The sequence below is a fragment of the Bos taurus genome, chromosome 6 (assembly GCF_002263795.3).
Source record: "Bos taurus isolate L1 Dominette 01449 registration number 42190680 breed Hereford chromosome 6, ARS-UCD2.0, whole genome shotgun sequence".
Classification (NCBI taxonomy): domain Eukaryota; kingdom Metazoa; phylum Chordata; class Mammalia; order Artiodactyla; family Bovidae; genus Bos; species Bos taurus.
In genome coordinates, this window is record NC_037333.1 from 20,187,176 (window position 1) to 20,331,354 (window position 144,179).

General features: G+C 39.6%; 1 long non-coding RNA gene across 3 annotated transcripts; it reads right to left on the minus strand.

Annotated features, from left to right (window-relative positions):
• Positions 1 to 10,513: 10,513 nt before the first annotated feature.
• Positions 10,514 to 68,357, minus strand: LOC101905590 (uncharacterized). 3 transcript variants are annotated; one of them, XR_009494826.1, is made up of 4 exons: positions 68,157 to 68,357; positions 64,213 to 64,396; positions 19,365 to 19,501; positions 10,514 to 11,322 (listed from the first exon to the last, which is right to left on the minus strand). It is a non-coding gene; the product is annotated as an uncharacterized lncRNA (long non-coding RNA). The 3 variants fall into 3 exon arrangements; XR_009494827.1 differs by lacking the exon at positions 19,365 to 19,501 and having other exon boundaries at positions 68,157 to 68,355; XR_009494825.1 differs by lacking the exons at positions 10,514 to 11,322; positions 19,365 to 19,501 and adding an exon at positions 55,480 to 56,303 and having other exon boundaries at positions 68,157 to 68,354.
• Between the last annotated feature and the right edge of the window lie 75,822 nt (positions 68,358 to 144,179).

Consider the following 144,179-nt stretch of genomic DNA (forward strand, 5'->3'; position numbering starts at 1 on the left):
CAGCCAAATACATACATACATACATATTTTTTTAAAGGTCTTTCTTGAAGAAATTTTGTTTATAACTGCAAGCTTCAGTTCCATGCCTATGTCTAACTTTCACAAAATAAAAACCTAAAAACTAAATAAAATAAAGTGAGAGTTTTAAGTTTGATCAACATGATCCAGTAACAACTGCTGCTGTGAGTACAACTGCTATGGTTATTCTTCTTGTTGCCACATTTATTTATTGAATGCCCAGTCTTTTCACTCACCATACTAGGTATTTACACACAAAACACTAATCTTTAAAATAACCCCATGAAGTAAACATTATTATTTCTATTTTACAGGTGAGTAAGCTGAAGCTAGGGGCTTCCCTGGTGGCTCGGTGGTAAAGAATCTGCCTGCCAGTGCAGGTGACATGGGTTTGATCCCTGGGTCAGGAAGATCCTGTATGGCAACCTGCTCCTGTATTCTTGCCTGGGAAATCCCATGGACAGAGGGGACTGGTGGGCTACAGTCCAAGGGGTCACGAAAGAGTTGGGCATGACTTAGTGACTAAACAACAGCAACAACAAGCTGAGGCTAAGGGAGGTTAAAAAACCTTCCTTAAGGACAAAGATAGGGCTAGTTAGTGACACATCAGGTTTGATTCAGATTTCAAGTTCCTGCTATCTTTTATTATACCATGCTGCCTCTCTGAACTCATTTATTGTTTTTTTAAATTACTTTTTATTGGAGGATAGTTGTTTTACAATATTGTGTTAGTTTCGGCTGTATGGCAAAGTGGGAGGCTTTATGTTAAAATGAAAGCGTGACTTTATTGTTTACTGAGTGGCTGGTTAAATTTAATTTTTACATTGCCACCAAAGAGCTACCCTCTCTAATACTCAGCTTATTCCCACCCAGAAAGCTTATCCCCCAGTTGACCAGCCTTAGGATCTGGGAGAGGAACTAACATATGGCTTGTTAGAGCAGTGATCTACACGTAGAATCACCAGGGAAAACTTGACAATGCTGCCATCTGAGTTTCCTACTCGGAGGTCCTGATTTAATTGGTATGGGCATGGGGAATTTAAAAATTTCCCCAAGGATTTCTAATCCTAGAAACGTGGCTCCTAATGTGGAGCCAATACTGAGAACTAGGGAGTAACTAGGCTCGCCCTGGGAGCCTGAGTCACCACACTGAAGACCCTTGGAATTCATAGGAAGGATGGCATTAATCAGCCACTACTGTGACTTCCCTCTTATATAGTTTCTTTACAATTGCTATTTCTTTCTTTTTCTCTCTTTGAAAACCCAAGGCTGTCCAATGAGAAAGCATGTGGATCTCAGAGCTGTTCTGGGAAATTAGAGTTTTGGAGGCTGGCTAAACTGGATAAGAATCCATTCTTTGGGTTGGCTAGGCTGGCTGGGAGATGAATAGATTAGAGATGTGGAGATGAATTAGAGAGTAAGGAAATATGGTGCAGTGGAAAAAATTAACTTGGAATTGAAACACTTGGATTCATTTCTGGCTTCGCCACTTACTGCGTGTGACTGATTCATTTCCCATTTTAGTTGAAAAAGAAAATCTGACTTTTTGATTTCTGAAGTATTTTCTGGCTTAACAAGTATCAGTAGAGGAAAAGAGCGGGATGTAATTAAAGTTTAGGAAGCAATGCCTGGGTAGGTTCCAGCACTTTCGACTTATGTTGGTTTACGGAAAGCTGGAGGAAATCCTGCTTCTCCCAACACCTTCCTAGTTTCAGAAGGCATCACGAAACGTCATGAGGAAGGGGCTGTGATTCCAGGTAGTGGCTGGGGGGCTTCCGCATTACTTAGTTTCTGACTGTCCTGGCTCACGTGGTTTTGCACTGTGTCTACTTGGCATTTCTCTGTTTTCTTTCCCACTTCCTGACACCTACACTTGCCTGATCAATCATTGCTGGTACTCAGCTAGGTCTAGTTTAGTCCAACGGGGTGTTTTGCCCTGGATCCAGGGAATGGCGAGCTCTGCTCCTTTGTCTGAAGTGTAGCGGATACATCAGGGTGGAGAGGGCAGTGGTGGGTCTCTGTGAGATTTATTGACCGTAGTAGCCATGTCCTCTATCCTCATCTCTCATGCATGTAAGGTGGGCATGAGTCAGCAGAGGGATAAATCTCCCTTCATGAATTTCCTCCACTTGATAGAGGGGGCTTGTTCTGGAGTGGGGAACTAACCCAGGATCTTTGAAACCCTGGGATCTCAGTGCAGAACGAGGGCAGCAGAAGCATTTCAGAGGTTTAGACTACCTTTGAAGTCAACAGGATATGTTCCAGGTGAGAGAGCACTGGAGAGGTATAATTTTCCCTCTGGGTCCCCAGTCCCCGATGTTCCATATTATGGAGGGTGCCTAAGGGGAGATGGTGGCAGGGGTTTTCTTCACCTGTGGTATGGGGAATGGTCACTGTCTGCCTAGTGGTTCTGAAACCTTAGACATTGGAGTCATCTGGAGTCTTCCAAAGCTATTTAGTTGCCTGACACCAACAGGACTGATGAAAGATTAAATGAATACATAATGAAGAGAGGATGGAGGGAAGAACATCTTGAAATGGGCACAGAGAGGAGTTTCAAGTGTCCACAGTCACTTCGTGCCAATGAAGGCTGCCTAGAGCCTGGAAGAAGGAAGAGGGGAAGGCAAAAGAAGCCAGGTTAGAGCTTGGAGCAGTGTGATCCCTGCACTGGCACACCAGCATCACCTGGGGGCTTCTTAGAAATGCAAATTCTGGGGCCCCAGCCACACCTCCTTTATCTGAAACTCTGGGGGGTGGGCTCTGCTGGCAGGCTTAACAAGCCCCCAGATGATGCTGATTTCTGCTAATGTCTGAGAACCACTGTCTTAGAAGAACCTCATATCTTTCCCATCCTGCTCCAGGCCTGAGTTCAGATACGTGAGGAGAAGATTCCTGAAACGGGAGCTCAAGGAACAGGATGAGGTGCTGTGAGACCTGGGCAATGCATGGAAGGAGGTGGGGGGCCAGGCCTTGTTTCAGGGACGAGGGGAGGATGGCATGCCTCTCTGACTTGTCCTGTACTCTGGTATGGGGAAGGGGAGGTTCTTTCTCCACTCATGTAGGGTCTGACTTATTTTTCCCGGCTGGTGGCTCCTGGAGTCCTGTGTGTGCCTTTCCTGGTTCATGGACCTCTGCGGTAGAGCAACCACAATGGTTGCTGCTAGTTTGCAACCTGGCCTCCCTACACGGAGGGCCTGGAGGGAGGGAAGAAAGAGGCAGCCAATTCCATTTTCTAGGCAGCAGTCCTAATAAGCAAGAAAACCTTTTTACCAGGTTTGTCTCAGAGACTGTGAGACAAGTAGATTTCTGCACTTGTGCACCATAATCTTAAGAGTTTACAGTGTCCTCAGCTGAGTTCAGCCCTGCACACCACCCACAAGGGCTCAATAACATACTACCTCTCAAGGTTGCATCCTTGAAATGGCTCTGACTATGGGAACTCTGTGGGAAGAATATACATTTCAAGGAGCTGCTTCTGCTGCTGCTAAGCCACTTCAGTCATGTCTGACTCTGTGCGACCTCATAGACAGCAGCCCACCAGGCTCCCCCGTCCCTGGGATTCTCCAGGCAAGAACACTGGAGTGGGTTGCCATTTCCTTCTCCAATGCATGAAAGTGAAAAGTGAAAGTGAAGTCGCTCAGTTGTGTCCGACTCGTCGTGACCCCATGGACTGCAGCCTTTCAGGCTCCTCCGTCCACGGGATTCTCCAGGCAAGAGTACTGGAGTGGGGTGCCATTGCCTCTCCTTTCAAGGACCAGGAGTTTCCAATTGTCCAGGTCTAGCTTAAGGGTCATGGCACCCCACCCAGAGACTGACATTCTCAACAACCTGAAGCAGCGGTCAGATGGGAAGCAGACCACCGCAAGAAAAAAGACTCAGCCAACTAATGGTAAGGATGGAGGGGGCGTTTCCGTGGAGACCAGGTGTAAAGGCTTGGAAGAAGTGCGCTGGCATGCTTTGAGTTTTGAGCTGTTGGTTTCTTCCTTGTAGTATTGTTCCGTCTTGTAGAAAGAAGGGAGAGCTGATCCACACAAGGGTGAGAAACCTCCAGAAGCAGGAGGCAACAGTGCCCAGGAAAAATGGGCAAGTCAAGTAGTTGCTGACCATGCTAGACAGGGGTGTGGCTGAAAGCCTGGGCTGCCCTTGGGACAGTCTCACTGTGAGTTTTCATGTGGTGGAAAGAGAGGGCTAAACCTTGGGCCAGGCGCCTGATGGACACAGATGTTTCTCATGTGTTTAATGAGGTGGGGGAGGGGAGTGGTGTTTTTCTCCAGGAACTTAGCCTGTTTAACAGGAGCCAGCTGTGAAACAGTCCATTTCCTAGAAGGCTTCTGCTTGGGGGTCCTCCAAAACTGCAGGATTGACGGATCGAGTTCATTGAGTGCCCCATTTCCCCTCATCTTTCCCTCTCTGTACTACCTTCCGCACTCTTGAAAGCTCAGGTGACCACAGCTGTGGATTGTGTTGACTTGTGGAAACCCTGGAGGTGGAATTATTTATGGGATTATTTTTGTTTCCTTGTTGGAGAAAGCCCTGCTATTTTAATTGTTCTGGTTTCAGTGAAGAATGAAACTTTTACTGACATAGTTATGGGCATTAGGCCTGAGTGTATTGGTTTTCAGGGGGTGATGAGTCATGGAACAAAATCTGTTGGGAGCAAAGAGAATTGAATAAAAGTATGAAGAAGTCCTCTTCCCTCAAAAAAGGAAAAAACAAAAAGGGTGTAATATCTTACATTAGGTAAAAACTTAGAAATAATAAAATTTTTAATCTCCATGACTTTTATCTGTACTCCTCCTCTTTTCCTTTGTTAACACCTTATCCTTTTTTAAATGTATTTTTAATTGGAGAATAATTGCTTTACAATGTTGTATTGGTTTCTGCGGTACAGCAAGATGAATGAACTGTAAGTATACATGTATTCCCTTCTTCTTGATCCCCCATCCCACCCCTCTAGATTGTCACTGAGCCCCAAGCTCAGCTCCCTGTTGACACCTTATCTTGATTGAAGTTTAGATAAGAGAACTAATATTCCACAGTAGAAATGGGACCATTGTGGGAAGTGGGGCAGGAAGGGTGGGATAAAATGCAGGACCTAGACAGTTGAGTTAGGAACATGGATTTAAGAGTCTCTAATATCATCTACCAGTTTTCACACTGGGAAGTAAGTACCAGAGAAGGGGTTTTCAGTAGATAAGAATGGGCCAGCTGAGAAAGCTCAACATCAGAATTTCTTTAAGAAGTGGTAATTTAGTTTTGGTGTAGCTTGAGGAAGGAGTGGGAGCAGGGAGTTGAGGAAATGCTGAACTCATAGAAAGGTGCTTGCTATATTGTCTAGATAACTGTTCCTATCTCTTGACCATTTTTAAGAGCAAGGATAACACATTTTGGTGTGTATTAGTCACCCTGTCAATACAGGAAAGAGACTCAGGAGGGAGGAAAGGGCTATTTTACCCATAAGAGTTGAGTCCTTACCACAATCTTCATACTCTCCTTCCTACCCCGTCAAGCCCCTTTTGATTTTTGTTGGTATATTGAGTTTTGTCTGGATATAATACATTAAAAATACCTGTATCTTTCCAGATATAACATACAAATGTTTTATAAAACTTTACAATAACTGTAATTAGGCACACATGCAGGTTGACACCACACTTTTGGTTGACAGTCATTCACTTCCCCTCTTTCTGACTCACAGACGATCTATGACAGAGCCTGAAAGGGATGAATAACTTTCCTAGCTTCCCCTGCAGCTAGAGATAGCCATGTGTCCTAGTTTTGGCCAATTAGCTATAAGGAGATACCATTGGGAAACTCCTGGGAAATTTTGATTAAAAAGAAATGTGTATACAGAAAACTCTCTTTCCACCTCTCTCATCCCCTCATCGGAGAAGGCAATGGCACCCCACTCCAGTACTCTTGCCTGGAAAATCCCATGGATGGAGGAGCCTGGTAGGCTGTAGTCCATGGGGTGGCTAAGAGTCGGACATGACTGAGCGACTTCCCTTTCACTTTTCACTTTTATGCATTGGAGAAGGAAATGGCAACCCACTCCAGTGTTCTTGCCTGGAGAATCCCAGGGATGGAGGAGCCTGGTGGGCTGCCGTCTATGGGGTCCCACAGAATCGGACACGACTGAAGCAACTTAGCAGCAGCAGCAGCATCCCCTCATGGTTGTGTGAGGAATGATGTCTGTCTTGGTAGTAGCTCTGATTTCAAGAGGATGAAAGCTAACCTGCTTAAGATAAGAAGTGGATGAGTGGAAGATACCTTGGTCTTTAAGGAAATTGCTGGACCAGTCTACTATAAAAGACTGATTGCATACTCCTGTACTTACTGTACGAGGCTACCAAAACTACACTGGTTTTTTTAAGAGCTAATTCTGGATGGTGTTCTGTAACTTGCCACCTGACAGTCTTTTATGTCATGGCTTACCTATTTTTGAAATCTATATCTTGCTGTGTTGGTTGGTTGACTGAAATAGTCGAGTACCTGTTTGGTGGTCCCCCCTCCCCCTGATCCCAGAAAGATTGCAAGAATGGTATGCAAAAATTTGATGAAATATATCTGAGAATGTTTTTGCCTTCAAATGTGAATTCATTTTATCACAGAATTCTTGGCTTACAATTGGTAGGGAAATTTCAGGGAAATAATTGCCCCATTATTTCCTGTCATTAAAGAGCTAAGCCCTGGCCTGATTTTTCCTTTTCTTCTCCTCCCACCTTCCCCCACCTTCAATATTTTACCATGATGTAACAAAAGATTTGGCTATTTTTCTTAATTTATCATGAGCCCTTTTATCTGCTTGAATCTTTTTCTCAGGTTAGGAAAATTTTCTTCTCATACCTTTTTGCATTCTGTATTGTGTTTTAAACCAATCACAAAGATATCAAACTAGATGAATACCCATTATTCATATATTAGATATCTGTTTTTCATATTTTGCTTACTTATTGTTACTTTTTAGTCTAATTCCGATTCTCTGCCATCTCTTTTCTGTAGTTGAATCTAATCTTTGCTCCTTCTGGTACTGCTTAAAATGCCTCTATTTTATTTGCTTTCTTCTTTCCTCCTCAATGTGTTTTTCCATCTGTGGTCTTATATATTCTGTCCCTTTCTCTTGTTTGATTAATGTTCTTTAATTTCTCTGTGGGTGATGTAAGTGGGATCTGACATTATTATATTTTGCTTTTTAAGTAGTATTTACGTGGTTATTTCCTTTTAGAACTTAAGGTGTCCATCTGAATGAATGAGGTTAAATTATCAGTCATTTATCAGTCTGAGGGGGTTGGGAAGGAAGGGAGAGACATCCACAGAAGAACCTGATCTCTCCTGTTTGGTTGTTTGAATCTACTGTCCTAAGGCCATGTTTCTTTTACTACAGGCATATAATACTACTAGGGCCAGCCCTGCTTTGTCAGTAGAAAAACAGGATGCTCTTATTCTGCATTCTGAAGGCCAGGATTCCTCTCCCAATGAGGTGGCATAGTGCTGGTATGTGCTGGTGATAGAACACCAGGCTGAGTGATGCCAACCTCGTGTCTAGCCCTGTCTCCTCTGATTTAAAGGTAATGATGTTTTCCCTAGGATTTCCTTACTACTTTCCTGTGTCTCATTACTACTCCTGGGGAAGGGGAATCATGGCTGTATTCCTGATGAGTCCTTCAAGCTAATCCCATCTTCACTGTAGCCAGTAAAAAATCTGTAGTGCTTTTGCCACGACTTGTTGAAGAGCTTGAAAAACAGTACATTTTCCAGACACTCTTAGCTAGGACTCTAAACAGGATTTAGGTTTAATGATTTGGATACATTTATATGGGATTTGGAAGAGAGAAGTGAGGTATAGGCTATTCTGCTAGCTTCTGACAGCAAATGCCATTTTAGGATATCTGTTTTTGTTGTGACTTCCTGATTATCAGGTGACAGCTTCTGAGTTTTGCAGGCAGGTGCCCGATTATACAGCTGTCATTTTTTTTCATAGCTTGATCCTGGATTGTGTTTCTCAGTCATTTTGGAAAAGTTAACTTGATATTTTATTCTTTGTTAAGTTTTCTAATGATTCTGAAAGTGAAAGTGAAGTCGCTCAGTCGTGTCCAAGTCTTTGAGACCCCATGGACTGTAGCCTATCAGGCTCCTCCGTCCATGGGATTTTTCAGGCAAGAGTGCTGGAGTAGATTGCCATGTCCTTCTCCAGGGGATCTTCCCGACCCAGAAGGGAATGGAACCCGGGTCTCCCGCATTGCAGGCAGACGCTTTACCGTCTGAGCCACCAGGGAAGCCATAGCCATCTAAAATCATGCAAAGCTTTATGCTTAAGTTCACTAGAATAGAATAAAATAGATTCACTATCTACCCCTGGAATTTGATCAGTGTGACCTCTAATGCAGATTCTCCCCTATTCTTGTTTTTCCTTTGTGATTTGGCTGAGTTTTTAGGAAGGATTGGATATCTACTATCATACCACCATTTTTCCAAAAGTCTATTTCTGATGTATTTCAGATATTTATGTAATCAAAGCTGTCTCTGCTCTTCCTTTCATTTTTTTCTTTGGGAATTTGCTTAGGAAGTAAGATAATATTTTTATGGAGTTTTTCATATACACCCTACATCTTCAAAGCCTTGTTGGTTGTTGGGTGTATAAATCCCAGTCCTTTGACTATAAACCAGATAACATCTTTCTCATGACTCATTTCCTGCTGAGTGTATTTTGAGAAAGGAAGTTTCATTATAACCGTTCTGAGTTTTTGATGCCATGTGTTTCTTTTCTTCGAGTTTCACTTTGGTCATTGTTCATTTTATTGGTGTTCACTCTCCTGCCCTCACAGAGCTTACTGTAATGGGAGAATGAGATAAAGAGGCTGATAAAGCAGATGGGCTTTTTCTGTGTTATTTGCATGTACATCTGTCACATCTTCACTGACACCGAGAAGGGCTGGGGATGGAGGTTTCCTGTAGGATGAGTGTTTAAACTGACTTAGACGAAACTAGGTTTAGCCTAGTATAAAATGTGGGTGATGAGTACTCTAGATAGAGCATTGTTTGACAAGCGCAAAGACTCAGATGTGTGAGGGAGAAAAAAAAAACAACAAAAAACAAATCAAACAAACAAAAAAGCCATGGGTTCTGAAGTGCAGCCAACTCTTAGTGAGTGTGGTGGGCCAGGGAAAAGACACAATGCCTCCCCCCGACCAAAAAAAAAAAAAAAAGTTGAGGACCGAACGGTGAAACTTAATGTTAGAAGCTCCAAGGACTACATATACTGTTTTCTAGTGTGTGGTATTCAGGGATTTACATTTTTCAGGGCATTGAATGGTTCACATGTCCATTAACTGTTCTTTTTCTGTTAATTCTTTCAGATTTTTGATAGGTACCACTATGGAGTAGGATGGATATTACTTTGGTCTGGATTTTGAAGCAGGTATTTTAAAATAGGATTTTGACATAAAATCAATCTTGATGGGATGATTGTGAAAGCCTAATTCTAAGTATCTTGCTGTCAAGACATGCTTATATTATAATATGCATTTCATATTTTACATATATGTCATGATATATAACCAGTTTGCTACCTGGTATGATTTTACAGTGAGCAGTTGAATTTTGAGAGTTTTTACAATGATGATAATTTAGAGTGTATTGACCCTTTCTTTCCTGTAGCTGGTCAAGGCATCCTCCTGGTGTGGAAACGGATGCTCAGTAAAGCATAATGTAAAGCTATCCTTCAAGTGGACAGTTGTGTGGATTAAATAAGACATGTAGGAAGGACTTGTACCTGGTCATCACAATAAATATGAATTCCTTTTTCCTTCTTCTCAAGGTGCTAGCTATCAGACAACATGATGTCATTACATCTGATTGCCACTGTGAACATTAAAGAGAACAAATATTTCCTAACACACTAGTGGAACCTCTTTGCCGCTTTACTTTCTCATCTTCTGTGGTTTTGTGATTCTACTAAGATTGAGAAAAGTGAGCTTGATGGTTGGAAAGGTCTTATGGAAGACGTGATACTTAAAGAAAGGACAGATACAGGGAAGTAAAGGAGTAATTGGGTCAAATAGAGAAACATGAACAAAAGCTGAGAGACGCATCATGACAGCGTTCCTGTGAGATGAGGGAGCTTGTCCTTTGTGGGTAAAAGACATGACACGCAACTCAACTAAATTAATCAGACCCAGCCTTTTCTGAAAGATCATTGGGGTTACACAAGCTCCCAAGTTATGTAGTATAAAGTGAATGGTAGACAGTTTTGGGTGGCAAAACTTAGTGATTCAGAAAACAATAATGTGTTTCACATTTGTTCATTAGGCTGAAATTTTGGGCTATTTTTATACCCCAATTCTATAACAGTTCCCCTTTTCACTATACTACAGTGTTGAAATGTACTTATTTTTAACCTCTAGGTTAACCTTTAGTATCAATTAATCAGAAATTCCTTTTGTTTCACACGTGGAGGGAATGTTTCAAGAGTGTAAAAAGAAAATTTAAAAAATATGTATGTTTGATATAAGAGAATATAATGTTCATTGTTTTGATTCCTCTTGAAAGTAGAAATATTCTAAAAACAGTTTTATTTGCATCTTAGAATTTTAAGCACAAAACCTTGATCTAGAATTCATATTAAGTGTTTCTTCCTAAACCACTTAAATTTAAATATCATCAGCCACATGACAACAAAGGTATAATTTCCTGAAAAATTGTATTTTTAGTGAGAATATTTTCATGCAAAGCATCTTATTTTTCTCTGAAAGTCATACTTTTTCCCAGAAACCAGCAGTTTCATTTCTGTATTTTAATTAGTATTTTTATTTTCCACAATCTGTTGATAGTGGGGGAAACTTGAACTTGAGACTTTGTTTAGCTGTATAAATCTTGAAATTAGTGTGTCTTTCTCAATGAGGACATCATTTGAATAGGGAATCAGTGTTCATTCAGTATAGAAATACTGAAGAAGCGTTTCACTGTGACTCCAAAAAAATTCAAAATGAAAATTATAAGCAAGTTGCAATGGAAGGTAGCTGTCTGAAAGTTCAGACACTCCAGAAAAATTCCATAAAACCAGAGAGATAATTTTCTACAGGTCTAGTAGTGACTCTTAGTATAGCCTTAAACTGAAAAGAAAGAATTCCTCTTTAAAAAAAAATTCTAATTGCAAAGTAAAAAAAAAAAGCTATAAAAAGTCAAATGAAAAAAATTAAACAATTTTTAAAGCTTTCCAGATGATTCTAACATGCTGCCAAGACTGACAAATCCTGCTGTCTTCTTGATAGATGACCTTTTCTTCAGCTTGCTTAGCCAGGATTCCTGAAAAGAAAGCATTTCTTATTTTTGTGTTAAGCCGATATTAAACATGACAAAATAATCTGTGTATTAAAAATTCTTCTAGGAAACAGGAATTCTTTGCTACAGTACCCTTTATTGTTTTATTCCAAGCAATGTTTTTGTGTGAATTATTCTACCTCTTTTGTAAATTATGCTTTTATTGTTCCTACTTCCTAATCCCTTCTTGACTCTGTAACTTTATTGTTTTGACAACTATTATTTTTCTCATTTCAATTTGCCGCTACTCCTCCTTACTTTTACTTCTCTTTTCTATTTTTTTTTTTGGCCTCTGGTTCAATTTTGATCATTCTCATTCTCTCCATTAGGCAACTCTGCAGCACCCCAATCTCACAGGCTGCATTCTGCCCACTCATTTAAACAGTTTGAGCTGATGTTTGAGATCATGAAGTCTTGGCTCCTTCGAGAAGAAACTTCCAGATTTCTTTATCCTGCCAAATCCTTGTCTACAAGTAAAATGCAGTGTGAATTTTGCCTCCTGATGAGATGATAAAAATACCAGTTACCCTCTTCCAAGCAAATGAAAACTAGCCTTTATAACAAAGGACACATTTCTAGAAAATATAATCCTGTTTCATAAATTTTGCAAGAGTGAGTCATCTGAAATGACTTTAGAAATCCTCTGTGAAGACAAAAAAATAATTTGAAAAAGTATTTATTTGGTATTGCAATAATCACATAAACTTTCTGAAATTTTCATGTAGGTTAAACACAAGGCTTAATGTTTGACAACTGTATTATATTTTCTTTAGTGAATTTTGTGTAGTGTTTGGTTTCATGTGCTTTTCTCTTGTCATATTTAGGCCACTCTGGTGAGTTAAAAGGAAATTTAAAGCTATGGGATGCCTTGTAAAAAGAAACAACCAATTAATGAGAGTAAGAGTGAGCTATGGCTTGGTCTTAGTACCTGTGAGAAAGACTTGAGACTGTTCATAGAACATCAGCAAAAAAATATGGATTGGGCTTTATATTAGGATGTAAGTTCCAATAGTGAACAAACATTGAGAAAGAATATGAAAAATGAAGCAGGCAATATTTCATTCTTCTTCAGTTTTGGCTGAATTTCATTTGAAATATGTTTACTTCTGTAGAGCACGGAGTTTGGAAAAATATGTAGATGCCCCTGGATTCAGGGGAGAATAACTAGGAGGAAGAAGAGGTTGCCATGAAAAGCAGATCAATAAATAGGGCTATTTGACTGCAAAACAGATTACCAGGGGACCTAATCACTGTTTTAAAATATTAGGTTGGCCAAAAAGATCATTTGAGTTTTGGGAACAGCTTACGATTTTTGGCCAACCCAATATTTGAAGGGCTTTTAGGTGGAATATGCACACAACTTGATATGTAGACACTAACAGGGGAGAAGCTGGGGACACACAGGATATATTTTAAAAGGCATGAAGAAGAAAATTCATGATGTAAAAACCTTGCATGATGTAAAACCCCCTACCTCCCAAAATTTCTGGTATACTGAGTTTTACAATATTTTTATTCATTATCTTCGTTTTCTTAAAAAAATTTTTTTTTGGTGTATGTATGTGAATTTGCTCTATTGACTACACCAAAGACTTTGACTGTGTGGATCACAACAAACTGGAAAATTATTAAAGAGATGGGAATATCAGACCACCTGACCTGCCTCCTGAGAAATCTGTATGCAGATCAAGAAGCAACAGTTAGAACTGGACATGGAACAACAGACTGGTTCCAAATCGGGAAAGGAGTCCGTCAAGGCTGTATATTGTCACCCTGCTTATTTAACTTACATGCAGAGTACATCATGTGAAATGCCAGGTTGGATGAAGCACAAGCTGGAATCAAGATTGCTGGGAGATATATCAATAACCTCAGATACGCAGATGACCCCACCCTAAGGCAGAAAGTGAAGAACTAAAGAGCCTCTTGATGAAAGTGAAAGAGAGAGTGTAACATTGGCTTAAAACTCAACATTCAGAAAACTAAGATCATGGCATCTGGTGCCATCACTTCATGGCAAATAGATGGGGAAACAATGGAAAGAGTGAGACTTTATTTTCTTGGGCTTTAAAATCACTGCAGATGGTGACTGCAGCCATGAAATTAAAAGACTCTTGCTCCTTGGAAGAAAAGCTATGACCAACCTAGATAGCATATTAAAAAGCAGAGATATTACTTTACCAATGAATGTCTGTCTAATCAAAGCTATGGTTTTTCCAGTAGTCATGTATGGATATGTGAGAGTTGGACTATAAAGAAAGCTGAGCACCAAAGAATTGATGCTTTTGAACTGTGGTGTTGGAGAAGACTCTTGAGAGCCCCTTGGACTGTAAGGAGATCCAACCTGTCCATCCTAAAGGAAATCAGTCCTGAATATTCATTGGAAGGACTGATGCTGAAGCTGAAACTTCAATACTTTGGCCACCTCATGCGAAGAACTGACTCATTAGAAAAGACCCTGATGCTGGGAGGGATTAGGGGCAGGAGGAGAAGGGGACGACAGAAGATGAGATGGTTGGATGGCATCACCCATGTGATGGACATGGGTTTGAGTAGGGTCTTGGAGTTGGTGATGGACAGGGAGGCCTGGCGTGCTGTAGCCCATGGGGTTGCAAGGAGTCAGATATGATTGAGTGAGTGAAGTGAACTGATGTGAATTGTCTCCCAGTTAATTTAGAATTTAACAATGGGCTATTTGTTCTTTAGAACAAGTTATATAACCTTACGATACTTAAGTTTTCTTGGAGTCAGATTTTTTTCCCCTTATTACACAGTAAGCCCTGTGTCAATGAAAGACATAAACATTATTGTCCAGCAAAAACATCAAGTGCTAAATGATTAACATGATTTACTGAATTTTAGTCATTCTTGTTTTTTATAATATTTGGTATAAGTTGTCCTGTAAGGTGGGTGAATGATTGAGTCAGTTTTCCAATATCATAGCCTTGTCTGTACACATGATGATTTCATCTATCCATCCAAATTCATACCTGAAAAAATATCTCAGATGAAATTTTGGTGTCATTCCTCAGGGCAGCTAGGGGAACAAAGGCACAGCTGTTCCCCTCTATGGCACAGCTGAATTTAGGATGAGCCTATTTTCTTGGAAGTATATTCCTTTCCTATCCAATGTGAAGTAACAAGGGAAAAAAAAACAAGAAATCTGAAAGATTGTTTAAACTTGTAGTTTCTTTTCCATTTGACTTTAAAAGCTTTGCAAATAATAAATACTAAGATTAAGGTGTGGACAACATCCAAACTGGTGTGAAGAAAACAAAGAAGTGGAAAAAAAAGAAGGAATCTCTTACTAGGCACTGAAATTTTAGAAGCATTCACAAGTGGGAAAAAGAGAGTTTATAGATACCGTATTTTTTTCATATTAAAAATGGTTGTTTAGATAAGATGCCCTGAAAGAACTTCCAAGCTCAAGTAACTGAAGTGCTGAATGAAATGGAAAAAAAGTTTATAAAAATGGAGATTTTAGAAAACAAATACCAGATATCTTACACAAAATCACTATTAATATATATGTGTACTTTATTCATTTATCGTTGTTTCTATGTCATAAATGCTAGAAAATTAGGTTGGCTCTTAAAGTGCAGGATTAAGGGATCTGGCTTAAAGTTTTTTATATGCGTAGAGTTGTCCATACTTCAGTCTGAATTTGGTAATGATATGAATGTTATGGTCCCCGAGGGGCACATCTGATTGGTCTGGGGTGGGGCACAGACTCTGGTAATCTTTAAAGTTCCCCAATCTTTCTGATGTTCTGCCAAGGTTGAAAAACCTGTTCTAGAGTTTTGTTGTTGTTAATAAATGACCTCTTTCTCAGCTTATTCAACCCGATTTCCTGAATAGAACTGTACTTGGCTCTTCTTACTTTCTATTTTGGGGTGCATGTCCATTCTATGAATTTGTCTCTCAAATCTATGCTGATGACTCCCAGGTCACGAGAGTCCATCCTCTCACCCAGCTTTTGAACTGTATTACTGAGTGCTGATTGGACATTTTCATGTGACTATCTACTTTCAGAATCCCGTCATCTGCCAGTGGCATCAGTGGTCGCACGTGTGAGAACTTGCCATCATCTTTGACCTTGTCTCCTCATTCAGTTTGATTCTCCTCTGTCTGTAGGTTCCTGTCCATTTTTCCTGCTACAGCAGAGCTCTTCATCCTTTCCCCTATCTTGAGTCTATCAGTTTAGACCAGGCTCTCACTATCTGGCATGGCTGTTTTTTGTATCAGATGTCTGGCCTTCTCAAATCTAGGCCTTCCCACCTCCACTGTATCCTATTTATGCCTAGAAAATGCATTTATTTTAAGCATTACTTTAATTTCATTCCCAACCTTTCATTGCATTTTCTTTTTTTGGCCATATCAAGTTCTGCATAATTTGGCCCAAGCCTTTCTACCTCACAGTATTTAATATCCATTTGTTCTTTGTTTCTGATAAGTCTGTCATGCCTGATCCACAGCATGCTTTAATTTGATTCAGTGTTTCCAGAAGTCAATGCTGCCCAAGGATGAAACTTGAGATAAGTTTCGGTAGTATATGAATAAACTTCAAAATGTTTAGTTACATATTTAAATTTAATATAAACTAGAAAAATAGACATGTATTTCAGATTCATTCTTTGACAGGTTTTTCTTGCTTAGACTGAGACTAAGGTAAATACCAAAGTTTTTTTAAGGTATCAGTTTAAGTATTAAATAGGTACTATGGAAAAACTGAAGGTGATATATGAACAGCTGACATCCATAAAAAGAGTGATTTATATTATTTTTACTACCTGGAATAATGTGGAGCAGATTTCCCCCCATCCTTTCAGTTCTAATTTAACTTCAAAATTCTCTACTAGGTCAACCATACCAAATCTGCTGGGGAGATGGGGGAAGGTAAAGGAAGAAAAGCCACTGGTTTTGACCAAGAACACCAGTCATGTGTAAATGTAAGATTTTGTTGAATGGTGAGAGTGAGTTCTGTTAGGTCAGTTTCAGTTATGGGCTACTCTTTTTTTTAAAAATTAGTATTTATTTGTCAGTATCAGGCCTTAGGGTCTTCCCAAGTGGTGCTAGTGGTAGAGAACCTGCCTGCCAACACAGGAGACCTAAGAGATGCAGGCTCAGTCCCTGGGTGGGGAAGATCCCCTGGAGGAGGTCATGGTAACCCACTCCAGTATTCTTGCCTGGAGGATCCCATGGACAGAGGAGCTTGGCAGGCTATGGTCCATGGAGTCGCAAAGGGTTGGACATGACTGAGTGACTGAGATCACCAGGCCTTAGGTGCGGCCCGTGGGCTCTTCAGTCTTCTAGTCGTGGCACGCAGCATGTGGGGTCTAGTTCCCTGACCAAAGATCAAACCTGGGTCCCCTGCATTGGGAGTGCTGTGTTTTAGCTACTCAGCCACCAGGGAAGTCCCTGGGCTACTCTTTTGAATGTTAAAGGGGAAAAACTAGAATCAAAACCAAAGGGATGACATGAGTGAATATGTTTGTTCTTGAGATTGTTCTCAACTGCCATCTAGGCAGACAGATTCCTCCAAAAGTTGGTCAATCTATGGATGAACACCAGATCTATAGTCTCGTGGCCCCTGCTGTCTTCTGACGCTGCCACTACATCTTCCTCTGCTGCGGACGCCCTACCCTGGTCTGTTCTCCCCACATGGGGACTGGGGACCAGGAGCTGGTCTAGGGTGAGAAGGGAGTGAGACAGAGCTGTGAGAGGAGGCTGTGGTGAGAACGTGCTGTGTGCTCTTTGTAACGTGTCTGGGCTCTTCCTTTGCACTTGAAAAACCAGTCCTAGCATACTTAGAGGAAGAAGCCTGAAGTGGCAATTAATGTTTAGCCTGCTCCCGCTCCATAAATAGAGGCTTTTCCCATGATTAAATCACAGGATGTTTGTTTATTGCCCCCCACCTTCTTTCTCCCTCAGGGATCGCCTATACTCCCACATCCCCCGTGAATGTGCCTGACTGGGGATTAGTCCAGTCATCCCATGCCTTTGAGACATCTTTCCCTTTTCCCCTTGGAATTAAATCTGTCAACTGTGAAACCATTTTTTTTTTTTTTTTCTCACAATAATTTTTAGTGGTTTCACTCTTTATCAAACGAGACGGAGAAATTCAAGTGAAATCAAGGTGTGTGTGTGTTAGTAAAAACTGAACTAGGGCTTGGGTGCCAGGTTTTATTTTCAGCTCTGCCTTTGCAAGCTGGGTGATGGGGTACAACTCAGTTCACCCAACAGCACCACAAAGGGTGGAACCAGAACACCTCTCGTTTCCTTCCAGCTCATGAAGGTGAAGAAGGCCTTTTTTGAAGTTTTATTCGAGTTTCCCAGCATTCTCCTCCACTTCCTCTGGACCTGCTGCCAGATACCCCGGGAGCAAGTATGGAGCTGATTCAAGGTTCATTTGAGAGGCAGATGGTTAGGTTTACTCCAACGGCTTACAGCATTCGGGATAGTGAGAGGACAAAAATGACTAGTTATCAGTTCCTGGTTTGAATAGGAAGTGGTGAGTATCTGGAGGAGTTCAGACTAGAAGAGGGTAAAAAGATGTTTTGAAAAGTGAAGGCAGGGTGCTTGTTTTTACCAAAGCAAGGACATTAAACTTAGCTAATAGGCATTCACAGAGTGGCTTGGAAAAAATATGCATACAATCAGCTGGACATTTGAAGCTGAGATCTGGCTGTGTATTCTTCTGCCTCAGGCAAACTTCACATTTTAACACCTAAAACTTCTGCTCCTCCTCTTACTGGCAGTGTTGACTCATAGCATTGTATTTCTGATGGTTGCCTCTCCAGACAGTGCTAATATACTGTATACAGAGTTTTCCAGGAAGATGAAAAGCACTCTGATTATGTATTATTGGAGTGAGTGAGTGTGTGTGTGTGTGTGTGTGAGATGGGAAAAGTTTTTAGGTCTCCATTTTCTTAGGGAAAACTTGGTCAGTTGTTCTACTTATACATCTATCTGATAGGTAAGAATTATGAGATTTTAATGTGTCACTCAATTTTTCCCTATATTGTCAATCTTGACATAAGATCATTCATGATAAATCCTTATTTTCAGGAACCTAAAGATTTCAGGAGTTTTAAAGTGGTCATTACTAACAGACCTCTTTACCACAAGCTATTCTTGTGTTGAATTCAGACTACACATCATTTTTCCAGGAATGTACTCAAAAAGGTTCATTTCGAGAATAAGTAACACTGTCTGACTTTCTAACTGGAAAAAAAAAAAAAGGATTTATCCTCTTATATCACATCCTCCATTTCCAAGGAAAATTTTTAATGAGAAACATTCTGGAAGAAAAATGATCATATCCCAAGTCCAGGATTATAATTCTTCTTTTCCAGGTGTTCAATATTTCCTCAATATAAAAACAAGTCAACATCACAAGACCTTTTATTTTATCTCTGTTTATAAGAACAGCTGCAGTAACCGTGGATGCCATTTATTGGGCAGCCACTGAGTCCCAGGAATTTGGCATATTAACCCATGTGGTCCTTGCTTAGCTGATGATGAAACTAAGCCTTTGAGAAGTATCCTGCCCTAAAGGCATATAGCTAAGAAATGCTGGCCTCGCTCCTTATAATTCTTGTACACCTTTCCTTATACTAACATGGATTAAAAAAAGTACTCTTTGTTCCATAGATAAATAATTTTATAGTTGTGTAGAGAACAAAATAAATATGACTTCAAGTTCTCATTAGAAATGGCTTTTTGGAATTAATTTAGAACATGATTAGAATAAGCCACACAATGCATCCATGATTTTAAAGATAGAGGAAAGGTTTGGAGTAGTAATTTACGATCTAGTATGATCACTTCTTTGATATCAGAAGGGCCTTTTGAAATCTTATCAAAACATCCGATATGGGGATTCCCTCTGCCACCACTCTTAGGGGAAACAACTCGAGCTCATTCAGTGATGGGACATGCAGAACTTTTCAGGCAGAACTTTCCATTTCTGACCTCTTTGAGTGATTGGTAACAGTTTATATACTCTCCGTAGTTATGTTACTCACCTCTTCTATACATCTTGTTTCGTTTATGAAAGCTCCTCTTTTATACATCTTGTTTCATTTATGAAAACTTGTTCTTATTTTGAGTCCAAGTCTGTTCTCTCATTTACTTCAACTCACAGGAGCGATGGAAACTATTTCTGTATAGAACGTAAATGAGGTGGGGAACAGTGTTGTGGTGAAAAACTTCTAATTTAATATTTATGATGCAGTATCTTTTTGCTGAGGTGGTTTTGGTGTACAAATTCCTGGTAGATTTGACAGCAGTATGGGCTTTCCTTGTCTCTGAACCCCCTTTAAAGCTACAAGACCAAGAGCTTTGCTGATGCATCTCTCTATTTTCCCCTTCTCTCCCCACCATGCATAAAAAAACAGCAACACGGAAGGCAAGAATAGTTCTGACAAACAGTAATTACTCGCCACCTTAATGGCAATAGATCTGTGGCTAGAGAATGACAAAGTAAGTCCTTGGTAGCTAAGAGTATTGCTCTGGTTTTAGAAAGGGAAGGTTTTGACTTTTGATTTACTTGTTATGTGGGTAAAACAAAAGAACTTTATATTATATGCCCTTAGTTAAACTTTTTGTGCCCTTTAAAAACATGTTTTGGAGGCTTGGAAAGATGCCATACATTTAGCTGGGTACATCTGTGTGTAGATGTATGCTTGTTTTATCTACTTTCCTCATTGACTGTAAAGTGGAAGCGGGCAGTTGGATATAGCTCAGACAGTTCATATGCAAGACTCACATAGATAAAATCACGCACCGTCACTGGGGACCGTTCTCATTCCTGCGTGATTGGAGTCTGTGGATTATGGTGCGTGTTCCTCAGTTTATATAGAATCAACCACACTGTTGGTGTTGCTTTCCAGTCAGGCTTACATCTCCATAATTATTGCTTGACAGGTAGATTTTACTTTCTGACACATGGCTCAGTATGCTCCATGACCAGAATTTTAAATGCAAGCTCATCATAAATTTTATCTGATCTTTTACTTTGTCAGAGAAAATTAGAATAGTCTGCTGCTGTTGCCTTCGCTGCTAAGTTGCTTCAGTCGTGTCCGACTCTGTGTGACCCCATAGACGGCAGCCCACCAGGCTCCCCCGTCCCTGGGATTCTCCAGGCAAGAACACTGGAGTGGGTTGCCATTTCCTTCTCCAATGCATGAAAGTGAAAAGTGAAAGGGAAGTCACTCAGTCGTGTCCTACTCTTCCGGACCCCATGGACTGCAGCCCACCAGGCTCCTCTGCCCATGGGATTTTCCAGGTGAGAGTATTGGAGTGGGGTGCCATTGCCTTCTCCTTAGAATAGTCTGGCAGGACTTTATTCACCAGTGCTGATTTCTTCTAAGGAGCTCCTCAAAGAGTTTGCAAGTTGATACTTTCCAAATTATTTTTCTTATTTAGAAATACCAGCAGATTATACATTAAAGGAAAAGGGAAGTGTGGTGGGGAGGATAGGTAGAAGTTAATGTCAAGGGCAATGAGAAGTATTGACCATGATCAAGCTGAATTGTTTTGAGTGGGAGACATCTTATCTTCAATTAACTGAATATCTATTGAGGACAAGGCTCATAATCATTCTTGTAGAGTTCCAAAGGGAAGAAAGATGATGAGGCGTATTTTTGCTCCGATATAGTGATAAGAAGAAAATATGCATCTAGGAAGCCGAATTTTGCCTTCCTCCCACCCGCACCCATAAAACACCCATCCGTCTGGGTTTCCTGAAGAAGAGTTTAACAGTTAGAACTGCTATAAAATGAATGGGTGAAACCATCTCAAATAACTTGCTGCCTAACAATGTTCAAGTAGACACAAACCCACTTGTCAATGATGTTACAGGCTTTCTTAGTGGTGGGTACTCTGGATACCACAAAGAACAAGACCAGCACAGAGCTGGTGTTGAGGACAACATTTGGAAAAGCTAGAAAACAGAAAAGGTAGAAAAGGAAAGAGTTGTTAAGAAAGCTACTCAGAAAAGGAGGAGGTCAGAGGGGAGGAGATGGGATGCTTCAGAACTGTGGTGGGCAAGGGACAGCTGCATCCGGGTTGTGTTAGGAGCACAGTGATGAAGAGTGTGCCATCCCAGCTCCCAAGGAGCTTCTGGTATAGCTGGGCTACCCCACTGTAGGAGGGGGAAACGGAGGGTTGACTGGTTCCACCTGAGATTCATCCTTTAGGCACTGGCTTGTGTTTCTCTGTGGTGCGCTCACTGCATGTAGATTTTGAGTTCTTTCGGTCTGTCCTTCTAAGGACAGGGCCCCCAAGCTTGGGAAGCACATACCGTGGCACATCTTGGGTCAGTACTTCATTAATGCCCGTGTTTTCTTTGAAAATAACAAACCGCTGTCCATTAATTTTCTTTAAAAATTTTTCTTAGTGAAGTATAGTTATTTTACAACATTGTGTTAATTTCTGTTGTACAGCAAAGTGATTCAGTTATACCTACACATATATAAAACAACTGTTGGAATTTCAATATTCATGTAATTGTTCAGCAGAGACAATGAAGGCATATATAATAAATATGACACTTATTCAGCTCATATATTTGCATTAGAGATGAGCCTATTCTCAAAAATGATGACCCAAATGTAAATTGACTTCTCTTAAACATTTTTTACCTTTTAACTTATATACTAACTTAATTAAATATATCCAATTTTCATTTCCAGTGCTCTGAAATGTGTGACAAATGTCCATGGGATACAAAAGCAGTAAATTTGTCTTTACTGTTGTTGTTATTTATGGTGAAGACATGCTTCATTAAACAACCCCTGTCTCGTTACTGAACAACTTAATATGGTTTTGCACGACTAATGGTTTTCATCAGCATTCATCATTGAATCATTTCCTACCCAAGAAACAGGGTTGGTATTCTAAATATTATCTATGCTAGGCTGGGGAAATCTCATTACCAAAAAGGTAGTAAGTTTTAGGAGAGAACTAATTTAAATCAATCAATAGACTGGTCCTGGTAAGAGAATTATGTGATACTTATAATAATGTACTGCTTATACTGTTATTTAGGGGGTTAAATATCTACTATTTTCTCTGCTTTCTGGTCAAGCAGGAAGAAATAACACTTAAGTTTTGGTTTTCAGTGGTTAGAAGGGGCATTTCCAAGGAGGAAAGAGAACTGATTGTAGATGCAGGAGCAGTGAAGTCTGGCTGGGTTGTGCCATCTAGCTGGCCCTCAATGGCCTCATCGGTGGAAATGAAAAAAGAGCTGCTTGTTTTCTCTAATTTTGCTCCAAATTCTGATGTTTTATAGTTAACATATTATCAATTTGCTATCACCAAACATTGTTCCTGTATTAACAAAGGAGTGAAGACACATGTATGTTCAGTTCACTGAAAAAGCACTAGAAGGAAGTCTGCTGCTGCTGCTACTGCTAAGTCACTTCAGTCGTGTCCGACTCTGTGCGACCCCATAGACGGCAGCCCACCAGGCTCCTCCATCCCTGGGATTCTCCAGGCAAGAATACTGGAGTGGGTTGCCATTTCCTTCTCCAATGCATGAAAGTGAAAAGTGAAAGTGAAGTCACTCAGTCGTGTCCGACTCTTAGAGACCCCATGGACTGCAGCCCACCAGGCTCCTCCGTCTATGGGATTTTCCAGGCAAGAGTACTGGAGTGGGGTGCCATTGCCTTCTCCAGAAGGAAGTCTAGTATCACGGAAAGGGAACCAACCCCACTGGGAATGGGAAGACTTGGACTCAGCTTTAGCTCTGTCAACATCTAGCTTTGTGACCTTGGATAAGGTACTTACTCAGTATTCCTTACAATTGTTTTCAGTTCTGAGATTCTGTGAGTTCAATAATGAAGTAAAAGAATGGAGATATATAATTGTACCTGATGTCGTCAGGAAATGAACTTTGGACTCAGGGAAACCTCAGGAAACTTGATTAAAAAAAAAACACAAGATGTTAAACATTTTTTAGCTTTTACCTATAAAAGCTTTGTATCAAGATTACCTTTGACTGAACCTTTTGAAGTTTGAAGAGATGGAGGATCGTTACTTCTACCCTACAAGTTTTCTGAGTTTGGAACTAATTGAGAAATGGGCACAGCCAGATAGATCAGAATCAAATGGCTGTTAGGGCTGAATTCCAGTATGGAGCTTAGATGTTCCCTTTGCTGTTTAGTTGCTCAGTCGTGTCCAACTCTTTTGTGACCCATGGACTGTGGCTTGCCAGGCTCCTCTGTCCATGGGATTTCCAAGGCAAGAATACTGCGGTGGTTTGCTATTCCTTTCTCCAGGGGATCTTCCTGACCTGGGGATTGAACCCACATCTCCTGCATTGGCAGAAATATTCTTTACCACCTGGAAAGCCTGATGTTCCCTTAGTAGTGGAGAATTAGATTATTTGTTTTCCTCTAAGTTTAACCTTTGGAATAATCCACCAGAACTATGTAGAGAAAACATATTCAGAATTACTGCCTTGCCTCTGCTGAACTCCAGTATCTGATGCAGAAGGAGATTGTGCTCTGAGGAGGAATATTGGGCCCTGATCCATGCGTCTTGACCACATGGAGTTGAGGATCTGGAGGAGAAGGCCAGAGGTAATGCAAGGTGGGGGGAGCCAGTACAAATAACTGGGGCTGGTGATCTGGAAGAAGTATGGGTCTGAATACAAAGCCCTCTGAGGAATTTGTTACTATAGTTTACCCTTCTCTGGAGGCCCTTCAAATACTGTTCACCAGGGCCTGAACCAGCTCTCTTGCCATAATGAAAGCCCTCTGTCTTTGTAGACTTGAGTGAGGGTAGAAGGGCTGAGCCACATTCGTATCATTCTGATCTCCTCGGTCATCTGTTGTGTGTGTTTGCAAAACAGGGAGGGGAGTGTGTAGAGGCTGGAGAGAGTGTTATCCTAGAAGTCCTTTTCCCGAAACATGAGACTAGGGCACTGGCAATTTTTCCTAAGAGGCTTTCTTATCTTTCTACTTGTGGTGGCAAATATTTATTAGGAATATACCTTTTCATATTAACTCTATACATGTGGCAAAACAGGTAAACAATTGTATATTTATCAGCTTGAAACCTTCCCCCATTACTCTTGGTCTTAACTTAGGGCAAACACGTGAATCTTGTCTAAGAATTCCATGAAAGTGTTCATGTCTTTTTCCCCAGGGTCCTTGGGGAAAATGAATTAATATAAAATTTGTTCATGGAGGTCAAGGGGTTGGTTAATCAGAAGTCTTCAGATCATACTGAGGTCTGTTTTGCTGGGGGAGCTTACTTAATACATTTGTTCATCACTTTTGGCCTGACTTCTTTACCAAAGCTTGTGACTATAACATCTGCTTTTATAATATATCAGATCATGCTAGATTAGCTTACTTGGGGGTAACAGAAATCCTGGGAGCTTTGGAAATACTGATGCCTTGATGTAGAGATGACATGAATACAGTGTGGCCTAGGAAAAAGGGCAGCTCTCATCCTCCCAAATGACACTTTACCTGTAGTTGTGAAAAATCTCATGGACAGTGTCCCCAATCCTGTCACCCTTCCTCTGTATGTAGACATCAGAAACAATGAAACTAGTTTTGTGTCAGAGCTGGGAAAGAGTACTCAGTAAAAGAATATCTAGAAATCTAAAGATGAAATAAAACAAAACTGAGTGAAATTTAAAATAAAACTAGAATTTGTGATAGAACAGACTGCCAATTCAAGCACGACATCTATGGCAGTTGCTTTTTGAGAGTACTGTAAAAATACACAAGTGGCCTCATATCACATCAACTGAATGCAAAGAAAAACTACGAAGCCAGGCGCAATTCCAGGGACAGCAGAGTGGAGAGAGGGGAGCAAAGAAGATGACAAAGCCTTGGTTTAGTGCCATCTGGAGCCCGCCTGCCTGGCTGAGAATTCTGGATCATCGTGTTATCTCAGGAAGTTGTTTAAACACTCTGTGCCTCAGTTTCATCCTCTCTAACATAAGGTTTTTGTTGTTCAGCCGCTCAGTCATGTCTGACTCTTTGTGACCCCATGGACTGCAGCACATCAGGCCCCATTGTCCTTCACCACCTCCCAGAGCTTGCTCAAGCTCATGTCCATTGAATTGGTGATACCATCCAACTATCTCATCCTCCGTCAGCCCCTTCTCTTCCTGCCTTCTATCTTTCCCAGCATCAGGTAGCCAAAATATTAGAGCTTCAGCATCAGTCCTTCCAATGAATAATCAGGGTTGATTTCCTTTAGGATTGACTGGTTTGATCTCCTTGCATCCCAAGGGACTCACAAGAGTCTTCTTCAACATCAGTTCTTTGGCACTCAGCCTTCTTTATAGTCCAACTCTCACATCTGTACATGACTACTGGAAAAAGCATACCTTTGACTATATGGACCTTTGTCAGTAAACTAAGGTCTCTGATTTTTAATATGCTGTCTAGGTTGGTCATAGTTTTTCTTCCAAGGAGCAAGTGTCCTTTAATTTTATGGCTGCAGTCACCATCTGCAGTGATTTTGGGAACCTAAAAAATAAAGTCACTCTTTGCATTGTTTCCCCATCTATTTGCCATGAAGTAATGGGACCAGATGCCATGATCTTACTTTTCTGAATGCTGAGTTTTAAGCCAATGTTTCACTCTCTCTTTCACTTTTATCAAGAGGCTCTTTAGTTCTTCTTCATTTTCTGCCATAAGTGTGGTGTCATCTGCATATCTGAGGTTATTGATATTTCTCCAGGCAATCTTGATTCCAACTTGTGCTTCATCCAGCCTGGCATTTCACATGATGTACTCTGCATGTAAGTTAAATAAGCAGGGTGACAATATATAGCCTTGACATACTCCTTTCCTGATTTGAAGCCAGTCTGTTCCATGCTCAATTCTAACTGTTGCTTCTTGACCTGCATACAGATTTCTCAAGAGGCAGCTCAGGTGGTCTGGTATTCCCATCTCTTTCAAAACTTTCCACAGTTTGTTGTGATCCACACAGTCAAAGGCTTTAGCATAATCAATGGAGCAGAAGTAGATGTTTTTCTGGAATTCTCTTGCTTTTTCAATGATCCAGTTGATGTTGGAAATTTGATCTCTGGTTCCTCTGCCTTTTCTGAATCCAGCTTGTACATCTGGAAGTTCTTGGTTCATGTACTGTTGAAGCCTCACTTGGAGAATTTTGAGCATTACTTTGCTAGTGTGTGAGATGAGTGCAGTTGTGTGGTTGTTTGAACCTTCTTCAGCATTGTCTTTCTTTGGGATTGGAATGAAAACTGACCTTTTCCAGTCCTGTGACCACTGCTGAGTTTTCCAAATTTGCTGGCATATTGAGTGCAGCACTTTCACAGCATCATCTTTTAGGACTTGAAACAGCTCAGCTGGAATTCCATCACCTCCACTAGCTTTGTTCACAGTGTTACTTCCTAAGGCCCACTTGATTTCAAATTCTAGGATGTCTGGCTCTAGGTGAGTGAACACATCATCGTGGTTATCTGGGTCATGAAGATCTTTTTTGTATAGTTCTTCTGTGTATTCTTGCCACCTCTTCTTAATATCTTCTGCTTTTGTTAGATCCATATCGTTTCTGTCCTTTATCGAGCTCATCTTTGCATGAAATGTTTCCTTGGTATCTCTGATTTTCTTGAAGAGATCTCTAGTCTTTCCCATTCTATTGTTTTCCTCTATTTCTTTGCATTGTTCACTCAAAAAGGCTTTCTTATCTCTCTTTGCTATTCTTTGGAACTCTATTCAGATGGGTATATCTTTCTTTTTCTCCTTTGCCTTTCTCTTCTCTTCTTTTCTCAGTTATTTGTAAAGTCTCCTCAGACAACCATTTTACCTTTCTTTTTCTTGGAGATGGTTTTGATCACCACCTCCTGTACAATGTAATGAACCCCATCCATAGTTTTTCTGGCCCTGTATCAGATCTAATCCCTTGAATTTATGTGTCACTTCCACTGTATAATCATGAGGGATTTGATTTAGATCAAACCTGAATGACCTTGTTGCTTTCCCTACATTCTTCAATTTAAGTCTGAATTTGGAAATAAGGAGTTCATGATCTGAGCCACAGTCAGCTCCCATCTTTTTTGCTGACTGTTCAGAGCTTATCCGTTTGCAGCTGCAAAGAATAGAATCAGTCTGATTTCAGTATTGACCATCTGATGATGTCCATGTGTAGAGTCATCTCTTGTATTGTTGGAAGAGGGTGTTTCCTGTGACCAGTGCATTCTCTTGGCAAAGCTCCATTAGCCTGTGCCCTGCTTCATTTTGTACACCAAGGCCAAACTTACCTGTTACTCCATGTATCTTTTGGCTTTTTACTTTTGCATTCCAGTCTCTGATGAAAAACATGAGGTTAGAAATGGCATCTAGTGTCCCAAGAATGTCCGTGTTGGATATGCACTGGTAAAGCTGGTGCAACCAAAGGAGGGAGGCTTTGAGGATGTCGATAATGCCCACGGTTGCAGAGAGGGGCTACTGAACACCTCCCAGGGCCATGGGGGGCGTGCTGAGCCATGATGTTATTGGGATTTCCTTGGGAAAGGTAAGGCAGGCAGGGTAAACATTTTAGGATGGACAGATTTGAATAATTCTTGTGGGTTTCATGCTAAAGGAGTGATTTCTTGTTGCCTGGTTCTGAGGTGATTTAGTGCAGGGGAAATACTGGCTTGGTGTGCAAGAATTAGGTATAAAGAGGTGTCTGGGGACTCAGAATTGCCTGGCTAGTATATGAGAGATGTGAGTCTAGTCGAGCCTTTTATTATCTTTAATTGGTTAGCCATGCAGGGGCCATTTCTCCCCAGGTCTGGGAGAGGCATCTCTCCCTGGGTCTGCGAGGCCCCCAAAAGCCAGAGCACATGTAGCCCAACCTGGCCTCAGGTCCCCAGTCTAACTGCCTGGGAGGCTGAGGAATGGAAGGGAGCAAGACTCTGTGCCTTAAGGAGACATGGCCCGACCAATCTGGACTTGTGGAGTATGTAGGAGAGCATGCAAAGCATTTGAAGAGGTATAAAAATAGTCTGTGATAAGTGGCATATTGGGATTGTACAGAATAACAGAGATGAAACAGCTTATATATGTACATAACTTTCAAGCAGCTAATTAATATTTTTAAATGTAGGTCCAATCATATAGAACATCAAATGAATTAAGAATTATTTGCCTCATTTAACTGCTTTAGAACTGGACATGGAACAACAGACTGGTTCCAAATAGGAAAAGGAGTACGTCAAGGCTGTATATTGTCACCCTGCTTATTTAACTTCTATGCAGAGTACATCATGAGAAACGCTGGGCTGAAAGAAGCACAAGCTGGAATCAAGATTTCTGGGAGATATATCGATAACCTCAGATATGCAGATGACACCACTCTTATGCCAGAAAGTGAAGAGGAACTAAAAAACCTCTTCATGAAAGTGAAAGAGGAGAGAGAAAAAGTTGGTTTAAAGCTCAACATTCAGAAAACTAAGATCATGGCGTCTGGTCCCATCACTTCATGGGAAATAGATGGGGAAAGAGTGGAAACAGTGTCAGACTTAATTTTTTTGGGCTCCAAAATCACTGCGGATGGTGATTGCAGCCATGAAATTAAAGGATGCTTACTCCTTGGAAGGAAAGTTATGACCAACCTAGATAGCATATTCAAAAGCAGAGACATTACTTTGCCAACAAAGGTCCATCTAGTCAAGGCTATGGTTTTTCCTGTGGTCATGTATGGATGTGAGAGTTGAACTGTGAAGAAAGCTGAGCACCGAAGAATTGATGCTTTTGAACTGTGGCGTTGGAGAAGACTCTTGAGAGTCCCTTTGACTGAAAGGAGATCCAACCGTTCCATTCTAAAGGAGATCAGTTCTGGGATTTCTTTGGAAGGAATGATGCTAAAGCTGAAACTCCAGTACTTTGGCCACCTGTTGTGAAGAGTTGACTCATTGGAAAAGACTCTGATGCTGGGAGGGATTGGGGGCAGGAGGAGAAGGGGACGACAGAGGATGAGATGGCTGGATGGCATCACCGACTCAGTGGATGGAGTTTGGGTGAACTCCAGGAGTTGGTGATGGACAGGGAGGCCTGGCGTGCTGCAATTCATGGGGTCGCAAAGAGTCGGACACAACTGAGCCACTGAACTGAACTGAACTGAACTTCTTTGATTGGCATTTTGTTCATATCCAGGAAGAATAAAAACAGGAAATAAGCAAATAAGAGGTGTTTCCTTTTACCTGAAGAGAGACACCAGCAGTTATCATGGTTGACCCGTGTTTGGGACAGCCGCAGTGTTTGCAGTGAGGAAACTGAAGGTGATATGAACTTGAGGATGCCATGGGTGTGACACCATGAAGGACATGCCATCTCTGCCACCATGTATGAACCTTAGTTACATGGTGGGGTGTTAGACTTGGATCTACAGGATCTGGCTGTGCATCTGTCTCTGGTGCCTCCTAGCTATGTGACTTTTTGTATTTCTTATCGTAAACGGGAACAAGGATGATTTAACAAGACAGTGGTGGGGTTTCAGTGAGATACTGTTTTTGATTATTTTCAGAGAGAGCTCATTCTCACCATCTGTGGCTTCTGTGTCTAGTCACAATAGCTGTTCCACAGACATCCCCTGATTTCTGGTGGACTTTACTAGGTAGGTAGATGATTAACTCATGCCACTATTGGGTACTCAGTTCTTAGGTTCTTCATTGTGGTTGTGATGATGAAAGTTCAGGCTTTGCCTTCTATTTGACTTTACTCCTCTAAGCCTTAGCTTTCTCATTATTAAAATGAGGATAATAATAGTATCAACCTCATGGGTTGTCACGATAATTAAATGAAATTACACATGTAGAATACTTAGCTTAGTACCTGACACATAATAATCACCTAATAAGTGGTTGTTATTGCTAATCTCATTTAATGTACACATGCAGGGGTTTGATCTACACTTTTGGATTCAGATACAAACTAGTCTATATCTCATTAGCAGAATCAATGAGAAAAAAATAGAAGTTAACCAATGTTATTAGATAATTGGTTAAAAGAGCTATCAGATCAGATCAGATCAGTCGCTCAGTCGTGTCCGACTCTTTGCGACCCCATGAACCGCAGCACGCCAGGCCTCCCTGTCCATCACCAACTCCCGGAGTTCACTGAGACTCACGTCCATCGAGTCAGTGATGCTATCCAGCCATCTCGTCCTCTGTCGTCCCCTTCTCCTCCTGCCCCCAATCCCTCCCAGCATCAGAGTCTTTTCCAGTGAGTCAACTCTTCACATGAGGTGGCCAAAGTACTGGAGTTTCAGCTTTAGCATCATTCCTTCCAAAGAAATCTCAGGGCTGATCTCCTTCAGAATGGACTGGTTGGATCTCCTTGCAGTCCAAGGGACTCTCAGGAGTCTTCTCCAACACCACAGTTCAAAAGCATCAATTCTTCAGTGCTCAGCCTTCTTCACAGTCCAACTCTCACATCCATACATGACCACAGGAAAAACCATAGCCTTGACCTTTGTTGGCAAAGTAATGTCTCTGCTTTTGAATATGCTATCTAGGTTGGTCATAACTTTCCTTCCAAGGAGTAAGCGTCTTTTAATTTCATGGCTGCAATCACCATCTGCAGTGATTTTGGAGCCCTGAAAAATAAAGTCTGACACTGTTTCCACTCTTTCCCCATCTATTTCCCATGAAGTGATGGGACCAGATGCCATGATCTTTGTTTTCTAAATGTTGAGGTTCAAACCAACTTTTTCACTCTCCACTTTCACTTTCATCAAGAGGCTTTTGAGTTCCTCTTCACTTTCTGCTGTAAGGGTGGTGTCATCTGCATATCTGAGGTTATTGAAAGGACAAATGAATCTTTTGTATTTTCAGCCAAGCCCTACTATAACTCAGGGTGTTTGAGAAAATATAGCATTCTACTAAAAACCTAGGATACTCTTAAGACATATGAAAAATAAAATTTAGTTTTTATTTTTTTAAAAAAGCCCTTTGTTTTAGCACTATCACTTGAGTGATACCTGCAGTGAATGCTATCGAAATCCCACTTAGTTCATCTTCAAAGAAAGCTTCTGGGGGAGGCAATTTTTATGTTCCTGTGTGCCACAGAAGTTGTGAGATAATGCCTGATAATTAGCATAAGCTTGAAGCCAAATAGCTGGAAAAACATGTTCTAGGACATTGCAGATCAAATCATATTTCTATAAAAAGAAACTGCTGGATGTTCAGCTGACAGATCATCAACCATAAAAGGATAGTTTAATGGATTTCCATCATTATTTAAACACAAAATCACAGAGCCAAGTTTATGTGCATTGTTAATCATATGTTGTGAACCTGGTAAAAGAAAATGCAACAGAAGTGTCAGATGACACATTTTTCCTTTTTTGATTTTTAAATTGCAATATTAGATTTTTTTAAGAATCACTGGAAAGAAAATGGTTTCTTGGAGCAGTTGCTGTAAGGGATGTGCATTCTCTTGTTGGAGAAACAAAATGGTGGAACCAGAGGAAGAGCTCTGAAAATTTTGTGCTTTTTAAAGCTACTAGATTCCTTGGTTTTGCTAATATTTAAATTCTAGAAGAAAGCATATCCCAACCCAGAGGATTTTTATGTATATGTGTGTGTGTTTTAAATCAGCAGACACTTTTTAAATTTTAAATTATACTGATCACTCAATTATTTTCTAAACTATTTTAAACTAACTGACCTTTGAAAATATTTATCTTGCAGACTTATTAAAGTTTTAAGAAAATAAGGATATTCATTATGATAGGTGGTTACAAAATAAAGTCAGTAGCTTTCTGATATTGTACCTTCTTATAAGGAAAACATAAAGGGAAAATATCCCATTTATATTTACAAATAAATGCATATGATATTTAGGATAGTCTTAAGAAATACGCAGGAACTGAATGAATAAAATTATAACATTCTATGTAATAGCATAATGATAAGTTTTGAAAACACAACAAAAGACTTGAATAGAGGGACATACTTTGGAAAGGTAGGCTTAATTTTTGTAAAGAGGTCAATTTGGTTTAAGTTTATTCTGTATACAGTATAGTATCAATTAAAATCCCTATTTATTGTGGAGACGTTGGTGAGGAACTTGGCAAAATGATTCTAAACTCACTTTGAAGAACAAACATGCATGTAGAGATGGAAGAATTCTGAAAAACAAAAATACTGAGAGGGAATATTGCCTGAATAGATGTTAAATTATATCATAAAATAGGTGAAATTAAAACAATGTGAGTGTTTATCCTCAGCCTCAAATATGTATAGGGGTTTAGCATTTGAGAAGGTTAGACTCTTGAATCAGTAAGGAAAATATATATTCATGAATAAAATATTTGTCCAGTATGCAACCAGTTGGGGAAGAGTGTCAGTTTACAGTGCTCTTTACATTCTTGATACTTGTTTAAAAAAAAAAAAAAAGACAAAAGTAACAGACAAAAAATATGGGCAAATTTTAAAGAGAATATTGGGGTGGATAAGGATGATTTTCTTCAGTATGATGTGAAAGCCAGAAATGATAAAAAAGCAGATTGATAAATTTAACTATGTGCTCAGTCACTTCAGTCATGTCTGATTCTATGTGACCTCATGGGCTGTAGCCTGCCAGCCTCCTCTGTCCATGGGATCCTCCAGGCAAGAATACTGGAGTGGGTTGCCGTACCCTTCTCCATGGAATCTTCCCAAACCAGGGATCAAACCTGAATCTCTTACATTACCTGCATTGGCGGAGGGGTTCTTTACCACTAGTGCCAGCTGGGAAGCTCTATTTAACTATAAACATCGATACAGTATACTAACGCATATATATGGAATTTAGAAAGATGGTAACAATAACCCGGTGTACGAGACAGCAAAAGAGACACTGATGTATAGAACAGTCTTATGGACTCTGTGGGAGAGGGAGAGGGTGGGAAGATTTGGGAGAATGACATTGAAACATGTAAAATATCATGTAAGAAAAAAAAATAAATAAAAAATAAAAAGTTAAATTTTATAAATGGAATGAATATTGCCCATGAGATTGAAAGAACAATGGCCAGGAGGAGAAAGTATTTTTCACATGCATGATGGCCAGAGGTCTATTGTCCTTAACCTACAAAGTGACGTGCAACGAAAGTCACTCAGTCGTGTCCGACTCTTTGTGACCCCATGGACTATACAGTCCATGGAATTCTCTAGGCCAGAATACTGGAGTGGGTAGCCTTTCCCAACCCAGGGATCAAACCCAGTTCTCCTGCATTGCAGGCAGATTCTTTACCAGCTGAGCCACAAGAGAAGTCCTAACTTACAAAAATATCTTGCAAATTAATAAGAATATAACCCCCAACAGAACAAATGGGAAAAATTAAAAAGATACAGCCTACCCAAGAAATGTTTTGGTTGTGCAATAAAATCAGTGGGAGATGAAGATCAGAAGAGGAGGAGAACTGACATTAAACTTAAAAGGTAGAAGTAAAAAAAAAACAACAATTCTCACTAGTTAGTGGAATAGTAAAATGTTTTTGTTATGGTGTAACTATTTCAAATTTTATTACATTCTTATATAAATACTTGTATTATATACTGAATGTGATTCTAGTCTTCACCAAAGGTGAAGGTCTTTTAAAATTAAACTTAAGGAAAAAAAAAAAGTTAAGCAAAAATGAATAGCGATTGGGTCACAGCTGAAAAGTCCAGAGAGTGAACTACCTTCAGGCATGGCTGAGTTTAGGACCACAAACTTTGTTCCTCTGCACTGAGTCCAGTCCCTGATTGGCTCAATGTGGTGGGCCCTGTTTATTTAAGAATTTCATCTTACAAAACTAAGCAACCTTTGTAAAAGGAGTTTTTCTTCCTGCACAGTTCAGTTGAGTACCATTGTACCAACTTGAATCATGTGACCATTCTGGAACATGTCACTAGGATTCAAGAGATGGAGTAGGCTGATCAGGTCTGAGTCTCATGTCTACCCATAAATTAGATCATATGAACCACGTGGACTGAAAGTAGGGACTGCTGCTGCCGCTGCTAAGTCACTTCAGTCATGTCCGACTCTGTGCGACTCCATAGACGGCAGCCCACCAAGCCTCCCCCGTCCCTGGGATTCTCCAGGCAAGAACACTGGAGTGGGTTGCCATTTCCTTCTCCAATGCATGAAAGTGAAAAGTGAAAGGGAAGTCGCTCAGCCGTGTCCGACTCTTAGCGACCCCATGGACTGAAGCCCACCAGGCTCCTCCATCCATGGGATTTTCCAGGCAAGAGTACTGGAGTGGGATGCCATTGCCTTCTCCAAGCTATTGTTGTTAATGGAGTCAAATACCAGAAGGTTTCTATCACCACAAGGATTCTTCCTGTTGCTCTTTTATAGCCACACCCACTTCCCCTCTGCCTTTTTCCCATCCTAAACCACTAATCTGTTCTCCATTTCTATAATTTCGTCCTTACAAGAATGTTGTATGAATGGAATCATACAGCTTGTAACCTAAACCTAAAGTGATTAGTTTTTTTCACTTAACATAATTTTCTGGGGATTGATTTAGGATTTGTTGTGTATATTAATATTGCTTTTTGTTTTTGAGTAGTATTTCATGGTATAGATGTATTGCAGCTTGCACAACCATTTTCCTGTTGAAGGACATCTGTGTTGTTGCCAGTTTTGGGTATTAGATATAAAGTTGTTAGAAACCTTAGTATATAGGTTTTTGTGTATACCAAAACCTGGGATTTCATTTCTCTGAGGGTAAACTTGCAAAAGTAAAATAAAAGTGCTTTTAAAGGTAAGACTATTTTATCCTAAAGAACGTCCCCACACTTTTTAAAAAGAGTTTTCCAAGGGTGTTCTCTTGTTCTCAGCTAAAGGGCTGCTGATGAAAACAAGAGTTAAGCAGGCAAACAGAAAGTGTTTGGTATACTCACAGAAATAGAATGGATGTACAAACAAGTAAAAAGACAATGGGAAATCACTGTGCTCCAATGATTCCTTAGGATGATAAGCTAAGGCAACTTCGAGCAAAATTCCATAAAGCCAAAAGACTTCTTAGGAAGTTCTGAGATACAACAAAGGCTGTGTGACCATCTCAGGACTTTTGACTATACCGTTTAAAGTGAAAATTATATGAATGAGTTTGAACTTTTTCTTTAATAATTATATGCTCCTTATAAATGTAATGGTTTCAAAAATGACTAAAATAAAATCTCCCAGGAATGCTTTTAAGTAGAGGTAGGACTTAAGCTTTCGGAGAAGGCGATGGCACCCCACTCCAGTACTCTTGCCTGGAAAATCCCATGGGTGGAGGAGCCTGGTAGGCTGCAGTCCATGGGGTCATGAAGAGTCGGACACAACTGAGCAACTTCCCTTTCACTTTTCACTTTCATACATTGGAGGAGGAAATGGCAACCCACTCCAGTGTTCTTGCCTGGAGTATCCCAGGGATGGGGGAGCATCCCAGGGACGGGGGAGCCTGGTGGGCTGCCGTCTATGGGGTTGCACAGAGTCGGACACGACTGAAGCGACTTAGCAGTAGCAGTAGCAGAACTTGCTAAGTCACTTCAGTCGTGTCTGACTCTGTGCGACCCCATAGACGGCAGCCCACCAGGCCCCGCCGTCTCTGGGATTCTCCAGGGAAGAACACTGGAGTGGGTTGCCATTTCCTCCTCCAGTGCATGAAAGTGAAAAGTGAAAGTGAAGCAGAACTTAAGCTTATTAAAAAAAAAAATTCATTTTTATTTTTGGCTGTGCTGGGTCTTCGTTGTCTGCTCAGGCTTTCTCTAGTTGCAGTGAATGGGCTTCTCATTGTGGTGGCTTCTCTTGTTGTGGAGCACAGGCTCTAGGTGCATGAGCTTCAGTAGTTATAGCTTGCTGGCTCTAGAGTGTTGGAGCTTCAGCAGTCGTCCACAAGGGTTCATTGGTTGTGGCTCAGGGGTCCTAGAGCACGCAGACGTCAGTAGTTGGGGTGTGTGGGCTCTAGAGGACGGGCTCCGTTGATGTGGCACAAAGGCTCGGCAGCTCCAAAGTAAGTGAAATCTTCCTGGACCAGGGATGGAACCTGTGTCCCCTGCATTAGCAGGCAGATTCTTATCCACTACACCACCAGGAAAGTTCTAAGCTTTCTCTTTTATTCGAAAAATCTTTTTTGCCCCATTTTGAATTTCTTGTAGGAAAGAATAATTTTTCTCCCCTAGAATTGAGAATCATTGCAGCTTGATAATGTTTTTGAGAGGTAATTTATTATGATAAGTTAGGAAACTGACACTCTGCAGTTGAATCACACCAATGTAGACATTGAAAAACATTATTTAAGCCCAATACATTCCTAATATGACCTGGCTAAGCTGACTGACAAACTGTATGTAACATGCATTCACGTCCATAAAACATTTTTATTATAGGATCTCATGCACTTCAAAAACATAAAGTTGCAACCATGTCAGAGAATCCGAATAATATCCATAGCAGTATTATTATAATTTAATATTCATTGAGTGCCAGCAGTGATCTAGACTTTCTATAAAACACAGGAGAGCTGGTTCCTGTCCTCTGGAAAACTACTCTGTATATAAAACTTTTATTGAGGGCTTTTGTTTGTTTGTAAAACAAAGCACAAGAAATTGTCATTGGGAAAGTATAGAATTATTCTGATTAGAAAGCTCAAAACTTAAATTAGCTGTAGCACCATACCTTATGTCTCATAGTTAGCGAATAATTTTTGATTGATTGGTCTAGTCATTGACCATTTATTTAAACTTCAAATTTTATCAACCAGATCACATCATATATTTTATAAAACTTATTGAATGCTTGCCATATGCAAAGCTAAGTGAAGAAAAGATATGATGGTAAGAAAGTGTGTGATGTTTGGGCAAGGATTAATTATGAAGCAGAACTGACCAGACAGGCTGCTTTGGCTGCAGGTATCAAAAATCACAAGTAGTGGAGGCTTACGTAAATAGGGTTTCATTTTTTCTCACATAGCAGGAAGCAAGCAGATAGGTGGTTACTGACAATATTTACATTGCTCACAATGCTATCAAGAATATAGGCTCAGTCCAGCTTTCCATTCTGTCTTCCTTCATTTACTGGGTTTTCCCTCTTCTGCTTGAGGCCCCCATGGTTTTTAATATCACTACCATAATACCAGGTATCCTATCCACGCAGGAAGAAGAGGGGAAAGGAACTCTCAGCAAAGCCTATCCCTTTTTATCAGGAAATATGGTCACTCCTAGTTGCAAAGGAGGGTGGAAGCATTTTAAATATTGACTTAAAATGATCATAATCCACGCCCTGGAAATGAACCCATCCATACTAGAGTTCTGAGCACAGAAACAGGACAGACAGACTGCTTGCAGATAACTTAAAACTATTCCATAGAAGTGGAAGAAAATCAAGTTGGTTGCAAAATCCAGGGGTCCTTTCAGGCAGATTTAGGAGTTTAAGCCTTAATCAACAAAGATTAGTATTTGATAAGAGTCTCTGGTTAATGGATTGGGTGTTTGATTGTATAAACTACTGGAATACTTCTAGGGTTTTAGGTTGCATTGTGATCATGAAAATTTTCTTGGTATTCTAACTTTATGTCCTAGAAAAAATTCTTGCCCAGTAGGTTTTACAGAGGGAAACTTTTGCAACCTATTTGGCAAAATAGCCTAAAAAATAGCCTATTTAGGAAAATGTAAGAAAAGATGGACCTATTATTCATCCACCACAAGACAAGCTTTACCCTGGAGCAGCCTATGTAGCTTCAGAATTCCCTTAAGATTTGAGGGAGAGAGATGCAAGTGTTCCTACAACCTGGCAGTTCCAAGTGACTGGCAGGCTGTTTTCCCTCCAACTAATGCACTGACTGCCTGTAAGAGAATTTGCAAATACTCAGTCAACACATACATACTCAGTGCCTCATGTCTTAATGTGACATGAAAGTAACAATGGAATGTTTTGGAAATGCCATCTGTATACACAGAACTTGCCTATGTGTCACCATGTTTTGCTAAAAGTGTTCATTTAATTAACTCTCAACATAAATTTAACTTACTATTAAAATATCGATAATCTTTGACCTAATATGGCAGATACTGCTTCTTCTGCTACTGCTAAGTTGCTTCAGTCGTGTCTGACTCTGTGCGACCCCATAGACAGCAGCCCACCAGGCTCCGCCGTCCCTGGGATTCTCCAGGCAAGAACGCTGGAGTGGGTTGCCATTTCCTTCTCCAATGCATGAATGTGAAAAGTGAAAGTGAAGTCGCTCAGTCGTGTCCGACTCTTCTCGACCCCATAGACTGCAGCCCACCAGGCTCCTTTTAAGGAAACTGTTACAAAGGAAATCTCTGAGAATTTAACCAGCTATTTTCCCACCTGGTGAATATGTGTGTCCTTGGTGTATGAATGTATGATATGGCACTTAAGATGTGGTGGTGAGTGGCATCTATCTTTTTTGGTATTACTTGGTCCTAATTTTTAGTGATTATGTAAATTAGCTAAATCTTTGACCTTTTGGAGTTTTGTTTCCTTTTCCGTTGTTGATTTTAAAGAGTTTTTAGTAAGTTCTAGATCTTTGTGAGAAATGGGATTAGTATTGGGATGATTTTTTAAAAGCTAAAATCCTTAGTGGTTTTCTTATTTCAAATGAGAGGATATATAAAAGGAAGATTAAGACTTCTTCAGGAAAGAGGGGAATATCATGATGCATTAACTTGCTTCTGTCATACCATGTTCCTTTCCTGTGGGAAAATATGAAAATGTGGTGGTTCATTAAGACACATTAACCAGGAAGTAGAGTCCCTATGGCCATCTCACATCTAGGAGCAAAATTATATAACTGTTGCTAAGACAGATTTAATCAGCAAGAACCAAGGCTTGAGGCAATCACAGATAAACAGAGATATAAGTACTGGTGACATTGTAATTTTAAAAATCTAATAATTTTTAGCTGATCTAAAAGACCATCTAAAAGCATTTTTTTTAGGCTTATTGTATCATCATTGTCATATAGGCTATGCTACCATTTCATGGACTGCTATTCTGCTAAATCCACTGGAAATTAGGGACTTTAGTAATAGGGGCTAGCTGATGCAGCCTGGGTCTAGAATGTACATTTTCAGAGCAATTATGCAAGAGTCTACCTATAAAGATGATGGATCTAGATGAATTCTGAAGGTTATCTCAACTTCTGTATCTTGAAGTTGCAAGCATAACTTTATTTCTTACATTGGGATTTTTCTTTATAATAATGTTATTACTTTTTATCTTTTGTATCTGTAGTATGCAGATTTGCTTCAGTTTTCAGTGGATTATTTAACATTTTCAACACAGATATGTTCTGTAAATACAGGTGAACTTTGAAGGTTAATCTGCATATAACTTAGAGCTGGCCCTCTATATGCATGATTCTGTATCTGCAGATTCAACCAATCATGGACTCTGTAGCAATGGAGTATTTTTTTAAAATATCTGCATATAAGTGGACCTGGATAATTCAAACCCTCATTGTCTAAGGGTCAACTGTAATGATGGCTATAGTTGGGTTGTCAGAGGATATAAGATCTGAGAGTGTTCCTTTGGCATTGTGGAGCAGGACACAAGAGGAAGAGGGTTCCTCCTTCCCTCTGTCCTTCCTGGCTTCCTAGATAGCTTGAATTTCTCCTGAAGGAAATATTTCAATGCCTATAATGCCTAGAAAATAATTGACAAAAAAGAAAACAACATTGAGTGGCTCATAGCTGCAGAGTTAGAAATACTGGTCTTTTGACGCAGGGTACTTTCTAATACAGCATTCTTTTGGGTACAGCATTGTTTTTCTGGCATATGTAGTTTCATAAAGTATTCAGTTGAATCTCAGAATGTAATCTAGGGCATTAATATTAGTCTATGAAAGAATATTTATACACGTTCTTTATCCTGTGGGCTTCCCTGATAGCTCAGTTGTCAAAGAATCTGCCTGCAATGCAGGATACCCCAGTTTAATTTCTGGGTCGGGATAATCCGCTGGAGAAGGGATAGGCTACCCATTCCAGTATTCTTGGGCTTCCCTTGTGGCTCAGCTGGTAAAGAATCTGCCTGCAATGCGGGAGACCTGGGTTCAATCCCTGGGTTGGGAAGAACCCTTGGAGAAGGGAACTCCAGTATTCTGGCCTGGAAAATTCCATGGACTGCATTAGTCCATAGGGTCAAAACAGTCGGCCATGACTGAGTGAATTTTGCTGTATCCTATTTCTGGCTTTAATGGATCTGGGGTTTCCTAGGTGGCTCAATGGTAAAGTCACTGAGTGGTAAAACTTGCTTGTCAATGCAGGAGACGTGGGTTCGATCCCTGAATCGGGATATTCCCCTACTCCCCTGGAATAGGAAATGTCAATCCACTCCAGTATTCTTGCCTAGGAAATCTCATGGACAGAGGAGTCTGGAGGGCTACAGTTCATGGGATCTCAAAGAGTCGGAAATGACTGACTGAGCACATACACACACACGCATTTACCCAGACAATAGCTCCATTCGAAGAGACTTTCCACTAAAAAGACACCACAATATTTCCAGTGTGGTGGAATAAGCTGCTTCTGTTCTGAAGAGCACTGGATTGCTTGTGAAGGGTGTTGGCCCATTAGAACTATATAGCAAACAGGGTGGGAATTTCCAAATCACCTTTGTATTCAAGTAGGTAAATGCCAAAAGCTTACAGAAGAATTAATGCTTACTTTATGGGAAGGGTTGGTAGGAAAGCCTTCTTATGAATCATGTGTTACAGGGAAACTGCTCTCTGGAGTCCATGTATGGTAAAAAGCAAAGAAGGAGAAATAAATTGCTTTCAATTACTGGTGGAAGGATTTCATAATGTGCTAGGAGGACACTGATGAATTCCAATCTGGAACTATGAGTGTGAACTGTACATTCAGGGTGAAAATAACATCAGTTATGGAATTCTCTAAGTTGCTTGACATGACATTTTCTACCTTATACTTTAAGCCTATCTGCTTTCAAATATATCTTAAAGGCAATACTATATATAAATATAAATATAAATATATATAGATAGATGGAGAAGCTCTATACAGGCAGCAAAAACAAGACTAGGAGTTGACTGTGGCTCAGATCATGAACTCCTTATTGCCAAATTCAGACTTTAAAGAAAGTGGGGAAAACCACTAGACCATTCAGGTATGACCTAAACCAAATCCCTTATGATTACACAGTGGAAATGACAAATAGATTCAAGGGATTAGATCTGATAGAGTTCCTGAAGAACTATGGATGGAAGTTTGTGACATTGTACAGGAGGCAGTGATCAAGACCATCCCCAAGAAAAAGAAATGCAAAAAGACAAAATGGTTGTCTGAGGAGGCCTCACAAATAGCTGAGAAAAAAAAAAAAGACACTAAGGCAAAGGAGAAAGGAAAGATATACCCATTTGAATGCAGAGTTCCAAAGAATAGCAAGGAGAGATAAGAAAACCTTCCTCAGTGATCAATGAAAAGAAATAGAAGAAAACAATAGAATGAGAAAGACTAGAGATCTCTTCAAGAAAATTAAAGATATCAAGGGAACATTTCATGCAAAGATGGGCACAATAAAGAAGAGAAATGATATGAACCTAACAGAAGCAGAAGATATTAAGAGGTGGCAAGAATACACAGAAGAACTATATGAAAAAGATCTTCATGACCCAGATAACCATGATGGTGTGACCACTTACCTAGAACCAGACATCCTGGAATGCAAAGTGAGGTGGGCCTTAGGAAGCATCACTATGAACAAAGCTAGTGGAGGTGATGGAATTCCAGTTGAGCTATTTCAAATCCTAGAAGATGATGCTGTAAAAGTGCTACACTCAATATGCCAGCAAATTTGGAAAACTCAGCACTGGCCACAGAACTGGAAAAGGTCAGTTTTCATTCTAATCACAAAGAAAGGCAATGCCAAAGAATGCTCAAACTCGTGCACAATTTGCACTCATCTCACACACTAGCAATGTAATGCTCAAAATTCTCCAAGCCAGGCTTCAACAGTACGTGAATCATGAACTTCCAGATATTCAAGCTGGATTTAAAAAAAAATGCAGAGAAACCATAGATCAAATTGTCAACATCCATAGGATCACAGAAAAAGCAAGAGAGTTCCAGAAAAACATCTACATCTGCTTTATTGACTACACCAAAGCTTTTGACTGTGTGGATCCCAACGAACTGTGGAAAAATTCTGAAAGAGATGGGAATACAAGACCACCTGAGCTGCCTCTTGAGAAATCTGTATGCTGGTCAAGAAGCAACAGTTAGAACTGGATATGGAACAACAGACTGGTTCCAAATAGGAAAAGGAGTACGTCAAGGCTGTATATTGTCACCCTGCTTATTTAACTGATATGCAGAGTACATCATGAGAAATGCTGGGCTGGATGAAGCACAAGCTGGAATCCAGATTGCCAGAAGAAATATCAATAACCTCAGATATGCAGATAGCACTATCAGGAGAAAGCAAAGAAGAACTAAAGAGCCTATTGATGAAAGTGAAAGAGGAGAGTGAAAAAGTTGGCTTAAAATTCAACATTCAGAAAACTAAGATCATGGCATCTGGTCCCATCACTTCACGGCAAATAGATTCGGAAACACTGAGAGACTTTGTTTTCTTGGGCTTCAAAATCACTGCAGATGGTGACTGCAGCCATGAAATTAAAAGATGCTTGTTCCTAGGAAGAAAAGCTGTGACCAACCTAGACAGCATATTAAAAATCTGAGACATTACTTTGCCAACAAAGGTCCGTCTAGTCAAGGCTATGGTTTTTCTGGTAGTCATGTATGGATGTGAGAGTTTGACTATAAGAAAAGCTGAGCGCCAAAGAATTGATGCTTTTGAACTGTGGTGTTGGAGAAGACTCTTGAGGGTCCCTTGGACTGCAAGGAGATCCAACCAGTCCATCCTAAGGGAAATCAGTCCTGAATATTCATTGGGAGGACTGATGCTGAAGCTGAAACTCCAATACTTTGGCCACCTGATAAAAGAACTGACTCACTGAAAAAGACCCTGATGCTGTGAAAGATTGAAGGCAGGAGGAGAAGGGGACAACAGAGGATGAGATGGTTGGATGGCATCACCGACTCTATGGACATGAGTTTGAGTAAATTCTGGAGTTGGTGATGGGCAGGGAAGCCTGGCATGCTGCAGTCTGTGGGGTTGCAAAGGGTCAAAAACGAGTGAGCAACTGAACTGATATATAAATAAAGCTGCTTGTTTTATTTTTTAAGAAATATTTACTTATTTGACTGTGCCAGGTCTTAGCCACAGCATATGCGGTCTAATTCCCTGATCAGGGATTGAACCTGGCCCCCTGCATTGGTCCTGAGCTTGTTTATATTAGATGATTGGTTACAGGAATAACGCATAACATCTCCATCATCATCTATGCCTAATTTAGCTGGACTGAATTCGTGTGTGTGTGTGTGTGTGTGTGTGTGTGTGTTTAACATTTGGAGGTTCCGCCAGGTATCTAAAGGCAGGACTTCTGTGGCTTTCAAAGCCCACAGAACTCTGCTATCTCAGAGGAGTCTGGCTTAATTTACAGCAGCAACCAGGTACAAGAGGAAAAACAAACACCAGATCTAGTTCATTCTAGATTACTATCTGCCTGCTAATGTTTCGTTTGAGCAGCTAGTTGAGAGGGGTGGTGAGTGCATGTGTGTATGTATTGTGTGTGGGGGGTAGTTTTGACTCTCACAGGTGGCTTCTTGTTTTGTTGGATTTGTTGCCTCTCCTTATAAAAAACAGCCACGTCCTGTTTATCAGGTTTCTTTAAAATCCTTTTTCTCAATGCTATCCAAAATGCATTAGCTATTATTCGCTTGTGTGTCAACACGCCTTTTTTCTTGAGCATAGAAAATAAGGCAGCTTCCTTCAAATGTAATCCAACCCCTGAAGGGCAAATTTTTTTGTCATCATTTACTTGGGTAATTACAGGTATTTCTGCTGTAATTTATAAAATTATAGGAAGTTTAATTTTTCTTAGTTGTGGGTTTCCAACACAGAAAGTTGTCTGACTAGTTTCAAAGCTTGGCTTTCAGATCTGTTGTAATACATTAATTTTTGACTTTAAATTGCAGTTCTATTGTTTTCCACCACCATGACGGAAGTGGATGGTAAATAGGTAGAAGAGCTTAAATCTGAAAAATAAAATAAAAATAAAAGAGAGTCCTTCAGGTAATTCTGATTCCAGTCTATCTGTCTAGAAGTGTTTTGTTTTGTATTTCTTTATATATTATTTAGCCAGTAGATTCAGCTACTGACTAACAGTGTACTACTCTAGGCCTTAACAAACATGCAGTGTAAGAATAAAGGTTAGGCTATTCCACTCCTGTTTCCTCCCAGTGTGTTAATTTATAAACATAAAGTTTTAGCCAAACACAAGTAAAGAAATAGTGGTAAATTTTAATCATGTTTCATTCCAGATATTAAATTTTTGTTTAACCATAATAACATTATGTTTTCATTCTCTGGAGTAATTTATGCACTTGGTTACTAGAATGTCTTCTGCATAAAAGAGGCTAAGATTAATCACTAGATGGCTTTAAGGAAGTCAAAGTAAAATTGAATGTACTATTTGAAACAGTCTACGTGTAAACTCTGTATGTGTTTAAATTTCCCATTGATTATTTCATGTAAGAGTAATCAGTGTCTTTGGCAATAAAATATTTGAGTGAAACATAGCTTTTCTACTAGGAACAAAAGTAGAAATTAAAAACCCATATGGATTTCTCCTGGGTTCTGACATGACCAACTTAGGTAAAAGTATGTAACATAAAGTTGAAGAATATTTCTTTTTTTAATTAAAAACAGAGAATCTCTTTTTGAGATAAATATAAATGAGATATATTTCCAAAGTGACCCAAGGAAAGATGGAGGTGGTGGTGGTGATTGTTATAAATGTTCTCAGGAAGAAATCTTCAGAAATATTGTAAACAGGACCAGTCATTTAATAAATAGAAACTAATTGTATTCTCCCTGCTTGTGTGTGTTAGTTTCTCAGTCGTGTTTAACTCTTTGTGATCCCGTGGGCTGTGGCCCACAAGGCTTCTCTGTCTATGGGATTCTCTAGGCAAGAATACCGGAGTAAGTAGCCATTCCCTTCTCCAGGGGCTCTTCCCGACCCAGGGATTGGACCCAGGTCTCCTGCATTTCAGGCAGATTCTTTACTGTCTGAGCCACCAGAGAAGCCCTCCCTGCTTAAACCTTTTCTATAGATGTTGTGGGGATGTATTCAAAGGGTCAATGTATCCTCAAGCAATCTTTATTTTGAGGTGTTTTTGTTTGTCTTTCCTCTGTAGATTCTAGTAACATCTCACCTCTTGTAGCACTCTGAATTAAAATTTTCTGTATGACATCTTTGTGGCCTGAGTGAATTAACTATTTCTTCTCTTTAAACCAACAGTAAGTCTTTTCATTACTAACTGACAAATGTAAGTTAATATCTAAGTATTGTCATTTTTCATATTAATAGTTTTAAGCTATAATCTTAAAAAATCAACACATGCCCATTGCAGATAACTTATAAAATGAGAGGCATGAAGAAGTGATGGCCGTGCATAGTTATATACCTTTCACTTCTTCAGATTAAATGAAGAGAGGACGAAGTGTCCCCACGCTGATCTGCTTCTCTCTCTTTCGGGGGTTCTCTCTCTCCTAGTGGCCCATTAGATTTTCGGACCAAGAAGGCAGAGCCAGTGTTGAATCCATCTGTGGTTACTCTTGCTGCCATTATTTCTGGCTGTACCCTTGTGGCTCTGAAAAGTGATTACCTCTCTTAGGACAACCATTCTTTTTTGCCACTGCGGGAGAGTCTTGCTCCCAGTTTGGACCTATGAGGTATTTCAGTTTAATTTCAATCCAGGTTGCCTCTTCTTGGAGTCCAGGGTTTGCAGTTCTCAGCAGCCAGTGACTTGACTCCCCCATGCCAATCTTCTTTGAAAGGACTTTAATCCCCAAAAGTCCTGGGATAAGATTGAGTTGCCATGTCCAGGATGGCCTACAGCCATGTCCATCTTTCTAACCCTGAGAAACCCATCTAGCCATCAAATGATCTTTCCTTAGAGCCTTCAAAGTACATTTTTCCTCAGGTGACTCATCCTCCATAGATGACTCTCTGGTATTTGCTCCCAGGAGTCAGCAGGATGAAAACATTCTTATATTTGAACAGAAAAGGCAAAACATGGAATCATTCATGTAGCAGCTCTTCTATCTAAGCAAATAAAAATTACCAAGTATCATTCATCCTACTGAGAGATAAGAACCATCAGAGTCACTGGGTGGGCAGTTAACAGGGGGTGCTTTTCTTAGTGGAATCCATGTAACTGGCTCCTCTTGGAGTTGTGCTGTGTACAGCTGTTATGGCTCTGAACGCTACTTAAATGGACTAAAGTTAAATAATAGTTTTCTCCGCACAGTTTTGAATCAGTTCAGTTCACTTCATTCGCTCAGTCGTGTCCGACTCTTTGCGACTCTATGGACCGCAGCACGCCAGGCCTCCCCGTCTATCACCAACTCCCAGAGTTTACCCAAACTCATGTCCATTGAGTCGGTGATGCCATCCAACCATCTCATCCTCTGTTGTCCCCTTCTCCTCCTGCCCTCAATCTTTCCATATTCATATATATCCACATATATACACATACATGAATACACACACATGTATGTAGAATAGGACATTTTTATACAAGTGCCCTAGGTACAGGCACCCAAGACAGTAGCAGTCAGATGGCCCTCCCTGGCATGTCTCTTGGAATGCAGAGAGAGCATAGGTTCTGCCACAAGAACATTTGGCAGCCTTTTTGCATAGAAGTGTATAGGAACAGAGGGACTTAATAGGAGGAAACTAGAGCCTCAAGATATTTTCCTTTTTGGTTTAAAATTTATTAAAACCTGTAGGATAGACCAAGGTGGTGCTAACCAAGTTCAAATATCAATGAAGTGTAAAGAAATGGTGATGTGTAACAAGAATGGATTGAGAAGGTGTGGCTAGGTTAAACTAGCAGGTAGGAAAATGCATTGAGGGAAGGTTGATTCTGGGTCTACAAGGAGCTTGACTCAGTCTTTTGAAACCCTACCACTTGGAAATGAAAGTGGGTGTGTGTGTGAACCCAAAGAGATGCATCTTGGCCATGGAGCTGGATTTGACACAGGGTATAGTCCTGCGTTGTTTAGAACTTCTTTTCCTGGGTCAAACTCTGAGCTGGGACTTCTGGCAAAGATTAGAGTAGTATGTCTCGATCCTACTGTGTAGCACAGGGAACTCTGCTCAATGTTATGTGGCAGCCTGGATGGGAGGGGAGTCTGGGGGAGAATGGATACATGTGTATATATGGTTGAGTTCTTCTGCTGTTTAGGTGAAACTACCACAACGTTGTTAATTGGCTATACTCCAATATAAAATGTTTTTTAAAAAAGTAGATGTCTTGGTGCAAACCCACTCTGTGGTTGACCCTGGCTCACTGTTCGCCATGGTGTTGAGCAGGGACACCCAGGGCATGGTCCACTCAGGAGGCATCAGGCATGGCTACCAAGTATCCAGCATTGATCACAGAACAGCAGTACAGAAGAAGGTTCTGGAACAAACAACACTGAGACAGCAGTCATTAGGTGGACCTCTAGCTTAAGAAGAAATATTTTGTTTTGGGTCTTTGGGCAAGACTATAACAAGCAAGTTTGATTCTTTGGGCAGAATAAGTACCATGGGAATAATTGCACATACTGGGGAGAAGAATTAAGAAATAGACTGGGCAACTTGGAGTTAAACTTAGAAATTTTAATACAGAGTCACCTTGTTTGTATCTTAGCTGAGGAAGATAATACCAATTATCTAGTCACACTCACTGGTCACATGAAAAACTTTATTTTGTATCTCCCAAGTCATTAAAGGCTTTTCAAAATCATGAGTTTGAATGATTAAATTGTTCAATTTTTTAATCTGTAAAATGGGGTTAATAATACCTCCTTTGCTTTGCTGGGTGGTTGTAAGGATGAAATAAGATAGTGTTTGTTAAAGAACCTAAATAACAATAGGCAGCCAATATGAGGTAGCTACTGTAATGGGAAAATTAATTCTTCAACTTCTTATTTCAGCAGGATTTAAATTTATACCTTAATGTAGTGGTTAGTAAGGCACACATTTTTTAAAATGATATTTATAAGTCCTTCCTGTATTAAAAAAAATCACTGAAAGAAAAAAGAAGAACTGAAACAAACTCCTCCTGTGATAGCATCTCTCTCTAAATATTATTGCAAAATTGTTGGTTTGCAACATTGCATTAGCTTTAAAAAGTTAAATAGAAATGCAGCATGTTAAAGCAAATATTCTAAGTAAAGAAATTGCTTTTATAATTCTCAGAAGTCCATATAGATAATACTACAATGGAAAGTTTTACAAGATAATTAACAGTTACATAATTTTGCTTCTTAAAAATTTCATTATACATACAGCATTACTTTAAGCTAGATTTACAAATTTGAAAGCAAAGGATTAAAACAATTATTTGGAAAACAAATCTCTTGAGGAAAAGGTGTTTGTGGGTCTCACAGATGGCTTGGGATCTGTGAGCTATCTCATGACATGGAGAGGACTTATCTTTTATCTAGGGTCTGTCTTTTTTTAAAAGGACAGTTGCATTTAGCATTTGAAGTACTCATGGGGTATTTTTTATTGATTTAGATATGTTAATATTTGTTTCAAAACCTTACTTAATTTAACATTATTATAAAAATATAGTCCTGGTAGAAAATCTTGAAAATATAGATAAATAGAAGAAAATAAAACCAACTACAATTCCATCAGTTAGACATAGTTGCTGGATATCTGAGTCTTAAAAAAATGTGTTTATATCTGTCTTAGTTTGGGCTACTCTGACAAATCACTATTGACCAGGTCACTTATAAACAATAGAAGTTTATTATCTTATAGTTCTAGAGGCTAGAAATTTGAGATCAGAGTGCCATCGTAGTCCAGATATGGTGAAGACCCTCTTTCAGGTTGCTTCCCTGATAGCTCAGTTGGTAAAGAATTCTCCTGCAATGCAGGAGACCCCAGTTCAATCCCTGGGTCAGGAAGATCTGCTGGAGAAAGGATAGGCTGCTGCTAAGTCGCTCAGTCATGTCCGACTCTGTGCGACCCCAGAGACAGCAGCCCACCAGGCTCCCCCGTCCCTGGGATTCTCCAGGCAAGAACACTGGAGTGGGTTGCCATTTCCTTCTCCAATGCATGAAAGTGAAAAGTGAAAGGGAAGTCACTCAGTCATGTCCGATTCTTAGCGACCCCATGGACTGCAGCCCACTGGACTTCTCCATCCATGGGATTTTCCAGGCAAGAGTACTACAGTGGGGTGCCATTGCCTTCTCCGAAGGATAGGCTACCCACTCCAGTATTCTTTGGCTTCCTTTGTGGCTCAGCTGGTAAAGAATCTGCCTGCAATGTGGAAGACCTGGGTTCGATCCCAGGGATGGGAAGATCCCCTGGAGAATGGAACGGCTACCCACTCCAGTATTCTGGCCTGGAGAATTCCATGGACACAGTCCATGGGGTCACAAAGAGTCGGACACAACTGAGCGACTTTCACTTTCTCTCCCAGGTTGCAGTCTGGTGACTTGTTGCTGTATCTTTACATGGAAAGAGAGGGAACTAGCTCTCTGGGCTCTTATAAGGGCCTTAATCCCATGTGAATACTCTACCCTCATGATTTAATTACCTCTCAAATACCATCACATTGGGGCTTAGATTTCAACAAATGGATTTTTGTCGTCCACACACACTCAATCCATAGCAACACCTTTATATACACGTTTAAAGCAAAAACACAGTCACACATTGAAAAATTTACGTTTTCAACATAGCGATGTATTTTAAACATTTGCCCATAGTACTTAATGCTTCATTTCCTTTTTAACAACCATAGATTTCATTTGTATGAATAAGCTGCAATTTATTTAGCCAATCTTCTATCATTAACCTTTTAACTTTTTAAAAAATTTCATCAGTTATAAATAGTATTTCTACATTTCTGTGGCTCTTTGCACACATCTGTGATTTTGTATAGAAGGAAATTATGGTTCAAAGGCAATAGGCAAAAATATTAGAAATGTTTGATATATATTGCATATTACCCTTCAGAAGAAAGTTACAAAATAACATTCCTTCCTCTGGTCCTTCAGTGCATATTTCCCTAAGTCTTCAACACTGCTGATTACTTCTCTTAAAAAATTTTTCTAAATTGATGACTAAAATGCATATATTTTTACATTTGTCCTTATTTACCTATGATTATATTTTCTTATATTTGTCTATTGCTAGCTTGTAAAGGTTCCTACCTGAATGTGCAAATGAATGTTAAATTGTTCGTGCTGAATGCTGAATGTAAAAAAGAAATATGCTGACTTGCTTTCCTACATTTATTGTCAAGTCTTTACTTTTCTCAGCCCCTTTTGTATAGGATCTCACTCAATTCCTTAAGTAGTCATATTTAACTTAATTGATTTATCTTTTATTCAAGTATGGTTGATTTACAACTTTGTGCTGTATAACAAAGTGACTTAGTTTTACACAAACATTCTTTTTTTATATCCTTTTTCATTATTGTTTATCCCAGGAGATTGGATATAGTTTGCTATGCTACACAGTAGGACCTTGTTGTTTAACCTCATTAAATGCAATAATAGTTGGCATCTACCAACCCCAAGCCCCTGGTCTATCCTTCCTCCTCCATCTCCCTACCTTGGCAACCGTATATCTGTTCTCTATGTCTGTGAGTCTGTTTCTGTTTTGAAGATAGATTCATTTGTGATGTATTAGAGTCTTCACATACAAGTAATATCATATGGTATATGTCTTCTTTGGATTTACTTCACTTAGTATGATAATCTCAAGTTGCATCCATATTGCTGCCAATGGCATTATTTTGTCCTATTTTATGGCTGAGTAGTATTCCATTTTGTATTCGTATCACATCTTCTTTGTCCATTCATCTGTCAGTGGACAGTTAGCTTGCTTCCATGTCTTTGCTATTGTGAATAGTGGTGCTGTGGACATAGGGATGCAGGCATCTTTTTGATTATAGTTTTGTCTGGGTATATGCCCAGGAGTGGGATGGCTGTATCATATGGTGGCAACATATTTAGTTTTATAAGGAACCTCCATACTGATCTCCATAGTAGCTGCACCAATTTGCATTCCCATCAGCAGTGTAGGAGGGTTCCATTTGCTCCACATCCTCTCTAGCACTTATTTGTAGATTTCTTAATGATGGCCATTTTGAATGGCATCAAGTGGATACCCTTCCTCATCACTTCTATTCAACATAATAGGGGAAATCCTAGCCACGGAAGACAAGAGAAAGAAATAAAAGGTATCCAAATTGGAAGAGAAAAAAGTAAAATGTTACTATATGCAGATAACATGGTACTATATATATAAAGCCATAAAGACTCCACAGAAAATTATCTAGTAAATGGATTCAGCAAAGTAACAGGGTACAAGATTAACATTCAGAAATTGGTTGCATTTCTTTACACTAACAATGAAATAACTGAAAGGGAATGTTTAAAAAAAAAAATCTTTTAAAATTGCACCAAAAAATACCAAGGAATAACCTGACCAAGAAAGTGAAAGACATATACTGAGAAATATAAAACATTAATAAAATAAAGAGGATTCAAAGACACACAAAAATATCCCATACTCTTGAACTGGAAGTATTACTATTATTAAAATAGCCATACTCCCCAGAGCAATCTACAGATTGAATGTGATCCCTTTCAAATTACCTATGATGTTTTTCACAGAACTAGAACAAATAATGCAAAAATTTATGTTGGTGTTCAGTCACTAAGTTGTGTCTGACTCTTTATGACTGCGTGGACTGCAGCACTCCAGGCTTCCCTGTCCTTCACTATCTCACAGAGTTTGCTCAAACTCATGTCCATTGAGTTGGTGTTACCATCCAACCATCTTATGCCCACTTCTCTTCCTGCCCTCAATCTTTCCCAGCATCAGGGAATGAGTTGGGTCTTTGCATAAGGTGGGCCAAAGTATTAGAGTTTCAGCATCAGTCCTTCCAATGAATAGTCAGGGTTGATTTCTTTTAGGATTGACTGGTTTGATCTCCTTTGCTGTCCAAAGGATTCTCAAGAGTCTTCTCTAACACCACAATTCAAAAGCATCAATTCTTTGGCACTCAGCCTTCTTTATGATTCAACTCCCTCATCCATACATGACTATTGGAAAAGCCATAGCTTTAACTATACAGACTTTTGTTGGCAAAGTGATGGCTCTGCTTTTTAATACCTTTGTAGGTTTGTCCCGGCTTTTCTTCCAAGGAGCAAGTGTCTTTTAATTTAGTGGTTGCAGTCACTGTCTGCAATGATTTTGGAGTTCAAGAAAATAAAGTCTATCACTGTTTCCACTTTTTCCCCATCTGTTTGCCATGAAGTGATGGGACCAGATTCCATGATCTTTGTTTTTTGAATGTTGAGTTTTAAGCCAGCTTTATCACTCTCCTCTTTCACTTTCATCAGGAGTTCTTTAGTTCGTCTCTTCTTTCTGATTTTAGATTAGTATCATATGCATATTTGAAGTTATTGATATTTCTCCTAGCAATCTTGATCCCAGCTTGTGCTTCATCCAGTATGGCATTTCTCATGATGTACTCTGCATATAAGTTAAAGAAACAGGGTGACAATATACAGCCTTGACATACTCCTTTCCCAATTTTGAACCAGTCTGTTTTTCATTGTCCATTTCTAACTGTTGCTTCTCGACCTGCATACAGGTTTGTCAGGAGATAGATGAGGTAGTCTGGAATTCCCATCTCTAGAAGAATTTTCTACAGTTTGTTGTGATCCACACAGTGAAAAACTTTTACATAGTCAATGAAGCAGAAGTAGATGTTTTTCTGGAATTCTCTTGCTTCTTCTATGATCCAGTGAATGTTGGCATTTTGATCTCTGGTTCCTGTGCCTTTTCTAAATCCAGCTCATACATCTGGAAGTTCTTGATTCACATACTGTTGGAGGATAGCTTGAAGGATTTTGAGCATTACATTGCTAGCATATGAAATGAGCACAATTGTGGAGTAGTTGGAACATTCTTTGGCATTGCCCTTCTTTGGGGTTGAAGTTAAAACTGACCTTTTCCAGTCCTGTGGCCACGGCTGAGTTTTCTAGATTTGCTGGCATATTGACTGCAGCACTTTAATAGCATCATTTTTTAGGATTTGAAATAGCTCAGCTGGAATTCCATCACCTTCACTAGTTTTTGTTTGTAGTAATGCTTCCTAAGGCCCACTTGACTTTGCATTCCAGGATGTCTGGCTCTAGGTGAATGAACACACCAAAATTTTATGTGGGGCCATAGAAGATCCAGAATTGCCACAGCAATTCTGAAGGGAAAAAAACAAAGCACAAGGCATAACTCTTCCAGACTTCAGACAATACTACAAAGCTAGAGTAATCAAATGGAGAAGGCAATGGCAACCCACTCCAGTGTTCTTGCCTGGAGAATCCCAGGGATGGGGGAGCCTGGTGGCTGCCGTCTATGGGGTCGCACAGAGTTGGACACGACTGAAGCGACTCAGCAGCAGCAGCAGCAGCAGAGTAATCAAAACAATGTGGTATCAGTACAAAAACAGGCACATGAATTAATGAAGTGAAGTAGAGAGACCAGAAATAAACCCACACATCTATAGACAATCTTCAACAAAGGAGGCAAGAATATAAAATGGATAAAAGATAGTCTGTTCAGCAAGTGGTTCTTGGAAAGTTGGATGGCTACAGGTGAATCAATGAAATTAGAATGCACCCTCACACCATGCACAAAAATAAGCTCAACATGACTAAAGACTTAAACATAAGATATGACACCATGAAATTCCTAGAAGAGAGTATAGGCAAAACATTCTCTGACATAAATCATACCAATGTTTTCTTGGGTCGGTCTCCCAAGGTAGTAGCAAAAGAAAACAAATGGGACCTAATCAAACTTCTAAGCTTTTGCACAGCAAATGAAACAAACAAACAAAACCTAGGGACTGGGAGAAAATATTTGCAAATTATGCAACAGACAAGAACTTAATCTCCAAAATATACAAACAGCTCATACAATTTAACAACAAAAATATTCAATTACAAAATGGGCAGAAGACCTTAATAGACATCTCTCCAAAGAAGACAGAGGGCCAGTGTATGAAAAGATGCTCAGCATCACTAATTATTAAAGAAATGCAAATTATATTTTAAATTACAAGGAAGTGAAAATTAATTTTACTTGGAAGTTCGAATGGTAGCTCAAATTCATGATTTAAGCTAGTAAAGAAAAGTCTTGGTCTAATTCAAGCTCCATAAACATACATCACCTCACATTGTTCCTCTACCTTTCATCTACAGACCAGGTAGGTTTAAAAAGCATAAATATAAATAATGTGATTCATCATTCAGAGCCCTGAAATGGTGAGCAGAAAGGGCCTTTAAAGTTCTGAAGTTCACGACCTAGTTAGTTCACAGAGGAAGAAATTAAAACTGGGTATAATGGAAAACAGTTAGGCTTCAGGGTTAGAGTTGGGGGTTAGAGTTAGAGTTAGGGGCTTCCCTGGTGGCTCAGATGGTGAAGAATCTGCCTGCAATGCAGGAGACCCAGGTTCAATCCCTGGGTCGGGAAGATCCCCTGGAGAAGGGAATGGCTACCCACTCCAGTATGCTTGCTTGGAGAATTCCATGGACAGAGGAGCCTGGTGGGATACAGTCCATAGGGGTCGAAAAGAGTTGGACATGATTGAGTGACTAACACTTTTACTTTTTAGAGTTAGGTGCTTGGATTCAAACCCTGATCCTGCAACTTTTCAAATGTAAAGAGAAGGAAAATACCCTCAGACTCTTGGAGCTTATAGTTTTGCCATCTCAAACACAGTTAAAGTTAGCTGATTCACTTAGACAATTGTCAGGTCAGTTCCTTTCCTGTCCTTCAGTGTCTTGCCTGAGGCCACGTAACTGATAAACTGGAAAGAGCAGATTAGAGCTTTAGTCCCTTGGTTCTTCTTCATACGCTCTGTTCACTATATCCTGACTCTTTTTCCAGTTAAGGATTTTGAAGTCTGACCTGTTAGGGTGCACCATTTTAATTAGACTAGAATGGAACAAAGTTGTGGCAAATACTTTTTTGGTTGACCTTCCATCCAAAGACCACCAGAAACATATCTGTGATTGAACAAATTGGATTTATTAACATATGAAAGGAAGAAGCCCACAAACCATGGGAAATGTCAGGCAGTTCAGTAAAAGGTATTTGAAAGGATTCTCATGGGAGGGGGACACACATTAGGGAACTTTGGGGGAGGGTTTTAAAAAATGGCTTTATTATGGATTACATGCCTTTGGGAATTGAGGGTAAGCCAATAATTAGATATTTTAAAAATCTTATAAGATGGACAAAATAAAGTGAGCTAAAGCTATGGTTGGGAAAGGAGTGATGGGGCTTCAGATTAGGGTGCAGAGATGTTTGGAATTTTTGTGGTTTGTACAATGACCTTGTTTCTGTGCTTAGAAGATTATGGACTCGTCTTGTTTTTCTCACTTCATCTTGCTAGCTGCTGATTTCGAAGCTGGTGTGCGGTCAACAGGAGAATACCAAGGCCTAGTGTGAGTGCTGCAATGGCTCTTCACAATGTTAAGGCTCAGCTGCGAATGTTAGGTTGATTTCTGGGTGTCAGAAGACACTGTTCTTGTTCTCTCTGTCCCCTTTCTCTCTTTTCCTCACCTGTAGGCCAGCAATGACTCTGGGACAAAATTCTGGCCAATGAAAAACAAACATGTTCTGGGAGCTTCCTCATGCAGTGTTTACTTTAGATGTTGGCACCGCCCCTTCTCACTGTTCCATCTTCCTTTTTCATGGGAGAAGAGGGATATGATTGTTGAAGCTGCAGCAACCTTTTTGTAATTATGAATAATTACAAGGAAAGCTCAGGGTCTTTTCCACCATTGATCTACTGAATTAGTCCAGCATTGATAATTCTGGATTTCTCACTATGGGGAAAAAAAAAAATTCCCCAATTAAAAAAAAGCCCTAGTTAGACTGTTTGTTACCTGTAGCTGAAAGCATTCCTAAAACATTAGGTATTCATGTTTGTTATTTACTGAACTACACACTCTTCTAGTAGCCAAATATTTATGTTGGCTCAGAGCACATTCCATTTGGAAATAGAGCTTGGCAATCTGCGCCCCACCCCTCCCGCCCCCGACCATGTTTTTTAAATTAGGCTTACGTTAGGTGAATAAATTATTGTTCTTTCTGCTTCATAAGGTTTGTCATTATTACTTCATTCAGATGCAATTGTTTTCTTGGTTTGAGAAACCTGCATAAAAATGAAAGCTGTAGAAACCTTCCAGATCAAGTTCAGCAGGAAGAAGTGGGTGCGTTTGTAGACTTGATTATTGAAAGGGTGAATGTAAATGTAAACCTAATTGCTGGATAATTGTAACTTCACTATTGCAATTTGTAGGTCCCCATAGCCTTTGTGATTTGTTAAACTTAACGTGTTGGTTGGTTTTAATGATCATTGACTTAGAGGTAGAAAAAACTCCTATCCTCCTAGGGGGATAATTCCCTGGCTACTCTACCACTGTGGTTATCACATTAGACTCCATCGCACAGAATCAATGCCCATTGGAAAATTGCTAATGTATTGGGAGGTGGGAATAAGAAAGAGTTTATGACCATTAATATTCTGTGAGCAGGAAAGCTAAACCACCATGCTAGTAGGAATCCAATGTCTGCTGGATGCTAGGTGAGAGTTCTTAATAAAAGTGGAAATGTTCAGGAAAACTTCATGTGCTGACAGCTACGATTTGTCTCTTGAAAATTATGTTCCTATGGTTGGAATAAATTTTACTCTAGCCAACAACTGATAATTATTCTACACATGTTTCTGACTGATCTCTGCACCCTGTGCATAGTAAGTACAAAATAGTTGTTCAAGAATTGCTTGAAAATGTATTAACATGTGCCTTTGCATGATGGTTCCATAATAGTGACAGTAATAATTTATCAAAATATTCTCTATAACTAGTAAATTATTTAGCAGATCACCATTTATATATTACAGATATATTACCAAGTAAAATATGTTAATGTTCACTGTTTTGAACATAAAATATCCAGATGCAGGGAAATTAGTAATTGATAAGAAAAATTCTTGTCTACTTAGTTAATTAGAATATGAATCTTGCATGGAGTGCTTGACTATACCAGGAAAATGTGTCAGTGCGTGAAACAGACTAGTGGCTCTCTTTTTCAAGAAAAATGTAACAATAAATTACAAAAAAATAGTTTCACAATGTATATTTAACACGTATTTTATAAACATTTGAAATGCTTATAAAAAGACTGATCTTTTTTCTCTAGTTCTTGTAGGCAGGTGAAATAAATCCATCCAAATAAAATTATTCATATAATTTAATACACTGTGTGTTATGTGTTGTAGGTATATGTTGAAGTTTATGGGTACTGTATACCTTCACGCATGTTTAGCAAATTGCAGAAATTTACTAACAGAGGTACATGCAGAATCCTAGTTTTGTGGTAGCCATATTCAAGTATGTCATTATGCGGGCTTCTCAGAGTTGCTCTCCATTTTGTTACTCCAACAAGTATGCTCTTTGGAAAGAATAAGAGGTCTATGCTGGAAAAGATATGGCAAACAGTTTAGAGGCTGGTCTGTTTTTCTTATTTTGGGATTTTTATTGTGCTGTCAATTTTCCTGCAGAAAACTTAATTCAAATTCTGGTGAAGTGTGTTTTGATGAATTTATTTTGAGAGAATGAATGAATGAATGCATGAAAGAGAATTCTCAGCATTTATTTAAAAGCAAGTTTACTAGGAACTTTGCTTTGAATTTGTTGAAAGCCATAATTGGGGCAGAGAAGGGACAGTTGCAATTCATTGTAACAACTACTAGTTTGGATATATATACTCCACAGTAAAAAGAGGAGGGAGCCTGGGAGTGACCTTATTTTCTGGAATAATATTTGAGATCACTTTTAGGGGAGAAGTGGGAGTTTTCCAGATGAACAAAGAATAGGGAGGGCAGAACAGTTTTCTACTGTGGCCAGTGATGTTCTTAAAACAGGCATCTTAGAAATCTGATGACATTTTATCAGCACTCCTAAGGTACCCCCCCGCTTTTTTTTTTTTATGGCAGAGAGAAATGTCAAGAGATGAGCTTCCCTGGTGGCTCAGACTGTAAAGAGTCTCCCTACAACGTGAAAGACCTGGGTTTGATCCCTAGGTTGGGAAGATCCCCTGGAGAAGGAAATGGCAACCGACTCCAGTGTTCTTGCCTGGAAAATCCCCTGGACAGAGGAGCCTGGCGAGCTGTGGCCCATGGGGTCGTAAAGAGTTGGACACGACTGGGCAACTAACGTTTTTTTTTCCAAAGCCTTTTTTTTTTCTCTTTCTGGCAGAGAGAAATGTCAAGAGATGGTATGTAGGCTGTTTAGCATTAGACTGTGCAGACATTGAATGACATGGGAGAGTCATGTCATAGTCCCTGTACTGCTAAGCATCAAAGCAGGAAGTGCGTCTGTCTTATTCAGGGCAGCAGTCTTGGTGATGGGGAGGGTGCCTGACACGTTGTAATTGTTTCGTGTATATTAAGTGAATGAATGAGGAGCCAGTAAAGATTTTAAAGAAAAGGAGCAACCAATTAAGATTTAAATGTTGGGGCTGTCACCGATAGCAGTAAGAACGTAGAAGTGAAGTGTGCATTTATTTTCTATTACTACTGTAAAATATTACTGCAAACTTAGTGGCTTAAAACTACACAAATGTATTATTTTACAGTTCTTTGGGTCAGAGGTCTGACACCTGTCTCACTTGGCTAGTATCAAGGGTTTGGCAGGGCTGTGTTCCTTTCTGGAGGAGAATCCATTTCCTTGCTCTTTCAGCTTCTAGAAGCTGCCTGCATTCTTGGCTCATGGCCCCCTTCCTTCAAACACATTGCCTTTCTTGGACCCTTCCTCCACCTTCCTATCTGTCTGACTTCCATTCAGAAAGGTTCTCCATTTTTAAGGATCCATGTGATTATATTGAACCCACTTTGGATAATCCAAGAGACTCCCATGTCAAGATCCTTAGCCTTAATCACATTTGCAGAAGTCCCTGTTGCCGTGTAATGTGACACATTCACAGGTTCTGGAGACGAGGATGTGGACGTACCTGGGAAGCTGTTATTCTGCCTATGACAAGGGGCATTAAGGCCCTTCATGGTACAGGGCTTGATATAGGATACCAGTTAGGAGGAAGGTTGTGACAGGGATAAAGATAGTTCACTAAGCTATTTCACTTTTCCTCTTTGGCAGAAAGGTAGGCTACATTTAGCACCTTCTTTTGCACTTAAAAATGATTAAGTTCTGACCAATGGGGTTATGTCGACCTCCTCCAGGCCTGATCATAAAACACCTCCTACTCAATCCTCCATGCTGTTTCTTTTCTCTTGTCTGTTGGCTGGATGAAGAGGGATCCAGTCTGCTCTCTGAGGCCCCGAGGGGTGGTAGAATGTCTAGCTAGAAGCAGTTGGGTTCCTTTGTAGAGCAGAGAGCCTCCCCGTCAGACACCTTGCACCATGATTTGCATGATAAAGAAAACCTCTGTTATATTAGCCTCTGAAAGTGAGAAGTGGTTGCTAAGGTAGCCTATCCTGACTAATACTGAAATGTGCACCATTTCAAATTTGTAACAATGGGGTGCTTCTGTGATGGCTTCAAACCTGTGACAGCTTCAAACGTGGCACTGACTCCGTGCTTGGTCAGCGAGGGCCCTAGTAATAGGGGCTTGAAATATAGTAACTCATGTTCTGAAGGGGAAACATCTTGGATAATCTGATGTTTGGAATAACTTGAAAGGCAAGATTTATGCCTAAAAATCATAAAACTTTAGGATAGTGATTCTTACCCTTGCCTATATAGTAGAGTCAGTTGGAGGATTTAATAAAACTATCCATGCTTGGACCTGCTCCCAGAGGTTCTGATTTAATTGCTCAATGTGTATACGTTGGGGGAAGGAAAAGGATACTGGTATTATTTTAACTGTTTTCCGGGTGATTCTAATGTGCACCCAGGCTTGAGAACCAAACCTCTGGAACAGGGGTCAGCACACTTTTTCCATGAAGGCAAACTAGTAAATGTTTTGGGATTTGGGGAGCAATATCATCTCTCTCATAAATATTCAACTCTGCAATTATAGCATAAAAGCAGCCATGACAACATGGAAGTACATGGGTGTGGCTGTGTGCCAATAAAACTTTATTTACATAACAGGCAAGTAGCTGGATTTGACCTGTGGGCTGTATGATCCCTTCTCTAGGACCAAGATTTTCAAACGTTTTCTTCTCAACACTTCTTCACCCTTCAAAAAACTTTTGAGGATCCCCAAAACTTTTGCTTGTGGGTTATATATAGCAAGAATTACCATCTTAAAACTGAAGTTAAAAAACACTAATGAATCAAAAACAGTCATAAACCCATTATGTTAATGTAAGCAATATTTTTATGATAACTGTGCTTCCAAAAAATTTATCAAAAAGAATGGCATTTTCTTTTTCACAAAACTCTGTACTGTCTAGCTTAACAGAAGACAGCTAGATTCTCATTTGTTTCTTCACTCTATTGTAATACGTCATTTTAACTGAAGTATATAAAGAAAACCTGACCTCACAGAGATATATATCTATTTCTTGTTAGAAGACCAACCTCCTTCTTTTAAAGGAATATTTTAATAACCTTTTCAGATAATTGTAGATATTCTTGGATACCACCTAGTAATTCAATAGGTGATAATTTGTTAAAAGTTGATTGCAAGGTGGAGTCTTGAAATCATATCAATGAACTTTTCACATGCTTATAACATTAAAATTGCTTGGTTTGATTGCACTTTAAAGGAGTCATTTACCTACATATGTTTTAAAAATATCTTACATTGGTTACTTAGAAAACATTGTTTCCTTGAGTTACATCACTGGTATACTTCATTATATCGTATTTTAAAAATCATATTTGCTAATATCAGAAAAGTCTTTAAGAACTCGGAAGTTGTCAAGCTCATGGTGATGGTACGAGTTTTCCAAAATTCTAATTTTCGCTTGAAAACTGAAGTTTTATCATTGTCAAGAAATATTGTCAGCTTGTTTGCCTCCAAGTGACAGGCTCACTTCATTTATTTTCAAGAAAATGACTGTCAAATACCCGAGTCTGAATAACCATAGTTTGTTTACCACTTGTTCTCTCAAGTGAAAATAGTGTTCCACAAAAAAAGAGATAGTTCAGTTTGCAACTCAAACAATCGCACACTGCTTTTCCTCAAGACAACCATTGAATTCAGGTATGCAGCAGAAGTCGTGTGTGTGTGTGTGTGTGTGTGTGTGTGTGTGTGTGTGTGTTCCTTCTGGTCTCACAGAATATTTAGGACTTGTTCTCCAGGATTGAGATTTAATAAAGTGAATAATTTTTACTGTTTCAAGTGCATTTTTAAGTGAAACTGGCTTTTTAAAAAGTCAACTGAGTACATAGGAAAAGATAAGATACAATGTTCAATCAATGATATAATACAATGATACAGTTTGATGACATTGTTTTGATTTGTGTTAAATATCAACAGCTTTACATGTGGTTGCTTTGGTAGTATCTGTGGGAATGTCAACACAGTGAAAAAAGAAAATAACCTCTTAGTATTATTAAAATATTTTTGACAGTGGATCCACTAAAAGGGGTCTCTGGCATTCTTAGGGTTGGGCAGAGCACACTTTGAAACCTCTGCTTTAGGAGATGTGCTTTAAAGAAACACTCTGTGTTAGTGTATGATAGCTATTATTGGCTGCCTTTGGTAAGGTGTTTCATAAAAGGCATGAACCCAGAAAGAACTGGCCAGTTATCAAGCTGAACAGAAAATGACAGAGTCCAAAGACTTGCAGTGAAAAATGGTTGATAAGTCAATTGCTTCCAGATCCCAAATGGAGCCACAAAAGGCCAGTAGAACTACTTAGTTGGACAACATGATTTACTTCCATGGAAGAGGTTAGAATAAGGGTGTGTCCTTGCAGGAAGAAATAGTCAAAATAGCTGCAGTTAAGGACAGAGGGCGAGAGAAGAGAATTAAACCTGAGTATATAGATGGAAGCAAATACAACAGAAACCTATCAAGATTTTGAAGAACTTGTATTGTCAAGAAGTGTTGAATATCAGACTAAAAACTCTTGGAGCTGTAAAATCACCTTTTGGCTTTCAAACTTTGAGAACATTCTTTTCAGTTGTGTCCAAAGGGAAGAAATAGACAATAAGAACTCCTAAAAGCTAAGGAAAAGGAGTACGTCAAGGCTGTATATATATATATATTGTCACCCTGCTTATTTAACTTATATGCAGAGGACATCATGAGAAACGCTGGGCTGGAAGAAGCACAAGCTGCAATCAAGATTGCTGGGAGAAATATCAATAACTTCAGATATGCAGATGACACCACCCTTATGGCAGAAAGTAAAGAGGAACTAAAAAGCCTCTTGATGAAAGTGAAAGAGGAGAGTGAAAAAGTTGGCTTAAAGCTCAACATTCAGAAGACGAAGATCATGGCATCTGGTCCCATCACTTCATGGGAAATAGATGGGGAAACACTGGAAACAGTGTCAAACTTTATTTTGGGGGGCTCCAAAATCACTGCAGATGGTGATTGCAGCCATGAAATTAAAAGACGCTTACTCCTTGGAAGGAAAGTTATGACCAACCTAGATAGCATGTTCAAAAGCAGAGACATTACTTTGCCAACAAAGGTCTGTCTAGTCAAGGCTATGGTTTTTCCAGTGGTCGTGTATGGATGTGAGAGTTGGACTGTGAAGAAAGCTGAGCGCCAAAGAATTGATGCTTTTGAACTATGGTGTTGGAGGAGACTCTTGAGAGTCCCTTGGACTGCAAAGAGATCCAACCAGTCCATTCTAAAGGAGATCAGTCCTGGGTGTTCCTTGGAAGGACTGATGCTAAAGCTGAAACTCCATTACTTTGGCCACCTCATGTGAAGAGTTGACTCATTGGAAAAGACTCTGATGCTGGGAGGGATTGGGGGCAGGAGGAGAAGGGGACGACAGAGGATGAGATGGCTGGATGGCATCACCAATTTGATGGATGTGAGTTTGGGTGAACTCTGGGAGTTGGTGATGGACAGGGAGGCCTGGCATGCTGCAATTCATGGGGTCGCAAAGAGTCGGACACGACTGAGTGATTGAACTGAACTGAATTGAAAAGCTAAGGACCAATGAAGAAATTATTTTCAGAGAGCAGAATTAAAGTTTAATCAAGTAACTCACTCTCTCTCCATGGTAGGAGACTTCATAAGGCCTGCCAAGTAGGGTTTCAGAATTGTCATGTGCTAATGAACACTATGCATCTCCTAGTATTACCTACCCATTTTGAAATGGGAGTTTTAACTGTATTTTTTACATCTGTGCTCCACCACTGTATTTAGGCTAATCCCATAACTGAATTCTACCTTCTCTTCTCTCAGTTATTTGCCAATTACAGGGGGGTCGGGGCAGGGGGGGTGGTCTGGTGGGGAATTCCTCTAGGAGGTGGTGTGGCTGCTAGATGGAAGAAACCTAGTCACCTGAATGGACCAGATCCTGTCCAGCCATTTGCACTGGATTGTAACATGAGAAAGAAAGAAAAAATTCTGTACTGTGCTAAACCACTGAGACTTTTGTTATAATACTTGTTACAAATATTCTTTGTTACAAATATTCTTTGTTGCAATGTTTAGACTACTGTGAATAATGCAGAGGCCATTCTATTAATCTAAACTTGTGGCCTTGATTACTATAGTGGTGACAGAAAGAATAAGAAGCAGTAGTATAGTTTAATCGGAGAAGGCAATGGCACCCCACTCCAGTACTCTTACCTGGAAAATCCCATGGACGGAGGAGCCTGGTGCGCTGCAGTCCATGGGCTCGCTAGGAGTCAGACACGACTGAGCGACTTCACTTTCACTTTTCACTTTCCTGCATTGGAGAAGGAAATGGTAACCCACTCCAGTGTTCTTGCCTGGAGAATCCCAGGGACGGTGGAGCCTGGTGGGCTCCCATCTATGGGGTCGCACAGAATCGGACACGACTGAAGTGACTTAGTAGTAGTAGTAGCATAGTTTAATGGTAGAATCAATGCTTTTTAGACCAGGGGACTGTGAGAGCAGAATAAAGGGGAAAGAGAGGTCTAGCTTCTTATCTTGGCTTGAAGTGGATGGAAGTTTGGATGGTACTCCTAGGACAATCCAGTGAAGTTGTCTGACAGGCAGAAGCAATCTGGGGACAAAGAGCTTGGGACAGAGGTCTGAAAATGAGGCACAGGGGAAAGAGTAATGGTGGATAGAATTTGTTGGGAAGACAGTTCAGCGGGAGAAGAGCACAGAAGTCATTTAATTAACAATATAGAGAGAATAGTCTATCAGACAAGAGTGATAATGAACAATAAGGAAGGGAGAAAATGGCAGAAAGGGATAGATCAAACTGTTTTCTCATTTGGTTTCTGGGAAGAGTGATGAAATGGTTAAGAGTCAAATATTACAAAGGTATTAAATATGATAAGAGCTAAATATTAACTTTTAAAGCTAAGCATATTGGTGAACTTCATGAAGATAATTTGAAAGGAGAATTGATGTAAAATTCATACCATTTTAGGATAAGTGTCTTATGATTTTATGGATGAAAATGCAGACTGAAGATGTTAGATCATGACCAAAGTCCACAGTACCTGTTGGAGCTTGGCTTTGTTTTTGCCTACCCGGTACCACAGCCCACACTCCTTCACTCTTCCAAAATGAACCAGAAAAGGGCATCTCATTAAGATGCTGATTCAGATATAATTTTTAAAGCATGATAAAGTAGAAGGTCTCTAGAAATCATAAGGATCAATATGTATTTTCAGAGAGGAATGTGTAGGGAGGTTACTAATTCTTATAATTCCCAAGAGAGGGTTTCTCCCTTTCCCTCCCTCTTATTTCTCTTAAGTTGATTATATAGTCAACTGGAGTTAAATTGTATAATATGGGTATATCAGTGTCATATTTTTAAAAATAGTGTTTTTTTTTTTCAGTTTTAGAACATAGGGTGTACCAATATGCTAAAATAACTTTTTCCTAAAGCTATAATATCTAAGTAAGTTGACTGACAAACTGTTCTCTCTCTAAAGTCTTTATAAAACTTAATTAGCAAGATCAAAGGCTACAAAAGTTTAATAGCCACCTTCACATTTACCAGATGCCTTGTTAGTAATTTTGTATTTAAAGTGTAATCTCTAAACAAGCCAAAAATGGAGCCAAATGTTTTTTAGGAGATAGTTAATATAATTTTTTTCTTTAATAAACTTAATAGAAACTCCTAAATGCTGTCATAGAGCACTATTCAAAATAAGCTCCTTAGCAAAATAAATGAAAGACATGTAGAAACCTGAAGAAGCATTTATTCTTGAGAGCCAAGGTGTCTGCAAGTCTTGTGTAGGTAAATCTCACTTTCTTTCATTTCATAAAGAAATTTTGTGTGAAATGAAGGCAAGTAATTGGCATCACTTGAATCCATTATTCATTAAATTTTACTATTTTGTACAAAGGAAACTTTCTTGGCTTGTACTGATTTCCTAATCTGGAATGCCAGCTAAAATATTTTCATTAAGATGTACTATTTTTAGCAGTAAAGAACCTTCCAATTTGGGACTCAGCACATTCAATTTGGAGTATACATAAAGTCAAGAATAAATACAGTCAGCATTCTTAAACATAAACCTTGATACTGCCTTACTTCAGTTGCAGTTTTTGATAGCATAATTGAGTATTATTTATCTCCTTTGCTTTTCTATAGCAACTATTTCTGTGCAACTTAGGTGTTTGGTTGAAATGCCTTAGTAGAATAGAAAAGAAGTATTTATGCTTTTTCTGAAGGTTGTGTTGTAATGATGAGGAATGGAGAAATGGCCTGTCTTGTATGAAAGACTAAAAATATATCTCTTGATATGTGTACAAATGTGTGCACCTACATGGGTGATGCATGTCCCATTTTAAAGACATTAAGTCTCATCAGATTACCCACATGCTCTTAAAACAGAATGGCAGATGATAATCTCATTTTAAAATGTGTTAATTGAGAGGAAACAATTTAAAAAGGAAAAAGAAATATGCGGTCACATCTTGAAAAATCCATATTATTTTTAAATTGCACATGTGGATCTTGGTAAAATATTAGTAGAAAAATGTAGCTGTCAGATAACTATTATACATGCTACATAAGAGTTAGGGTAGCAGGGTATACTTTGCATTTTAAGAGATAGTATTTTGAAACTCAAACTGCCACATAGGAAATCTAAAGAACCCCTCCCTCCCCAAACAAACCTGAAACAGTTTATGAAAAAACTAAACCAAGATTATTTTTGTTTCCAAACCAAGCTTATTTCTTTAGCAATGTTAAAACATTTTTCTTGGTTGTTCTCATCAAGACTAAAATGTATGCTGGTCTAACAATTAATTCAGATGTTCCCAAAACTTTTGTACTTATGAAATTGAGTATCTGAAGAGGTCTAAATTTTAGAGAATGTTTTCAGAGTCTGCTGTATTATATGCTGGCATCACGGCTTCTGAATCTCTTGTCAAGTGTCAGGAGTGTTTAATACAACTTATAAAGCCAGTGAAAACAGGAGATTTCACATTTTAAGCTATATATTCCTAAAATATTTGAACAATAAACATGTTTTGTGTGGAGATGAAACAGTAAGGCTGAAACTTTGGTTTTTAAAATTAGAATAGTTGTCTTTTGCAGTATGAGTTATATACAGTAAAAGTGAAATATTTGGTTATTTTATAATACTAATTGTATACATTCATTCATTGAACAAGTATGAATTATTTACTTTGTGACAAGTTATTATACTTATATTCCTAGATGCATAACAAAGGGTTAGCTGCTTAACATTTTCTGGCATTTCAGGACTAATTCTTAATGTTCCTCTGAAGTAAGACCATTTGTTGCATATACACAGCAAAAGAAAAACAAAACAAAAAGTATGTCAATGAATAACAAAATCTACTATTTAACTGGGTTGGGATCAAAGGTTGTTAGTGCTGTTGACCCATAACTATCTGAAAAAAACCCCAAAATGTCAGGCTGACCTCTCTCTCATGACTGGGTGAATACCAAGGGTCAGTGGTTTGTTCTGGGTGCACATCCAAGCGTTTGGATGTCTGACCGACATTTTTAGTTAGAGCTCTCTTCTTCTATTAACATAGTTTAGAAAAACATAAGAGCGCCTTTTATAGACCACTCATGGTTCTATTTTTATCATATTAAAGAAATGAAAGCAGCTCATTTTTCAGAAGGTACTTCCTTTTCTTAAGTTCACATGGGGTTGAAGTATGATATCAGTTATTTATGAACTGCTGTTGATAGCAAGAATACAAATACTGTGAATTCAGAACTTGAAATACAGGGAATAAAATATTATGGGCTGTGACACACTCTGTGAAAGACAGAAATGGGTAATGTGGAGACAGTAACAGGAGGCAGAGGGGAGAAGAAGGGCCAAGAAGAATCTCCCTCAGAAGGTAACATGTATACTGTGGTCTGAAGGATGAGAAGTCATAGGAAGGACTAGGAAAAGAGCCTTCTAGGGAGAGAGAACTGAAAGCCTAGAACTATGCAGGAAGGAGGGTAGCTAAAAGTCCCCTAGAAAGGATCTGACTTAGATGATCTTGTATCTAATGGAGAATTCCCTGAGATCAAGCAGGAGAGTCTAGGTTATGCCAAGTAACTAACCATCCCCTCTGTCAGCCACTCTAATTAACCAGATGGATTTCTCACTCACTCAGTCTGCCCGCTGCAGGTTGGCCAGAGCGCTGGTCTGCCTCCTTCTCCCTCCAAGACCCAAGCTGACAGAGCAGTCACTATCTGGAGCGCAGCACTTACAGTGGCAGAGTCAAAAGAGAAAGCATTGCACATCGAGTATAGGCTCTTAAGGCTTCCACACACATCACTTCCACTCTCATTTCATTGGTCAAAGACACTAACCTCAAATCACAAAGAAGTGTAATTCTCCAGCGTCCCCAGAAGAGGAGTGGAACTGGGAGTGTTGATGAGCATAGAACTATCTCCTCTAAGAGGTCCCTGAACAAGATGGAATTTTATGTAGAAGTTTGTGTGTGTGTGTGCGTGTGTATTTAGTTTTATGCATGTCATCAGGGAAGAGACCCATTGCTTTAATCAGATTCTTGAAGGGATCTGACACAGTAACAATTAAAAACTGCTGGACCAGTTGAAAACTGTCATGTAAACAACTAATTGCCGTACAAGGCAATTTGCAGCACGAGTAAGAGGCTGAAATGATTAAAGAATTGTGGGTGTGTTTGCATGCATGCAAGCTTATGCATGGTGATAAGGAAAGAAGTTGAGCAAATTTGTAGACCGAAGGGTAGAAGCCAGAGAACACGGAGCGATGGATCAAAGACACCAACATGTGAGGGGAAATGACTGATGTTATGAGGTCCCCACAAGATGGCTGAGATGTGTCCAATGTCTTATAGAAGTGCTAACTTGGAGGATGAGGAAAGATGACTCTTCTCTGATTTAGGAGGAAGGGAGGGAAAAGATGGGCACCCCTGTGGATGTCAGGCAGGCTGCAGGCAGAGGGGAAAGAGAGGGCTTCTGCTTTGTTTTTGATGCATGGACAAGGGCATCTACTTAGAATGAGGGGATCTCTGAGCGTGTTGAAAGGTTAGAACAGCTGTAGGGAAATCTGAAACGGAGCTGACTCGGGACAAATACCAGGACTGCCAGTAGCACTGGGGGCCCAGCCACTGCTGGGGATCATAGATTTGTTGCTGTGCCAGTAAATAGAATTATGGGATTTTTCTTTCCCTGCCCAGCTGTCTGGAAGCGGGAGTGGAGAGTTAGTGGTAGAAGTGACCCAGGGCTGGGGATTGGCAGAGCAGGTGCAGCAACGTGTTTTGCTTATAATCTGAAGTTCAAGACTCTCTGGTTAGAGAAAAAGGACTACTTTTACTGTCACAAAAATCAGTCAGTCAGGAAGGGCGAGAAGCAGGTTTACGACTATAGTTACTCGTTGTGAGTTGTAATCCTCAATCCCGGTATGATTTGTTTTGAGCTGACAGCGGATAGAACTGTCTAGTCATGTGGTGGAAGGTAAGTGGCATAGCTCATCCCTCATTGTTTAAGTAAAATTAATCATGCTCCAGCCACCTAAAATTTTATGTGTTCTTAATACTCCCTGACTCCACTAGTAAAATCTGACAGAGGAAGGCAAGAGAAAAAAAACAAAGCTCCAAACACATAATTACATACTCAGAGACAGGATTGCTGACCTAAGCATCTTGCTATTAATTAGTATGTTGTAAATTTTGCTGCCTTGGCTGATACTGAGACATTGTATTTAGAGGAACCATTAAATGAGGACAAAAGGAAAATGCCTGGAGTAGCCTAGCTCCAGCACAGACTGCAGTCTGAAGTGGCATTGTATTGCATTTCTCTTTTCCCGCCTGCCAAATCCCTGAATTTCCCTGATTTGGGTGCCATTGCATCATAAGCATTTGATAAAAAGGCGTTGCTGTTCATGAAGGCTGCATATGCATCCTGAAGGCAAACATAGCCGTGATCATCATTTTTGTGGTTTGTTGCACCAGTGTCCTTGAAATCTGTCAGTTTGTTCTCCATTTGCTCAGAATGGAGGTTTTGTCTCTGACGTATCTTTTGATGATGGACAAGTGAGGTGAGCAAGCCAGGTCTGATCGTCTAGAATCGCATTTGAGGCTGAAGTTCAATGCAACCACCTTTTGCATCCTTCCTCAACAGGAAAGTCAGCAAGAGACGAATAAGTTAATATTCTCAAATATATTGTTGCTGCAAATGGCTCCTCTCCAGAAAACCCTCTCTCAGAATTTCAGTTGTTGAAACTAGCAGGTTTTTTTCTCCAGGAACCAAGATAAATTTCTGTTCGCTCTGGTCTGCCAACTTGTAGACTGTCTTCAGCTGAGGCATAGCTGCCAGGATGAATAGCTGGAGAATCTACTCGACTCTCTATTTATTTTAGAGTATGATAATTTGAGGGAAAATTAAAATTGTCAGTTTTCCATTACAACCGAAAGCTCTCAGAGCCGGTTATCCCATCAGGCCTCACAAATATACTTCTGCAGAAAATCGTATAAACAGATGGAAAAGCCAGGAAAAAAGGGATTCATGTCTTGCCAGAGCCCACACAGTGTGTTCAGGGCTGAACTGGACACCAGAAGCTCCTGACTGTTCTGACCAAGGTCTCCCCATTCCAGCCCCACAGCAGGGGAGCATGCAGGTGCTGGGGTCACGATGTAACAGCTGGGCAGGGACTTGGTTAAGCAAGGGGCAAGGAGAATGGCTTTTAAGTACATTCAAAATGACCTACAGCAAGCTGTACCAGAAGCCCAGTGACTCTGAGTGTTCTGAGGACTGTCTGTTCATTTTTACATGCTGGGCCCCAGCTCAAGTGCCTGGCATGTCAAGTAGGAACCTAATCAGTGGTGAATGCATTTTGTCAAATTCAGAATCTTTAAAAACATAAGTCAGATAATCTCATTTCTGTGCTCAAAATGCATTATGCCATGGCTTCCCATTTCCTCCGAGTGAAAGTCAAAGCCCTGACCTGGACGGTCTGGCCTTGGCTGCCTCTCTGGCTGTGTTACCCATTCCCTCTTCTTTGCTGCCTCTTCCAGAACCCCTCCTTTTACACCTTCTCTTACAGGGGACAGCTCGCTTTGCACTGGCTGTTCTCCAGGCTTGGACTCTCATTCTACGTATGTACAAGGCCACCTCTTTTATTTCAAGATTTTCCCCAAATGTCACTTTTCATAAAGTCGTTCCCACTGCCCTTTTAAAAACTTGCAGCCCTTTCCCCGGCCCCCTGCCCACACATACTCTTGATCTTCCCTTAGTCTGCTCTGTTTCTTTCATAACCCTACTCAGCTGTTAACTCTTATCGACTATGTCATTTACTATGTTAGGTTGTTTTATTATCGGTCTTCCTCTTGCTAGGATGTCCAGGTCTGCCAACAAGGGTAAGGGTTTTCGTCTCTTTTGTTCACTGATATCCCTAGTGTTTCATCCAGCACCCCAACACACAGGATGCTTTGTAAAAAAAAAAAGTGTTGAGTGAATAAATGAATAGAACCGAATAGTGAAGCAAATGAGTGGGCAAGGAGTTGAAAAAGAGTGAATATGACAAAGCATTACAGCCAAGTGTAGAGGTGACTGGACCATCAACTGTGATGAATTTAGAGAAACAAACACTCACTTTCACATTCAGAAAGCTTTTGCAACTTTCAGAATCAAAGCACAGACATCCAACCTAATGACTGTCAAGCCTTTTTTGTTAACAATGTGTAGTTTAATCCCTGGTAAACTCAGGCAGAAAGCACATGTATGACTGGAATTTCTCAAAGTGTGGTATGAGGCCCTCTGTATTAGGGTTTCTTGGTATCTATTCAGGTTCCTGAGCCTTATCTGGGTACTGAAAAATCGCCATGGGTCAGATCCCCAGGTGATTTGAATGCATGCTACACTTTGAAAATTGCAAATATACAGAAATTTATGGAAAATGATCAAACTGTAGTATAAAGGGATTTCCTCCACTGTAGTGTAATTGTTCTATAAGATGTTGAAAACATTTCAGTTAAAAAAAAAGCATTCCTTGAATTAATAAATTAGGGTAACATTAAATAAAATGGATTATTTTTGGTAACAGGAATTCTCAGAATGTTTAATAAGCTGACATCACTGAAAATTGCCAATGGTAGGATATGGTATGTAGTGTACAGTTTGACTCCATCATGGGCATTTCTTTTTAAGCACCTCTTATTGAATCTTAGGGGAGAGGTTTTTCTTTAAATAAAAAGTCTGTGCATTACTGTTTGGAATAATATCTAAAATTCACTTTTGGTTCTAAGAGTCTGTAATTCTCTATAATTCTGTTTTCTTTCTGGTTAAGTCCCCTTGGTTTATAATGTAAATGTTTTTAATCCCTTGAGAAAAAAGCATGCAATAGTATATCTGGATTTCATGGTTCTCAGGACTCACCCTTGCAAATGGAAGAGGTGTTTTGTATTTGTGTGTGTGTGTGCACGTGAGTGAGAGGGAGCATAGGATAAGTGCTAGTTCAGAGAGGACACACAGAATAGCCTACATACAGTACTCCTGAATGAGTGGATCTGCTTGTTAAGGTCCAATTTAATAGGTTAGTAAGTGAGGGTGCTGTCCCTTGTGTGATGGGTTATATACCAGTGGCAGGCACACATATAAACATCTCACTGGGTTTAAGTATGTGTGGGGCCTGGTTCTCCTGTATTGATCACCACTCATCTATTCCTTATGCCGCTTTCCATTCCTTTGGCCTGGCCCCTGGAAACAAGATAGGTTTGTGCCTGGAACAAACCTCTTTCTCCCTCTTTGAAAGCCGTTCGAGGTCTACAGCACATTACCTCTTTCTGTGTAATGGAAGTATCCACACATGGGCAATCGCTGTCTACAGATGTAACGAACCAAGTGGGAGGTAATGAGAAGTGACTGTTCCGCCATCTCCAGGGCCCCGTTCCTCCCACCACACAATTACACTGTGACCCTAGAGAAACAGAGAAGACTGTAGCATTCTCCGCCTTCCTAATGGTCTTAAAGCCAGCCCTGCCTTACCAGGGGGGAGCTGAAACTCAGCGTTCTTCATTTGACAGTCCAGAGGCCATCCAAGGAAATATATGATGATAACATGGGAGGCAGTGCTATACACAATCATACACTGTTTCCTTAGTTCCGACTTGGCCTCTTGCCTGAAAGATGCCAGCAGACTGAGATGGTCCTTCCCTGCTTCCCCCCGCATGTGTTTTTGGGGTGAGAACTGTTACTTCTTTCATAACAGAGTCCAGGGAGCAGGCTACTGGACAGAACTGCATTCTTGTTAGAGAAATACAGACTGAAGATTTACCAGAAAAGCTCTTTTAAGTAATGATGATAAGTGCAGTGATAACAGCTCCTGAGTGTACCGTCTCACCAATCTTATTTCTCAGTTGTGTTTCACAGAGAGCTCTGATTACGATGCCCATTTCCACTGGCTCGTTCTTGTGAGAGGGAGCCGGTAGGGTTGCAGAAAAGGTAGAAGGTTGCCCGCTGAGCCAGCCGATCGTTAGAGAGGGAGCATACAGAAAGTGCAAAAAGGTGGAAGCCTTTTAAAATTCCTTTCATTGTCTTCATTTTGCTGCTATAGCTGAGGCTTGCCCAGGCTGTGAGGGAAGTCGGCCAAGTGCTTGCTGCACAGTGAATGGGAGCAAGCTGGGCTGCTGTGTTGCCTGGCAAAGAGAGAATAGTGGTGCAGGCTGGCTGCGGGCCGCATGGCTGTACCATTTTCCACTCCACCCCGCGCCCCCGCCCCCGACTGCCTGCAGGAAGCCCCCAGGTGGCATTAGGGAGAATTAGTGTGTAAATCACAAGGCTTGCTAATTTCTCACCACTTCATTAGCTGACAGTTCGATGCAAGCCCTCTCCGGCCATTCACCTCATGTCCATGGCGCTGATGCTTCTCATCAGTGAAAACAGAGTTCAATCGTGTTGTGTCGACACGCTTGATTTTTTGACCGCACCCCCTCCCCCACAGTGCGTGCTACTTTCTTCTCTGACCCTGCTACTAGCAATTACTTCCTGGGATTTCTCTGCAATCTCCTCTTGGTTCAGAGGTGGGTTAGTATAACCAGGAAAAGGTGGAAATTTCTCCTGATGCAGTTGTGTCTTTTTACAGAATAAGTTTAAAGATAAGTAGCTAAGAAAGGAAAAAAAAATACACAATGTTTAAAAGGATTTTTTCTCAGAGTTACTAATAGCTAATAGTTTTTCAGTGTGTATCATGTACCAGGTATCGTTCTGAGCACTTTACAGTTTATTAAGTCCTGTTTTTCTATTTTATGCAAGGGGAAACTGAGGCACAGAGAGGGTTGTTTATTGTCTAGGACATACAGCATTTGAATACAGATGATCAGGATCCAGAGGCCACACTCTAGGTATTTTGCTTTAATTAATCAATTACTTAGTTCCTGGATTTGTTCAGTAAAAATAAAGTACTAACTACATGTCATTTACTATGCCAGAATTTCTTAGCTATCAATCGTTTGATTTTCATTTCCATCAATCAGAAGGTATTTCTTGGAGACTTCCTATCTCTCCAGGGTTGTGCTCATGCAGTTATAAGAGAAATGCAGGGTATAATTTTGCCATTGAGAAATTTACAGATGTGTGGACTAGGGGTTGACAAACTTTTCTTTTTAAAGGGCCAAACAGTAAAATTATTTTTGGCAATAAAGGACATACCGTCTCTGTCCTACAGATGTGAAAGCAGCTATAGACAATATATAAATAAATAAGCATGTCTATGTTCTAATGAAGCTTGACAAAAATGCACAGCAGGCAAGATTTGGCTCATGGGCTGCCTGCTCTGAAGGATAAAAGAAGCCCTAATGGAATTGTATAGGGTTTCCCTTGTGGTTCAGGGATAAAGAAACTGCCTGAAGTGCAGGAGATGTGAATTAGATCCCTGGGTCGGGAAGATCCCCTGGAGAAGGAAATGGCAACCTGCTCCAGTATTCTTGCCTGAGAAATCCCGTGGACAGAGGAGCCTGGCAGGCTACAGTTCATGGGGTCACAAAGATTCGGACATGACTTAGTAGCTATACAATGACAACAAAGAGAACCATATGGAGCAGCAAATAGTGATGGTGTGGCTAGAAGCAGGGCTGTGTGTTGCTGTGCGTTCCTGCCTGTGAGGACCACAAAGTGAAGTATCAGGGAGCAGAGATACTAGTGTGTGCTTTAGTTGGGCGAGAGGTGGAGCGTGACCTTTCCTATTTAATGGGAAGTATTTGATGGATGCCTGGGAAGTTGTTAGGTGGGTTTCATGAATCAGTTCCATGGTTCTTATTATGATGGATAGCTGGCAAGTTGGTTGGGTGATTTCCTTTGTTCCTTCCTTCTTTGCTAACAGAACCTCAAATTTGTTTGGCATCTCCACTCATTCAGCTCTAAGCATTGACTCATTAGTGATTCAATTCAACCTTAATAATAATATTCTTTAATTTCCCAGACATTTGGCCCAGTTCTGATCAATGAGATGCAGGGGATTCCTGTTGAGTGAAGTGGGGAGGGACTTTTCAAAAACCTTTGTTTTTCTCATCCAAGGGACAGACAAAGCTAGTGCTGCACACCCTTATGTTTTCCTTTCACCATAGGAACACCAGGCTTCCCAGATGGTACTAGTGGTAGAGAACCCATCTGCCAATACATGAGACAAAACAGACATGAGTTCAATTCCTGGGTCGGGAAGATCGCCTGGAGGAGGGCATGGCAACCCACTCCAGTATTCTTGCCTGGAGAATCTGCTGGACAGAGGAGCCTGGCAGGCCACAGTCCGCAGGGTTGCAGAGTCAGACATGACTGAAATGGCTTAGCATGCACACATGGGAACACCAAGAGAAATTGTGACAGTCATTCTGGGGCTTGGAAGGAGCAGATCAACATATTGAGGCCGGGTGTGGGGGCCAGAGAAAGAGAGCCAGGACCTCTGATGATGCCACTGAGCTACTGCACATGTGCTGGGCTGCCGACCCCCAGCCTCCTCAAGAGTTCACTGGATGTTTTTACTGCTTTGTTGGTGTTGTTCAGCCACTAAGTCCAACTTTATTGCTTGAAGTCACTGTTAATTGAATAAAAAATGTGTCTCAAAATTTTTTATGAGAAGTAACAAGGAATGAGTTATTTCTGGAAGTTCCCTATTTCCTTAGATATTTCAGAAAGTTGTATTAAATCAGATAAGAGTTACTTCTAATACTTTTCAATACATTTCATTTTCTTGATAATTTCCTTCTCTATAATATGCTAATTAGGAAAGAAAATATATTACTGAAGCATAGTCACTCATTTTTATTTAAAGGCATAAATGTCTTAAGATGTGTACAAGGGGATCATAGTCCTTGTGCATGGGTAACTGTTTCTCGCTAGATGTCAGAATTCAGTTTCAGTTCAGTCACTCAGTCGTGTCCAACTTTGCAACCCCATGGACTGTAGCACACCAGGCTTCCCTGTATATCACCAACTCCCAGAGCTTGCTCAAACTCACATCCATTGAGTTGATTATGCCATCTAATCATCTCATCCTCTGTCATCCCCTTCTCCTTCTACCTTCAATCTTTCCAAGCATCAGGGTCTTTTCCAATGAGTTAGTTCTTTGCATCAGATGGCCAAAGTATTGGAGTTTCAGCTTCAGCATCAGTCCTTACAATGAATATTCAGGATTGATTTTCTTTAAGATTGACTGGTTGGATCTCCTTGCAGTCCAATGGACTCTCAAGAGTCTTCTCCAACACCACAGTTCAAAAGCATCAATTCCTCAGCACTCAGCTTTCTTTAGAGTCCACCTCTCACATCCATACATAACTACTGGAAAAAGCATAGCCTTGACTATACGGACCTTTGTCAGCAAAGTAATGTTTCTGCTTTTTAATATGCTGTCTATGTTGATCATAGCTTTTCTTTCAAAGATCAAGCATCTTTTAATTTCATGGTTGCAGTCACCATCTGCAGTGATTAGCAGTATGTTTTGTTTTGCTTTAATTTTCTAACTTTTCTACAGAAAATATATAAACAGAAAAAAATTTAAATGACTCTTGGAAAAAAACAAAATAATTTTGTTTCTAATGCAAGCTTCTTTCCTGGCTTCCACTATTTTTCTCTTTGTATTCCCTTTGGTTTTCTAAGCTAGCCTCTTATTAATTTTCTTTAGCATATTATTGCTTTTTGTTTGTTTTAAAAACATTGTCTTTCTAGACATATTCTATTTTAACGGAGTTTTTAGTATGATGTTGCAAGTATAAAGTATGTCTTTGAAGTTGGACTCTTATGTTATAGTCATTCATTTATTTAACAGTTGTTTTCATGTTGACAGTTTTTTCTGTTAATTGGTGTATATTCTCGTCTGGATGGTGGACTCCTTTAGGGGAGCTACTGTGTCATCGCATTTCCCCTAGTGTCCAGCCCTATGTTACTCTTTTCAACAGCCATGCTTAGATCTGCAGTAAGATCTGTGGCCACATGAATTGCATGCTCAGGTACATGCTTCTGTGCAGAATGCCTGAACATGCCCTCTATCTTGTCACATCTTATCCTGACTCTTCTGACAGTTCTGACCAATGCACTGACCGTGCTCCTTTTTACCTTCCTCCCCTCCTTGTAGAGCCCTCACCCCTTGTCTTTTCTAGCCCTTCTTGTCTGTGTCCCCTCCTGAACTTTCTTGCTTTGAATACAAGACCTAGATCTCAGGAGAATAACCTAGGGAACAATTATATTTTACACTCAGCGAGCCGTCAATCAATAATGTGTTTCATAGATGGGTGTTTGGGCAAGTGAATGTTTGTAGAAAATCTACATTGAAAAACCTGGTGCTGTTTATAATAAGTTTGGAGTAAGGGAAAATAAACAATACCATTGACTGCTAGTGTTATTTACTTAAACGTGGGAAGGAAAACAAATATAGATGTGAAAGCTTCACTGTGACACCCCAGGCCAGTATTCTCCCTTCATCTGGCCCCTGTGCATCACATTCTTATTGGTATAGTAATACTCTTTAAATAAGGGGGGAAATAGGAAAATAAGAATACACGACTCTTTTCCAACTCAAGTTAGATCAGGAAATTATGGCAACTTTTGGACTGTCGAGTAAAAAGGGAAGAATTAATCCTGCTAGCCCAAAATGAGAAGCTGTCACCACCAAAGCTGTAACTCTCTAAATGAATATAACACCTCTGAAAACTCCCAGATTGGTGCCAAGTATTTACATGTTCTCTGTGAATGTGGCATCTAACAGCAAGTGGTTCTGGTCATGAAGCACACCATCTGTGTGATTACCCACCCCTTGCGAGAGTGCTCTGAACTCAGCAGTTGTACAACAGATGCGTTTAAATATACAGTATTCCTCCTCACATAGTTCAGAATGGGTGTTAAGGACCGAGGGAAAACAATCAGCTTTCTTTAAATGCAGGCTCCATCTGACATCTTTCCAGACACCTTCCATAACCATACTATGTCACATGTAATCCTGGTAGATAAGATTATCCTAATAGATTTTAGGTCGTTAAACAGGTCAGCTTGACAGAGAACATCAGCAGCTGCCTTCCCAATCGCTAATGAGTCTCGCAGTCTGGAAGGTGAAACCAGATGACTGTTTTGGTTTTCATTTAAGTGGACGTCTATGTAGTCGTGGGTAATAGACAGCTATAGAAGTCAGTGTATATCTACTTCAAAGAGATGGGTAAAAGGAATTTCCCTATAATTTGTCACTACTGTATCTGTAGGTTCATCTCTTTGGGAAAATAACAGCAGGCTAAATAGTTCTTTGATGAATTATGGAAGCTAAGAATGAAAGACCAAATTCCATCTTATCCTTTAAATTTCATTTATTTAGATAATCTACAGGTATTCAGCAAGATATTTTCTTTGGGGATTAGTTTGTCCTAATTGCAGGATGAAGATCTAAAGTTCTATTTCTAAGAATGTGAATGTCAGTCAAGGCTGTTAAGACTTTCTGAATCACATCCTTACTTGTCTCCAGTTAGTGAGCTGACATCACGCTCTCTGAGGCTGGTCACAGCCACGCTAGGCCAAGGATGCACTTTCCTTACATAAAAGGGACATTCTTTTCACTTTGCTCATAAGCCCCTCTCCTGTTTTCCTTCATGGTGGTGGTGTACAGGCAGCAGAGATGCGGTCAGCATTGAAAAGAACACATGCTAGAAATAACCTCAAGAATTTTAGAAATGGATGAAAGACTTGTCATTCTACATTGATGTGATAAAACTCCAAACAGCAAATTTAACATGACCAGAAAATGAATTGCAGTTCACATTTTCTTGCAAACTCTTGGTAAGAGTTGCATTGTGACCATCCTCACAGAGCACAGTAACCACCTTTGAGACAGTCACTGGAAAGCCGTATTCATGGGCAGCTCAGAGGCTGAGGAAGCATTGTTGGTGATGTAACCAGCAGTCTGTAGATGATTTAGAAGTGAGATTATCTATGTTGTATCAATACAAACAAGGCCCAAGAGCCTTGGCATTGTCTTAACAGCGATGCTGCTTTTTTTTTCTCTCAGTGGGAAAAAATACAAAAGGCATAATTATTTTTGAACTCAGATTAGGTCAGGAACTGGCAACAATTTCTGGAATGTAAGGAGTGAAAATAAGAAATGGAGACTTAATCCTGTTAGGATTAACAGGCTTACGAGAAGTTTGTGCCACCACCAGAGGGTAATGACAAGATGATTACCAGAATCTAAACTAAAAAAGATAGACCCTGAAGAATCTTTACCTCTGCAGAGTGGTTAATAAATAAATATGTAAACCCATCTTCTCTATTTATGATTTAAAATTTTCATCCATAAATCACTGTACTGCACACGGGTATATAGATTCTTAGTGCATTTTTAATAAAAATCATTTATACAGATAGGGGCTCTGCAAAAAACTATTTGCCCAGCACCCCACACACCTAGAGAGGTGGCCCTGACCCAGAGACCAAGATTGACTCTGAACTGTATTTGGTAGTCAATAAGTAAACTCTAAAAGAACATTTATCAAAATGTAACAACCAAATTTTCCTTCAGAATTATAATATGCAAAGAGACTTTGTAAGGTGATTTTTGTTGTAGTTTAGTTGCTAAGTCATGTCTGACTCTTTTGTGACTCAAGGACCATAGCCCATCAGGCACCTCTGTTCGTGGGATTCTCCAGGCAAGAATACTGGAGTGGGTTGCCATTCCCTTCTCCAGGAGATCTTCACCACCCGGGGACTGAACCCACGTCTCCTGCATTACAGGTGGATTCTTTACCAACTGAGCCACCAGGGAAGCCTTATAAGGTGATTTAGGGAGTGTGAAAGGTGCAATATAGGCCCAGGAAGGTTGGAAAAATGATGGAATTGTCCATATGTGGATGGACAGTGCAAGTGGATGGATGGACAGCGCAAATGGAAGAACTGAGTCTTCAAACATAGAGGGGAAATGAGAATGCTCCATGTCTTTAGCAGAATTAATGACATCTGAAGAAGAAAGATGCTTTTGAAGGGAAAGAAGGTGCATTTGGAATTTTATGCTTTGGAAATTGGTTATTTAATTTGAATTTTAAGAAGGATGACACTAGTGGAATATCTGAGTTTTGCTCGCACTAAAATCCAAAGGTCTTTTGGCTGCAATTTATCAGAAACATTCATTAAATCTTTGAATAAACAGAAAGTGTATTTATACATTCGGCAGAGGTCTCCAAACCTGCTGATACCTAAGCATTTCCAAATCAGATAAGTTTCCCAAAACAAGTAGGAGAGAAATGGTCTGGCTTTTCTGTATTTAGAGCTGCTTCCATCCTCATCTATATACTGCACAATTTTTTGGTCCAACTGGAAACAGTTAAAAAAATATCCAGGCAGTTTTAATGTTTCTGACTTCTGTTGAGGAATATAAAACTCAGACCACATTACCAAGTAATTATTCAGATAGAACTTTACAGAAACAAGTCCAATCAGTATTCACATGTCAGTAAAGGAACATTGCCAAAAATGAAAGAAACTTATCTTGGGCTTTGTTATGGTGTGTGTGAGGGGTGTGTGTGTGTGTACATGTACATAAGCGCTGTGTGCACAACACCCCAGGCTCTCACCAAATGGGAGGTGCTGACTTTGGCAAACAATTTAATATAAAGCAAAGGCATGGGAGATTAAAATTATTATCCGTGGTTACCAACATTGGACTGATAGTTACACTGTTGTAATAAAGGTCCCAGACAGACTTAGTGATCAAGATTCTCACAGAGTGCTTATTTTCATAACCGTGTTGTGTGTTTGCATACCTGATGACTGGTTCGGCAAAATTCTGTTAGGTGCTGCTCACTGATTAGCATGGCTTAGAGAAGTGCCAGGAAAACGACTCTACTTACAAAGAGTCACAATGTATTAGGCGTTTTAAAATGTAGTAATTTTAGAGTATTATAATTTGAATTTAAATTAATGTTGTTTGGGGAAGAATTTGTAATAATCCTACAGATGGCATCATTGACTCGATGGACGTGAATCTGGGTGAACTCCGGGAGTTGGTGATGGACAGGGAGGCCTGGCCTGCTGCGATTCATGGGGTCGCAAAGAGTCGGACACGACTAAGCAACTGAACTGAACTGAACTGAATTTCTTTGAAGTACACAAACTTTTTCCCCAACATTTTCCATATTACCTGTCCATAGCATGACTATTGAAAATAATAATGCTTTGATGCGGAAATTGAAGCATATACTTTAAGAAACGTTTGCACAGTTGTTTCAGAGAAGGCAACGTCACCCCACTCCAGCACTCTTGCCTGGAGAATCCCATGGATGGAGGAGCCTGGTGGGCTGCAGTCCATGGGGTCGCTAAGAGTCGGACACGACTGAGCGACTTCACTTTCACTTTTCACTTTCATGCATTGGAGAAGGAAATGGCAACCCACTCCAGTGTTCTTGCCTGGAGAATCCCAGGGACGGGGGAGCCTGGTGGGCTGCCGTCTATGGGGTCGCACAGAGTCGGACACGACTGAAGCGACTTAGCAGCAGCAGCACAGTTGTTTAGTGTTGAAGGCAGAAATAAGGAGTAGAACCTTTAGGGCCTTTCTACTAGATCATGCTTTTTATCCATTCACTTTGATTCCCAATTCAACTTAAAAAGTGTATATGTTGTAGGTGATGTTTAACGGATGTAAAATCAATTCAACCTAAATGTCAGGCCTCTCAAATATTGGTCATCCCATTGTTTAAATTCTGTAACTGTTAAGACCAAAACTTTTGCTTGCCTGGAAAATTCCATGGACAGAGGAGCTTGGTGGGCTACAGCCTATGGGGTTGCAAAGAATTGGACACGCCTGAGAGACTAACACTCTCACTTTTCACTTCAAAATAAGAATAAACAATGTAAAACTTGTTATACCAATGACTGACAGTTAATCACATTGTATAATGGGAAGATGTTTTACTAGGTATCAGAACTAACTCTAGAAACCATTCTCTTATTGTCTAGTTACTTGTTTTAGGGAAGTATTTCCTTCCGTCCTCTTCTCCCTTCCTCCCCTCCTCTTTCTTTACCTTTCTTTTCTCTATGAATTCCATTGTTCTCATCTGACAAAAGGTTGGGGAAAATAAGACCTAGCATATAGCTACCTCAGAGAGCTATCAGGGCAATTGCATGAGACATGTGAATAGTTTTATCCCTTTCCTCTTGGTTCTTCTCCCCTAGACCTATCCAAGCGCCAGTCCTTTATGATGGCCTCCATTAATCCCCACTCTTTTCCTGCTTCACTGCTGCCATCCAGACCACCATACTAGTGGCTAACTTATCTCCCTGCTTTCTGTCTTGTCCTCATTCAATGTATTCTCTAGCAGCCAAATGGTCTTTTAAAAACAAAAACAACATTCTGCTATTTCTATACTTAAAGCCTCCGGTGGCCTCCCGTTGTATTCAGAGTAAAATGCAGAAAGCTATCCAAGGACTCTGTAGCAGACTCCAGATGGCAGAGATTCTTTGACTCTGCTCCCTCTGAATCTGGGCTGGCCTTAGAACTTTGTGTGACAGAAATTGGTAGAAGTAATGTTCTGTAACTTCAAGAGAGTCATCAGGAATCTTGAAGCCTGGGTCAAGGCTTGCTCTGGGAGAAGCCAGTCTTCATGTAAGGAGACTGCCGACCATGAGACAGCCATGATGCCACTTGGGAGAATAACAAGGCTCTTGGAGAGGCCTCAGATATGAGGTGCCATGTAGAGAGAGGCCAGGGAGCGCTGAGGCACCAGATATTGAGTGAAGAAATCCCCTGGGAAGGGTTCTCTAGTTTCAGCTGCCCCAGCTAGTACCGCATGGATCAGAGATAAACTGTCTGGAAGAAACTTTCCCATATTTCTAGTCTCCAAATTGTGAGCCAAATATAATCTTTGTTTTCATCCCTTATGTTTTAGGGGTGATTTGACAAGAATTGATAGCCCAGTACCTTCTAATGACCTAAAACTGTGGACCCTGCCTCTACGTTCATCCCCTTTCATTTTTTCTCTTGCTTACCGTCTAGCAACCACATTAGCTTCTCTGAATGTCAAGCTTGTTTCTGCATCAGCACCTTAGCCCTTGCTCTACCCTCTGCTCCAACTCTGACCTCAGGTTTTTTCATTGTTATCTTCTCCTTGTCGTGGGGCTCAAGTGTGATGGTTCCTGTAAGGTCTTCCAGATTATTCAGTTTACATTTGGCTTACCTTCTCCATGTCACTCTAGTTTATCACTGTGCTTTATTTGTCATAACACTGATAACTATCTGAAATGCTTTTGTTCTTTTATTTATTTCCTACTTACTGATTCTTTTGCTAACTAGAATGAAACTTCTGGGACCAGGGGTTTTATCTGTGTTTTTCACAAACTTGTCCCTAATGCCTTTTATATTCAGGTTTGTTTTTTTTTTTCTTCATGAAGATGTGTAAAAGTACTTCAAACCTAGAAGTTTTCGTTATTATTTATTGCAAGAAACCACTGAATGCTAGAAAAATACAGACTAGGAGGCACTCAGACATAAAGCAGTAAGATAATAGGAAATTAGAATTTTCTAAAATTGTAGAGAATTAGAAATATCCCACAATATCAGTACCTTTAAGTACACTTGAGTCAATCATAGTTGCTTATTTCCTCATTATTATCTTTTTTAGAAAACTCACAGTTCAGTAGTGATATTTTTCTATCCCCATCTAGGCACCTGGCTCAGTTTTCTATTTTTCTGCATCTCTCCTTTAGGAATAAAATGAAAAATAAGGTATTCTTTTTGGCTTACCCATTCATAAAGTCATTGACCAAAGACTCTATGAGAATGTCAAATGTGTTAATCATTTAATGCAGAGGCACTGGCCCCCCTCAAAGAAGTGACAATAAGCCCACAATCCAACTTGTGTGAATTTGTTTTGTTGTACATTTAACACCCAATGATCTTAGGAGGGGCTTCCCAGGTGACTCAGTGGTAAAGAATTCACCTGCCAATGCAGGAAACTTGGGTTTGATCCTTGGGTTAAGAAGATCCCCTGGAGAAGGAAATGGCAACCCATATCCAGTATTCTTGCCTTGGAAATCCAATGGACAGAGGAGCCTGGTGGGTTATAGTCCATGGAATTGTGGAGAGTGAGACGTGACTTAGCAGCTGAGCACACACGCATGCACGCTCACTTAGAAAGAAAGCTGTTGCTGATCAATAGTTTTTAGGCTAACCAAGGGGAGGGAGAACACAGCTTTATAAATTTGTGGAAAGAGCATCTCTACAGGGATTTAAGAGACAAGTTTGATCTGATTTGATTTCAATAAACTTATTGGCGTGATAAGCTACATAGCTTATTGTCAGCATGTATCAGGAGAGCAAGTTTAATATATATTACTCTAGCACACATTTTAATATAGTGAGCTAGAGAAACTCACTGACTAGCAAGGAATTGAAATGTTGAAATGGAAATCCAGGCTTTGAGATTCCTAGAATCTCTGAAACCATCTTGCATCTTTCTCTCCATCTGCCTGTCAACATGACTTTCTGAAATAACTAATCTCAGAGGAATATTTTAGAAAAAAAAATATCATGTGGATGTGCTTCCCCCCCTCCCTAATAAATGCCAATCTCAGGCAGTGTTTTTGTCAGGAGACTCTGTTCCAGCTTTAAAAGCCAAAGGAAAGATGAAAATGAGTACACCAAAATGTAATTTAAAATGCAAATACAGATTCTGCAGAAAAGCAGCAAAAGCTAATTGTAGTTTTTCCTCATGCATGGCTCTGTAGACAGTGTGTTGTGACTTTCCTCCTGCTGGGAATGCCCAGACTGCAGCTGCACTGCCACACTTTGACCTCTTAGATAAAACACATTTGACCTAAAAAAAAAAAAAGACAACACAAAACCCCAAGCCCTAGTCACAAAAATCAATAGGAACTTAACCCTCAACAGTGCTAGGTGGAAAGGCAACCATATGTGACAGTATGGCTGTTAACTCATGAGAAATCCCCAGAATAGAAATAGCAGTTGCATTTTGTAAAGAAAGGGTAACAAATCTATGTTCTCCAAGAGTTCACATAGTATAGGTTAAAAAAATGCACCCCCTGAATTAAGGACATCATTTGTTTTCAGCCTAGCAAAGCTGCACAAATATTTCAAACTTAGATTGACTTGGAGTCAATTCTGAAACATGAAATTTTAGCTTTTTTTGGGTTTTATTCCTGTCTTCCTTGGTGCAGTAGGCTCCATACTATGCTGAGCTTAGGTAAGCATATTATTTGCAGCAAAACTTTGTTCACTCTTTTAAATCTTAGGACTTGTTTATGAAAATGTATAAAATCCTGATTTCTTTACTGTCTGCCTTTTCTTCGAGTAGATGGGAGTTATAGTAAATTCAGTCAGCATTTTGTCACACAATATGAGTTGGAGAACCTGCTCAAAGGTATTATTATTCCAGGAGAAGAATGAATTTGCCAAATAAAATAACTGCTGGGAAAATTTTGACTCAGTCACAGAATTAGAAGTTTGAATTCTATTCAATGATTCGGAAACTCAAGTGAGATCCATTCTCCATGATGTATGCTAATTAGGGCCACTGACACGGGGGAAAAAAGAATTTAATTCTTCACTGTCAAACTTGATGAACTCAGTTCAGAGAGTTCTATTGGTTCTCTGCACCCTTTCCTGCCCTCTAGTGGGGGTGCTACTGTGCTAGAAAATGGGCAGACAGAAACAAGAAAAGGGCTGTGAGTTTGGATGGTTGCATTTATCACACCAGGTGGGGTGTCCGCACGTGTGCCAAGATCCAGAGGCTGCTGGAGCTTCTCAGGGAGAGAGGGATGCAGAGCTCCTTGTGCAGGCTTAGACAGCACAAGGGTTTGGGACCCACAGCAGTTATATTATGTTGCTTTGTTCCTACCTTTTTCCTCTTTCCAAGCAAAAAAAGGTAGGAACAAAGCAACATAATATAATTGCCACGACTGAACTATGAACTTAGTGGGAAATAGCTGGTGTAAAGAGTGAGTGTTAAAGCAAGTTTGGCAGGTGTCAGTCATTTCTATATGCTGAATCTTAAAATTTTATCAGATGAATCAGACTGCGGCTCATGCATAACTGCTTTTATTTTCCCTACATTTTTTTTTTTTTTTTGCCTTTAGTTTCAAAGATATTCTTTATTTCACTTTTTTTGGTGGGGGGAAGGGAAGGAGGTAAACTCTGAGGGTCACTCCCCAGAAGCCTTATAACTGAGTTCCTCTATGTGAGAATAGAGGAAAGTAGACGTTTTATAATACTGCTCAGAAATATATTTTTTCCTTTAGTAATTATTTTTGATGAATATTGTACTCTGTTTTATACAGTGAAGACTGGAGCCATCCTTCAGTGTCTGTCTTGCAGAGAAGGGGGTGCATTCTAAACTCATTTATTTATTATTCCTTTACAGAATACCATAACCATGGTATGTGTAACCACGGTACATATCAAATTGAAAAAAGAAATTTCAAGTGAATCGGGAGGTATGTGAGATCTAAATGCAGGAGAGATAACAGGTCAGTTAGAAGTAGGAAAATGCTCAGGAAAATCCAGTTTAGGGCTAACTATGGTCAGACCTGTCCCTGGTGGCCCAGATGGTAAAGAGCAAGGCAGGAGACCTGGGTTTGATCCCTGGGTCAGAAAGATCCCCTGAAGAAGGGAATGGTAACCCACTCAAGTATTCTTGCCTGGAGAATTGCATGGACAGAGGAACCTGGCAAACTACAATTCCATGGGGTTGTGGAGTTGGACATGGCTGAGCGACTACCACACGGTCAGACCTCTCTCTGATGTATAGTTCAGTCCCTTGTTTATTTTTCTTGCTAGAGTTGCTTTGTGTAGTAGTTCCTGCCTTTCCCAAATGTGTGGGTGCTTCTCCCCACCCCCACCCAAACTGAAGAATTATTCCCTTTTTCCCTCTTGTAGCCAGTTGTCATTATTTCTGATGTGAGTCTGGCAGTTTGAATTAAAAAAAGAATCAATTAATTTGCCAAACTGTAGCATATTTGAATTAAAAAACAAACAAACAAAAAACGATTTCCTTTACTCTGTTGCCAGCTAAGGACAAATCTCTATCCAAAATAACTGATGGATCTGAGACCTTATTTGATTGAGGGTCTATGTGATTCTTAAGTTCCTTTTCATTTTCTGTGATTCTTTAAGTCACTTATATTCTTCATGACTCTCACATAAGAGTATTCCCATTTATGGAAAATTGTTCCCTTCTGCAGCCTCTATAGGATGACTGTAATAGTAATAATATAACTACTACTACTACTAATGATAGCAAATTCCGTAGTATTGCTATGTGTTAGGAACTATTTCAAGTGCTGCATATTAACCCATTTATTTTCCAACAACCTTACTATTACCACCTACATTTTACAGATGAGAAAACCGGAGCACAGGTTGGCTCACCCGGTGGTGACCACACTGCCAGGAAGTTTGGAACTATGATTCAAAAGCTAGTGCTGCGGATCTAGAATTACTGTTCTTTTTAAAAAAATCATAGAATTGTAATGGCAAGAAAATGCTTATGTTGTATGTTGAACAAGCAGCAGGGAACAGTACAGCATGATGAAGACGACTTAAACTATCACAAGAAAAGACCAGAAGGAAGTATTTGCCTTGTGGGATAGTTTTTAAATTTTTTTATTGAAGTATAGTCGATTTACACTGTTGTTAGTTCAGGTATACGGCAAAGTGAATCAGTTACATATATACATATATTATTAATATCTACTTTTTAGATTCTTTCCCTGTACAGCTCATTACAGAGTATTGAGTAGAGTTCCCTATGCTATACAGCAGGCTCTTATTCTTACCCATTTTATATAGAGTAGTGGGTATATGTCAATCCCAATCTCCCAATTTACCCTCCCCATTATCCCCCGATAACCATAAATTTGTTTTCCATATCTGTGACTCTACTTCTGTTTTGTAAAGAAGTTCATTTGTACCTTCTTTTTAGATTCCACATATAAGCAATATCTGGCGTAGGAAATGGCAACCCACTCCAGTGTTCTTGCCTGGAAAATTCCATGGACAGAGCAGCCTGGCAGATGACACTCCATGGGGTCACAAACAGTCAGACACAATGGAGTGACTGAGTACATAAGCAATATCATACAGTATTTGTCTTCCTGTGTCTGACTATTTAGTATGACAATCTCTAGGTCCTTCCATGTTGCTGCAAATGGCATAATTTTGTTCCTTTTTTATGGCTAAGTGATGTTCGATTGTGTATATGTACCACATCTTTTTTTATCAATCCCTCTCTGGATAGACTTTTAGGTTGCTTCTGTGTCATGGCTATTGTGAACAGGTGCTGCTATGAACCCTGGGGTGCATGTATATTTTTGAATTATGTTTTTTTCCAGATATATGCCTAGGAGTTGGATTGCTGGATCATATGGTAGTTCTATTTTTAGTTTTTTAAGGAACCTCTCTACTGTTTTCCGTAGTGGCTATGCCTAGAATTAATGTTCTTAACAACCATAATGATGTCATGTTTATATAATAATTGTTAAACCTTATTGTGTATTTACTATAAACAATGTAAAACAATACATTTTCAACACTGTACTTGGTAGAGTAGCACTCACTGTACCTGGTACTTTGAGATGCCTTGAAATTGAAGTGCCAGAAAAAACGTTCATTCTTTTAAGTCACTAAAACTGCAGGACCGTGCAGGGTGTTAAATAGATCCCTAAGTCTGAAAAAGGGACTCTCTGCCAAGGGAGCTTTGCATGGGTGTCTGAATCATCAGGAGGAGACCTGAGAGGCACAGCACCTACAAAGGGGCCAGCCTGGCTTCAGTTGCATGACCTCAGGCATGTTGTCTAATCTCTAAACCTCAGATGCTTCCTCTATAAAAGACAGAAAATTTTGATCCCTTAGGTTGCTGGAGGCTATATTAGACATTAGAAACTGTCATTGTGTTGTATGAACAGAGATTTTGCTCGTGTTTTAGAAGAGAAAAATGCTGGTAGAACCAGCTCACCACTTGGGGTGTAAGAGTTTCAGTAACTAGAACCCAAAGCGCCTGTACCATAGAGGTATTACCATTCTCACATTGTGAGTGGACATGCAATTTACACTGCTGGGTATCTCCTTTACTGACATACGCATAGCAGTTCTGACACCAGTAGTGATTTTTTTCTTTCCACCATGTAATTCTATGACACCAGCTGGGTGACAGACAATTTGATTCAGCACCTTGACTCTCTACCTGGAGTTAGCATCAGACCCCCACATGTGAAGGGCTCAGTTCCATAAGATTGCTCCTACTTCAAACACCAATTACAAGTCTCAGGCTTTTCTGGGTATTTCTGACGACATGACTATAAATTGAAATTCTCATGACCCACTCCTTGGGTTTTTTATTTTGCTAGAATGGCTCACAGAACTCCTGGAAGCACTAATTTACATTCACTAGCTGATTTTATCAAGGTTACAGAGAAGCAGGCAGATGGAGATACAGAGGGTGAGGTCTGAAAGAGTGGGGAGCACCAGAGCTTCCGTCCACATGTGTGCCAGCCTGGCCTGTGCATGTGCTCAAAAAACTCCATGCTTTGGGATTTTTACAGAGGCTTCAACACATATGCATGATCAATTATTAACTCAATCTCTAGCCCCTCTCCCCTTCCTGAAGGATGAGGGTAAGGCTGAAAGTTCCAAGCTTCTAATCATGGTTTCTTCTTTCTGGTGACCCATCTCAATCCGGAAGCTATCCAGGAGCCCACCAAGAGTAGGCTCATTACAACAAAAGACATTCCTATAGCCCAGGGGATTACAAGAGTTTTAAGGGCTCTGTGTCATGAACAGGCAACTGAGACCAATATATTTTTTACTATTATTTCACAGACACCCAGAGAATGTCATCTGTGTGTGTACCAAATAGCAATAGTTTATTGGCAGTTTTCATTCCAATCCCAAAGAAAGGCAATGCCAAAGAATGCTCAAACTACTGCACAATTGCACTCATCTCACACGCTAGTAGAGTAATGCTCAAAATTCTCCAAGCCAGGCTTCAGCAATATGAGGACCATGAACTTCCTGATGTTCAAGCTGGTTTTAGAAAAGGCAGAGAAACCAGAGATCAAATTGCCAACATCCGCTGGATCATGGAAAAAGCAAGAGAGTTCCATAAAAACATCTATTTCTGCTTTATTGACTATGCCAAAGCCTTTGACTGTGTGGATCACAATAAACTGTGGAAAATTCTGAAAGAGATGGGAATACCAGACCACCTGATCTGCCTCTTGAGAAATTTGTATGTAGGTCAGGAAGCAACCGTTAGAACTGGACATGGAACAACAGACTGTTTCCAAATAGGAAAAGGAATTTGTCAAGGCTGTATATTGTCACCCTGTTTATTTAACTTCTATGCAGAGTACATCATGAGAAACGCTGGACTGGAAGAAACACAAGCTGGAATCAAGATTGCCGGGAGAAATATCAATCACCTCAGATATGCAGATGACACCACCCTTATGGCAGAAAGTGAAGAGGAACTCAAAAGCCTCTTGATGAAAGTGAAAGAGGAGAGTGAAAAAGTTGGCTTAAAGCTCAACATTCAGAAAACGAAGATCATGGCATCCAGTTCCACCACTTCATGGAAAATAGATGGGGAAACAGTGGAAACAGTGTCAGACTTTATTTTTCGGGGCTCCAAAATCACTGCAGATGGTGACTGCAGCCATGAAATTAAAAGATGCTTACTCCTTGGAAGGAAAGTTATGACCAACCTACATAGCATGTTCAAAAGCAGAGACATTACTTTGCCAACAAAGGTCCATCTTGTCAAGGCTATGGTTTTTCTAGTGGTCATGTATGGATGTGAGAGTTGGACTGTGAAGAAGGCTGAGTGCCGAAGAATTGATGCTTTTGAACTGTGGTGCTGGAGAAGACTCTTGAGAGTCCCTTGGACTGCAAGGAGATCCAACCAGTCCATTCTAAAGGAGATCAGCCCTGGGATTTCTTTGGAAGGAATGATGCTAAAGCTGAAACTGCAGTACTTTGGCCACCTCATGCGAAGAGTTGACTCAGTGGAAAAGACTCTGATGCTGGGAGGGATTGGGGGCAGGAGGAGAAGGGGATGACAGAGGATGAGATGGCTGGATGGCATCACTGACTCGATGGACGTGAGTCTGAGTGAACTCCGGGAGTTGGTGATGGACAGGGAGGCCTGGCGTGCTGCGATTCATGGGGTCGCAAAGAGTCGGACATGACTGAGTGACTGATCTGATCTGATTCACAGTGTATGTAAGTGCTCCTGATTATGTTCAGTTCAGATGCTTAGTCGTGTCCAACTCTTTGCAACCCCATGAACTGCAGCACGCCAGGCCTCCCTGTCCATCACCAACTCCCGGAGTCCACCCAAACTCATGTCCATTGAGTTGGTGATGCCATTGAACCATCTCATCCTCTGTCGTCCCCTTCTCCTCCTGCCCTCAATCTTTCCCAGCATCAGGGTCTTTTCAAATGAGTCAGCTCTTCGCATCAGGTGGTCAAAGTATTGGAGTTTCAGATTCAACATCAGTCCTTCCAATGAACACCCGGAACTGATCTCCTTAAGGACGGACTGATTGGATCTCCTTGCAGTCCAAGGGACTCTCAAGAGTCTTCTCCAGCACCACAGTTCAAAAGCATCAATTCTTTGGCACTCAGCTTTCTTCATAGTCCAACTCTCACATCCATACATGACCACTAGAAAAACCATAGCCTTGACAAGATGGACCTTTGTTGGCAAAGTAATGTATCTGTTTTTAATATGCTGTCTAGGTTGGTCATAACTTTCTTTCCAAGGAGTAAGTGTCTTTTAATTTCATGGCTGCAATCACCATCTGCAGTGATTTTGGAGCCCCCCAAAATAAAGTCTGACACTGTTTGCACTGTTTCCCCATCTATCTGCCATGAAGTGATGGGACCAGAAGCCATGATCTTCATTTTCTGAGTGTTGAGCTTTAAGCCAACTTTTTCACTCTCCTCTTTCACTTTCATCAAGAAGCTCTTTAGTTTTTCTTCACTTTCTGCCATAAGGGTGGTGTCATCTGCATATCTGAGGTTATTGATATTTCTCCTGGCAATCTTGATTCCAGCTTGTGCTTCCTCCAGCCCAGTGTTTCCCATGATGTACTCTGCATAGAAGTTAAATAAGCAGGGTGACAATATACAGCCTTGACGTACTCCTTTTCCTATTTGGAACCAATCTGTTGTTCCATGTCCAGTTCTAACTGTTGTTTACTGACCAGCATACAGGTTTCTCAAGAGGCAGGTCAGGTGGTCTGGTATCCCATCTCTTTCAGAATTTTCCACAGTTTACACTGACCCACAAAGTCAAAGGCTGTGGCATATTCAATAAAGTAGAAATAGATGTTTTTCTGGAACTCTCTTGCCTTTTCCATGATCCAGCGGATGTTGGCTATTTGGTCTTTGGTTCCTCTGCCTTTTCTAAAACCAGCTTGAACATCAGGAAGTTCATGGTTCACATATTGCTGAAGCCTGGCTTGGAGAATTTTAAGCATTACTTTGCTAATGTGTGAGATGAGTGCAATTGTGTGGTAGTTTGAGTATTCTTTGGTATTGCCTTTCTTTGGGATTGGAATGAAACTGACCTTTCCCAGTCCTGTGGCCACTGCTGAGTTTTCCGTATTTGCTGGCATATTGAGTGAAGCACTTTCAAAGCATCGTCTTTCAGGATGATCAACTCAATCATGTTAAGAATTGCATTAGATGAAGTGGCAACCCACTCCAGTAGTCTTGCCTGGAAAATCCCATGGACAGAGGAGCCTGGGAGGCTGCAGTCCATGGGGTCGCAAAGAGTCGGACATGACTGAGTGACTTCACTTTCACTTTCTTTAAAAAATAAAACATGCTACAAAGTTAGATATTTGCCACTCCAGTATACATGTTCGTCTTTCATCTTAATAACATAGCCAGGCCTGCAAACCAAAAACAAGCAAATCTGCATTGCTCTTCTTTGTTTGCTACTAAGTATGGCCATATGATTATGTGCATGCTAAGCTGCTTGTCGTGTCTGACTCTGTGACCCCATGGACTAGCTGGCCAGGCTCCTCTGTCCATGGAATTCTCCAGGCAAGAATACTGAAGTGGGTTGCCATTTCCTTCTCCAGGGGATCTTCCCAACCCAGGGCTCCTGGATTGCAGGCAGATTCTTTACTACCTGAGCCACTGAGGGAAGCACATAGCCATATGATTAAGTTTAGGCAAATGAAACATAAGTGTTAAAATTATGGCAAAACTGTTTAAAGGGGACTGACTCACTGGGAAGGAATCTATTTTGTCTCTTTCTATTTGCTCTCTTTTTTGCCTTCAGTGTGAATATGATGATTGGAATTCCAGCGTGGGCTCCATGGACAATGGGGTGATCTGAAAAATGGAAGGTATGATTTAGGAGCAGTAATACAGGAGCCTGGATTTGGTTGACATCATGGCTTCCCTGGATTAGTCATGGCTGCCTATTTCTAGACTACTTTAATGATGGAAATATTACAAAATCCAAAGAAATTCAAGCCACTGGTATTTTTTTATCTCTATTAGAAAATTAAATTTTATTCATGTACCATGATACTAATTTTATCTTCAGTTAAACTGCAGACTGTCCCCAACTTATAATGGTTCATTTTAGGATTTTTTGACTTTATGGTGGTGTGAAGGTGACAAACGTTCAATAGAAATTGTACTTCAGATTTTGAATTTTGATCTTTTCCTGGGCTTGTGATATTCAGTAAGTTCCTTTCTCATGGTGCTGGGCAGGACAGCCAGTCACAGCTTTCCATCAGCCATGCCATTAGGAGAGTAAGCAACCAATACACGTACAGCCATTCTGTGCCCTGGGAACTGCTGTGTTTTTCATTTCCAGTGTAGTGTCCAATAAATTCCATGGGACATTCAACACTCTATTATAAAGTAGGCTTTGTGTTAGATGACTTTGCTTAGTTGTAGGCTAAAATTTTTCTGCACATTTAAGGTAGGTTAGGCTAAAGAAAGGCAATGCCAAAGAATGCTCAAACTACCGCACAATTGCACTCATCTCACACACTAGCAAAGTAATACTCAAAATTCTCCAAGCCAGGCTTCAGCAATATGTGAACCGTGAACTTCCTGATGTTCAAGCTGGTTTTAGAAAAGGCAGAGGAACTAGAGATCAAATTGCCAACATCCGCTGGATCATGGAAAAAGCAAGAGAGTTCCAGAAAAACATCTATTTCTGCTTTATTGACTATGCCAAAGCCTTTGACTGTGTGGATGACAATAAACTGCGCAAAATTCTGAAAGAGATGGGAATACCAGACCACCTGACCTGCCTCTTGAGAAATCTGTATGCAGGTCAGGAAGCAACAGTTACAACTGGACATGGAACAACAGACTGGTTCCAAATAAGAAAAGGAGTACATCAAGGCTGTATATTGTCACCCTGTTTATTTAACTTCTATGCAGAGTACATCGTGAGAAACACTGGGCTGGAAGAAGCACAAGCTGGAATCAAGATTGCCGGGAGAAATATCAATAACTTCAGATATGCAGATGACACCACCCTTATGGCAGAAAGTGAAGAGGAACTCAAAAGCCTCTTGATGAAAGTGAAAGAGGAGAGTGAAAAAGTTGGCTTAAAGCTCAACATTCAGAAAACTAAGATCATGGCATCTGGTCCCATCACTTCATGGCAGATAGATGGGGAAACAGTGCAAACAGTGTCAGACTTTATTTTTCGGGGCTCCAAAATCACTGCAGATGGTGACTGCAGCCATGAAATTAAAAGACGTTTACTCCTTAAAAGGAAAGTTATGACCAACCTAGATAGCATATTGAAAAGCAGAGACATTACATTGCCAACAAAGGTTCGTCTAGTCAAGGCTATGGTTTTTCCTGTGGTCATGTATGGATGTGAGAGTTGGACTGTGAAGAAGGCTGAACGCTGAAGAATTGATACCTTTGAACTGTGGTGTTGGAGAAGACTCTTGAGAGACCCTTGGACTGCAAGGAGATCCAACCATTCTGTCCTAAAGGAGATCAGTCCTAGGTGGTAATTGGAAGGAATGATGCTAAAGCTGAAACTCCAGTACTTTGGCCACCTCATGCGAAGAGTTGACTCATTGGAAAAGACTCTGATGCTGGGAGGGATTGGGGGCAGGAGGAGAAGGGGATGACCGAGGATGAGATGGCTGGATGGCATCACTGACTCGATGGACGTGAGTCTGAGTGAACTCCGGGAGTTGGTGATGGACAGGGAGGCCTGGCGTGCTGCGATTCATGGGGTTGCACAAAGTCAGACACGACTGATCGACTGAACTGAACCGATGCTAAGCTATGGTGCTTCCCTGGTAGCTCAGCTGGTAAAGAATCGGCCTGCAATGCAGGAGACCCCAGTTTGATTCCCAGGTCGGGAAGATTCCCTGGAGAAGGGATAGGCTACCCAATCCAGTATTCTTGGGCTTCCCTGGTGCTTCAGACAGTAAGGAATCTGCCTGTCATGCAGAAGACCTGGGTTTAATCCCTGGGTTGGGAAGATTCCCTGGAGGAGGGCATGGCAACCCATTCGAGTGTTCTTGCCTGGAGAATCTCTATGGACTGGAGAGCCTGGTGAGCTAAGTCCATGGGGTTGCAAAGAGCTGGACATGCTGAGTAACTAAGCACAGCAGAGACTAAGCTATGATGTTCTGTAGGTCAGATGTACTTATTGCACTTTTGGTTTATGATATTTTCAACTTACAATGATTTCAACTTAACCCCATTGTAAATTGGGAAGCTCTGCAACCATTTTTATAAATGGCATGTGAAAGTAGATCATTGTGGCTTTGATTAAATGTAAGGTCTGGTAATCTTGAAGTAGCCAAAAAAAAAGAAGCAAAACCTTGAAGTGATTAATTTCATTATATGCTGCATGCTTAAGTTGAAAAGGCATTTATCTACGTTAATATTATTGAATTCAGCATACATAAATAGTTAAAACATAGAACCAAACCTGAGGGTATATTATCTATTATTTTTAATGCCAACACATTGGTTTAAGTAAAATGGCATTATCTACGATATTAAATTAGCTTGATAATTCAATTTGTTTATATTCATAGTTTGACTATCTAATGCATAGATTAATTTTGCTATTAATTTTATTTTTTAAGCATAAGAAGCTTATATTTAAGTAGTATGAAAAAATTCTTTACAATTGTTTTCCTTTAAAAAGGAAGAATAAATTTCTCAAATTGGAAAAATAACCCTTGAGTATAGCAAAACTTATATTACTATATTAGCTATAAATTAATCTGAAAAATAGAATAGATGTAGAATCCAGATAAAAGAATCTTTGCTGACTTCCATAGGTATCTAAAACTCTGTACATCACTTCTTGCCTGCGAACCAGTTTCTCTTGTCTGACGTCCTAAGAAATCTATATTATCACTTTAGTTTAAGCAAACTAACTCTGGATGACCTGAGAAATGCTTTCTTCCTAGTACTAATAACTTTTGAAATTGTGCCCATTTTCTTCTTCTAAATGTCCCATTCCAACTGTATGTGGGCTCTTCCAGTCTATGTTGTCCTCAATTCCAGAGCCATTTCTCTAGTAAGAAACAAAAATACATCTTTTTATTTTGGCAAACAAACACACCTGGATTAGTCATGCATGGGTGTTGTTGTTGGTATTTGTTATTAGCAAATATGTGTGTTTGTGCTAAGTCACTTCAGTTGTATTCCACTCTGCAACTCTATGGACCATAGCCTGCCAGGCTCCTCCGTCCCTGGAGATTCTCGGTAGTCATGCCCTCCTCCAGGAGATCTTTCCAATCCAGGGTTCGAACTCATGTCTTACATATCCTGCCTCAGCAGGTGGATTCTTCACTACTATCGCCACCTGGGAAGCTCACTAGCAAGCATAAACATATTAAAATAACTAGAATAATGGCAGGGAAGGGCAGCTTGTTTTCTTAAAGCAAAAAGTGGCAGGAATGGAGGAAACACACTCTCAGGGAAGGCTTGACAGTCTGTTAAGTTTGGTAGAAAGAATGATATACAACATAGTAGAGTAAATGTTGATATTGGAAGAAGACAGTCTTGAGTTTGAAGCTCTGCTACCTAACATTATATGTCTGCCCGTCAATAATTTGCCCTCTCTGAATCTTAGATTCCTTGCATGTAAAACGGGATTAATAACACTTATCTTGGAGAGTTATTGTGAGGATTATGGGTTGCATGGACTTATGGGAAAATGATAATACAGTATTTGGCCCATGACAGGTATTCAGTTCATGGTGATTGTTATTACCAGTCTGGATTGTGAGTCTCTCATATTGTGATGAAGACATGCAGTGAGAGCCTACACATCTCAAAAGATGGCAGGAACAAAAAACTAAGAAAGCAGAGCAAAGTACCACAGGCGCTATGGTCTGAATGTTGGCGTCCCCCCAAACACATATGTCCAATACGGTGGTATTAGGAGGTAGGGCCTTGGGAGGTGCTAGGTCATGAGGCTGGGACCCTCATGAGTGGTATTCTTGTCCTGAGAAAACAGACCCCACAGAGCTCCCTCACTGCTTCCAGTGTGTAAGGACACAGTGCAAAGATGGCCATTTATGAACCAGGAAGTGGGACAGACATCTCAGCAGACACCAGATCAGCTGGTACCCTGTCCTAATCATCTTATCTCCAGAACTATGAGAGAGAAATTTCTGTTGTTTACAAGTTATGGTATTTTGCTATAGCAGCCAACATGCACTAAGACAATAGCGAGAAAATCAGCTGACCTCCTCCTCAAATCCTGGTTCCCTGTTTTCAAGGGGTAATTTCTGCCCTTTCTCCCTGCAGGTGTTCTAGGCCAAGCCAAAGCATTCCCTAGATTGGCTGTTTATAATACAGTACTCTGGTTAAAAAAAATTACTACTAACTAGCAGCTGTAGCTTATAATTCAGGTAATGTTAAAAACATTTAATAATATTTAATACCTGGGAATTCCCTGGTGATCCAGTGGTTAGGACTCTGTGCTTCCAACTGCCAAGAGCTTGGGTTTGATCCCTGGTCAAGGGACTAAGATCCCACAAGCTGTGTGGTGCAGCAGAAAAACAAGACAAAATAAATCAGTAAAAAAACAAGTAGCAGGGCCACCTATGTCTCACACTTCAACAGCCCATATGAACCCCCACTTCCTGTCATGAAGTCACGGTAGACTCAGACTGTGCCAGTGCATCCTTTCTAACTAACTAAACAGATGTTTTCATATATCAGGAAATGCATGAATAAGAAAGAAAGTGACTCTAACCGTGTGACTTCTTTGCTCAGTGTGGGCTGTTCGGAGTGATATACTCTGAAATACATATAATTTTGCTTGGTTTTTACTTTTAAATACTGCTTTCCTTTCCCTGTCAACACACAAAAGAATCCCCAAATCCTTAACAAATAGAATAAGTGAAATTTTAATCCAGCACCTCAAAGAGTGTTCATGTAGTAACTGGAGGTTTTTCAGCATATGCGGCAAATATTTTTAAGATACTTAGCAACTTTTACTTTGGCAAATATTTAATTTTAAAAATTGCAGGAGACAAAGAGTAACCAAATATCCAACATTTCAATTTAGTTTCAAGGTTAGCAGTACTTTAAGTAAAATGTAAACTGGGCAGATTTTAAAAATATTGAGATGTAAACTTGTGTCTAAAGTTTAAGTTGGAGACATCTTAAGTTGGTCTGGGAAGTTTCTAAGAGTCCTTTCACCCTCAGGCTGAAGAGAGATTTTTAACAAACTCATACTGTCAGCACTGGAGTGGGAAGAAATACAGGAAGGCAAAGCCCATTTACTGAGTAGAAGTATACTCATGGCATTTCAGAAGACCTGTCAGTTCTGTCCAAAGCCCTTGGCTGGTAGGAGTCATGGGGAGTGTGCTCGCTGTTGGCCTTGTCTTCCTTGAATTATGTTTCCTCACTGCAAACCCAAAGCATGCTGGAAGGCTGGGTTGGTTACGTATTTTAAACTTCAAGTGGCTTTAGAAAGCAAAAGAATAACCCAAAACACCACAGAGGATGGCATTTCAGGAAGCGTCAGTGCTCGTATTGACGCTGTGGCTGTCTTGCCATTTCATGAATGCTGGAAATGGTTTAAAGGTATCGAAAACCTCTGGGTTCACTGCCCATTAACTGGATCATAGTAGTAGAGCTCTCTGTAGGCTGATTCTCAACCTGAACCCAAGGGTTCACCAGAGCTGCTTTTTCTCTTCCAGTGCAGTGAGTTAATCACAGTATAACTGGCAGAATTCAGCTCTGAGTCAGCTGTTAGTAGAAACTGTTACCACGTCTATCAAGGGTCATGTGAACTGCCTGTTTATATATGGAGTAAATACTCTACGTGGACAGCACTAGCTGATGTAAACGGAACTGTACTTGTGCCAAGAAAATAACTACACACACTATAGACATGCTGGCTTTTTCTGCTGCTTCTCAGGTTGTGTGAGCTCTGGCAGGAGCCAAACCCCAGGACAGAGACTGATTATTTGGCCCACCAGCTGTGTTGGGCTGCTTCACAGGGCATATGAGGCAGTTCCAGTTGGCAAACAGCCCCTTCTTTTTAATAAAGCTATTGGCACCTTCCATAGGGAAGAAACTGAAGTGGAAAAGAGCTGGTCTTCACTGTTCACAGAGGATGTGAGACTGATGTGTGTGTGTGCTCACTCACTCAGTCATAGCCGATTCTTTGCAACTCCCTGGACTGTAAACCACCAGGCTTCTCTGACCATGGGATTCTCCAGGCAAGAAGACTAAATCTTCCTGACCCAGGGATGAAGCCTACAACTTCTCAATGCAGGTTAGATTGAGTCATCAATGGTGGGTCACCAAGAGAGCCCCATCAGACTGATATGTTTATAAAAATATCTTAAGCTGAACATATCTGAGAATATCAAAAATGTATTGCAAAAGAAGTACAAAGCTTTATCTTCATCACAGAGGTATAGAGGACAAATGTTCAGAGGACAAAATTAAATAGTACCCCAAAGATTCCTAGGGTCTCAGGGAAGAACCATTACTACTTGGCACCTATGTTGCTAGAACATCTTATAAGCAGGTACAATGCCAAATGAACACATGTGAACAAGAATACTCAGCAAGGAGGAAATGTTTATCAGTGAGTATCAAATCTAACAAGAAGAAAGAAAGAACAGCTCCATCTGCTCTGTGGGCAGAGCCATCCAGGCTGTGAGATAGCAGATGACTACTGGTGCAAGTCTGGGGTGGAAAGAAAAGATGTCCATCCAGGCCTTTAGTAGCATTCCCTGGTGGCTCAGATGGTAAAGCGTCTGCCTGCAATGTGGGAGACCTGGTTTCGATTCCTGGTCGGGAAGATCCCCTGGAGAAGGAAATGGCAATCCACTCCAGGACTCTTGCCTGGAAAATCCCATGGATGGAGGAGACTGATAGGCTACAGTCCATGGGGTCGCAAAGAATCGAACATGACTGAGCAACTTCACTTTCACTTTCATTCACTTCTAGGCCTTTAGTGAAGCTTGGTAAACAAGCAAAACAGGCATTTCCCAGTGCTTAAGCATATTTTCCACACCCACCATCACAATGGAGGGAAACATTGTAAATCAAATCTGTATGCTGTGCAACTCATCAGTCATTATTATTCTCCTGGGCAAGTGAAGAGAGTGGCTAATTGGATGCCTTTTGCATGTATATTATCCATGAAGACCACATACCTTATTTGATAATTCATAAATTTATGGATACTACAAGGTGGGGAAAGGGAGTTTAGCGTGTGCCAAGAGCAGACAGCTTAGTTTATTTCCAAATCTGTGGCATCCTAACATTGTCTCTGCAGAGTGCTTTTCTGTTTGTGTTTTTGTGTCTTTTTTTTTGGCAAACACAACTTTAGTGAAGTATAAGTTATATACATTGTATTGCACCTACACAAAGCATACAATTTATACATTTTGTTTATATGTTTATATACATAAAACTATCATTACAGTTAACATAATTCATGTACTCATCACATTCAAGAGCTCCCCTTGTGTTCCTTTGAAATTCCTTCCCTCTTGCTCCTCCCCACCCCTTTCCCTCTTGCCAGGGCAACCACCAGTCTGCTTTTTTTGTTAACTACAGACTACTTTGCATTTTCTAGAATTTCATATAAATAGAATATTTCAATATGTATTGGGTTGGCTAAAAAGTTCATTCGAATTTTTTCTCTATACTATGGAAAAAGCCAGATGAACTTTTGGTCAACCCAATACCTTTTTGTTAATTTCTTTCACTCATTAAACATATTTTGTGTTTCATCTATATCTGCCATTTATCAATAGCTCATTCTTTTGTAGAGTGGTATTCTATCATGGGTAAAGGACCATTTGTTAATCCATTCATGTATTGATGGTGTTGGGCTTGTTTCTAGTTTCTAGTTTTTTGGCTATTACAAATAGAGCTATATGAACATTCACATACAAGATGCAGACAGATGCTTTCATTTCTCTTAGGTAAAAATCTAGGAGTGGAAAGGCCAAATCATATGATAGGTGTGTGTTAATTCAAGAAACTGCCACATGGTTTTCCAAAGTGGTTGTACCATTTTACATTTCCATCAGCAGGGCATGAGGGTTTCAGCTCTTCCACACTGTTATGGATACTGGATGTAAGTTTTCAAATTTCATTCATTCCAGTGGATATGTGGTAGTATCTCACTGTGGCTTTAACTTGTATTACTTTATTGATTAATGATATTGAATATCTTTTCATCTATTTATAGCAATCTTCATGACTTCTTTGGAGAGGTGTCCAATTTTTCACCATTAAAATTTTTTCCATTGAGTTTTTAGAAATCTTTATTCTTTAGAAACTTCTTCATCAAATATAATCTGCAAATATCTAATCTGTAAAATAATCTGCAAAGATCTAATCTGCAACATCTGTAATATCATAATCTGTAACATTTTCACTTTTTAACAGGGTTTTTAAAAGAGTATGTTTTAAATTTCAGTGAAGTCCGCTTAATCAGTTTGTTATTTTATGGATCTTGCTTGTGGTGTCATACCTAGGAAATCTTTGCCTAGCTCAAGGTCACAGAGATTTTCTACTGCATTTCCTCTTTCTCTTCCTTTTCATTCTTCGGTGCCAGGAGCAGAAGTGGTAGAGCTGGTTTCTAGATATTAAGAGATTCCTGTTTCTGCACTGAACTGCTCTGTGCCATATGGCTACTTGCCATTTGGATTTGAAGCATTAGAAAGAGGGTGGGTGCAGGAGCTTGAAAACTTGCGGTGAAACCTTATATTCCAACGAAGAAAAAAGTCACTAATTGCTTTTAGAGAACTTATTAAGAAGGTATTCAGTTGGTGTTTCCAAGAAAGAGCAAAAGCAGGTTTTTTTTTTTTTGATAGTATTTGAAATGTTAGCCAATGGCATTTATTATCTAGTGAAACTGGTAAATGGGAAGAACTTTCTTGGCATTTTAATCTTATGATATAATTAAGTTATTATTTCTTTCAATTTGTGCTCTTCTCCCTAATTTGAATTGAATATTTCTGGAATGTGAGCTTAGCTCGTGGCTCAAACTAAACAATGTTGGTGCTAAATGAATGGTTCTACAGACTCAAAATTAATGGGATAGCAATGCAGGTTTCAATGTCCCATTTGGTCACAATTCTTAAAAATATTTCCCATGAATGGTATGAGCTCTATTTACTGAAACTGCTTTAATTCAAGGCAGACTCTATATGATGTTATCCTAAACATCCTAATGTTTTAAGTAACCAATATAGAAATGAAACCCTCTTTGAAGCCACCATTTCAAAGCAAACCTCGTACTGTGAGTACAAAAATTACTTGAAATGTTTCCATTTAGTTAATTTAATTCTTATACAGCAGATAATCGAAAAGAGTTGCTTAGTTAACACCATGTGATTGTTTAGCTGGATATTTGTTCTGATGTTGTTATGGGTATTGCGTATTACTTTGGGGACTTTTGAGATCATTTTGCAGAAGTCATGGATTTCCTGCATTCTGAAGTTTAGATTTAATTTTTGCATTTTTTGCACCGAGGAGGATGTATATCTCTCAAGCTGGTTAAAATAGTTTAAAATGCAGTCAGAAAAGTTGTTTTGCATTGGCAATGTAAAAGCTAACTGAAGGATTTGGAAATGTTCATATAGGAGGGAGGGAGTGTTGAATTTCTCACCAAGGGCTACCACTAGAGGAAACTGTTAACAATCTAAACAAGGATTTGTTTTTGAAATAAAACTGAGCAAGTAGTGTTTCTTACCTTGAGTCAGGCAAAGAACATGGCTGGACTCATACATTTTTAGCAGCTGACATGTTAATGAGACTATTTCCATTGAAATTAGTGAATGATTATTACCATTTGTGGACTTACAGCTGATTTGGGAAACATTTATTGAACTTCAAAAAATGCTTCCAGAATCAATTAAAAATGATTTTAGATTCAAGATGCATGTACCCACGAACAGTCAATATTTATATTTACTTGGCTCATATCATGTCCAATTTTCTTTAAAGTGTTGCTGTTTTGATGGCTAAACAATAAAATAAATAAAATTTGCCAGAAATAATGTAATTCAGTGAACTTTCAAATTTTACTTTTCCTTTTTTGAAGGAAAAGTATTATTTGGCTAGCATTACTAGCCAAAACATTCATTGGCCGAAAAGCCATTGATTGTGTAGAGCGCACACACACACACACACACACACACACACACAGGTAAAATGAAAGTGAAAGTGAAGTCGCTCAGTCATGTCCAACTCTTTGCGATCTCATGGACTGTAGCCTACCACGCTCTTCTGTCCATGGGATTTTCCAGGCAAGAGTACTGGAGTGAGTTGCCATTTCCTTCTCCAGAGGATCGTCCCACCCCTGGGATCGAACCTGGGTCTCCCGCATTGTAGGCAGACGCTTTACCATTTGAGCTGAAAAGCCATTGATTAGTTACTATTAGGTAGGTAACAGGTCGCAAAGAGTGGCACATGTCTGAGCACACACACACAGAGGTAGGTAACCTGCAAAACTAGAGAAAAGAGCTCATTTGGCACAACTTGGGGGTAACTGCATCATGTAACAGAGGGAGGAAACGGGAGGTCTTGTCTAGTTTCTGAATCTGAAGGTAGCATTAGTATCAGATGGGAAAGATAATTTTGGAATAAAAGAGTGAATTTGTCAAAGTACTTGTCTATTCTGATTTTGATTATAATAGTTTGCTTTTTTCTTTTCCAAACTACTTTTATATAAATTACGTTGTGAGTTCTTACAGCTATGGTGGTGGTTTATTCGCTAAGTCGTGTCCAAATCTTGTGACTCCATGGACTGTAGTCTGCCAGGCTCCTCTGTCCGTGGGATTCTCCAGGCAAGAATACTGGAGTGGGTTGCCATTTCCTTCTCCACTCACAGCTATTGGGTTGGCCAAAAATTTCATTTAGGTTTTTCCATGCCAGCTTATAAAAAATCTGGACGAAAGTTTTGGCCAACCCAATAATATTGCTATGCACAGTAGAAAAACTAGAAACAGAGAAAAGTTAGTTTGTACAAGGTAACATTGCCAGTTAGGAGAGAAGAGCATTTTCTTTCTTTAATAGTGTTTCCTCTGGAAGCCGATGTCACTTTTTTTTCTTTTAAAGCACTTCTTTCTGTCAACGGAATATCCAACTGTATGCAATTCTGCTTCTGTTAATATCCATCAGTAGATGAGAGTAAAAAACGAATGCAAATGAACTTGGCGGCAGAAAAAATGAAAAAGCTGAAGTCACATGTGCCGTCTAGACACCGAGTATCCTATTTACAGAAAACATGGACGTTCTGCATCCCAAGATTTAGGTTTAAGGCTTTGGAGCCGCACTGAGTGTGCCTCTCACTAAAGCTTCTTTCAAGTGATCTTTCCAAGAGATTATAGAAAGGAGGCTTGTCTGCTATAGGATGAGCATACAGTTCCAGTACTGGTCCATGGCCTGGTAGGAACCAGGCCACACAGCAGGAGGTGAGTGGTGGGTGAGTGAGGGTGGCTTCATCTGTATTTACAGCTGCTCCCCATCGCTCACGTTACTGCCTGAGCTCTGCCTCCTGTCAGATCGGTGGTGGTATTAGACTCTCATAGGAGTGCAAAGCCTACTGTGAACTGCACATGTGAGGGATCTAAGTCATGTTCTCTTTATGAGAATCATCCCGAAAGCATCAACCCCACTCACTGACTATGGAAAATTGTCTTTCGCGAAATGGGTTCCATGGTTCCAAAAAGGTAGGGACTGCTGTTTTTGCGCGCCCCATCCCTTTTGCAAATGAGAAGCTCAAGTCCTGATTGAAAAAGAAATACAACTGAGTGCCTGTGACATGTCGAGGACGGCAGGGACACGAAACTGAAGGGAAATTCTTAGGCGTGCCTGGCGAACATCTGCTGAAATTGGGAGTGATTCCATGCTACAGTGGGCTATGCCCTGTGATTTCATGAGGCTCTTAAAAACAAGAGGTAACAGAAAGATGCTCATTGCTTCTTAGGAAAAGGAGTATAGCCCTTTACTTATTTGCATGAGTCCTAGGACTACCTATAAGATATTAGTCTATCCTAGAAATTTCCTCACTGATGATACAACTCAAAAGGAATATCACATTATTTTTAGTACATGATGTCTTTTTTGAGTTTTCTAGTTCAGATGCTGAAAGAAATAGCCCCTATTTTAGCCTGCAGCACATTTTAATGAATGGCTGACTTAATAAGAATGTTATAATGAAATACCAACTGTCTTTGAAACAAGACAGCTCAAAGTTCATCCTGATTTTCTCCAGTGTATTACCACACGTTAGGGAAAAAGTATTTTTCTGACACTATGAATCCAGTGATTCTCACACTCTGTTTATGGCTGTAGTGGACACATATTGCCGCTTTGGGTTCTCCTCCTTTAGTAGTAGCATCTTGATATTAATGTGGCATAGTACCTTTTCCCCTATGTGTGTGGTGATGGTAAAAATGTTTATCAATATGCCTTCTTCTGGGCTTCCCAGGTGGTTTGGTGGTAAAGAACACACCTGGCAATACAGGAGATGTAAGAGACTCAGTTTTCATTTCTGGGTCAGGAAGATCTCCTGGAGAAGGAAATGGCAACCCACTCCAGTATTGGTGTGTGTGCATGCCCAGTCATGTCCATCTCTTTGCAAGCCCATGGACTGTAGCCCACCAGGCTCCTCTGTCTATAGGATTCTCCAGGCAAGAATACTGGAGTGGGTTGCCATTTCCTTCTCCAGGAGATCTTCCCAACCCCGGGATCGAGGCCAAGTCTTTTGTGTCTCCTGCATTGGCAGGTGGGTTCTTTACTAATACACCACCTGGGAAACCCACTCCAGTATTCTTGCCTGGAAAATTCCATGGACAGAGGAGTCTGGTGGGCTACAGTCCATGGGGTTGCAAAGAGTTGGACATGACTTAGCAACTGAGCATGCATGCATGCCTTCTTTCAGCCAGGTTATCATCATGAGATTCAAGACAGGCTGATTAGACTGTCCCCTGGGATTTTGAATCATGAAAAAATGATACAAGGGTGAACAATAAGCTTTGTGTAAGTGTGTTCCATTGGTGACATCCTAACAACAGTGCTGGGAGTTTCTATTACCAGACCCCAGTGTCCCTGTTTTCTATCTCTTTTTTCATAAACTTGCATTCTCAGTCTTTAATCCTCTCTGTGACCTACCTCATATACTTTTAATAAATCTCTTCTGCATAAGGGTTCACATTGGAGGAGCTCCTCAGTAAACTTTGGAGATGTCTGGGAAAGATTTCTGAAGGAGGTGTACTGTAAGCTGAGTCCTGAAGGGCTAGGATAAATTATCCACATGGAGAAGGGTAGAGTTTTTTTAAAGGTTGAGGGAGCAATTTTTGCAAAGGATGGGGCACATGAGAAAACAGATAGCATATTTAGGAAAAGACAGATTTTTCATTCGATTTAGGAGAGATATTGAAATCGGGGCCATGGTCAAGAGTGAGGTCATTCAGGGAATTTTTGCCATGCTGAAGGCTTTCTATTTTACCTTGAGATATAAGAAACCACTGAAGGGTTTTTGGCAGGGCAGTGACACGAGCATTGTTTTGAATGGCATGTTAGAAGCATTGTGGGAATAGAGTGGAGCGAGGCAAGAAAACCTGTGAGGGGTTAATGTTGTAGTCTTGCTAACAGGTGATAGTAACCTGGAAAAGAGCAGTGGGGATGGGGAGAAGCAGAGGAAATTAAGAGGCTTAAGGAGGCTGAGCTGATGAGAGTCCAGTAAAGGATTTTATGAAGAGACTAGTAAAAGAAAGGGAGAGACATTGTTAATCCCTGAATTTCCACCTCAAATAACTAAGTTCCTGGAGGTATCCTTGACTGAAAGTAAGGACACCACAGGAAGATCAGGTATATGAGGGGATTAATTTCATTTTGGACACAACAGATTTGATAGGCTTATGCAACTTTCAACTGGAAATGTTTCATAAGCTGTGGTAAATGTGGGTCTGGACTCAAGAGTGAGATCTCAGGTGGAGTTAGATATACTAGAGGTACAGTCTCCTTTTTGTTATTGTTGTTCAGTAGCTAAGTTGTGTCCTGTTCTTTGTGACCCCATGGACTACAGCACGCCGGGCTTCCCTGTCCTTCACTATCTTCTGGAGTTTGCTCAAACTCATGTCCATTGAGTCAATGATGCCATCCAATCATCTCATCCTTTGTTGCCCCTTCTCCTTCTTCCCTCAGTCTTTCCTTGGCAAGTCACTATTTCCCCAACTGCTTTCTGAGTGAATATTCTCAGTGTCTCTGTGGTAGGAATTCCTTACTTCTACGCTACTAGTAACACTACCTGGACATTCTCATCCTTGTTTATGAATTCTACTCCCACTTGTAAATTGACTCAAAACAAGGCAAAAGTCCCTAATCTACAATTTTTTTTTTCTAGTGTTTCTATTCAACTATATTCTCCATGTTTTCTTCTGGTTGTCCTTATTGGTGCCTTTACTCTTAAGAATTTCAAAATTGACTTAATCATTTTTCTCAAATACCTATTCTGAATAACAAAAAAGAAAACCCCTCTTCCTTTTGCTTCCTCTACCCAGCACCACTGCTTGTCACTCAAGTGATCATATGGTGATGCAGCTCCCACTCCATTTTTATTTCTGATTGCAGCTATTACCACGAACTTGGTGGCTTAACCCATGCTATTTTATTACACTATAGTTCTGGAAGTCAAAAATCTGCTAAAAGCAAAGTGTTGGCAGGGTTGTGTTCCTTTCTGGAGACTGTAGGGAAGAATCTGTGTCTTCACTATCTAGAGCTAGAGGGCATCCGCATTTCTTAGTTCATGGCCTTCTTTTCACCTTCAAAGTCAGCAACATCAAGCCAAGTTCCTCTTAGACTTACCATGTCTCTCTCTCTCTCTCTCTCTGTTTTGATCTCCTCTTTCACTTTTAAGGGCTGTTGTGATTATGTCAGACTTGCTCAGATAATCTACAGTAATCTTATTTTGGGTTTCCCAGGTATCTCAGACCGTAAAGAATCTGCCTGCCAATACAGGAAATGTAGGAGACATGGGTTGGATCCCTGGGTCAGGAAGATCTCCTGGAGGAGGAAATGACAACTCATTCTAGTATTCTTGTTTGAAAAAGCCCAAGAACAGAGGAACCTGGTGGGCTACAGTCCATGGGGTCTCAAAGAGTCAGATACAATTGAGCAACTGAGGGAGAGTGTGCTCTCACAGAACACACACACACACACACACACACACACACACACACACAATCTCTCTATTTTATACTTCACCGATTGGCCCCTTTATTCCATGTACACACTGAATTCCCCTTTGTCTTATGACACATTCACAGGTTCTTAAGTTTAAAACTTGGACATTCCAGGGACCATCATTCCGTTCACCACCCTCCCCTTCTCCCCCATTATCTCACCCACTCCCCCATCAGCATACTTAATCCTGCTGTTTGCTTCATTGTATTTCTAATTACCTAACATGTTGTAAATGTACTTGTTTCTTTTCTGTGTCCCCTACTAGAATGCATCATAAAGCATCATAAGGCAAAGATTTGTCTTGTCCATTGCTGTTTCTAGAGCCCTGCCAAAAACAGTATTCCTTGGATAAATGAATGAATAAATTCTAATTTGTCACTGGAGATGGTGAAGTTGACCTTGACAGCATGTTGCACACATCCATTCTGTTTTATTCATACTCGCCCTCATTTGTGTTGTGTCACGCAAAAAATAGCACTCATGTTTGTCTTGGGAAGCTTCATTATTTCAGTAGATTCCTAGTGTATGTACCTTCCAGTTTCTGTGCCCTGTTTCTAAACTTGAAATTGTTCATGTTAATTCTCTATTTAAAATTTCCAATGACTCTTTGGCAAAATGTATGCAATTATGCACAAACGTCCCCTGCCCAGCTCTTCACGTTTGTCTTTACCTCCTCCCCTGTCGTCTGTGTTCTAGAGATTTTAGAATACTTGTTCTTGCTGTTCCCTCTGCCTAGAATTCCTTCCCTTCTTTGACTATCGAGAAATTCTTGCTTCCCTCAAGATCTCCACTGAACACATTTTCCCACAAAATTTTCAATGGAAAAGTCTGAATGAAGTGAATTTCTTCCTCTTCTGTGTGTGTGTCTCAGTCATGTCTGACTCTTTATGACCCCATGGACTATAGCTTGCCAGGCTCCTCTATCCATGGAACTCTCCAGGCAAGAATACTGGAGTGGCTTACCATTCCCTTCTCAAGGGGATCTTCCCAACTCCCACATTGTAGGCAGATTCTTTACCATCTGAGCCACCAGGAAAGTCCTACTTCCTCCTCTGAGGCCATATTGTCAGGAGCAACAAAGAAGGGAGACTGCGAAGGGGGGACCAATAATACTCAGGCCATAAACACAAAATATACCACAGGTTTTTCTTGATCCTAAAAGAAAGATTTAGAGGTTAAGTTCCTGTGACTCTGCTGGTATAATTTAATTGGATAATTATCCTCTTATTATGATCATTATAAATTTTTTAAACCATTACCATCCTCCCCAGCTACCCCCATACACATACACATCTGCTTGGATATTTCAGCTTGGAGAGGCTTATAGAATTTCAGATGATACTATTGATATTTGATGTCCGTTTTACTGCACTAGGCATTGTGCTTTGCAGATAAATATATATTTTATAAATCACACATGTCTTCATGGGATGTTTTTCATGCTTTTATGCTCTGGAGTCAGTTTTACTGAGTTCAGACTTGAGCTCTGTAACTTCCTAGCTATATATCCTTGAGTGAGTTACTCAAGCTTTTTCAGTCATAGTTTTGTCATTTTGGAAATGAAAACAATAATAGTCTCACTTTATAAATTTACTGGGAAGATTAAATTAATATGTGTAAGCTTAAATGGTTAACCTTAAACCTTAAGCTTTAGGAGAAGGCAATGGCACCCCACTCCAGTACTCTTGCCTGGAAAATCCCATGGACGGAGGAGCCTGGTAGGCTGCAGTCCATGGGGTCGCTAAGAGTTGGATACGACTGAGCGACTTCACTTTCACTTTTCACTTTCATGCATTGGAGAAGGAAATGGCAACCCACTCCAGTGTTCTTGCCTGGAGAATCCCAGGGACGGGGGAGCCTGGTGGGCTGCTGTCTATGGCGTCACACAGAGTTGGACATGACTGAAGTGACTTAGCAGCAGCAGCTTAGCAAACCTTAAGCTTAAAACAGTGCTGACTCATATGTCTAATAAATGTTACCAATTTTTTTAAATATTTTAAACAACATTTTTATTGGAGTATTCATGCATTACAATGTTAGTTTCTACTGTAGAGCAAAGTGAATCAGCTATACGTATTCACATATACCCTCTTTTCTGGATTTCCTTCCCAAACGTTAGCTATTATAACAACTGTTCTTCTATATGCTGAGTTTCCTGAAGTAAAGTACTTTGGCCATTCCACTCTGTATCCACAGAGCCAGATAGAGATTTGACAAAAGTGATCAATAAATATTTTTTGAGCAATGAAGATATAAAATAGTTGCTTTTAGAAGGTCAGGACCTAATTACTATTTAGAGACTAATCTAGAAATAAGAGCTTGTGAATGGATCTTGAAAATTTGAGCAGCTTACCTCTTTCCCTTTCCTTTTCCCACACTCTGTGATTTAGGATTTTGAATTCTCTTGTCAGAATGCATTCAGTATATAATTAGATGGTGTTAACTGGAATTTAACAGAAACTAATTTGTTGAGAATTATTTTATTCTGTAAACAAATGTTTGTGGAAGAGTGGTATTTGTGAGGTTCCCTTCCAGGTGCTGGAGTGACAGTGTGGCATTTCCACAACGGGAACCAGACACAGTTTTTCCAGCTATATTTAAGTAAACAACAGAAGCTGGGAGAGGCTTTGTTCTGGCTTTGTTTCTTTCTCAGTACACTTTCAGGGACAAACTTTCACCAGAGTAAATAAGAGAACAGCCCAAGTGCACTGTTCCCTGCCAGGCCCCACCTTGTTTGCCCTTGGCTCAGTGCTCTTGACCTTGTTTGCAATTTCATCTGAACTCCACTGCTCAGCTGTCTAAGCATTGATCACTTGTAGGTCTGGGTATCCTCTATCTTCCCCATTTCTTTTGGTTCTTAGCTCTGTTGGATACCCTTTTCTTCCCCAACAAAAAAGTCCTTGGAAAAAAACAAAAACAAAAACGTGATCTAAAATGACTGGTGATACTCCTAATTTTCAGGCTTTTTCTTAAGATTTTAGAGGAATTTTGGTTCTTGAATCACCATTCCAGAAAGAAGTACCGCTCTTGGCTGGCTAGCCCTCTTATTGCATCTATTTTCATATCTTTGGCATATAATTGACATTCAGAAGTAAAAGCTGGCTTATATGAATCCTGGTTCATCTGTAAGTATTGACTCTTCAGATCCCTGGGATTGATTATATCACCATATGTCCATTCCAGAATTGTGTACTATTCTGTTACACAGTTGCGATCTACCCTAAGCTTAGGATAAGAAATCTGATTATATTCTTTCTGCCTGTTAGGAATAATTCATCCTATTATAATTTTCTAATCTGCGCCCTCTATGGGAAATAATCCCTTTAATATCTGAGTACAGATGTGTAATCGGAGAGATATCATATGGGAAACTTTTGTTGTTTAAGCAGCCCTGCTTAGCAGCACTTTAGCCATCCACCCCTGGTTTACCTCCTTTTGCCTGTTTCCTCACAGTGAAAGAGGAGTAGTGACGTAAGTATCTAGCTCATGGGCTTGCTGCATGGATGAAATGAGTTAATAAGATGCGGTTTCCTTTGCATGGTACTAGAACTCCCTAAGTGTTCAATAAGTGATAGTTATTCTTATCATTAATATTACTCTTGGTTCCCAAGGGATAAAAACATTTTAGTTGTAAAGATTTCTAATATATTCCTTTATGGATATTATAGGTTAATTTAAAAATTTTAAAACCTTTAAATAATAGTTTTAGATTTACAGAAAAGCTGCAAAGGCAGTATGGGAAGTCCACTCTCAGTTTCCTCCCTTGGTAAATCTTACATTTCTATGGTACCTTTGTCACAACCAAGAAACGAACACTGATAATTACTGTTAACTAAACTTTGCACTTAATGTAGCTTCCAGTAGTTTTCCTCTAATGTCTTTTATTTTTCTGCTTCAAGATTTCTTCCAGGCTACTTCCAGGAGTCACCATGTCTCCTTGGTCTCCTCTTGCTATTATGGTTTCTGAGACTTTCTGAGGACTCTGGCAGTTTGGAGGAATACTAGTTGGGTATTTTATAGAATGTCCTTCATTTGGGATTTATCTAATGTTTTTCTCATGGTAAATCTGGAGATAAGTGTTTTTGAGAAGGAGCCACAGAGGTGGAGGTGACATGCTCTTCTCATCATAGCATATTAAGGGCCCATACTGTCAACCTGCCTCATCCATGGTTGATGTTGACCTTAATCATCTGACTTAGGTAGTGTTTGTCTAGTATAAATTTAGTTTTTTCCCTACCTTTCTATACTCTTTAAAATCAAGTCACAAAATGTGGCAAACCCTACTTCTAGGGAGTATTTACAGAAGTTATTTGGATTCTTTTATATGTGAGATTTGTCTTTGCTCCCTAATTTATTTACTTGTATATTTATTCAAGCATTTCTTTATAAAAGTATGAACTCATGGACATATATTGTATAGTTTGGGCTATAATCTAAGCCATGTTATTTTGTTAATTGGTTAAGGTTATCCAACCAGTCCATCCTAAAGGAAATCAGTCCTGAATATTGATTGGAAGGACTGATGTTGAAGCTGAAACTCCAATACTTTGGCCACCTGATGCGAAGAGCTGACTCATTTGAAAAGGAAGACCCTGATGCTGGGAAAGATTGAAGGCGGGAGGAGAAGGGGACGACAGAGGATGAGATGGTTGGATGGCATCACTGACTCCATGGACATGAGTTTGGGTAAACTCTGGGAGTTGGTGATGGATAGGGAGGCCTGGTGTGCTGCAGTCCATGGGGTTGCAAAGAGTCAGACATGACTGAGCAACTGTCTGATGACTGACCCGTTTTGGCCATTGAAAGCTCTTTCAGCTTGGGTCCTGTGTCCCCTTGACATGCTCCATCCCCTTGTTTTTTGAGTGCTTTCTTACTTTCTAGCACCATAAGTTGCTCCCTAGCATCAGCTATTTTTTCTTGTAGCTCTGGTTCCTTTTTTTGAAGACAGTATTAGAAGCTGAGATCTGAACACTGGGTGATTAGCTTTTGATTGTTACTATTTTTTTTTAATGGTAACAGGCTTCACTTCATTTCCTATATCTTTTTTAAAATTTATTTTTAATTGGATAATTGTTTACAATGTTGTGTTGGTTTCTGCTGTACAACAATGTGAATCAGCCATAAGTATGATATATCCCCTCCCTCTTGAACCTCCATACTATTTTACAGTAGTCTATAGGTCAGTCCTACCTCTATTACAGACTACCAGAAAATGTTTTTTCTCAATACTATTTGCCTCAACATAATTTAATAAACACTTGGTTCATACTGCTTGGGGTAGTTAAACTTAATTATATTCTATTTTCTTCTGTGTAGGCACCTTGATGATATTTATGCAATACCAAGGTGTATGTCATTTATTTCTCCTCTCACCCTCACGTCCACTCTCCCAAGGAGTAGTGATTATAGTTAATTATCTTACAATCCATCTGTGGTGTTCCACTGTGAAGTTAATATGTACAACTCTTTATAAAAGGCCCTGAGTTTTGATGCACATACTAGGAATTTAATGTACAAAATGGAGCCACAATAAATGCAGCTAATGCTTGATACAGATACGAGATACATCCTGAGACCTAAAAAATCCCCAAATTTGGTAACACAATATACTCTTCAAGCAATTATTAGTGGAAAACAGTAAAGCCTGTTGAGACATCATGGTTGTCTAAGTGACTTGCTGAAGACTCAAGTTCAAAACTCAGGAAAATTAGCGCATACCGTAAGCCTTTAGGGCATATGCAATAAATTTAAATCTTACATATCAAATCTAAGGATGCTAAAGTTTTAATTTGTTTTTATTTTTATTTTATATTGGATTATAGTTGACTAACAGTGTTGTATAGATTCAGGTGTAGATCAAAGTGAGTCAGTTATATATATATGCATGTATCTATTCTTTTTCAAATTCATTTCCCATTTAGGTCATCACAGAGCACTGAGCAGAATTCCCTGTGCTATACAGTAGGCTTAGTTTGGTGGAGAAGCAGAACCTCACGTCTCATTTGGAATGCATTTCTTGAATCCTATTAGAACCAACTGCTGTGATGAAAAGATAGAAAATTCATCACCTTGCTTTTGCCTCCAGCTTGATTGTGTCCCCATCTTCCCACAGTTAGCTGGAAAGCTAGACAGAATGGGAAGTTGACAGGGATGGGAATTTAAGGAGAAGATACTGTTCAGAAGATGTAAATAATGTAAGTGGGTAGGAAGAAAAATGGTGTGGTTAAACACAGACAGGCTATCAGTGAAGAAAGAATGACTCAGAAAGAAGGCTTCTGATCAAGGCAGCTGCTGCTGCTGCTGCTAAGTTGCTTCAGTCATGTATGACTCGGTGCGATCCCATAGACGGCAGCCCATCAAGCTCCCCCATCCCTGGGATTCTCCAGGCAAGAACACTGAAGTGGGTCACCGTTTCCTTCTCCAATGCATGAAAGTGAAAATTGAAAGTGAAGTCATTCAGTCGTGTTCGACTCCTAGTGACCCCATGGACTGCAGCCTACCAGGCTCCTCCATCCATGGGATTTTCCAGGCAAGAGTACTGGAGTGGGGTGCCATCGCCTTCTCTGCTGATGAAGGCAGTTCAGTTCAGTTGCTCAGTCATGTCTGACTCTTTGCGACCCCATGAATTGCAGCACGCCAGGCCTCCCTGTCCATCACCAACTCCCGGAGTTCACTCAGACTCACGTCCATCAAGTCAGTGATGCCATCCAGCCATGTCATCCTCTGTCGTCCCCTTCTCCTCCTGCTCCCAATCCCTCCCAGCATCAGAGTCTTCTCCAGTGAGTCAACTCTTAGCATGAGGTGGCCAAAGTACTGCAGTTTCAGCTTTAGCATCTTTCTTTCCAAAGAAATCCCAGGGCTGATCTCCTTCAGAATGGACTGGTTGGATCTCCTTGCAGTCCAAGGGACTCTCAAGAGTCTTCTCCAACACCACAGTTCAAAAGCATCAATTCTTTGGTGCTCAGCCTTCTTCACAGTCCAACTCTCACATCCATATATGACCACAGGAAAAACCATAGCCTTGACTAGATGAACCTTTGTTAGCAAAGTAATGTCTCTGCTTTTGAATATGCTATCTAGGTTGGTCATAACTTTCCTTCCAAGGAGTAAGCGTCTTTTAATTTCATGGCTGCAATCACCATCTGTAGTGATTTTGGAGCCCCAAAAAATAAAGTCTGACATTGTTTCCACTGTTTCCCCATCTATTTTCCATGAAGTGATGGGACTGGATGCCATGATCTTAGTTTTCTAAATGTTGAGCTTTAAGCCAACTTTTTCACTCTCCACTTTCACTTTCACCAAGAGGCTTTTGAGTTCCTCTTCACTTTCTGCCATAAGGGTGGTGTCATCTGCATATCTGAGGTTATTGATATATCTCCCGGCAATCTTGATTCCAGCTTGTGCTTCTTCCAGTCCAGCATTTCTCACGATGTACTCTGCATATAAGTTAAATAAGCAGGGTGACAATTTACAGCCTTGACATACTCCTTTTCCTATTTGGAACCAGTCTGTTGTTCCATGTCCAGTTCTAACTGTTGCTTCCTGACCTGCATACAGATGTCTCAAGAGGCATATCAGGTGGTCTGGTATTCCCATCTCTTTCAGAATTTTCCACAGTTTATTGTGATCCACACAGTCAAAGGCTTTGGCATAGTCAATAAAGCAGAAATAGATGTTTTTCTGGAACTCTCTTGCTTTTTCGATGATCCAGCGGATGTTGGCAATTTGATCTCTGGTTCCTCTGCCTTTTCTAAAACCAGCTTGAACATCAGGAAGTTCACGGTTCACATATTGCTGAAACCTGGCTTGGAGAATTTTGAGCATTACTTTACTAGCATGTGAGATGAGTGCAATTGTGTGGTAGTTTGATCATTCTTTGGCATTGCCTTTCTTTGGGATTGGAATGAAAACTGACCTTTTCCAGTCCTGTGGCCACTGCTTTTTCCAAATTTGCTGGCATATTGAGTGCAGCACTTTCACAGCATCATCTTTCAGGATTTGAAATAGCTCAACTGGAATTCTATCACCTCCACTAGCTTTGTTTTTAGTGATGCTTTCTAAGGCCCATTTGACTTCACATTCCAGGATGTCTGGCTTTAGGTGAGTGATCACACCATCATGATTATCTGGGTCGTGAAGATCTTTTTTGTACAGTTCTTCTGTGTATTCTTGCCATCTCCTCTTAATATCTTCTGCTTCTGTTAGGTCCATACCATTTCTGTCCTTTATCAAGCCCATCTTTGCATGAAATGTTCCCTTGGTATCTCTAATTTTCTTGAAGAGATCTCTAGTCTTTCCCATTCTGTTGTTTTCCTCTATTTCTTTGCATTGATCACTGAGGAAGGCTTTCTTATCTCTTCTTGCTATTCTTTGGAACTCTGCATTCAGATGCTTATGTATTTCCTTTTCTCCTTTGCTTTTCACTTCTGTTCTTTTCACAGCTATTTGTAAGGCCTCCCCAGACAGCTATTTTGCTTTTTTGCATTTCTTTTCCATGGGGATGGTCTTGATCCCTGTCTCCTGTATAATGTCACGAACCTCATTCCATAGTTCATCAGGCACTCTATCTATCAGATCTAGGCCCTTAAATCTATTTCTCACTTCCACTGTATAATCATAAGGTATTTAATTTATGTCATACCTGAATGGTCTAGTGGTTTTCCCTACTTTCTTCAATTTAAGTCTGAATTTGGCAATAAGGAGTTCATGATCTGAGCCACAGTCAGCTCCTGGTCTTGTTTTTGCTGACTGTATAGAGCTTCTCCATCTTTGGCTGCAAAGAATATAATCAGTCTGATTTCGGTGTTGACCATCTGGTGATGTCCATGTATAGAGTCTTCTCTTGTGTTGTTGGAAGAGGGTGTTTGTTATAACCAGTGCATTTTATTGGCAAAACTCTATTAGTCTTTGCTCTGCTTCATTCCATATTCCAAGGCAGATTGTGCTGTAAGGTATGATCAAGGCAGAGGGTGCTGTAAATTAGGGCCTGAAGGACAGTGTTTATGGGTTGAGAGTTAAGTGAAAGTAAGGGATAAGCTATGTATGGAATGAGGGGAAAGAACATTCTAGGTACATGGAAGAGAAAGTACAAAGGTCTAGTGGCTTTGCTGGTAAAAATGCATTCTGATTGCCAATAATTTTTATATGCTTCTTAGGAATTTCTATTTTGGACTCCAAGAAATTTAGTCTAGTTCTAAGGCTTGTGGACTTCCCTGGTGGCTCAAATGGTAAAGGCATCTGCCTACAGTGCAGAAGACCCAGGTTCAATCCCTGGGTCAGGAAGATCCCCCTGGAGAAGGAAATGGCAACCCACTCCAGTACTCTTACCTGGAAAATCCCATGCACGAATGGAGGAGCCTGGTAGGCTACAGTCCGTGGGGTCGCAAAGAGTCGGACATGACTGAGCAAGTTAACTTTCACTTTTCAAGGCTTAATGGGGTCATGGGGGTGCTCAGGAATCAGGATGTTGTCATTTTTTCTTGACTTGGGATAGGTGAATTCATGTTTTCCTTCTTTGAAATTTTTCTCAAATAAAAGTTTTTAGAACTATTGAGAGAAAATTGATATAGCAATGATTGAGTTCATTGCCTACTCTTGAAAATTCTTTAGCTCCCCAAGAAAATCTGGGGGACTTTCCTCTAAATACACAGCTCTCTAAGTTTTCTTCACTAATTCTCAACAATGGGTTAAATCTTGCCATCAGTGTGTCCAGGGGAGCTTTTGTAAGGCTGTTTATTTGTAACAGGTGTTAGAATTTGACATTTGATTTAACTTACCCATATTTTTTGAGACTGTAAATTAGGAAAGTATCTGAAATATGCATACACTTGTTATGTTTGAAGATACAGATATATGGGTAGGATTAAAAAAAAGAAGCTTTCAATAAAACTCCCCTTCTTACTTTAGGTTTGAAAAGGCTTGATACTTTTGTAAAGGTTCTCAGCCAGCTGATTTCAGTCCAGGAGGCTAAAAGGAATATAATAAGAAACCTGTTCTTGTAAAATGTTCAGTCTGTCTGAAACAAGTTTGAGCAGGAAGCGTTTGTGAAAAGCCTGTTCTCTGAGTCTCCCTCCTCGTTCCTCATTCCAGGAAGCTTGCTCCATACCCAAATGAATATCTGAAGCTTCAGTGATTTTCCCATTTCATACTAAGACTATTAAATGGAAAATAGGCGAGTCTAACTTCTCCATGTAGTCTAATGGCATAGAGATTCTCATTTGCTGATGATGGTGCTGTCTGGATCAATTCAGTGTGGCTCTGGCCATTCTTTGGAGTTGAACTTTGATCCCCAAAACTTAGGGACATAGAGAGGAATTTTATTCTCATGCCGCTATTGTGGACCCAGGCACTGGCACTGCATGCTAAGCTGTGAGCACGGGACCTGTCTTGTTCTCCACTGTATCCTCAAGGCTCAGAAAAATGCCTCTCACCTGGAATGTGTTCAGTGAAATGTGTTGAAATTGGAATGCCTGGCACACGGCAGCTGTCTGTCTGTGGTATTCGAGTCAGAGCACTCAAAACTCAAACCAGGCTCTGGGAACTCTTCACCCAGAGTTTACCATCTCATGCTTTCAGCCTTTATTTAACTTTCATCCTATGAACAACTCAAATAACCTCAAAATACAGAAAGCAGATACTTTTAGAAAAGATTAGTTATTTTCAGATGTCGATAGTAAATTACATAAAGTCACAAGACTTGCTTTATAATCACATGATTATCCCAGTATAAATTCAATGTTCACAAGATCACACTGCTAATAATTGGTAATAATAACAATAATAGTAATAACTAATAATTAATAATCTCTAGTCTTATTCAAAACTACATATATTAGGAACCCACTGTATATTAAATACTATGATAGATAAGTATATATGTATGAATACAAGAGAACCAATGGCACCCCACTCCAGTACTCTTGCCTGGAAAATCCCATGGACGGAGGAGCCTGGTAGGCTGCAGTCCATGGGGTTGCTAAGAGTCAGACACGACTGAGCGACTTCACTTTCACTTTTCACTTTGATGCATTGGAGAAGGAAATGGCAACCCACTCCAGTGTTCTTGCCTGGAGAATCTCAGGGACGGGAGAGCCTGGTGGGCTTCCGTCTATGGGGTCGCACAGAGTCAGACACGACTGAAGCGACTTAGCAGCAGCAGCACAAGAGAACCAGGGAAAATAGGAGTTTTTTTTTGAGGCATTTAATAATAATAATAGTGAATTATTAATGTATGCCAGATATTGAGCTAAATCTCTATATTAAAATATGTGATTCCAATAATTGGCCTAGGAACTAGGTACCATTGTTTTCTGCATTTTACAAATAGGAAATTAAGGTTTAGGAAGATTAAATGAATTGTCCGTGGTAAAGCTAACAGAAAATGATGGAAGTAAGATTTGAACTTTTTTTTTTGACATTACAGTCTGTAATTTTTCTGTGAACGTTTAATTTTAATGTTTCCCTTCAGTTTACATTCTAGTTGAGAGTTCAGGACATACACATGAAATAATGCTTGCCAAACTAATACATAAATGACCATGAGTACTTATAACCTGGATTACTAAAATCAACAGGAGAGTATGCCCAAATGAAGAGGTAATTCACACTGGAAGCATTTCCTACAGAAATGAATTTGAATCTGTGGGGCAATTATGAAAGAATATAGTTTTGTGACGATAGTAAGAAATACTGCTACTGCTACTGCTAAGTCGCTTCAGTCGTGTCCGACTCTGTGCGACCCCATAGACAGCAGCCCACCAGGCTCCCCTGTCCCTGGGATTCTCCAGGCAAGAACACTGGAGTGGGTTGCCATTTCCTTCTCCAATGCATGAAAGTGAAAAGTGAAAGTGAAGTCACTCCGTCCTGTCCGACTCTGAGTGACCCCATGGACTGCAGCCTACCGGGCTCCTCCATCCATGGGATTTTCCAGGCAAGAGTACTGGGGTGGAGTGCCATCGCCTTCTCTGTAGTAAGAAATAGAATGAAACTAATTATGTTAAAAAGATAAACCTGCACTATTTAAAATACGTATTTTAATTGAGGTAAATTGACATGTTAGTTTCAAGTGTACATTATAATGATTTGGTACTTGTGTATATTGCAAAACGACCACTACAATAAGCCTAGTTAACATCCATTCACCCTACATAGTTATAATTTTTTTCTTGTGGTGAGAACTTTTAAGATCTACTCTTAGGAACTGTCAAATATACATGAAGTGAAGTGAAAGTCACTCAGTCATGTCCAACTCTTTGTGACCCCATGAACTATACAGTCCATGGAATTCTCCAGGCCAGAATATGGGAGTGGGTAGCCTTTCAGTTCTCCAGGAGATCTTCCCAACCCAGATGTTGAACCCAGGTCTCCCACATTGCAGGTGGATTTTTTAGCAGCTGAGCCACAAGGGAAGCCCTTAAATATACAATATAGTTTTATTAATTAGAGTCACCAAGCTGTACATGACATGCCCATAACTATTTTATAACTGGAAGCTTGTACCTTTGACACCCAAACCTTTACTTTCTTAATGTAAAATTCTAGATACCTAGTTTAAAAATAATAACAAAAATAATACAATCTTATATGTGTTAATATGCAAACATTTAAGAAAACATAATTTGATTTCATTTGTAGATTAATGGTCCTTAGTGTGATAAGATCAGCTTTAACACAAATAAAAAGGAACTAGAAAACTCATCATAAAGACTTAAAAAAAATACAATATTTGAAGACCTCAGCATTTAATATATGCTGAAGTAATGGACACTCCACAGTTTTGTCATGAATTCCTTTTAAATTGTCTATGAAACCATGAGAGCCAGTAACCCTTTCCTCATCCCACACCACTTCACCCAATTCCCACAACACACACAATGATCTTGGTGTTGAAAAGAAAGAAAAATATCCCCACATTACAGGTATGATTTCTGTAATCATGGGCATAAGTGTTCTGAACAAACACCAACTCACTCCATCCTATGAGAGTATATCTTAGATGGCTTCTTTTAAGTTAGATCTTTGTCAGTAGGAACTTGTAGTATTGTTTTCTCTATCATCGTCAAAGATGATATTTTATTATTGAAACTTTCATATTCAAGAAGTCAATGGTTATATCTCTTTTAGAGAAAGTGAGTATGTTTTTAATAAGGAAAGTCTCCAAATTATAGGAATTCTTCTCCTTTACTTTCCCTTTTTCAGAAAAGCATGTTTTGATTTAACCAAAAAGAAAATTGGAGAGAAAGCAAGTTAGAATATTCTAGGCAAAGCATAAAATGAAAAAAAATTTAAAGGAAAAATGGTGATGGGATACAGATAGAAATGAAGGAGGCCACAGAGATATGACTTTATTGCTCCCAAATCTTTGGTAATAATATTCAGGGGTTAATGGATTTGAGTGACAGTATAAACCATGAGTCATAGATCTCTGTATTTATCTGTAGGAAGTCTTAGTAGATTGCTATCTTTTAAAATACAAAGGGGAAAATAAATGTAACCTTTTAAAAGAGCATCTCCTGAATTTACAAAACAGCAAAAAAAAAATTAAAGAACAATTGTCTGAGAGGTAATAAATAAGAAGAGCTTTGTGATGGCACAATGAATGCTGTCATTAGGGAGAGCTGAGAGGAAAGACAAGAGTAACCCAAGCCAGGAGAAAACAGTGAATGAGAAGACCAGGATTTATCTAAAGAATATGCTAGATTTATACCAGGAAAATTATTTGTTTTTAGTACAAATACCCTATCTTAGAGTCACACCTCTGCAGGTAATCTGGATTAATTTAACTCTTTGATAATGCATTTTAATGCTCTTCACTGATGCGAAGAAAGAAGTATATATTTACACACTTGCTAGGGTGTGGCCCCACATTGGGATGATAGAAGTAAACTTCAGGATTACAATTAACTCTGGGGCCCTTTGTGGCCCAATAATATTTTATTCTTTATCCTACATAACTCATACCTACTGTTGTTTACAGAAGAACAAAAAAATAAAGACATGTGGTAAGAGAGTTGAAATAGTGTAAGCATCAGGTAGTATCCTTGAGGAAGACACCTAAGGAGATCTGCAAAGCTGATAGGTAGGGAATGGAAACAGGAGGAGAGAGACTGCAGTGAACTGAAGACCAGCATCACTGAGGGTAGCAAAGGCTGGTGGGGGTTGATAAGAAGCTGACCCTACAGGTTCTTACAAGTTCATGTAAAGAATTAATCTTGATCCTAAGAGTGTGGGAAGCATTGAAAGCTAATGCATTTTAAGCAGGTAGGTGACTTAACTCAATTTTTGACTTGCACTTTGTAAGATCCCTCTGGCTGTCTTGAGAATTTGTTGGGATTGGTTGGGGTGGGGGTGGATGGGAAAGTGTGGGGTGATTAGGTTAGAGCAGGGGAGTCCCAGTAGGAAATTATTGGGGAAGTCCAGAGAAGAGATAGAAGTCACCTTTATCTGCTTAAAGGTAGGCACGGGAGGAAGAGAAAGGATTGAAAGATTTGTTAAGGGATAAAATTGGCAGGACCTGATTTTTTTTCATGTTTTATTTTTTATTTTATTAATTTTATATTTTATATTAGAGTATAGATGATTGACATGTGTCAGTTTCAAGTATACAGCAAAGTGATTCAGTTATACATATACATGTATCTATTAAAAATTTTTTTTCCCATTTAGATTGCTTACATAATTAAGCAGAGTTCCCTATGCTATACAGTAGATTCTTTAGTTACCCATTTTAAATATAGTAGGGTATACATATCAAACCCAAACTCCCTAATTATCCCTCCCCAACATCGTTCCCCGCTCAGAGCCATACTTTTGTTCTCTAAGAACCTGAGTCTGTTTCTGTTTTGTAAATAAGTTCATTTGTATCATTTTTTGGACTTGACATACAAGTGATATCCTAGAATATTTGTCTTTCTCTCTCTGACTTACTTCACTCAGTAAGTCAGTATTTAGGTTCACCCATGTTGTGGCAAATGACATTATCTCATTCTTCTTCACGGCTGAGTGATATTCCATTGTATATATGCACCACATCTTTTTTATCCATTCATCTGTCAATGAACGTTTGGGTTGCTCCCATGTCTTGGCTATTGTAAATAGTGTTACAGTGAACAGTAGGGTGCATGTGTTCTTTCAGACCATATTTTTCTCTGGACATATGCCTAGGAACAGTATAGCAGGATCATATTTTAGCTTTTAGTTTTTTAAGAAATGTCCATGCTGTTCTCCATGATGGCTGTGCCAATTTACATTCCCACCAACAGTATAGGTTATTTTTTCTGCACCCTCTCCAGCATTTATTGCTTGTGGATTTTTTGCGGATGGCCATTATGATCAGTGTGAGATAGTATTTCACTGTAGTTTTGTTTTCCATTTCTCTAATAATTCTCAATGTTGAACATCTTTTCGTGTGCCTCTTGGTTCTCTGTGTGTCTTCTTTGGAGAAATGTCTAAAGTGACAGGACCTGATGGTAAAGGCAATATGGGCTTTATGTGTGTGTGTGTATTTCAAAGTAGCATAAAAGATACTCAAATGAAGCAATTCTTATGGTTAATTTTTCTTTTGAAGCACATCTTCACTTTTTCTCTTATTTTTCCTACTAGATACGGTAGTCAAAATTTTCAAGTAGGCACAAATATGCAATGACTGAGTAAAAATGGAAGGGGAAAATTTCTTTTTATTGAAATGATTTTGACCATCAGTGTAGAATAATTATTCATCAGTTTAGAATAGTTATGGGCTTCCCTTATGGCTCAACTAGTAAAGAATCTGCCTGCAATGCTGGAGACCTGGGTTCAATCCCTGGGTTGGGAAGATCCCCTGGAGAAGGGAAGGCTACCCTCTCCAGTATTCTAGCCTAGGGAATTCCATGGACTGTATAGTCCATGGGGTCACAAAGAGTTGGACACAACTGAGTGACTTTCACTTCATTTCTTCACTTAGAATAATTATAGCACATGTATTACATTTTTCTTAAGTGTGAATTATGTCACACCTCCCCAAACTACTAATCAAAGAAGTCACTTGCATAACGGCTAACATATAACAATATATTACACTTAAAGTGACTACAGAGAAGAATTAAAATTGAAGAATACTGAATAATGTTTAATTGTCATTATCTAGGTGGTGCCTGAAAGATTTAGGGTCAGCCTGAAGAATAATATTGGAAGCATGACTGGGTTCAAGAAGAGACGTTTTAAAGCTACTGGCTTTCTCTGGTTTACTCATTTTTTTTTTCTATCATGATCATACCATTCTTTTTGATAAATTTTGCCAGTTTTTATTATTCTGACTTGTGGGGTAGTTTAAAAAAGTGTGAATTATAGTTGAAATTTCCTTGTGCTTTTTAACACACTCTGAATTTTATTTAGCTAGCAGTTAAGTGATTAACCTATTAAATATGACTTTAATAGCCCAATTGCCTGTATGACGTCTGCCACTGAATGTTCTATTTAAGAAGAAAATCTTAGGGATCTTTCTTTCTGTAGTATGAGGCATACTGTTCATTGGATAACTGGTGATGGATTGTGCTTATAGGAGACAGCCGGTGCCTGTGAAAGTGAACATTTAGGCATTTTGGATAACACTTGGATGTAAATTAAATCTCCTTTTGAAAATAATGAGTTATGTGAAATGGCATGTGTTTTAAAGGATGAACTAGGTTGCCACAAAACACTGAGTCAAGTTAAGATTTTGAGGCACGATAGCTAGAGTTTTGGTTGACTAAGGGGACCTGGTCTTGTCACCACCCCTGCTGAGCATTTCAGCAGCTCTTCGGTGAGTGCTGTGTTCTCTGAAATGTATCATGAAGGTTCGAAGATTCTCAGCGATGCCGGTGTACTATGCATGACTGCATCACCTCAACCTGCTCAGAACAGGAGGAGCATTTTAAAACACATTATAGGAGCTCTTCCACTCACTCTTTCATCTGCTGCATCTTTTTTCCTTTTAAATTATATGTCTATCATGGAAAATGAGTTACAGGAAATCACATGGCAACCTAGAGAGGTTCTGAGAAGTATTTTAGCTTTGACTTTAAGCTTATACAATTTTCCTTAAAAGACAAATAGGCATTTTAGTTGGTGTTTTCCATCCTAAATGATAAATTTGGCTTGGAGTGTCTTTCTGTATATTGCTATTCAAATGCTTTGGTTCTCGAACAATTATGAGGTGTAAATGTTATGGATAGGGACTTTTAAAAATGGCTGCCCCTGAGACTCAGAGTTACGTGAGCTCAGGCTTCCTATTTGCACTGCGTTTCTAACAGCAGTACTTCTTTCTGCCTTTGACAGCATTATTTTTGGCAAATCAAGCTTATTTCTATTTTTCTGTCCCTGTTGAAAGGATTACTCATCCTCCTTCTCCACTCCTGTGTGTCCTTATCTCTTATTAATTTATGATAATCCATGTGACTCCTTGAAATTGTTTTTCTTTAATAAATGCTGTCAGTTTTTAAAAAAATCCTCATTTAACTCCATATATTGATGTTCAGTTCAGCTTCTATGACCTTTATGAACCATTTTTTTCTAATTCTTTACCTTGGAATTTGTCTCGACTCTAAGGAAAGAAACATTTACTTAAGACTTCACATGGACCCGTAGCACAATGATGCACTTTGTGTTATGTTTTTAAACTCATAAAGTATCTCTATAAACTTAATCTCATTTTATTTGCTTGAGATGGTTGTTGTAATTGTCTTTATTTTATAGCTGAACAAATCAGGGTTTAGGGGAATTAAGTAGATGATCTGTCCATGGAGATATTTGGAAAATGGGAAAGTCAGGTCACAAGCTGAATAATATTACTATTTAGAAAAATATATAATTCACAAATTTAAAATGTTTAATAAGTGATTGCTGTATGTAGAGTGATGTCCTTGGTATTGGGGATAGAAGTTAATAAAAAGACAAAGTCCCTGCTTTCATTCTGTTTACATTCCATGGTGGGGTCTTTTTTTGACTCAGTTTTATTTTTTGCTAAAAATACAAAACCAATATGGCATCACATACATAATCACTTTAGTGTGACTGACTTAATTTACCCTAAACATGGACTCCTTTTTAAAAAAATTTTAACAGATGGACTGTTGTATTGAGATGACCACTGAACTATTATAAATATGAGGTACACAGTTTCTTTATATGAAGCTAGAATGGAGCTTGCAGTTTTGTTTTCTTTTTTTTTTCCTATTGACCGATAATGTGTACTTTCAGAGCAGTTGGTTGAACTGAGGGGTTCTGTGGCAACTATTAAATGGAACCAGGTTAAATGATCTGTACAGAGAATGGCCTCTGAGTCTTGGCTAAACATTGAACCCCATGATGGGCCAGCTAACAGAACATGCCAGGAGACATGCCTAGGTGCTGCAGGAGAGCTTATGCCAACTTCACTGACACGGATATAATTGTTCTGTTAACTTATTCAAGAAGTACTGCTTCTTTCTAACCCCCAACAGAGCAAAAATTCAAATAATATCTATGCCATTTTAATACATCCTACAAAATAGAAAGTCACGTATTCTGTGAGTTAACTGTTCCATGTCCTGTGTATAGCTAGAAAACAACTTGGCAAATCCACATACGCTGGAAAAAGTCTTTTCCCCGGAGCTTTTCTCTGAGAATTCTTAAGAGGCAAAATTTCTCAGTAATGTTCTACAATAACACAAGTTTACAACCCTTATTCATATGGAAAATAGCTTAGAAGGAAATTGTCATCAAGATTCAAAATCTAGGATAATATTTATAGTGGAAACAAAATAATTACTCCAAAGTTTAGTGTATTTTCCATATTTTAAGTTTCTTTGAAAGTAATACTGTATTTTGGAGACAGTGAGTCTATAGGGAGTCTAAAACATAATAGGGAGGACTCAGATTTGATGTTCATTGGTTGTCGCAATTTGAACCAAGAAAATGATAAACACCATACAGAAAATAAAAAGGCTCTATTATTAGACGTTTTACTTGTCTTGGATTGGTTGAAATATTCTGAAGTTATCTTAGCAATTTATTATTTTGATACTGGTATTGTGATATAGAGGCTTCTTTCAAATAAGTAAACACAGACCTTTAGGCTTGCCATGTGCAAATGATAGTTCCAGGACGCCGGCCCTGCAGGTCAAATTTGGCATGGGGAAAGGGTTGCAGTTCTACACAGTTCCAGCAGGGGTCAATATGTTTTCATGATTACATACCCAATGCTCAGTGAGCAGGCAGCCCGTGTGTTGATCCTAATTGGAGCAGACACAAGGATCTTCTATAATCCTCTGACATCCTTTTCAAATAATAATTCTTAGGTGGGTGGTGGGCTGGTGGCTGCAATGCCAGTGCAGGCTTCTGTACAATGAAGCCTAACCATTGTCAATTATTTTTGATGTATGCTAGCTTAACTTAAGTCTCCTTCTTACTTGCTTTTCCAATCCACAGAAGGGTATTGCTCCTCCTAATTACTGAGACACAGTACCCAGGATGGTCAGGACAAGTGTGTTATTTTGGCTTAATGCACTCTTCCAAACCCATTGCCCCCCCTTTTTTTCAGCCTCCCTGTGTTGTTCTTCCTTAGCACACAGAGCAAGCTTATACCTTCAGTCAAATATTTCAAGATTATTTTACTTATACCCTTAATTGACAGCCATTTGACTTTTAACTCATTCAATGCCACCACGTGGAGAAAAGTGGAGACATAATGATGAATATGCATGATAATAGTTGCATGTATAGAACTGCCAATAGGTTCATTACTGAAGGTAAATCCTTTCCCCACCCCACACACTTTCTCTTAATTCATTTAGGGGCTCTAGCCAGCCAGTGGTAGTCAGGCAGCAAACGTCATCCTTATGTGCATTTTAAAGAATGCTGGTTGTCCGAGTCTCCAACTGTCACAGAGAAGCTTGAGTTTTTTGAGTCAAAAGAAAAAGAAAAAACCAGCCACACATGTCCTGCCCCACATTTGTAAGCTCATTTTTTACTCTGCTTGGCCCCGACTGCCGCCCTTTCTGTTGAGCTGGGGAGTGAGTGTCTCCATGTACAGACATTTGCAGAAATTCGATTCTGGAGAGCTGAGGAGTGTTGCAGCAGGAATGTATTACTGGGACACTTGGAAGGCGGTTAACTGTTTGAGTGCTGCTGCCGTGCTGCAGAAAAGAAGGAGCAGCACATCTGATAGGGCTCTGGCTCCACAAGGCTAAAGCCACGTGGGACTGTAAAGCGATGCCCTGCTGTATCTCTGTAGGCAGGCAGTGGGGCTTGGGGGGTGGGAGAATGTCTTTTGGAAGGTGAAACACAAGTTGTAAAAGGTTAAGTCAGAGTTAGACAAAACCAGCAGGGACTCTTCTGGATCTTGGTTCATAATGGCTGGAATCATTTTCTACTTATAATAATAGTATAAAGCTTGAGAGGTATCTGAAATTAAATCCTCCACCTTAGTCTGAAACTTCAGTGTCTGATATAGCAAAGAATCTACTTATCTATACATGTAGGTACATTTAAAAGATCCTCTCTAAAAATGGGTGGAGGTTTCTTTTACTATCAAAGATTTTACCTGTACCCTTTAATGCAGCAATAATAAAAACAAAGGTAACCATCTCTACTATTCTTGGTAAATCTCTCTTTAAAGATCATATTGGTGTCCTTAAGCAAAACAGGGAGTAAAATTCTTTGACGGAGCTACTCTTTCTTTCTCTTTAATTCTTTATTTACTTAAAAAACAAAACTTAGCTTCCTTAAATTAAGGAAATGCCTCATACGAGGCATAAAAGCTATAAGTTGATGAAAAGAACAGCAGCAATTTCAACTTGGGTCTGACAGCCACCTGACAGGTGATACTCATGTCTCTGATGGGTAGTCAGGAGAAGCTGGGAAGAATTTTTAGCCCATTCTTTGCTATTGGAGCAGACAAATATATTTATTTTTCGAAAGGTCATGGTTAGCATGAATGGGGGAATGATTTAGGTGCATAATAATGCTATCTCTTAAGTGAAGTATTTATTTATTCCAGGAATGTTTATTGAGTGAGTACTATATGCTGCTGCTACTGCTGCTAAGTCGCTTCAGTCATGTCTGACTCTGTGTGACCCCATAGATGGCAGCCCACCAGGCTCCCTCGTCCCTGGGATTCTCCAGGCAAGAACACTGGAGTGGGTTGCCATTTCCTTCTCCAATGCATGAAAGTGAAAAATGAAAGTGAAGTCGCTCAGTCGTGTCTGACTCTTAGTGACCCCATGGACTGCAGCCTACCAGGCTCCTCCGCCCATGGGATTTTCCAGGCAAGAGTACTAGAGTGGGGTGCCATGCTAAATGCTGATAATAAGCACTGGCTATGCTGATGAATAAGATAGGCAAAGGCTGTATTCTCATGGAGTTTCCTTATCATTAAATATATGCAGACTTTAAAAGTGTGTAAGTATATGTTCTAAAAAAAATTCAATGTATTTTTATTTTCTCACTTCACACGTTTGCTTCTTCATATTTAACATGTAGGCTGAAACACTCTTTGTATTCACTGAAGGTGAAAAAAATATGTAACCAAAGGGTGAACTACAGAATTTCAGTGACTGTGGAGCTGCTTCAGAACCTATTTTGGGAACACTGTATGCAAAGTGGCTTACAAATAATTAGAAGATTAGGCTACTTTTTAGCTAGTGCATTCATTCATAAATCTAAGCAAATTCATCTGGAGAAGCTGACACCAGAGTTCAAGGTTGCTCATCTCCCCTGCAGGAGGTCATGACAACTGAACAGGAGCATTTCTTGTTCTCACAGCATGGTTTCGGGAAACCAAATGGTCTCTGCCCTTAGAATCCTGATCTCATGAATTAGGATACGTGAGGGGATGGTTTCCAAATTATGTTTTAAGACTTGTGTGGATTTTAACACTACCCATAGACTAAGGCACTGAAGCAAGCTTGAAGTAGAATAAATAGATATCTGTGTCACTTATTTATTCAAATACAGCTCTGTGAGCAAAGATGGACACCCTGTATCTAATGATTGAAAAAACTTTGAAAACTCAATTGAAACCCCAAATTTGGAGCTGTATTAGAGCTTTGTTATTATCCACAGAGTACATTTTTCAAGTTACCTGAGAAGCAGGGCCTTAGGCACCTGCCCTAGCTTCTATGCTATAGACTTGCAGCTCTTCTACAGGCTTAAACTGGAGGCTTTCTATCCACTCATCTTGAGAAGAAAACTCTAGGAACAAAAATAAAACCTAGTCCTTTCCCTTCCCCATTGTTTTGATTCTGATAGTCATCCTCTCTGCTTTTCCCCCAAGGTATGTGATGGCCAACATATTCTTGCTCATGGTTTATATTGAGTTAAGGAGTCGTCATAAACTTCCCATCTTGTGGACTTCCTGAATATGAGAAATACTCCTAAATTTCTAAAAGGAACATTAAAATGTTCTTTTGGAAGGTTTCAGAAAATATTCCCTGGCTCTTGAGGGTTCTGAACTCTTTTAAGAAAAGACACCACTGTTTTCTTAAAGCAGATTTTTTTTTGTTCTCAGATTTACAACTCCTTGTTAGATAACATATACATCACAATAAATGGGAGATGTATCAGTAAGAACATGTTACTGCTTCTCTTTAGAGTCCTCTCTCTCTCTCCCTCCATTCTTCTCCCCCACTGTCTCACACACTGTAAGATTGCCTCCGTGTTTGGGTATCTATTATGCATATTTCTCTGTCTTCTTACATGACTGTGATTTTCTTGGTTACTGCAAGGGTATTGAAAGTTATAAATAGATTTTAAAAATAAAGCAGTTGGGTATTTTAGAGTCTTTCAGAAATCACCCAGCCTAAATGTTTTTTTCTGAATGCCAATATAAATTTTAAAGGAAATAACCACTGCAAGAAATTATCATGGTAGACAACTTTTAAGATTTTTCTGGTTACCAGCTTGGAGCAGATATGTTTTTCTCCCTGTGAGAAAACTCTCTTCTATCATAGTGACTTCTTTGCTTTTTCCTCTGAGCGTAGGGTAAAGGTGTTGTGCAAAATCTGGGTACCGTATTAAAGCCCCTTAACGTGATGCAGTGGGACGTAACTCAGAAGCTTAGGTTATGTCTTAGAAATTCAGTCTCTACAAGTTCTAATTCCTCTCTTACATTGTACTATTACTTGATCTTGAGCAAAAAATTTTATCTTGGCTTTCAATACCAGGTGACTTGTTTCCTTTTCTACTTTATCATCTAGGAAACTCAGATCAAATTTGGGAACTGCCAGTGGCAGTTTTATATATCTCTAGGAATGTGTTTGTGTCTTAACTTTAGTAATTCTACTGTTTTTTTTTCCAGATTTTTTTCTTTTGAATTCTGTTGAATTGTGTGTTTGTGTAAGCCATCCCAAATAATTTTGGAAGAAAGGTCATAAATAAGTGAAAATTATAGTGTACATTTATTGTTTACTATGTAATACACTGTGAGCCAAGTATTTTACATGAACGATCACAGTTGATGTTTAAAACAAATCTGTGAAGTAGTAGTAATATGTTAGTTAGGAATGCATTCAGCTGCAAGTAGTTAGATATCTAATGAATAGTGACCTAAATAGGGAGAGCGTATTTATCTTAATATAACAAGAAGTCTAGAGAAAAGTGCTGTTGGCATTATTTGAGAGCTCAGTGGTGTGAGGTATAGCACCACTAAAGACCATTCTGGATCATCAAACATGTTTTAACTACTTTAAAACAGCATAAATCATATGAAGTAAAATTTCTAACCATAGTGAAATTAAACTAGAAATTATTAACAGAAAGATTTATTGGAAATCCCAAATGTTTGAATATTAAACTACACACTTCTGAATAACACAAATCTCCGAGAAAAATTATCAAGAGAAATATCAACAAAATGAACATACGACTTAACAAAATTTGTGTGATGTGATGAAAACTGTACTTACAGGAAAAGCTATAACATGAAGTGCGCATATTAGAAAAGAATAAAGATCTAAAAATCAATAACCTAAACTTTCACCTTAACAAAATCGAAAAAGAAAAGTAAACTAAACCTTAAGCAGGAGGAAGAAAGACAATAGTAAAGATTAGAGATTAAAAATTAAACTATAATGCAGTGGGAAATCACTTAGTATGCTAAAGGATCTCACAATCTAACACAAGTGGAAAAAAAAGAATTTAACTGCTTTATGAATAAATGAAGTATCTTTTCTGAAAGGGATGGGGGAAAAGGTGCTTACCGAGCTACCTTTGGAAATGAGCAGAGATTGTAAACCTAAAGAAAGGAATGTAATAAACATGAAATCCAGTTGATAAGGCTCTTTCCCTTGGGGGTATGGTTTAACAAATTTAAACCACTATACATGTATGCTAAATTTAACAGTTACCTAAGTTGGTGGTTGGTGGTGGAATCAGGTTTCTTACTGTTGGAGTGAGGAGTTACAGACAAGCAAGGAGGGAAGTCTACAAGCAAGGGAATAATCTATGTGCCTGGGACAGTTTCACAGACTTTTTTGTTTTTGACCATCTTGAAAATTTTGAGATGTACTAAGTATTTTGACATGGAACAACAGACTGGTTGCAAATAGGAAAAGGAGTACATCAAGGCTGTATCTTGTCACCCTGCTTATTTAACTTCTATGAAGAGTACATCATGAGAAACGCTGGGCTGGAAGAAGCACAAGCTGGAATCAAGATTGCCGGGAGAAATATCAATCACCTCAGATATGCAGATGACACCACCCTTATGGCAGAAAGTGAAGAGGAACTAAAAAGCCTCTTGATGAAAGTGAAAGTGGAGAACGAAAAAGTTGGCTTAAAGCTCAACATTCAGAAAACGAAGATCATGGCATCTGGTCCTATCACTTCATGGGAAATAGATGGGTAAAAAGTGGAAACAGTGTCAGACTTTATTTTGGGGGGCTCCAAAATCACTGCAGATGGTGACTGCAGCCATGAAATTAAAAGATGCTTACTCCTTGGAAGGAAAGTTATGACCAACGTAGATAGCATACTCAAAAGCAGAGACATTGCTGACAAAGGTCCGTCTAGTCAAGGCTATGGTTTTCCCAGTGGTCATGGATGGTTGTGAGAGTTGGACTGTGAAGAAGGCTGAGCGCTGAAGAATTAATGCTTTTGAACTGTGGTGTTGGAGAAGACTCTTGAGAGTCCCTTGGACTGCAAGGAGATCCAACCAGTTCATTCTAAAGAAGATCAGTCCTGGGTGTTCATTGGAAGGACTGATGTTGAATCTGAAACTCCAATACTTTGGCTGCCTCATGACAAGAGTTGAATCATTGGAAAAGATGCTGATGCTGGGAGGGATTGGGGGCAGGAGGAGAAGGGAACATCAGAGGATGAGATGGCTGGATGACATCACCGACTCGATGGACATGAGTTTGGGTAAACTCTGGAGTTGGTGATGGACAGGGAGGCCTGGCATGCTGCAATTCCTGGGGTCGCAAAGAGTCGGACACGGCTGAGTGACTGAACTGAACTGAAGTATTTTGTATTTAATTGAAGACACTAGGGAAAATCACTTGGCCATTCAGGTATGACCTAAATCAAGTCCCTTATGCTTATACAGTGGAGGTGACAAATAGATGCAAGGGATCAGATCTGGTAGACAGAGTGCCTGAAGAACTATGGATGGAAGTTTGTAACACTCTACAAGAGGTGGTGACCAAAACCGTCCCAAAGAAAAAGAAATTCAAAAAGGCAAAGTAGTTGCCTGAGGAGGCTTTACACATAGCTGAGGAAAGAAGAAAAGTAAAAGGGAAGGGAGAAAGGGAAAGATAGATCCAACTGAATGCAGACTTCCAGAGAATATCCAGGAAAGACAAGAAGGCCTTCTTAAATGAATATTGCAAAAAAAAAAAAAAAAAAAGAGAGAGAGGAAATACAATGGAATGGGAAAGACTAGAGTTCTGCACAAGAAAATTGGAGATATCCAGGGAATATTTCATACAAGGAGGGTACATCAGAGGATAGAAATGGCAAGGACCTAACAGGAGCAAAAGAGATTAAGAAGAGGTGGCAAGAATACACAGAAGAACTGTACAAAAAAAGGTCTTAATGACTTGGATAACCACAGTGATGTGGTTACTCACTTCGAGTCAGACATTCTGCAGGGTGAAGTTCAGTAGGCCTTAGGAAGCATTAATACGAACAAAGCTAGTAGAGGTGATGGAATTCCAGCTAAGCTGTTGAAAGTCCTGAAAGATGATGCTGTTAAAATGCTGCACTCAATATGTCAGCAAATCTGGAAAGCTCAGCAGTGGCTACAGGTTGGGAAAAGGTCAGTTTTCATTCCAATCCCAAAGAAAGGCAATGCCAAAGAATGCATCAAACTAGCAAACAGTTGTGCTCCTTTCACATGCTAGTAAGGTTATGCTCAAAATCCTTCAAGCTAGGCTTCAGCAGTAGGTGAACCGAGAACTTCCAGATATACAAGCTAGGCTTTGGAGGGGCAGAGGAATCAGAGATGCAATTGCCAACATTCGTCGGATTATGGAGAAAGCAAGGGAGTTCCAATAAAATACCTGCTTCTGTTTCATTGATTATGCTAAAGTCTTTGGTTGTGTGGATCACAACAAACTGTGGAAAATTCTTCAAGAGATGGGAATACCAGACCACCTAACCTGCCTCCTGAGAAACTTGTATGCAGGTCAAGAATAACAGTTACAACTGGACATGGAACAATTGACATTCCAAATTGGGAAAGGAGTATGACAAGGCTGTGTATTGTCACCCTGCTTATTTAATTTTTATGCAGAATATATCATGTGAAATGCCAGGCTGGATGAAGCACAATCTGGAATCAAAATTTCCAGGAGAAATATCAACAATCTCAGCTATGCAGATAAGCACATCTAGTACCAAGATACTGGTTTCTGATAATATTTTGTAAAAGAAGAAACCAAGACTCCTTTGAGAAATAGCAGGTTCTAGAACTGGGGCAAGGAATATAGAAGATGAGCCTGGAGAATCTTGTAGTGCCAGAAAAGAGGAAACATTTAAAAGCAGAAGCGAACAATGATAAAAGTACGTTAGAGGGAAATGTAAGCCAACTGAAAGAGCTCTCCATGGCCAAAGCCCAAACAAGTTCAACAATAGAAAACAGTAGTGTTGATTATAATTCAAAATACAAAATGAATATCCATAGGTCTTTACTGCTATAAGCAAATGATGAAATAAATACATAAATGGGACAAATTAATGTGCCTGATGACTTCAAATAATTTTGTACATACTTCATCCTCTGAAGTAGAGCACAACTCTTCATTCCTAAAGTATGAGCTGAAAAGAGAGACATCCTTCCAAAGGGTAGAGTTATGGAAAAAGGGCAAAAAGAGTAACTTGACAGGGAAGAAACCTGAGAAACATTACCTCAGCTCCATGATCACAGTTACCATCAACAGTTGATAAGGGATGTTGATAGTATATACCCTTGAAATTTTTCTGTAACTTTGAAATCCTACCAAAATAAAAGTCACACAATAAGGCTTGTGGGGGATTTGACCTCTACGGACTTGGTCCTCAAAATGTGGTCCGTGGACCAGCATTATTGTCATTACCTACGATCTTCTTAGAAACACTGAATCACACCCCACCTCAATCTACTCTCAGAATCTGCCTTATACCAAGTGATTTTATACTTTATATAGTGATTATATATCACTTTACCAGGTGATATATCCAGGTGACTTTAACACACGTGGAAGAGTCAGCAGCCTGCTCTTTAGGACTTTGTTTGTGCGAGGACTTAGCACCATATGCAGATGCTGTAGACATAAAGGGACGTTGGTCACTTATACTTTCATACCATCAGGCTAGCCTCACGTGTATGCCACCTTGTTCCCACTTCTCTCCTTAACCCTTGTCACTCTAGTGTGTACAGTACAAAAACATATTCAGAAACTTGCAATTCAGTAAAACCTGCTTAGTTTATCTCTTGCCTTTATTCTATCTATTCTCATTCAAAGCTTAGTTTGAAACTCACCTTACCTGTGAACACTTTGCTAAATACCTTGAGCATCTTTCAGTTCAGTTCAGTCGCTCAGTCGTGTCCGACTCTTTGCGACCCCATGAACTGCAGCACGCCAGGCCTCCCTGTCCATCACCATCTCCCGGAGTTCACTCAGACTCACGTCCATCGAGTCAGTGATGCCATCCAGCCATCTCATCCTCTGTCGTCCCCTTCTCCTCCTGCCCTCAATCCCTCCCAGCATCAGAGTTTTTTCCAATGAGTCAACTCTTCGCATGAGGTGGCCAAAGTACTGGAGTTTCAGCTTTAGCATCATGAGCATCTTTAAACCTCTTTAATTCTGTCAGTCGTAAGAAAAAAAATTGATCTCTCACTTTTGATTATATGCTATTTTCTTGTTCTGTTCATGAGTTCCAAATAGATTGTATGTTTCTGATGTTACAGACTGGATTTTATGAAAGGACCTGTTGTTCTCTATTACAGTTGTTCTCTATTACCACTCCTTCCATGTATGATGTTTATCCTCTAGAATATATGGAAGAGGATTCATTAGAAATGAGAAAATATCAGCACTTCTCATTATTTATCAGAAGCTGAAGAAAGGGAGTCTATTGTATTAACATTCTATAACTAGACAAAATGTGTTTATATATAATTTTATAAACTTTATATTGGAGATGCAAGCCGAAAACTTTTTGCTAATCATGATTGGAAACCACAGCTTATAGATAGTCATATAAAATTTTCTCCCCCCTGTCTCTTCTCTCCTGCCCTTCTCTTTTCTTTCTCTCTATATGTATATTTATCACATTTATCAATAAAGGGAAAATGGAAGGGAGAGGCAATGACAATCCGTGTTTGGCACAGGGGCCCTCATTGTAGATATGTTGGGTTCAAAGACAAGCTCATTCTTTACTGGCTAGAGATACAGTTATGGAGATCATATTTAATTGATATTGTACCAGAATTACTATAATAAATTAGAATTCAATTTTTTGTTGTTTATTAGTGTTTTCTCATTGATATATTGAGTATCATAGGATAACCTGAGGTTGAGTTAAATAAACTCGGTTTTACAATTGTGGAAAAGACAATAAATATTTTCTGCCAAAATCTCTAGTTTCGTATTCAATTTAGAAAAATGTTAGCTCTTAAAAATAATATGCTAGATCTAAAATCCTATGAAGCCTCATTTGATGAAGTCCTGATTACATATCTTTTTTTTGACCAATAGAGAGTAAAACTTCTATGTATCATGCCTAAAGTCTAAATTTATTAGAAGAAATAATTTAGAGAAAATAGAAGCAGCTAATCTTTAAAATATTTTATATTTTATCACTTTTACAATATACAGTAACATACACTGGTTCTAATTATGAGAATAAACGTAGTTGGGAAATCACTGCTAATGACAATGATAACACACTAATAGAACTTACTCCTCAGAATACGTGCTTTTTAAAATATTTGCAAGTCATATTACAGATGAGAGGTTTATTAGCCTAGTACATAAAGAGCTCCCAGAAATTAATAAAAATAAGAAAGACTGATCACTCCACTAAGAAAAGGATAATGGATATGAAAATATGATTCATAGGTGGTGGTGGTGGTTTCGTCACTAAGTCGTGTCTGACTGTTGTGACACCGTGGACTGTAGCCTGCCAGGCTCCTCTGTCTATAGGCTTCTCCAGGCAAGACTACTATAGTGGGTTGCCATTTCCTTCTCCATGATTCATAGGTAAGAATGTACAAATAACCCAAGAACATACATAAAGAGAAGCATAAAACCAAACTAAAATGCTATGTATTACCCATAACTTTTGTAGATGTTTAAATATACTAGAATGTTTAGTAGCACATTCTATTGTTGAGACTGTAGTACAAATATTTGATTGAATATGAATTGGCATAAGCAGCATGGAGGGTAATATAGTTATAGATGTTAACATAACAGATTACTTATATATTTTGATCTAGCAATTTCATTTCTGGAAATGTAATACATGCTTACACATGTTGAAAATCATAAAATAGACTATTACTGTAAGTGTAGACTTGTACTGTATTGTTTTGCATTAAGATTTTTAATATTAAAAATTTAAATCCCATAAATATATATTTTAAAAGTTATTTATTGAAAATTGAATTATGATATTTATCCTTCTCCATGCATCACATCAAATAGCTCATATATCATATGACAAATAATGGGTACCATGATCATACGATTAAGTTCAGTTCAGTTCAGTCGCTCAGTCGTGTCCGACTCTTTGCAACCCCATGAATCGCAGCACACCAGGCCTCCCTGTCCATCACCAACTCCCGGAGTTCACCCAGACTCACTTCCATCAAGTCAGTGATGCCATCCAGCCATCTCATCCTCTGTCGTCCCCTTCTCCTCCTGCCCCCAATCCCTCCCAGCATCAGAGTCTTTTCCAATGAGTCAACTCTTCGCATTGAGGTGGCCAAAGTACTGGAGTTTCACCTTTAGCATCAGTCTTTCCAAAGAAATCCCAGGGCTGATCTCCTTCAGAATGGACTGGTTAGATCTCCTTGCAGTCCAAGGGACTCTCAAGAGTCTTCTCTAACACCACAGTTCAAAAGCATCAATTCTTCAGTGCTCAGCTTTCTTTATAGTCCAACTCTCACATCCACACATGACCACAGGAAAAACCATAGCCTTGACTACATGGACCTTTGTTGGCAAAGTAATGTCTCTGCTTTTCAATATGCTATCTAGGTTGGTCATAATTTTTCTTCCAAGGAGTAAGCATCTTTTAATTTCATGGCTGTAGTCACCATCTGCAGTGATTTTGGAGCCCCCCAAAATAAAGTCTGACACTGTTTCCACTGTTTCCCCATTTATTTCCCATGAAGTGATGGGACCGGATGCCATGATCTTCGTTTTCTGAAGGTTGAGTTTTAAGCCAACTTTTCACTTTCCTCTTTCACCTTCATCAAGAGGCTTTTTAATTCCTCTTCACTTTCTGCCATACGGGTGGTGTCATCTGCATATCTGAGGTGATTGATATTTCTCCTGGCAATCTTGATTCCAGCTTGTGCTTCTTCCAGCCCAGCATTTCTCATGATGTACTCTGCATAGAAGTTAAATAAGCAGGGTGACAATATTCAGCCTTGACGTACTCCTTTTCCTATTTGGAAACAGTCTGTTGTTCCATGTCCAGTTCTAACTGTTGCTTCCTGACCTGCATACAAATTTCTCAAGAGGTAGGTAAGGTGGTCTGGTATTCCCATCTCTTTCAGGATTTTCCACAGTTTATTGTGATCCACACAGTCAAAGGCTTTGGCATAGTCAATAAAGCAGAAATAGATGTTTTTCTGGAATTCCCTTGCTTTTTCCATGATCCAGTGGATGTTGGCAATTTGGTCTCTGGTTCCTCTGCCTTTTCTAAAACCAGCTTGAAGAACTGGAAATTCATGGTTCACATATTGCTGAAGCCTGGCTTGGAGAATTTTGAGCATTACTTTACTAGCATGTGAGATGAGTGCAATTGTGCAGTAGTTTGAGCATTCTTTGACATTGCCTTTCTTTGGGATTGGAATAATATATATCAAGTTTCTCCACTGCAAAGTTAATATTTTTTTCTTTATAGTTAATAGGAGAGATAGTTTGAGACTAGGCAATTCCTTTCTCATACTTCTGCTCACTAATTTTTGGATTCGTTGGTGGATCTTATCAGCAATAATTGTTACTATAGTGTTTGCCTCATGTTGATTCTCTGTTTCTCTGGATTCACTAAGTGGAACTTGTATTTTAAGGGCTATTCCTCTCCCTATTTATTTATTCACTCAGTTATTGATTTATATCACTACATACTTATGAATATTTAATTTATTCTATAGGTTATAATCCAATACCATTGTTTTTTCATTTTGTTGCTCTTTGATCTTGCTTTGGTCATTAGGGCCATTGGACGTTAGATTGTTAATTCTGTTGGCTCTTTTGTCCTTTCAGAAACCTCTCACCTTTTAGAGCATTTTATTGCCTTCCTACATCACCTGATAGTCCAGGTTGTATTTTTCCTGTCCTGGTCCTGGAATAAATAATTTCTGATGCATCATTTCTGTGGCATATATATGGAAATGCACAATCTCATTCTAATTATGAAGAAACATTAGACAAAACCATATTGAAGGAAATTCTAAAAATAACTTATCAGTACTGCTGAAGTAGCAAATTAATGAAAGACAAAGAAAGACTGAGGAACTCTTACAGACTGGTAGACCAAGAGGAAATAATGACTAAATATATCATGGGATCCTGGATTGGATCATGTAAGAAAGAAAAGTCATTAGCCAAAAATTTGTTAAAATTAGAATAAGGTCTTGGCTTAAGTGATAATATTACAACAGTGCTTATATCCTGTTTTTGATAATTATACCATACTTATATAAGATGTTAACATTTTAGAAAACATAGTGAGTGATATAAGGAAATTCATAATGTTTTCTGCAACTTTTCTGTAAGTCTAAAATTCAAAATAAAAAATTAAAAATATTAAAAAGAGAAAAAAACATTGAAGTAGTCTGGAGAACTCTCTAAGATATATTCTTAAATTTAAGATATATTCTTAAATACTTTTCAACTTTTTTAATATTCTTAAAGTTTACCAATTTTGTGTTTGTGATAGATATACTAGCTTTGGAAGGATACAAAGAAACTGTCAGTATTTGTAGAGATTTTGAGAGACAGTAAGTGAAACAATTTTCATAGAATATTCTTTTTCTTTTTTGTGATGTACATATATAATCTATAACAAAAAAGGAAATGAAGAAAATTTAAAGAACATTATATTGCCAAAGTTAATATTGATACAATGATTTATAGGGTTAATATAGTCTGTCTGCAGTGTGGGAGACCCGGGTTTGATCCCTGGGTTGGGAAGATCCCTTGGAGAAGGAAATGGTAAACCACTCCAGTATTCTTGCCTGGAAAAATCTCATGGATGGAGGAACCTGGCAGGCTATCCTTGAAGTTGCAAAGAGTTGGACATGACTGAGCAACTTCAGTCAATCAATCAAGGGTTAATATAAAATGTGTAGGTTATTGTATAAACATATTACATATATATCAATATTTTTATCTTGTTGATGAGAATAATTCATGCATATTAATATCAAAAGTTTACTGAAATTCAGTTATCTCAAATCCCTTTATTTTCTAAAAATACTTTTTCACTAAGGAGTGGAAATTGTTGTTTTCAGAGGGCTATAGGTTTTAGACTCCACCCAAATGGACTATAACGCTTTGGTGGTGGCTCAGAGGGCTTCCCTTGTGGCTCAGATGGTAAAGAATCAACGGTAAAGAATTCACCAGCAATGATGGAGACCTGGGTTTGATCCCTGGGTTGGGAAGATCCCTGGAGGAGAGCATGGAAACCCACTCCAGTATTCTTGCCTGGAGAATCCCCATGAACAGAGGAGCCTGGAGGGCTGCAGTCCATGGGGTCACAAACAGTCAGACATGACTGAGTGACTAAGCACAGCACACAGCACAGTGGACTATAATTTTCATAAACTCTTAATCAACATTGCTGTAAAGCTCTGCTCTCAATAATCAATTCTTTTCTGTATCTGTTCTCTTGACTACAATGCCTTTCTGACATTTCCCTTCACTGGTTCTCTTCTTTAAAACTCAACTTAGGTGTTATCTTTTCTGGAAGCCTTTCCTTATCTGTAATCCCCAAATTTGAGCTTGACGCCAAGCCTCAGTGCTTCTACTACACTGCATGCTTATTTATGGCATAACCTCCAGTTTATTGTAATTTTTTTAGTCTTATGCTTAAATTATATGCAAATTAAGGAAAGATACTACTTTGCCATTGTACTATTTATACTTCAGAGGATGACAAACCTTGATCTAATTTTTATATATATATACACACACACACACACACACACGAATATATATATATATATATATATATATATATATATATATAATGCAATTGAAGTAAATTTAAAATATGAATCTAGGAATCTCATGCTTCCTGCAGTGAGCAGTTCCACACAGGACTAAGTCATCAATATGAAAACAGGATGAAATCACAAGCTCTAAATTCTGAAAAAAAATCACATTAAATTAAAAGAAAAGTACAGATAAAAACGCTTGAAGGAATCTTAGAGATAAATGACTAGAGATCTCATTTTTTCCATTCCCTCCATTCTGTTTTTTATTGGTATATAGCTGACATATAGCATTCTGCTAGTTTCATTATATTAGCTGTATGACATAATGACTTAATATATGTGTATATTGTAAAATGATCACAATGTCTAGTTAACATCCATCATCATACAGTTAACACATTTTCTTTTTCCTGTGATGAAAAGATCTATTCTCTTAGCAACTTTCAAATATACAATACAGTATTTTTAACTATAGCCACCATGGTATACAATACTTCCCAACGATATGTTTTATAACTGGAAGTTTGTACCTTTTGACTCTCTTCTCCCATTTCACCGGTGCACTTTGCACCCCCCACCTCTGGCCTCAGGCAACCACCTGTTCTCTGTATCTATGAGTTTGATTTATTTTTTTAAAAAGATTCCACAGATAAGTGTGATCATACAGTATTTATCTTTTACTGTATGACTTAATTAACTTAGTATAAAGCCATCAAAGGTGACTCGTGTGTTACAAATGGCAGTATTTCATTCTTTTTTATACTAAATAGTATTTGTGTGTGTATGTGTGTGTATGTATATGTGTGCATATATATGTGTGTGTGTGTGTGTGTGTATATATATATATATATATGTGTGGGGGTGTGGGTGTGTGTGTTTGTGTATGTATGTATCTCACATTTTCTTTATCTATTCATCCGTTGGTCTTCCCTGGTGGCTCAGAGAGTAAAGCATCCACCTGCAATACAGGAGACCCGGGTTTGATCCCTGGGTTGGGAAGATCCCCTGGGAAAAGAAATGGCAACCCACTCCAGTTTTCTTGCCTGGAAAATTCCATGGACAGCAGAGCTTGGTGGGCTGCATTCCATAGGGTCACAAAG